The sequence below is a fragment of the Dermacentor variabilis genome, chromosome 2 (assembly GCF_050947875.1).
Source record: "Dermacentor variabilis isolate Ectoservices chromosome 2, ASM5094787v1, whole genome shotgun sequence".
NCBI lineage: Eukaryota > Metazoa > Arthropoda > Arachnida > Ixodida > Ixodidae > Dermacentor > Dermacentor variabilis.
Genome location: NC_134569.1, coordinates 228,111,383 through 228,234,532, shown reverse-complemented (window position 1 = coordinate 228,234,532; position 123,150 = coordinate 228,111,383). Strand labels below are relative to the sequence as shown.

General features: G+C 46.9%; 2 protein-coding genes across 3 annotated transcripts; both read left to right on the top strand.

Moving 5' to 3' along the window:
- Positions 1-1,790: 1,790 nt before the first annotated feature.
- LOC142571212 (protein sax-3-like) lies at positions 1,791-67,635 on the top strand. 2 transcript variants are annotated; one of them, XM_075679485.1, is made up of 7 exons: positions 1,791-2,092; positions 25,694-25,852; positions 38,592-38,885; positions 51,131-51,405; positions 54,176-54,383; positions 64,512-64,822; positions 67,264-67,635. In XM_075679485.1, the coding sequence occupies exons 1-7, from the start codon at positions 1,802-1,804 to the stop codon at positions 67,439-67,441; spliced, it is 1,716 nt and encodes a 571-aa protein (XP_075535600.1). In that variant the 5' UTR covers positions 1,791-1,801; the 3' UTR covers positions 67,442-67,635. The 2 variants fall into 2 exon arrangements, with proteins under 2 accessions (XP_075535600.1, XP_075535601.1); XM_075679486.1 differs by lacking the exon at positions 38,592-38,885.
- A 31,675-nt stretch (positions 67,636-99,310) lies between these two features.
- On the top strand, positions 99,311-101,323 carry LOC142571211 (uncharacterized). The gene is made up of 3 exons (XM_075679484.1): positions 99,311-99,729; positions 99,807-99,884; positions 100,845-101,323. The coding sequence occupies exons 1-3, from the start codon at positions 99,433-99,435 to the stop codon at positions 100,980-100,982; spliced, it is 513 nt and encodes a 170-aa protein (XP_075535599.1). The 5' UTR covers positions 99,311-99,432; the 3' UTR covers positions 100,983-101,323.
- The last annotated feature ends 21,827 nt before the right edge of the window (positions 101,324-123,150 follow it).

The window sequence follows — 123,150 nt, the reverse complement described above, 5'->3', positions numbered from 1 at the left end:
CAAACTCCCAGATAAATTAAACGTCCAAATTCGAAAGGTGACTCCTGTTTGTTGCAACACCTATTCCATTAAAGCTCAGTTCGATGACATTTTCCCTAAATATCCAAAGGCACTGCCTTATCCCATGCTTAGCTCTATCTTAAATTATTACTTTTTGTACATTACGCTCAAGACAGCTATTGCCGCTGACGCTTCCCAAAATGAAGAAAATTGTGGAATCGGTGTATTTTCTCCTATTCTCGATTGGTCGTTTTCTCCTCGCCTCCAAGACTTCGTACCCATTTTCTACCAGAATATTTAGCTGTAATTCTAGGCCTTCGTAAACTAATTTACGTTACACAGCGGTCGTGCCGGATTCTCTGTCTTTGTGCTCCTCCCTAAATGCTTCTTATGACTCCCACGTTTTGCAAGCTATACAATATTTAGTGTCCCCTCATTTGACTTTGATTAGATTGGTTTGGGTACCAGGACGTAAGTGCCTAATTCTAACCAAAATGGCAGATTTGTTGGCGAAACCGTCCCTGAATGGCCCAGTCATTGAAATCCTACCGGCATCAGCTTTTATTATAGGGTGAGATTTCGGAGGCAAATGACGCTGCTTGAATCTCACGCCCCTTCCTTAACACGCTCTACAGATTTTCAGCACTTGTCGCATTATTGGAATGATAAACTCTGCCAAACGTGAGCACATGAAGTCGCGAACGCTAAACTACACTGCCGCACTACACTTTCTAAATATTTACCTAGACAGCGCTAATCTAGTACCCTTAACGAAGTGTCCCTCTTGCGGGAAACGTGAAACAATTATTTTCTTACTGATTGTCAAACATATCCTGAATTGCGAAAAATGACATTACAAACGCCGTTCCGCCTTCTCAGATTAGGCATAAATGTTCAAAATTTACTGTATTTGGGGGCCTCGACCCATGGGAACAATGACAGGGAGGTTGGAGATACCATCCACCATTTGATTGCCGGGTCGAAAAAATGGCAACTATGCAATAAAAACGTAAGGTCCTGTTATAGTTATACTAAATCCGATTTATTAGCTGTATTTTTGTTTTCATTTATTCCTACATTCTATTAAAATAATAAGCTAGAATCTACCTGTTACTTCCCATGTACTCACTCACCAATTTTGCCTACAGTTCTTTTATACTTCATTTTTCTTACTCTTATATGGAACTACCCGGTTATTGGCCAATCCCTCAGAGTGGCTATGTGCCACTAACCTTTAGGTTATGCATCTGCATCTACTTCAGTGACAGAAATGTTTGCTTGGATATCCAAGATTACCTGATTGAATTTAATCGATTACAATGCTCGACTGATCGCGCCCATCCCCCCACCATAGTTTTCTTTTATTTATTCATTTACCAATTATCAGTTTTTTATGTATATATTTCTTCTGTTCGCTCTTCTTCCTGCAAAAAAAATTTTACTTTCCAAGTTCTAACGTCCAGGTACCAATTCCTCTGTTTTTATCCACCTAATTTACCCACCCGATTCATGGCTGATCCGCCAATGTGGGTATTGCCACAACCACTCAGGTCAACAACAGCAGCGACCCGCGAGCCTACGTCCTGTGGTCTGTACATCACGCTGAAAGAAGGATCCATTGTACTGCGTCCTGTGCTGAAGTGTACGCAACAGTTATTGTAAGCGTGTAAAAATTCATAACGGGACCACAGCGCCAAAGGCGTCAGCGCTCGTCGTATTACCGTGAGCTCATCGGCAGCATTTTGTTTCTGCAGGCATTGAATCCGAAGGTAAGGAAGAAGAAGAAGAAGAAGCAGTAGCCATGTTCTACGCCCTGCTCGCATGGGTTGCGGCCACGTCCTTGCCGCGACTCCTTCCTGTCGCTGGCGCTCCATTCGACGCCCCTGAAGACGAAGAGCTGTGGTCGCTGGGCGCGGGTAACGCGCCCCACTACAGCGAGCGACTCGTGACCGAGGGGGAGCCCTTCTCGCTCAGCTGCCGGCTGCGTCCAGGGCTGGGCGCCGGGTCGTGGCTCAAGGACGGCCGCAGTATCGACGCAGCTGCCGGCTACGAGTTGCGGGAGCAGCACGCCAGCGGAACTTCGGAGGAGAGGGTGAGCCATGCGCAGTCGCCGAAGCGCTCGGCCGCGTGGCCACCTTGCCAGGGCCGTGGTTCGTTAAGATGTTCCACGAAAAACAAGCACCGCACTGGAAGAGCTGCAGCAGTCTGAGTGTGCAAGTGAAAAAGTTTCGGGCAAAACTCGTCTGCGATGACATTCCAGGTATGCGAATAGCCGAAACGCGTCATGTATGAGGCGTGTAGTGCAACCTGGAATCGTTTCTCGCGCTTCCCTCTGGACACGCTGCGCCACACAGCGGCGCCGTCGCGAAGTCGGCGCGTACCAGTGGCACGTACCCAGTGGTACTTACCCAATGGTACATACTCACGGGAACGGTGCACATTTTTAGACTGCACTACTTTGGGGTTCGGCCCACAATTTTCGACTCTGCTTAGGTTAGACTCAGATGGCGGATAGAAACTGGCCTGAGAATGACAAGAAAGCCATTCGCATTTATATGCTGCAACCGCCAGGAAATCGGCACGCCGTCATGGAACATTGGAAAGTTGCTGCCGCTACAAAAATGCATGATTTGTATAAATTTTAAAACACATTTCTTGCTCACACTTCTGACCTCTTTAGGAACTTTTCCGTCGTTAGTATCCAATCCTTGTGCAATTTTAGGGCTCTGTCGTTCTTACAAACTTGTTATCCATAAATAAAACTATACTTTAGTCGACCTCAACAGATTTGGAAACGATGTTGTTACCTATAATACCAGAAGCCCCGAGCACTAGCACGTGAAATACTTCCAGACTTATTATGGCAATCAAAGGCTCAGTTTTCGGTTGAGTTCACTTTTAAACAAATTAGTGAAAATAGATTTTATTCTAGGTTCAGTCTCTTCAAGGGAACTGCGCCATAAATTTGTGTGAACGTGTGTTCTATTTTTTAATGCGTAACATTCTTTGGCTAGGAGCCCGGGGTCCGTTTTCTGCTCCGTTCCGTTAGTCGATCCTTCCGCTTCATGTCCCAAAAAAGCCCGCACGGCCTTCTAGGCTTGAATAGGTAAATTTCTGTGAATACACAAACTTCTGCACGCTTACCGCCACCTACTTGTGGGCGCACGAACCTATAACGTAATATTTTGTCAGTCAGCATGGAAGTGGTAGCAAAGTACAAATATTTGCCTAAACCTCGCCCTTCCGCCTTCAAACGAATTTGTTACTTTGTAAACTGATCATTTCAAGCAGAGTACTGTTCTATAAATAAGTAAAAAGTAAAGCCAATTCCACGGAGTGAAACCTGCCAAAACAGCGAAGCTCGTGGTTGTTTTCTCATGTTCGTAATCGTGTTTAGCGCGATTTTCGTGGTCTTTTGTCTCGTTGTCGTCGTTTTGCTAGATTCGAGCTTCGGTTCCGGATTGCGCACACTATTCAGTTGCGTGGTGTTGTGATCAAACCACAGTCTGTCACACACCTTGCAGCTGTGGCCGCAGTCATGGTAGAGGAGTTTTCTTTAGAGCCGTCTGTCACCACCCTCCGTGGGAGGAATCTCTCTGCGTCGACGTCTCTTGCGCGGCCTCCTACCTTTCAAGTTGAGTGTTAGGGCTCATTCTCTTGCGCGGCCTCCTACCTTTCAAGTTGAGTGTTAGGGCTCATTCACACCGGCGACTGACAGTGGTCGCGCAACCAAGTTGGTCGCAAAGCGACCAGTCGCAAATGGTCGCAAACGGTCGCTTTTCTCGAAAAGCGACCATTTTGGGCCAGTCTCTCTCTGCGCGATTTTTCAGTCGCGCGACCGTGGTCGCAAAACTAATAAACCAATCAGCGGCGCACCGGAAGTGATCTTTCATGTGTCTACATCCGGCCTCCTCCCGCGTCGCGGCAAATTCCGCATAGATTCCGAGAGTTCTCGCTGAGAACGATAATCTCCGGGATTGCGACTTGAGGGTCGCGCTCAACCGGGCTTGCCGATGTGAACATCATTCGCCTTTCGTCGCTTTTTGATCGAGTCGCAAATGGTCACGCGACCTCCTCAAGGCGCCGGTGTGAATGAGCCATTAGCGTCCCTCTGCTGGCGCTTGGCTTGCGCTTCTCGCTCTCGAGGCTCGCCATCTGCGCAAAGTCGGCGCTGTCGCTCTCGTGCGAGCTCCCGCTGCCACTGGCGCCGAGCTGAATCCACGGGGCGAAAGGGAGCGCTCCGTCGAAACACCCGCTCCTATGCCCCTCTCCGCCCCACTCCTGTAGCCTACCCCCGATCGTGGGTTTGTGCCATTGACTTGCCCCCCGTGTGACACCGGACGCCGGACGGCGAAAGCTCGACTTAGAACAGCTCCGCTGTTAACACAGCTAAAATTGTCCGACGGTAGGATTCGAGCACACCTAGTTCGAAAGCCCCATATTGAAACCATTACGCTACGGACATTTTTTTTATTGCAGAAGCATTGTGCGCCCTATTACGCGAAAATCTGTCGGCGTGTGCGTGGCCGAAGGATGTTACGAGAAATGGCCGACGACGCAAAGAGTAAAAACACGTCGAGAATTCTCGGAATGACGTCAGATTTCTTAGACAGGTTCCTTTAAACAAAGTAAATTAATGATATTGAAAAGTAAATTTGGCAGATTTCGGTCTGGGTGAGAATCGAACCCTGGCCTCGGGTGCGAGACGAGCACGCTTCGAGACGACCCCACGGCAGCTCCACGGTTCTCGCTGACTAAACGCGTTTCTAATGCGTGTGCCATTGCACACGTCATGTCGCAGCAATGTGCTTCACTAATGGCGGCGCATCCAATGGGGAGGAGGTGGCGCCACGTCATGAGCGTGTAACATTTATTTATTTATTTATTTATTTATTTATTTATTTATTTATTTATTTATTTATTTCTATGTACATACTGCAGGCTAATCGGGCTATCGCAGGAGTGGGTGTGAAAGGCAGAGAAATGAAAATAGTAAGTAATACAGGCAATACGAACAATACAAACCAACACGAACCAAAACTATTCAATGGCCTCCAAGAATAAGTTTAAAGGAGGAGAACGAATAGGACCAGGCAAATAATTCCAGTACTCGATTACACGGGGAAATAAACTGTATTTAGAAGTGTCCGTACGGGCAAAATAAGGTGCGATGTTTAGATGATGGTGACTTCTAGTATAAGATGGTTTTGCATCTAACACGAGCGCGTTCATGGCGTTCCGAGATCACGAATAGACAGCTTTAGTTACACGTACGCGGAGACTTCACGCACGCAAACGTGAAAGCTCTACGTACCATACGCGCACTGCACCTGAGGCGCTTTTAGCTACACGTACGCTACGCACGCTATGGATGGATGGATGTTATGAGCGTCCCCTTTGGAACGGGGCGGTGGGTTACGCAACCAAGCTCTTGCTATTATACTGTCTAATGTCCCTACCTAGCCTAACAATAAAAAAAAAACACTATTACCTCCCACATGCAAATTTTCTGATCCCCTATTGCGAACTGTGCTTTTATACGTCTCCGTTTTTTCTCGTTTCCCTACTTTATTCCACCAATCCTCCTATCGCCTCTTACTAATCCCTATTGCGGACATGTTTACTTTTCCACTGCTCTCGCTGAACCCAAGCGCTTCTAGGAGGCCAGTGGGCAGATGTCTTCACATTCTAATAAAACACGCTCCATAGTTTCCCTAGCTTTACCGCAGAAAGCACACGTTTCTTCTTCCTTCTTATATCTCGCTTTGTAGGTGCGTGTTCTGAGGCACCCCGATCTCGCTTCGAAAAGTAATGAGCTTCCCTTTGAGTTACCATAAGTTGTTTCTTTCCTGATTTGTTTTTTTCCTCTTAAGTAGTTACTCATGGCAGGTTTCTTTTCCATTGCCGCCACCCATGAGATTATTTAAGACTCTGACTTTCCGCTTGACTTTCCTTGCTGCTGTGTTGCCCACCCTACAGGCCGCATACTTGCTGGTAAGCTTCCTAGTTCTTTTCCTCCACTTTGAATCAATGTATTTTTCTGTACAGATACCTGAACACTCTCCCAGCCCATTTACTTTCTTCCATATACCTCAGCCCTTCTTCATACTCAATTTTACTGCGAGCTTCCTTCACTTCAAAACTAGTCCAGCCCATATCACCCTGCACAGCTTCATTTGTGGCGACTCACTGACCTTTGGTTCCCGTCGAGTCCTGATTCTACCCCTGATTCAAAGCAAACAACCGCATTTCAAAAAGTAAGTCCTGGAACCAGTACACCTTTCCACATACCTCGCAGGACTTCGTACCTATTGTATCCCCATAGCACTCTGTCCTTCATTATAGCTGAATTTCTCTTCCCCTTCACTGTTATTGTTTTTTGCTCTGTTTGCATATATCTATTGCCTTCGTTTATCCATATACCAAAGTATTTATATTCTGTTACCAGAGGTATTTCCTGGCCCTGTATCTCCACTGTCTGTTCACTGTTTTCATTGAAACCATAACACCTGATTTTCTAACACTAAATCTCAAACCTAAATTGTTGCCTTCCTGTCCACAGATATTAGCCAGACGTTACAAATCACTTTGCTCGTTAGATAGCAACACAATGTCGTCCGCATAAAATAAACCTGGGAGCTGCTGCTCTATTACTGTACCCGCCTGTTTGTATGAGAGATTAAACCCGATATTACTTCCTTCTAGCGCCCTCTCCATCCTAAACATGTACATAATAAATAGCAGCGGGGTTAAAGGGTACCCCTGCCTCAGTCTCTTGTTGATATGAACTTTCTCCTCGCTCCTCAGCCCTTCCCATTCAACGCAAACGGAATTTTCTAGGTAAATCTCTCTCAAAAGCTGTAGACAATCGTCACCTAAGCCTTCCCCTTCCAGAATATCCCACAAAATGTTTCGGTCTACGATGTCATAGGCTCCTGTAATGTCTAAAAAAAGGCCACATACAACGGTCTGCTTTCTGCTTTTGATATTTCAATACACGTTTGGATGATACGCACAAGTTATCATCCAAACGCCTACGTATTCTGAAGCCATTCTGAAGCTTTCCCAAAATGCCAATTTTCTCTGCCCATGCTTGAAGCTTTAATTTGATTGCCTGCATTGCTAGCCTGTATATTACCGACGTAATGGTCAACGGTCTACACGTTTGAATTCTATGTTTCTCCCCCTTACCTTTATAAATTAAATTCATTTTACTTTGTCGCCAACTGTATGGCATTCGTCTATCTTTTAACGTTTTTTCCACGGCTTTCACCAGAGCTTCCTTACTTTTTGGTCCTAGTTCATTTATTAGCCTAAAGGGAACCTCGTCTAGCCCTGTGGATGTGAACTTAGGAATTTTCTCTTCCTCTTTCTTGCAGTTGAAATTTGTCAGCACCACTCCTTTCCCACTTGGGTCTCTTTCATGCTCTTTCTTTTCTTTATATACAACCTCGTCATTGCCTTGGAAAGATTCGGCTATTACATTTCGGATGTAATTTATGGCCGCTTCTCCTTCCAGTCTGTTTTCATCTTCATCTAGGATATGTTGTTGTATTGCTGTTGACTTCCTGCCTAATAATTTTATGTGGTTCCAAAATATTCGAGGCGCGGCCTTCTTTTTCTCACGTATTTCTGACAACCAACGTTCACTTTCACCTTTTAATTTTGCTTGCACCAGTATTTGAACCATATACTTTTTCTCCCGGTATATTTCGCTTTTAGTGGTTACTTCGTCCTGCGGCAACTGCGCCTTCTTTGCATGCCTGTGCTCTCGAGATGCTTTCTGTCGTTCTGCGATCGCTTCTCGTATATTCCTGTTCCACCAGCTTTTCGGTTTCCTTTTTCCTTTCCAACGAACATGTTGTTTCTTTTTTCGTATTTCTGTCGTTATTACACTTAGCTCACCATATTCCCACTCTTTATTTCGCCATTTGCCAAGTTCTTCCTCGACTGTAGTGACTATATTTGTTATTTGTTCAGCTTTCAAATTTAGACTGGTCATTTTGCAGTCCTTGCTCTCTTTTCCAACTATATATCCCATTTTCAAAATGATGGGTTTATGGTCACTCCCTATGCTGCTATACCCTTCCTCATCAATGACCATTTCTCTCAGCTTATCATGAATTCCTTCAGCCATCAGACAGTAATCAATGGTTGATTGCCGGTTTCCAATTTCTCAAATGATCTGCCCTTCATACTTAGGCCCCGTATTCACTATAACGAGGTTATGTTGCTCACAAATGTCTGGCATTGACTTCCCGTTGTTGTCGATATAGCCATCTAAATCCTATATGTGGGCATTCATGTCACCTAATAGGACAATTTCAGCACCATTCTCGAAACCCTTAAAATGAGCGCTTATGCATTCCACTAACTCTCTATTCTTCTCTGCGCAATTTTTTCCGGTCCACAAATACGTAACGCCCAGCCAAGTTTCTTTCCCACTCATTGTACCTGATAACCAAAGATGCTCTTGACATTGTGAATTTACTCTTTCCCATTTGGCTCCCTGATGAATGAGCATTCCGACTCCCCCTCCCTTTCTTTCTGACTTAGTTCTGCTGCACCCTTCCCAAACATAATTCTCAATAACTGGCGGCTCTTCTGAGTCTCTAAGGTGTCTTTCTGTAACCGTATACACCCCTATTTGTTCGCTATTTAACTGCTTCTCAATCTCTGCCCACTTTTCCTTTCTTCTACCCCCTGCATGTTTATGTAGCCTATTGCATGGCGAGCTCTCTTTCTTGCTTTCCTCCTTTTCTGTTATCGACGGTGATGCTGTTGTGAGGTTCCCCTAGGGGACCTTGTTCATTACTACCTACTCTGGCCTCCTGAGCGCCCGCGGGCCCCTTAAAAGAGCAACAGCGCGACCACAAAGTCAGCAGCCCACTTCTCGTGCCAGCCTGCGATTGAAGTGGTTCCCGTCTCGTTTAAAACCACCACATCTTCTCACTTCCCTGTTTACTTCGACAGCCTCGAAGCCTTGAAGCGATACATGGTCGCTAAAAGCGACCATGTATCGCCATTTATCGCCAGGTATAAACACTGCTGTAGCCACTGGCATCCAAGACACATCAAAGCCAAGCCAGTCGAGCGGTATTGGCGTGCAAAACACGTAAAAGTGTGTTATTGTGTCGATCGGAGCTTCACAATGCCTAGAAGTGCTATACCGCATGTTGTCCTCGAAGGCGTTGCAGTCTCTTACGCCTCGGAACAAATGCAAGTAACATTTAGAAAAACGAAGGCGCGGAGTTACCAACGTTACTAGACTAGGTTCAGTTTTCAAACTCCCGTGACTGCGTGGACCCAGCACCGATCCTCGCATCTCGTGGCGCTGCTGTCGCACTTTGCTCGGTCAGAACGGCGCGGACGGGGCGACGAAGCACCGTCCGTTGTTTATCTGTTTTGGCACGTTGTATACATGCGTGTTTTGCTGCAGCCTCGGTTTATTTTTGCGACACTCTTGTGCGTTTTTTATGCGTTTTTTTTGTACGGAGGCGAGCGCCATCTGGATGGCGTTGTTGCAAGGAACCGAGCGGACCGTGGCGCTTCATGAATGGTAGAAACTCTGGGAGAAGGTTTTGTGTTTGAGTTTCCTTGTAACATAATTATGTTGTCTGGAATATTCACATTACAATCTGACGCAACTGTGTCCGTAGGTTTTGTTAGGTCGTACTTTACGATTTGTCTAACGCATTTTACTTTCAGAAATTCAATTATTTCAGTAACGTCTCTGCGCTACGTGCAAGGCCTGCCTGGTTGTGGTTCGGAATGTTTTTTTCGCGAAACGACGTCAAACAGCGACACTGGACTTTTTTTTTCCAACACGGGGCTCTCAACGCTGTCGCATTCCCACACGTAAGCAGTCTTTGGTGTTTCTGATGAATATTTTTACTGCATTTCCATTTGCACTACGGATATATGCATCAACAAATGGCATAGAAGTGTCTTATGAATTTTCTTCGCAGGCAAGCGAGTGCGTTGAAAGGCTTGGCGCTTTTGGATTTGGATTTACAGAAGCGCAGCTAGAACGCAAGCGAGAGCTTGCACAGACAAGGAATGCGCGGATAACGCATGAAACCAGAGAATTACATCTGGAACAACAGGGAAAGCTTCTGAAGAGTGCGCATTGCAACGAAGGAGAGCGGGTCGGTGGACAATTACGCCAGAAAAAAGAAAGCTGCCGCAACACTTGCTTCATTCTTCACTTGGTTCAGGCTGCTGTGTCCTATACTGTGTGATTTGGCAATGCACGCGGCGGAATTACTGCTACTGGCTGGAGACGTCGAAACAAAACCTCCGGCCCAGATCTTGAGCAGATCTCCAGACAGCTCGAGGCGATTGCCGGAGACATAAAAAGCATTAAAGAGGATCGACTAACATCAATTGAAGCGAAACTGGAAAACATGGTTGCCCTTGACAAAAAAATGTTTGACTGCATAAACCAGGTCACCAACTTGCAGAAGGTTGTTTCCTTGCTTGAACTAAAACTGGATGATTTGGAAAATCGCTCGAGACGGTGTAATCTTTTAGTTTACGGAATTCCAGAAGATGACGAAGAAGACAACGAATCCCTTGAACAAACTTTTAATGAAAGCATTGCCAAGAACATTCTTGAAATTCAACCTGTCGCCATTGAACGCATTCATAGGTTAGGAAAACCTTCACGCGAGAAAACCAGGCCTGTAATACTAAAACTTCTTGACTTCCGTGTAAAGACTCTTGTGCTAAAAACCTGTCGCAAACTTAAAATACTGAATACGCGATCAGTGAAGACTTCTCTTTCCGAGTACGCGACATAAGGAAGAAACTGTGGGTTAGTGTAAAATCAATGAAAGATTCCGGTGCAAAGGTGGCGCTCGTTTACGATAAAGTCCGAATCAACGGAGAATTGTTTCAGTAGAATGAAGAAACGAACTGCCGGGTACCTGTAAAGGCACAGACAAGTGCGAGTAAAGGCCAAAAAAACCAGGAAGGAATTGGACCACACCTACGCCCCCGACCGCCCCAAAAACGAAACAAATAACATTTGCAAACGTAAATGCGCGTAGTATCCTGAATAAGCTTGACGCACAAGAGCCTCTTTTTATCAGCCTAGAGCCCGACTTTATGGCGATTACAGAAACGTGACTTACAGATGACATACAGGACAAAGAAATAGCCCTACCCGACTATGTGATTGTGCGCAAAGATAGATTAAGGCGAGGGGGAGGAGTGGCTTTACTAATAAATAAAAAAATTCCTTTCACTGTCTTACCAGAAGTCGAAAATGCCGAAGCACTTTTTTGCAAACTTAGTTTTGGTGCAACGACTATCAGTGTCGGTTGTATATACCGTAGCCCTTCGACTGATGAACGCGCACTGACATCATTATATCAGTATATGGAACTTCATGTACAAAAATCCCGGCTGATCCTTCTCGGGGATTTCAACCTTCCTGATATCGACTGGCCAACCATGTGTTATTGCTCTCCTTGTTCAGAAATTGTTTTTGATATTATGCTTAGTTTTGACTTGTCACAAGTTGTCAACGAGCCCACACGTGTTCAAGGCAATGCATCCAACATTCTTGACCTCATCTTTCTGAGCAACCACTTTTCGATCAATAAAACTAACTTAGCAGTGCTAGATGGAATATCAGATCACAAATTAACATTATGCACTACTCCCATCCAGGCCGCAACAAATCTTTCTATTTCCAAAACTAGTTATCCAGACTTTACAAAAGCTGACGACTCAAGCATAGTTAATTACTTAATTTTGGAGTATCAGTCATTTGAAGAACTCGCTAATTCTTCAGATACTGATATAGACGCAATATGGGAAAGACCTAAAGCCATTGTATCCCACTGCATCAATAACTATATTCCAATAAGAACCAAGCGAATAAATAGAAATAACCCATGGATAACACGTGATGTCATTCATGCGAAGTGCAAAGTGAAGCGACTAAGAAAATTGCTCAAAACAAAAAAAGGTCCTGAACATAAACGTAAACTCACGTGTGCTGTCAATGAAATGAAAGCAAAAATTAGTACAGCGAAAGCACATTTCTTTTCAGTTACGCTTCCTAACTTTTTAAAGCATTCCCCTGGATAGTTTTGGAAGTATCTTAGCCCCAAAAAACAAAGCAACACTCTCAATTTTCAGGAACAAAATTTAAGTTTTGCAAATTCATTAAATACATACTTCCAGTCTGTGTTCACTGCTGACGATGGCCGCATTCCGGAGGTGAATCACTACAACCAGAGACCGCTAGGCCTGCCAACGATAACTGAGTCAGGAGTCCTCAACCTATTACTATCAATAGATACAAAAAAGGAAACGGCCCGGACAATATTCCCAACACTTTTCTTCAAAGATATGCCGAAGTCAACGCGAAATATCTACATCTAATATTTAACAAATCCTTATCAACATGTAGCCTTGCAATGGAATGGAAAATAGCGAAAGTAATCCCCGTTCATAAAGCAGGAAGCAAAAGTGATTTTGGTAATTACAGACCAATATCGCTAACATCCAAAGTAGGGAAATTATTAGAGCATATCATATTAAAGCATATCACGAGCTATCTAGAGCAAGCAGAAATATTATCGCCTATCCAGCATGGTTTCCGGCGGGGACTTTCAACAATAACCCAATTACTTGAATTAACGCATGACTTATCCCAAAGCATTAACAATCAAAGACAAGTTGACTTAATAGCATTAGATTTTTCGAAGGCGTTTGATAGAGTAACCCATCAAAAACTAATCAGCAAACTGAAAACAACTTTAGGCGATGGTTGTATTGTCAATTGGATTGAAGATTACTTAACCAAGCGGTTTCAGTATGTTGTTGTTAACAATGAAATTTCTTCCATTGTACCAGTTACATCGGGGGTGCCTCAAGGGTGCGTCCTTGCTCCCACTTTATTCCTTATTTTTATTAATGATTCGCCCTCTAACATCCACGTTAAAATGAAGCTTTTTGCCGACGACTGCATTCTTTATAATGAAATTAACTCTATGAATGACCACGTTGATTTAAACAGCGCCCTTCACGATGTAGTGAAGTGGTGTAAAAAGTGGCAGATGAAACTGAACATTAAAAAACTGCCTTTTTATCTATAACCCGCAAAAAACATAGGTCGGACTTCGAATACACTATCAATAACATACCACTCACCCAAGTTCATGAGCTTAAATATCTTGGCTTGATCATTTCACATGACCTAAGATGGGAATCTCCTATTAACAGTATCATACCATCTGCTTTAAAACGGCTGTTCTTCCTCAGAAGAAGACTTCGAGCTGCGCCACCGGAAATTAAACTGCTATCATACAACGCATTTATTCGCCCAGTTCTCGAATATGGTAACACAATTTGGTTTCCTTGTACACAACAGCTTATTAACAAACTAGAAGGAGTGCAGCGAAAGGCAATTAGATTCATCTTTAACAAATACAAGAATAGCGATTCACCTACCCAACTGCTAAAACAAGCCGGTATTCCTACTCTGCGAAACCGCGCCAAAGTAGCAAGACTAAAATTATTGTTTCAATTAATACACAATGCATTACGAATAAATACTTCGGTTTATATATCCCTAGCTGACACCAGACCTTCCCGCCATAAGCAGTCATTAACACTTAAGGAATATGCATTTCGCACTGACTGTTTTAGATATTCGTTCTTTCCTCTTGCAATAAGAGAATGGAATAGCCTGGACCCCCTCATAACGACTAACACATCGTTGCCGAAATTTATAACCCTTGTAGAAGAGCTGTTGCGCAATAATTAGATTATGTTAGCCGGAAATAACACCACTCACGTCATTGTATAAAATGAAATCTGTATGAGCATTGTATTTGCCTATGTAATGTCACCCCCTTTTGCCAAATGAAATGTACCCTTATTTTATTTCCTACCATATGTGTATATCTGCTTCGTGTCGATTGCAAATATCATTGTTGAAATCATGTAAACCTGTTTTTATTGCTATTTGTGAGTGTATAATATATGCCCAACCTGTACCCGCTGCGGTTGCTCAGTGGCTATGGTGTTGGGCTGCTGAGCACGAGGTCGCGGGATCGAATCCCGGCCACGGCGGCCGCATTTCGATGGGGGCGAAATGCGAAAACACCCGTGTGCTTAGATTTAGGTGCACGTTAAAGAACCCCAGGTGGTCAAAATTTCCGGAGTCCTCCACTATGGCGTGCCTCATAATCAGAAAGTGGTTTTGGCACGTAAAACCCCAAATATTATTATGCCCAACCTGTAAAAATCCCGCTGGGATTGACCAGTATCTGAAATAAAAAAAAAATTACCAAACACGAGATTGGTAGTAAAAATGGCTTTACTGGGAAGGTCATCATTGTGTGCGTGGTACGCTTTCCAGCTGCTTATATCTTAAGATATGGCAGTCCTGGTTTGAAGGGTTGCAGCATAGACTTCATAAGTAATGATTACAAATAATGCTATGCACGATATGATTATTCGGCAGTGGGCAGTTTCTGCCGAAATTTTTTTCCTTTACTGTATCTCTGGGTTGTGTTGCATGGATATAACATTTGTACTTTTTTTTGCATTTGCGTTTAGAGCTAGCTGCGCACGCATGTTTTCCTTTTATGCTGCGTATATGATATTTCTAGTGCATCGACAAATTTTATGCACGTATGAACTTATGTTTTTCGCTTGATACATTTATGGCAGCTATTAGTTGTCATATCGATCCTTCCATTTCTTATTTATATTCTGTGCTGCATCCCTGCTGCAAATGTATTTGCAAATGTATTTGTATACATTTGTATACAAATTGTAAATGTATTTGCAAATGTATGTACGAGGGTGCGCAGACCCTTGTAAAGCCACATTATTGTGGGCTTTGTCTGCTCGCCGGACGTCACGAAATGATGTCCACTAAAGGAATTTAACACAAATGAACAATCAAAGACGCGCGTCTGTATATGAACGCCTGTTTTAGCCGAACTTGAGTACAGCCGGGATCTGTCCATGGCCGTGCGCGTTGCCAGGTGCGCAGGCACTCGTGTGCATTGTAGCATGTCGTTGCCCAGTCATGTCAAGAGGCAAGCGTATGCGCCTAAATAATGGGCAACTTTCTTGCCACGAAATCACACTATGTGCATTTTTTTCTGAACGCTGTGTCCTCCGCTGAGAAGGCTCCACTGAGAGTGTTACGGCGCTTATGCTCGCACATGAAGTTTCCAACGCTCGTCGCATTCAGAAAGTGTTACAAGGCGAAACATTTTGAAGATCTGACGCAGTGTGGGAACATATATTATGCGAAGCAGGTTGCAGTTACCTGACTATCCAGCATTGTTTGATGTTCAGGAAAAGCGTTAACTGGTGGACCGGCTTGTTTGCTTACATCGAGTAGTAAAGAGCCCGCAAGAGGGTGGGAACACAGCAGCACGACGACGACCATGTTCAAGATCGCATCGCATGGTGGCAACAGCATGATGTCTACGGGGGCCCTCCGACGCGAATCCATGCATGTGGGTTCTTGGGTTCTAGATGGGTATGCAACGGGCGTTAGCGAGAGAAACACAGATTGTGATGTGATCTGCGACTAAGTGCTATGCAATCGTACGTACCGATGTTTATGTCATGTGATCTCTGGTAAAGTGGCAATGGCATTTATACTCCGACGAAGAAATGTTAAAACAAAATTGGGCCGATCACATGAAGTCGGCACAACGGCGCGCAGTTTCTACAGATAATACTAGCTGCTGCGAGGAAAGGGGAATGTGCGCTGATTCCGGAGATCATGCAGTCTAACACAGTGTCGCAAAGCTCGAGCTTTGCAAAGCTCGAGCTCGAGACGAGGAAATGCCACGCGCTGTACTCGCCAAATGTTTCAAAGAGCTGAAATGCTTTAGAACGACAGAAGTGGTCGTGCGATCGTAGCCTAATGATTAGAGCATCCGGATGTTGCGGTCGACTGCAGAGTCCCGATTCCACCATCGGTCACGTATCCATTATTTTTCTTTAGAACCAGACGAACGAGACGATTAAAAGGGGAGGCTAATATTGCGCTGTCCGAAAACGGTTGTTGGCACACTGAATGGTGGACGTGAGAGCCTGCTTTTGAAGCAGCAGAACCCCTGTTTAATGTGCCTACCGCGCTCTCCGTTTCACTGACGCTTTGTACTGCCTGATATCTTTTTTGCGAGAAACGTGTGCGCTCTGCTCTCAAAAATAGTTGGGCAGGCTGTGTCAGAGACTTAGCTGTGAGGGAACGTGGAACGCCTTATGCGTGCTGAAGAGGCTGAGTGGGCACTATAGGCAGAAATGACGTTAGCAAATAAAGTCACGTATAGTCATGCAATACAAGCTTACATGCCTAATTGCCAGCCTGAGTGTTTGTCAATTTATAGATACTCACTGCACGGAATCAATATTTTTGAACCCTACAAATGAACATGAAATCACACTGCTTTTCCGTGACCTGAGTAACAGTAGTGCCTGTGATACTGGTGGCCTGCAAATCAGGCCTGTTAGCTATGTGCTTGATATTATTTCACCTGTTCTTGCTCATATCTACAATATCTGTCTCTCCCAAGGCCAATTCCCAAAAAGAATGCAGATGGCAAAGGTGCTCCCCATATTCAAGAAAGGTTATAAAACACTTATTTCGAACTAGAGATCCATTTCCATGCTCCCGATTTTTCCCAAAGGACTAAAGAAGATAATATTTTTTAGGTTATCCCGTTTTCTTGACAAACATAACTTATTAACTCCACATCAACACGCTTTCCGCAGACGCATGTCGACTGAACTGGCACTCCTTAAGCAGAAAGAACTAATCCTTGAAAATTTTGAGACACGTTTATTAACCTTAGGTGTATTTGTCGACTTATCTCAAGCCTTCGCTTCTATTGATCATAAACTTTTGGTTCGTAAACTAACGCAGTGTGGCATCCGAGGCATCGCCCTCACCTTACTTTAATCTTACTTGTCACAGAAAGCAATTTCTGAATGTAAATGGATTATCATCCAGTGTCCTTCCTGTTCATGCAGGTATTTCACAAGGAAGCATCTTGGGCCCTCTTTTGTTAAATATTTTCGTCAACGACTTTATTAACATTGATTCTGGCACAATGTACATTATGTATGCCGATGACACCATACTTCTTTTTTCATCCAGATCCCTGGATGGCCTGGTCTTACGTGCTAACAGTGTGCTCTCTAAAGTGCACCAATGGTCCTTCGAAAATGGTCTAACAATCAACTCCGCAAAAACCAAAGCCTTGCTCTTTCATCCAAGAAATGTGAATGTCGTGCTACCTGGAGATATTGTGCTCAACTCCTGTACTATTGAAGTTGTACAATCAATCAAATGTCTGGGTGTGCACTTTGACTATGATATGACAGGGCGCTCTCATGTAGTTTTCCTCACCGGCAAACTGTCACAGGTGTTAGGTGCTAGACATTCCTTTAGATACCTGCCACAATCCGTGAAATTGCTGATTTATAACTCACTTTCTTTCAGTCACATAAATTAGTGCTGCCTCGTATGGGGGACAACTTTTGCCGCAAATATGCACAAGCTGTTTGTTATGCAGAAGAAATTTCTTCGTGTCATTTGTAATAAGCCTCATGATTTTCATTCCGCTCCTCTTTTCAACGCGCTTAGAACCCTTAAATTGCCTGCCCTAATAAATTGGCGATTGTTGTCAACCTACAGAAGATATGACAAAAATATTGGCGCCTTCAGCTCTGTCGCTAATCTCACAAAACGAGAAACCCCTTACACATCTCGAGCTCCTCAGATTTGGTGTGTTCCTCAACTTCGTACTAATTATGGCCAGCAAATGTTATGCCACTGGCTGCCCCGTTTACTCAATGATCTCACCAGATGGAATATCGATGTGCTGACTTGTTCCGCAAAAAATCTGCCTGTAAGTGTTTCTGCGTTCTTGACTGTGTACGGCTGTACATTGTGATTTTTGCCCTTGGTGTTCTTACTCTTTTTTTCATTTTTTCTCCTCTTTTTTCCTTAACACGTTTCTCACCTGCCCTGGTGCTGCCATTGTAAACGGAACCTGGGGCCAGTCAAGCTGCTTTCTCTGCAGCTTTTTCCCCCTTGTTTTTCCGCCACAACCATGTACCTCCTTGCTTGTGAAAATAAATAAATAAATAAATAAATAAATAAATAAATAAATAAATAAATAAATAAATAAATAAACTTCTGTTATAGCTAAAGCGGGGTCTTAAGGTCTAATTTTCCAATCGCCCTCGCTTCATATTCGTAATGGGCCCATCGTCACCAAAGGTAGTGAGAGCAAAGTAGCCCCCTTTGCCTTGATGTCCGAGTCTTTTCCTGCCATTTTCCTGCCACCCGCGTTCGACCCTACGTGTCGAACGCGGGTGCTGCCATAGCCAACAAAGTGTGAAATTTATGCAAAAATTTGTGCGCTTATGAGTTTTATAAATCCTGATGAGTATAGATTTGTGTTTACTGGATTATGCACACTATGGCTGGGTGGTGAGCTCAAATCGACAAGCGTACTGTCAAGCGATGCCACTCTGAAGGTCGAGAGAGGCAAAATTTATCTCCGATTGCGTCTTGCGTGACACGACAACAGCGTCATCTGTGCCCGTGACAGATGCATGATCGAGTAACGTTGTCTTGGCTCTACACAACCATATGAAACTAAGACACGTGGGTGGTACGGTTGCAAAGACATGAGCGACAATATTAAAACATGTTTTCGTAGCATGCGGCTTCAGGAAGCAACTCCTCTCTGACCGATTTTAAATACATTTCATGTCAGAAAGCAGAGGGCAAAGGGGGAGGGCGTGTTCAGGCGTCTTCCCACAGGTGCACGAAGGGGAGCAGGGAGAGGTGAAGGGCAAGTTGAAAGCGCGAGAAAATCGTGCGGTAGCGAGAGGCACATGATAGAGCCAATCAGGTTGCCCTTATTCAGTGTCTGTTGTGTGGCATGCTCTCGCAACGTCTTAACATTCTGGTGGTGGTGGTGGTGGTGGTGGTGGTAGTAGTAGTAGTAGTAGTAGTAGTAGTAGTAGTAGTAGTAGTAGTAGTAGTAGTAGTAGTAGTAGTAGTTGTTGTTGTTGTTGTTGTAGGTGGTGGTGGGTCGTGCTAGCAGTAGCAGGTGGTGGTAGTGGTAGTGGTGGTGGTGGTAGTAGTTGTAGGAGTCGTAGTAGTAGAAGTAGTAGCAGTAATTGTAGTAGTAGCAGTAGTAGTAGTAGTAGTAGTAGTAGTAGTAGTAGTAGTAGTAGTAGTCAGTGGGGGGGGGGGGCTATTCAGAGCGAGGTTGGCGAGGTTGAGCACAGCTGCTGCTGTTTTCTGGTACACCGCGTCGAGAGGTGGTTCAGAGAGAGTGTATAATTTGCATGACATGAGGGCAGCAGAAAGGAGAGGCAACGTGAGAAAGAAATTCATTTGGGCCTTTGCACCACGTTGAATGTGCACAATACCGTTGGAGCTTCCTGGGCGTCGCCACGTTAGCCTGTTGACTGCTGCAATTATTTGTGACGCCCCGCAAAAAAGCATTGCAGATATTTCAGCGCTTAACCTTCTGCTAACCTTCAAGTCCAGAGGGAAGCTAGATAGAGTGATTATCACCGCTAATTATCGTCATTCAAAGCCAACAGCACACAATGCTTCGCTTACATCGATTCCCAGAGTTCGTGCGATCCGCATATTTTTCATTTGAAGACACAACATGGAGCAATATTTGTTGCAATCTAAATCTGGGTGCTCAGTAAGGCTTGTGGTACGCTGAACCTCGCTGAGTCACAGTAGGCTACGTAAGCGCATATGCAAGGTGTCACGAATTTCGGCACTAAAGTGAAATACAGGGTACTTTGCGCGACGGTGGAACTTTATGACTACGCTGAGAGGCGTCTTCTAGAGTTCTTTTTATTCTGGCGATTTCACGCATGACGCATGGCGACAATTCGCACACATGTTGGAGATTCTTTTATGGCCCGGTCTCTCGCACCAGCATTTCAGGATGCGTGAAAATCAATGACGAGGTTGACAAAGAGAACATGTTAAATTCTCCGAGCGCACCACCTAGCGTGGATGGTTGCCAGTTCTCTGTATGTTACACTGACTATATGCACACACATTCTTCGCGCACCTTAGTATCGTGCAGATGGAGGAGGAGGAGTAGATTTTAATGGAGAGAAAGGAGGAGAGGTCGGCCTGGAGAGCGTGTCTCTAGCCTGCTACTCCTCACTGGGGAATGGGGAAGTGGGAAATACAGGGAAAGGTAGGTGGCGGATGATTATGATATGGTACAATGAGATACTATATACACGTTGGCCAATATGCGGATGCACACTGGAGACGCAATACACTAAGAGTAATCTTGTCCATACAAAAAGTAATGTTGCCACAAAAAGTTTTTGCGCAAACACATTTCGCACTGACTACACGTCTCACAGCTTCTAGAGGCGATCGTCTAAACCAGTCTCACTTAAAAAGTTCAAAAGTGCTTTTATGGCACGTCGGGCACAGTCAACACTCCTCCACGGGCCCAAAACCTTTTCTTCTGAAAAGGGGCGGGAGTCCAAGCTGTCAACTGTAGATTTGAGTTTTCTTCGTTCGGCCGCATATTGAGGGCACACGCAAAGTACGTGAGCTATTGTCTCGAGAGTGGGACAGACGCTACATTCAGGGTCCCGTGTTTGTCCAATCTTGTGAAGGTATCGATTGGTGTATGCCACACCCAGCCGTAATCGATGAATGAGCGTTTCCTGGCTTCTCCGCAACCGAAGTGGATGCCGGAATTGTAATCCAGCGTCAAGTCTATGGAGGCGCTCTTGTCGATGTTCGGGGTTGTCCCAATGTTGCGCCGTAGAAGTTTTAAGGGAGGTATGGAGCAAGGCGTTAATGTCATACCGGGAAAAATGAATTTGTATAATAGTTCCGTCAGTGTGTGCCTGTTTTGCTTCTGCGTCAGCCTGTTCGTTTCCAGCTATTCCACAATGGCCAGGAATCCACTGCAGCACGATGGTATGTCCGGAATGAGACGCCTCAGCAAGCAGATACATGATGTCATAAACCAGGGGACTATATGCGGTTCTGTCACTCATATAATTGCTGATGAGTTGCAGTGCTGGTTTTGAGTCGCAGAACACTGTCCACTTCTCGAGACTTTGTTGCAGTATGCAGCGAACTGCTTCTCGAACTCCGGTCAACTCAGCTGCTGTAGACGACGTCCTGTGTCCTATCTTGAACCGTTGTGCGATCCCCATTCCTGGCACAGTGTAGGCCGCCGCGGAAGAGGTCTGTGTCACAGAACCATCTGTAAAAATATGTTCGTAATATCCATACATGTAAGTAATGTATGATAGCGCGAAATGCTTGAGGCCAGCAAGCGGCATCTTCGACTTCTTCGTTATTCCAGGGATTGAGAGCCTCACCGTTGGCTTTGCCAATGTCCAGAGTGGAACTTCGGGTATGTCATACGGTTCGAAGTCCGACGGCAATAAGTCTTGCTGCGACAACACGGCTTCTGAGTAGGCGGACACAGGCCGTACGCTTGTGACGTTCGTGAGTGGATGGTTTCTGTGTCTAGTCAGTACCCTTAGATGCACTCGCAATGGCTCATGTTGCAGATAAACTCGAGCTGGCCACGCACGTGCCTCTGCAATAGTGCCCCAAGTAGACGCACATCGTGGTAGTCCTAGGCAAATTCTCAGTGCGCGAGCCTGAGCACTTTCAAGTGTGCGTACAGCAGTTGTACTAACCCTAGAAAGTACAGGCGCACTGTAGCGGAAGTAGCCAACAAAAAGTGCCTGGTAGAGCTGCAGAAGAGATGACTTGGATGGCCCCCATGATTTTCCAGACATATGCCGAATGATCTGAGTAAAGCTGTCTAGCTTTTTTCTTAATCCTGAGAGGTGCTTTGACCAAGATAAGTCACGGTCGATGATGACTCCGAGAAACTTGTAGTGGGTTACTGAAGGTATAATCTTCCCATCAATCATAACGGGGTAGCAGGCCATTGACTTTCGTGTAAATGCCATGGTTGCACTTTTTTCCGGTGAGAGCTGCAGTCCGCGACTGTTTAGGTATGTCGACGTTATTGACACCGCGCGCTGCAGCTTCGTTTGCACTTGTAAGCGCGCTAAGCTCGTGGTCCATATACAGATGTCGTCTGCATACACAGAGACCGAGACTGCGCCTGCGTGTTCTTTGACCAGTCCAATGAGAACGATATTAAATAAGGTTGGGCTCAATACACCTCCTTGAGGCACTCCACGATAGACGGGGTGGTGCTTTGTTTCTCCGTCTGGAGTTGTCATGAATATCGTTCTCTCTTGAAGATAACTGGCTATCCATTGAAGCATACGTCCCCCGACGCCACATTCTTCTAGGGCATTTAAAATTGCATCATGGAGAACGTTGTCAAAAGCACCCTTGATATCTAGAAAGACAGCAGCCGTTAATAGACGGCGACGTTTCTGATGTTCAACAGTTGTTACTAGGTCAATAACGCTGTCGATTGACGACCTACCCTTTCGGAAACCTGTCATTGCGTCTGGATATATATTGCGCTTCTCCAAAAACCACTCCAGGCGCATCAAAACCAAGCGTTCCATGGTTTTACCTATGCAACTGGCCAGCGCCACAGGTCTGTAGGAAAGCGTAGCGTGGGGTGTCTTCCCTGGTTTCAATAATGCCACAATTTTGCTTGTCTTCCAATGCGCAGGCACAGTTCCCGAGGACCACGAGAGATTGTATAAAGCCAGGAGCTCTTCAGTCGCTCGAGGGCCTAGATGTCGCAAGGTAGAATAGGTAATGCCATCAGGACCAGGCGCACTTGAGTGTCTTGAGGAGGAAATCGCTGCACGTAGCTCTTGCAGTGTGAATGGGAGGTCGAGGCGATCGTCCATTGTTGGAGGAGCACACCTGAGCACTGAAGCTATCGATGTTGTAGATCCAGAGAGGTGTATACAGAAATCTTCCGCGATTTCCTTCTCACTGCGCGTCTGGATGATAGCCAAAGCTCGGAAGGGACGTAGCTGTTGTGGAGGAGATGGCAGTGCTCGTACAACATGCCATATTGTGGACAACGGTTTTCTTGGGTCCAGGCTGGTGCAAAATGACCTCCAACGTTGTCTGTCGAGCTTGTCTAAGTATCTTTGAATTTTCTTTTGCACACGGCGTGACGTCCTCAAGTCTGATATCAATTTAGTTCGCCTGTATTTCCTCTCGGCGCGACGTCGGACTGCCCGCAGCTCTTCATATATAACGTCAACGGATGTTCTTGAATTTGAAGTTTCGATGATGCGTGTTGTTGCGTGCATTGCTGCTCTAATCCGCGCTTCAATCTCTTTCGGTGAAATTGCACAGTTGCAAGATTCTTCTAACTTGTTCTGAAACGCATCCCAGTCAGTGCGACGCGTATGAGAACTTGGAAGTCTTGTAAACCACCTCAGTTGTACATAAGTAGGTAGGTGATCACTGCCATACGTTTCAGCATCTGTGCACCAGGCAGCAGAAGGCGAAAGGCATCGTGAAGCGATAGCTAAATCGAGACAGCTGCTGTACGTCGTGCCACGAAGAAATGTTGGTGAGCCATCGTTCAGGATCTCAAGATCATTGCTGCTTGTGAAGTTAAGAAGTTGTCTTCCTCGAAGGTTTGTGATGCTACTACCCCAAAGATGGTGGTGCGCGTTGAAATCGCCTACAATAATATGAGGTCCTTGGCAAGAGTCAAGAACAAGTTTCAGGTGTCCAGAGTCAAATCTTCCCCTGGGAGGAATATAGCCACCGATGATCGAGATTATCCGGCGCTTTAGCTTCAGTGTTATAGAGATGTACTCGTTGCTGTTATGCACCGGAACTTGGTTTAGCGAATACGTGAGGTCACATCGCACACATAGTAAAACTTTGCTAGTATTTCCACTTGTCCCAGACGCGAATTGTTCATAGCCAGAGAGTCTAAATGGCGATGTCATATTCGGCTCGCATATGACGATAACTGGAAACCGATGCTTGAGCACTCTCTGTTTAAAATCTCCCAGGCGACCCCGTAGACCTCGTGCGTTCCACTGGAATATTACGGAACCGCTTATCCTTTCCTGTAGTGACAACCTTGAAGTTGATGATGCCATGGCGTTTACTAGCCTTTATACAGCAGCAAGCACTGGCTCTAGTGCGTCGAGAATTTGCACCGCAGCCTTGGCAACGGGCGTCTTAACTCCGATGAGCAGCATTCGCAAGGAACGAATCAACTGTGCAAGCATTGCCTTGATTTGCCTATCCGACGATGAAGGTTCATGCTCACGCTGGCGTTCCGGCTGCACTTCTGTACTCCGAGATGGCAGGGAAGGCCATATTGCAGTGTCCTTGGTGTTTAGAAGAGTGGACGTGGTTATAGGTGCCTGTGACGTTTGAGGACTAGCATGAGCGCGCGACGACTTTTCCTGGAGTACAGGTTGTCCTGTTGTCGATGCTGATCTCCTTCTGCGATTGTGTGAGCGCCTCTGGCGGCGGTGGACCTTGGTAGCAGCTTCTCTGTGTGTAGATCGATCTCGTACCATTTTCCTTAGCACGGACATTTCATTCTTTAATTTTGGACAGTCCTTCGACGTTGCCTCGTGTGGCCCATCGCAGTTAGGGCACTTCAAGTCAGAGCCAGCACACGTCAACTGATCGTGATCACCACCACAGCGCGGACATGTCATCTTGTTCACGCACACAGCACTTACATGCCCGATTTTCTGGCATTTACGGCACTGCAAGGGCCTAGGGATGTATGGACGGACAGGATGGCGCACATAACCCACTTTTACATGTGTTGGTAAGGTCTCTCCCTCAAAAATGAGTTTTATGCACCTCGACCGTCCAAGACGGTGTATATCTGTGATATGGACGGTTGATGAGATTAGCGTCGGGAGATCGTCATTATCAATATCTGTATCGACATCGTAGATAACACCGCCGGTGGTGCTGCCTCCATGTACGATGAACGAGCGGACAAGTATATTTCCTAGCTCAGTTACAGCTTTCAAGATGTCGAGGCTGGTTCGTGTAGTCACATCAACAGTAAGTATGTTTCTTCTGGGATTAATTCGGACCTCTCTGATGTGCCCTGGAGCCAGCCTCTCGAGATAGGCAGTGAGAGTTTGCCTATTGAGGGAATTGAGGTTGCCTGTAGCAGCGACGGGGATGTAGGCGATTGTGTACGCTTGCTGTGTGGGCGGCTTATTATAGTTAAGCTCACTCACGCTTGATGTCCTACGAAGTTTCCTCTTCAACCGACGATTTGTGACCTCGGTATATCCGCCGTCAGAATCCATGTCGTCGACGTCTGAGCAGCTCGAAGACCTTGGCAGAGTCGCGTTGAGGTGGTCGAGCCCAGCAGGCCGACTTGCAGCTTGGAGGTCAGCCCCCAACCTTGGCGGCAGAGGAGGCGGAACGTCCGTCATTGCTTTTGATATCGTACCCGCCACGGGGGCGACGGTACGCACAAAAATCAGAAACTTCGTAGAACCTTGCTTATCAATCTATGAATTGCTTCCGCGGACCGTACTCTGCTTAAAGTACGGTGAATGAATTTGGCGTCTGTGTTGGCGGTACTGGTTAAAGCGCTGGTGACCGCACGGTGGCTATGGCTATAGCTGCCGAGCCAAGTCTATCTTTTATGTCGCGGCCGAATTGCAGTAGCACACAGGAGCCAACAAAGTGACGGCCTCACTTGCGCAGGTACTAACGCTGACCGTGCGAGATTCTCAGGTGTCCCACACTGGCGAATACAGCTGCGTAAACGGTGTGCCCTTTCGTTACCACCACGTGATCATCATGCCTAAGGAAAGCAGCAGGGACCTTGGAAATCCGCGGGAATTCAACCGCTGCATCACACTGGTGAGTGATTAAGTGATGCTTGCGCTGGTTTCAAGGGTGCATTGTTTCAATTGAACGGTAGAACATCTACCGTTTTTGCACGAATATAACGCGAGTTTTGTTTTCGAAATTGCTATCCTCTTGAACGTAACGCGAGGCGCTACATTCAAGTCACTCAGGTTTGTAACACGTATGATCGTATTATATCTTTCTTTTTCAGCGAGGCAAAAAGTCCCCCCCCCCGCCTCTCCCCCCCCCCCCCCGCGCGTTATATTGGCGGTCGCTTAATTTTCTTGCAAATACAGTAATTGGACTCTAGTTGATGCATCGTTTACATGAAACGGTAGTCAGAACGCGCGGTACTAAGACTTAGCGCTCGTCCTGTATCCTTGTGCCGGTCTTGTCATCGTTTGCTATGCGCTCAATTTTATTAAAGCGTCAGATGCTTCAAGAAGACGCTGGGGCCTAACCGCGAGCCGAACGTCCCGCTCCACCAGCGTTGAAAGGTAGCGGGCGCGTCCCGGGCCTCCCATGTTATTAATTACAGTGTTGCCCATTCCTCACCACTTGCTCAGTGATAAGCGTTGATCCTCAAGGTAAATGATTCACAGTGATCTGCTGAGGCGAATCGCATTGACCGTGACTGGAAGAGAGCTAAGCCTAACCAGTGTATTTCCGGATTTCAAAATTGGCATATTTTTAAAAATTAGTGCTTACGACGAGGTGTTTTAGGCATTTATGCACAAAGTGAGTCTGAATATGTATTCACGTCGTATGTCACCTGTAATCTATGGTTAATTAATAGCCGGACGCGGCCTTTGGGAACACGCTACAGTGTACATTGCGATGTTAACATCGTCTATGTCTTGAACGTGGCTGTGCGAAAAAGTGCAACTTATCATACCGCAAGAGTTCATCGGTAAGGTAAATAACTCTTCGCATCAATGGCCTTACGAACACCGGTGGAACGCAATTACGCCCAGCTAGATTACGAAGGTCTGGCACTGGTGTTCGTCGCAACTCATTGTCAGAAGTACATCGCAGGGTGGAATGTTACTCTTTAATGACCATCCAGCTCGTGGTAGGGATACCTGGCCCTCATAAGCTCGTGCCTGAAATGCTGTCTCCGCGCATGACTCCGTGGTGTCTCAAACTTGCAGCGCACGATTATGAGCCGCAATATCGGTCAGTAAAACTGCATCAGAATGCGGATGCGCTTAACGGGCTACCATTGCCAGCGTGCGTTGAAGAAGCGCACCTCCGTGGCGACATACATTTATTCGAGGCACTTCGAACACCACTTCTTGCTTAGAGCAGTTAGCCACCTTGGCTGAAAATGACGCAGTTCTCTTGAAAGTTTACACTGCTGTTCAACAAGGCCCTCTGTACCAGCTTGAAGGGGAAGACGTTGCCCCGTATCGAAGAAGAGGCACACAGCTCGCCGCTCACTGCAGAGGTATTTTTTCAGTTAATTTCATTTAGTTTATTTACCCTAACGGTCAAAGGCATTCCAGAGGGGTGTGGTTGAAAAAATTTGAAAAACAAGAAAATGCAGCAAAAAGTTAGTGTATAACATATCTAGGTGGTTCCTGAAGCAACAATATTAGCTAAAGTAGTGCAAAACAGGCAATAGCCTTCAATGGCGGCGGTTGGTCCCGGAAGGTGGTTCCAATGGTATGGTGTACGGGGAATGAAAGATTTTGTTCGACAAGAAATGATTGTAACTTTATGTCGATGATCGGCGCGGGCGGAGACATATGAAGGCTAGGATATCAAGATGGATCGCAAGTAGGCATTGTGATAATAAATTTTATGAAATAAACAAAGACGAAATTACCAACGGCGATGGGCGAGCTGAGGCAGGCGCAATGTATTTTTCATAGATGTTACTCTGGATGCTCTGCAGTAATTTTCTGTAATAAACCGTGCAGCGTTGTTCTGAACGAGTTCAAGAGATTTATTTAGAACTTAGCACCCGGATCCCATATTGAAGCAGCGCATTCTAATTTTCCCCTTACTAAAGTGGTGTAAAAGTGTATTCAGTGAAATCGGGGCGGATGTAAAGTTACGACAAAGGAAGCGCACGGTTGGCGTTAATTATTTGTTCGATATGCAGGGACCATGAAACCGAAGACGTTATGTGAACAGCTAAGTATCGGCATGATTCTACGGTTCCAAGCGGTACGTTGTTAAGATGATAAAGGGCAGGAGAAGGTGCCACACGGGAGACACGCCTAGCTGTGCATTTAGCAGTGTTTAGTTCCATGTGCCACTTCCCATACCATGCAGACACTGCGTCAATATCATTTTGTAGAATGTTAGTATCGTTATGGTCTGTAATTTCACGCAAAATAACGCAGTCATCGGCAAACAGGTTAATATTAGACGAAACACAAGCAGGAAGACCATTAATATAAATCAAAAAGAGAACTGGGGCTCGAAGTTGGTTGTGCCAACAGCCGCAAGAGTGCAAGCAATCGCCCTTTTTCACACAAACCAACGTGGAGCAGTTGCAGTGAGAGCCTATGCGCGTAGCTGCGTGTGGCAGCCGGGCCCGGATGTGCACAGAGACGGCGTAGCGTGCTCGCGCACACAAGGAGATTCAGCCGGGGCTCCGATTCCATAAAGGATGCTTCCATCAACACGATGGCACACTGTGCACTTCGATTTTGTTGGACCTGTAGAACGACACTTTTTTGGTGACAGTGGACGCCTTTACCAAGTGGGTCGAGGTGAGGAAAGTAGGCCAACTGACCTCAACAGCAGTCATTTTTGATTTGCGGTCACTTTTTGCGATATTTGGCATACCTTCCAAGGCACTGTGAGATAACGGAACAGCATTTATTTCGGCGGGAAACCAAGAAAATCTACAGGAACAGCGGAAATGAAGCCGTCCTCTCTGCGCCTTATCACTCCGCAAGCAACGGCAAAGCTGAAATATATGCTAGTGCACTGAAGAAATGACTGACCGGAGAGACCTCAGGATCCCTTAACCTTCGAGTCTCTTGATTTCTATTTCTGCAGCATACTAGGGTCTATAAAACAACTGGATCTACACCAGCAAGAACTATGTGTAGCCGTGAGCTGCCGACGCTAATTTATTTCTTCGTACTGAGAAAAACAACAGACGAAAATGAACAGCCACCCAACCAGAGCAGGTTCCAGCCAGACGAACTTATCTTGGAGAAACAATTCGGAAAGGGCCCTGACTGGCGCCCGGTATTCTCGTGAAGCCTTTGTGTTGCCGATTATGGCTCGTGAAGTGTAGCACAACCATTTGTAGATGGCATCTGAATCAGCTAAGGAAGCACCGAGGCCACCTGGCGGCCGACATGGAAGCAGCAACGAACCTGGCCCCGGAAATGTACTTCAACTCGAAGGAAAAAAAAGAGTCACAGCTTCACCCGAAAGGCGAGGCATCGATTGCGATAGTCAATTAGTGCGCAGCTATACAAAATAAAGATAGTCGTTTTATCCACCGTATAAACTAGTAAACCTAGGCATAGTAACTGAATTAACAAGCATAGTGTCATGCGCACCCAAGCCAACATGAACACATTTCACTAGATGACCATGGAAACGCTCAAAACACTGCAGTGAGGAAACGCGGCAGCAGCAGCGAGCGAATTTAACTTCGTGCTCGCTCGCATCAACGCGAACTACGCCGCGAGAACAGCGCAGCGCGGACTCTGTACTCGTCGCAGATGGCTTTCAAGATACAGCAGCACGGCCGGGTGCACGCGGCCACCTGTGCCGCCCGGAGTAGAATGCGCCCCCTTCTTGCCCTCCACCAGACGCGTTGCGCGCGACGGAAGGCGGAGCGCTTCCTCCCCGCTTTCGTCCGTTGCGTGCGCGAGATTGAGCCGCGATTACCGGCTTATCCTTGCAATCTTTCACTCGCACATACAGCATACGGCGCGGCGACAATTTTATCGCCCTTGGAATTTATACTGAACCTCACGGCGACGCCGATGTCTATGGCGACTCTGACGGCAGAAATGCGCTTGATGTCTCCATATAATTTCTATCGCAATAAAATGTAGTTCATTTGACACCAGCGCAGTAGCATGCCATGGTACCGATGCGATCAACACGCGGGTGTACTACCTGGCCTACACCACCACTGGAACGTTACCTTAGAACATAATAGGTTACGTATCAAACGGTGTGCCGGTTGTGCCGACTTTCTTGGCACTCCGGAACCGACAACGCTTCTAATTATTGCCAGCAGATGACAACGGATGCGACAATGTAATTCAGCTGCCATGTCGGGCTTCTCGCAGGACAAGAACCTAAGGGTAGTGCTGTGTGATCGGGCGTGGTTGGTGGGGCCGACAGACTGGCGTTATTCAAGTAAATAAGTTTTATTAACTTGACAGTATAATTGCCGCAAACACTGGTAACATTTACGTACCAGCGAGCTGGTGCGGGATATCAAGGTGATGCCGCCGGACATACTTTTGCTGCGTATATAACCGCCTCGCCTAGGCTCCTCTCATGGTTAAAGTGACGGCTTTGGCAATGATGAAGCGTCATTTGGTGATACATAATAAGTTATAATATTTTAGTGTCCTTTAAATGTCAGCATTGTCAGTCTGGAATCGTCTAGCCTTGAAATGTTACTCTGACAGTTGGGCAACGTGAATTGTGAGAGAAGATATACTAAACAGGGCGAGTTAGCCGTGGATCATGTTTTGATTGTAGAGGAACGCAAGAAAGACGCAATACGACGAAAGAAGCTCTGACAATCAAGTGACATATTTTCTCAAGTAATTTAACTTAAATGGTTTCACGTGCCAAAAGCACAATGATATTAGGTAAATGTTTATATATGTCTCATGCTAACCACGCGAGCCACTATAAGAGGAAGCGAGAAGAATTAAAGAACAAACATGACTGGTGTAGCATAAACTGCGATAGCCGCGACGCGAAAAGAAAAAAGAAAGAAAGAAAGAACAACCCCACTTCTACGTTGTCATAAAATATCTAAAAGAGGTCATTCACAGTACAAAAGGTTTCTCGATCGACGCCTGACTCGCACACTTAGACTGACTATTTCTTTTGTAGATAGCTTCCGCAATTTCTTGCACTTGGTCGAATTATGGGCGGCACGTGCAGTATTGATAGTGCGTTGCAAGGTGAGATGGGGTTACCGTCTGCAGGTTGTATGCATGCTCTGGAAGGTGTTTGTTCACACATCTCTGTGTCTGGCCAATGTAGACGCATCCGTAGCTGAAGGGAATCTTCTCCACCATCACCCATCTGCTTGGCACATACTTGATGGTTTGTCTCATTAGTGCAAACTGCATGTGCACTGTGGCCACCAAGTAGGCGTCTGTCTGCGTCCGCACGCACTCCGCCTAACTTTTTCATCGGAAAAGCAATATCGATGTCGTACGTGGCCGTCACCTTTCTCATAAGTTGCGAAAGTCGATGAACATACGCTGTAACCGACTTCCTTTGGCACCTGGAATCCACATTTCCAGGTTGCCTGCTGTCTGTAGCTACTTTCATCTCTGAAAAGTTTCCTTGAGTTGGTCGCTGTTACGCACTCGGGACACCCTGCTTTCTTGAGCCTGGATGCCTGTTCCGCCATGCTTGAATTCATCTGGTGCACGCGTGACTTCGTCAAAGATTAGCTCGAATGCACGAGCTAGCTGTGGCGTTCTTCACGTGTGCGCAGAACAGTAGCTTAACTGCATTTTCCTTGATCTCGGGTGTCACCTCCAGCAAGCGTTAGTGGGGTTAAACTGCAGGTTGACGTCTAATCATTGCAGCTGGTGATCAGAAGTTTCGTGGGTTAAAGGCAAGTCATGTCTTTGCTCTTTGAAGACTTCGCGGTCTTCTTGCACAGTACCTGCATTGTGCTTTTTGACGTGGTTCACTAGGTGATCATCGACCTAACTGAATATCTTTCTAATGACACCGCTGAGACAGTTCTCAATTGAACACCTTGAACCAGTACCAACTCGCCCAAATGTCGATCCTTCTACAGTTCTCAGTTCCTCGATCCATCCGGCCAAGAAAACCCTCCTTAGGACAGGGGCGACCCTAGAGTTCATGCAGACTGCTGGCCGTTGTAGTATTGAGTTGTGTAGGCAGACAGTCCAACCTCCGAAGAGCACATTGAAAAGGCTTACATAGAATGTAAGTCAAGATCAAAAATAAACTTGTAATGAGACCTTCGTTGATAAAATGAGATCGGAAGCCAGCCCACGACGTTCATTTAGAGAAAACAGCTACCAGCAGAATTCTATACGTATTCAGACCTACACTTGTGCCTTCACAGTGATAACTCATGTAGATATTATTACGGAAGGATGAAAGAAGAGAAAGGAAGAAGAACATCATGAGACGCTGGCTGCTGCAAGTTGTTGGTGGCTAGCCATCTTGACTACTCTGACTCATCTTGTATATATATATGGTAAATACAGTCTTTCTATACTCCCAACACCCCCGTAACATACTGATGGGAGGTGCGGGGTACCACGGCTGAAAACGGAGCTCCGCAATTGCCGTCGCATCACCGTCCACACCATGAATGACGGTGAGCACGTGGGATCAACGTCGTTGCCGCCTCCAACGTCACCATCGCCAGCTACATCGCTGTCATCTTCAGTTGTGGTTGTGCAACCCAAGGATCCTGAAACTTTCTGCGGGACCGATGGCGTCGACGTTGAAGAGTAGGTGGCTGCGTACGAACGCGTGAGTGGAATCGACAGATGGGGCCCTACGCTTATGCTAGCTAACCTGTTGTTCTACTTAAGAGGTACGGCAAAGGTGTGGTACGGGAACCACAAAGAGGAGCCAACCAGCTGGGACCAATGTAATAAGAAGTTGGCAGAGTTGTTTGGCAAACTAGCCGGCCGTAAAATTGCCGCAAAGTAGGAACTGCCCCCCCCCCCCTCCCGTGCCCAATCCCCCACGGACTCCTGTGTCTCGTACATCCAGGACGACCTGGCACTTTGTCGTGAAGCTGATCATGACATGACAACAGAATTGCTTGTTGCCCTAGTTGGTGCTTGCTAAAAGACACGTTTTTTGCCGCAAGTTAAAACACATACAAATAGAAAACACACAAAACGAAGTCTTTGTGTGTCTTCCTTTTGTGTGTGTTTTAACTTGCGGCAAGAAACACGACATGACAGAAGCTGAGAAGGTCGGACACGTGCTTAAGGGCATTGCTGACGACGATTTTAATCTGCTCATGTGCAAAAGCTGCTCTGCAGTTGATGCTATCATTAAAGAGCGCCGACAATTGGAGCAGGCCAAAAGCCGACGCGTCTTGCAACCATTCGCCAGACTTCCCAATTCTGCCGCAACGTCGACGTGTGAAGATCAACCCGCACAGCAGCATGCATCGCCATCAGAGGATGTGTTGAATTGTTCAACGGGAACTGGATGCGATGGCGCCCTCCGCTTTCTTTTCGCGTAGCCCTGGTGCTACCACTTCTTCAGTTCCCCTCGTACAAGCCATCGTTCACTAGGAACTTGAATACATCAGATTACAGTCTGTCTGTGCTGTCGCCAATTCCAGAGCTAACGAACGCCCTTCTACTATTTTCGCTCCACCACGACGCTTCTCTCCGCGTTATCGCAACCCGACTGAGTGGAGAACTGCGGAGGACCAGCCGGTATGTTTCACCTGTCGCCGCATTGGTCATGTCCCCCGATACTGTCACAACGGCGACCAACCTGAACCGTTTTCATGGAAATGTAGGCACTATTTCGTTCACCGCTCCGTCTAACAGTGCCGTCAACTCTGCTAGGAACACGTGGTACGGTAGCTCACAATCGCCGCGCGGACACCAGTCTCGTTCACCGCAAACACGTCGCCCATTTTCCCGTTCGCCGCAGCCATGTCGCCTTTCGTCCCCTGTGGCTTTCGGTCGCACCCTTTAGGAAAACTAAGAAAGGCAAGGCATCAATGATACCTTGGGCTGCTTGCACGGAGCTAAATACTTCTCGTCCATCGATCTTCGATCCGGCTACTGGCAGATTTCTGTTGAGGAAATGGTCCGCGACAAGACGGCCTTCATCACGCCGGATATCTTATATCAGTTCAAAGTCGTGCCCTTTGACCTATGCAGTGCTCCTGCGACATTTGAACGTATGATGGACTCTCCTCTGCGAGGCTACAAATGGGCCACCTGTCTTTGTTACCTTGACGACGTTATTGTTTTTTCTCCCACGTTCGGCAGCCACGTTACCCGACTCGCTGCCATTCTTGGTCTTCCGAAAAGTTCGCCTCCAACTGAACTCTACAAAGTGTCAATTCGGGCGCCATCAGATTACCGTGCTGGAACACCTCATTGACGAATCCGGTGTCCAACCAGATCCGGAAAAACTTCGCGCCGTACGCAGTTCCCTTGTGCCACGTTCTGCTTTTGACGTGCGCTGCTTCGTCGGCCTGTGTTCTTACTTTCTCCGTTTTGGGAAAAACTTCGCCGACGTTGCTTGGCCTCTGAGAGACCTAAAAAACACGCCATTCTCATGGGGCCCGGAGCAAGCTCACACGTTCACCGCTCTCATTGGGTTTCTGACCACCCCACCCATACTTGCCCACTTTGATCCATCTGCACCGACCGAAGTCCACTCTGACGCAAGCGGCCATGTCATCGGGGCTGTTCTCGCTCAACAACAGAATGGTACCGAGTACGTGATAGCTTACGCCAGCCGCCCGCTGTCAGCTGCCGAGAGAAATTACTCCATCACTGAGCGGGAGTGCTTGGCTTTAGTTTGGGTTGTCGCCAAGTTCCCGCCATATTTGTACGGCCGTACGTTTTCTTTCGTTGCACACGACCACGCACTCTGCTGGCTGTCTTCCATCCGGGACCTCACAGAACGGCTTGGTCGCTTGGCTTTGCGGCTACAGGAATTTTAATTTATGTCAATTACAAGACTGGATGCCTCCACAAGGATGCTGATTGCCTCTCTCGTCACCCCGTGCATCCCCCTGAACCTGCTGCTCATGATCCGGTGACCTGCGTGATGGCTTTTACTGACATGACCGACATGCGCGCTGAACAACAACGTGACCAATCCTTACAGTCCATCATCACCGGAGTGCAATTTGGTAGCACTGATGGCACGTGCCGCATGTTCGTGCAGCACGACGGCATCCTCTACCACCGCAACATCAATCCTGACGGCCCTGAGTTGCTGCTTGTCCATCCTCATCATCTGCGATCCGTCGTTCTCGAACAACATCGCGATGCACTGACGGCGGGAGACCTTGGATTTTGCGTAAATACGTCCGCTATGACGCCGGTTCTTCTGGCCGGGTCTCTACCGCTCTGTGCGTCGTTATGTCGCAACTTGCGCATTGTGTCAGCGGTGGAAGAAACCTCCCCTGTCACCTGTCGGGCGACTCCACCCAATTGAAGTTCCCTCTGAATCGTTTTTTCGCGTATGCCTTCACCTGCTTGGCCCTTTTCCGACAACGACTACAGAGAATAAGTTGATCGCCATCTCTTCTGAATATGCGACCCGCTACGGCATTCCTCATGACCTCGAGCGTACCGGAATCTTGGAAGAACGCTAACATAATCCTAATCCATAAGAAAGGGGACGCCAAAGACTTGAAAAATTATAGACCGATCAGCTTACTGTCCGTTGCCTACAAACTATTTACTAAGGTAATCGCAAATAGAATCAGGAACACCCTAGACTTCTGTCAAACAAAGGACCAGGCAGGATTCCGTAAAGGCTACTCAACAATAGACCATATTCACACTATCAATCAGGTGATAGAGAAATGTGCGGAATATAACCAACCCTTATATATAGCTTTCATTGATTACGAGAAAGCGTTTGATTCTGTCGAAACCTCAGCAGTCATGGAGGCATTACGGAATCAGGGTGTAGACGAGCCGTATGTAAAAATACTGAAAGATATATATAGCGGCACCACAGCCACCGTAGTCCTCCATAAAGCAAGCAACAAAATCCCAATAAAGAAAGGCGTCAGGCAGGGAGATACAATATCTCCAATGCTATTCACGGCGTGTTTACAGGAGGTATTCAGAGACCTGGATTGGGAAGAATTGGGGATAAAAGTTACTGGAGAATACCTTAGTAACTTGCGATTCGCTTATGATATTGCCTTGCTTAGTAACTCAGGGGACCAATTGCAATGCATGCTCACTGACCTGGAGAGACAAAGCAGAAGAGTGGGTCTAAAAATTAATCTGCAGAAAACTAAAGTAATGCTTAACAGTCTCGGAAGAGAGCAGCAATTTACAATAGGCAGCGAGGCACTGGAAGTCGTAAGGGAATACATATACTACTTAGGGCAGGTAGTGACGGCGGATCCGGATTATGAGACGGAAATAATCAGGAGAATAAGAATGGGCTGGGGTGCGTTTGGCAGGCATTCTCAGATCATGAACAGCAGGTTGCCATTATCCCTCAAAAGAAAAGTATATGACAGCTGTGTCTTACCAGTACTCACCTTCGGGGCAGAAACCTGGAGGCTTACGAAAAGGGTTCTACTCAAATTGAGGACGACGCAACGAGCTTTGGAAAGAAGAATGATAGGTGTAACGTTAAGGGATAAGAAAAGAGCAGATTGGTTGAGGGAACAAACGCGAGTTAATGACATCTTAGTTGAAATCAAGAAAAAGAAATGGGCATGGGCAGGACATGTAATGAGGAGGGAAGATAACCGATGGTCATTAAGGGTTACGGACTGGATCCCAAGGGAAGGGAAGCGTAGCAGGGGGCGGCAGAAAGTTAGGTGGGCGGATGAGATTAAGAAGTTTGCAGGCACGGCATGGCCACAATTAGTACACGACCATGGTTGTTGGAGAAGTATGGGAGAGGCCTTTGCCCTGCAGTGGGCGTAACCAGGCTGATGATGATGATGGTGATGACACAATAACAAAGGCGTTGCCGACATGTTGCACAATAGACGTCGCTGATTTTCTGCTCCACGACGTCATTCTCCATAACGGTGCACCTCGACAGTTACTTACAGACCGCGGCCGCTCGTTCTTGTTTCGAGTTGTCGACGACCTCCTCCGCTCTTGCGCCACTGAGAACAAGCTGTCCACCGCCTACCACCCACAAACGAAAGGTCTTACGGAACGTCTCAACCGAACGCTCACAGAGATGCTGTCGATGTGCGTCTCCAACGATCACCGCGAATGGGACGCCACGCTGGCCTAAGTGACGTTCGCGTATAACTGGTCCCAGTATGGCACCGCAGGATATTCACCCATTTATCTTTTGTGTGGTTGCGACCCCAGATTGCCGTTTGACACCACCCTCCCTTCTGTGCCACGTGTTGCAACTGAGTAGGCTTATGAAGCCATCGATCGCGCTCAAATGGCACGTCAAGTCGCCGATCTCATTTATTAGCTTCGCAGCATGTACAAAAAGAGCGTTATGACCGGTGCCATCGCGATGTTAAGCTTTCGCTTGGTGTTTGGGTGCTCCTTTGGTCACCATGCCGTGTAATTGACCTCTCCCACAAGCTTGGTTCTCGCTACACGGGGTCTTACGAAGTCCTACGTCAAGTTAATGACGTAAATTACGAGATTTCGCCGCTACACTTTGATGCATCCTCAAGTCGGACGCCTGTTGACGTCATGCACGTTTCGCGGCTGAAGCCATAATTTGCTCGCAACTCTTCGCCTACCATGCGCCGAGACGGCGCTTCACCAACCGTGGGTCCTGTTACGGAAGGATGAAGGAAGAGAGAGGAAGAAGATTGCGGGACGCTGGCTGCTGCGTGTTGTTGGTGGTCAGATATTCTAACCACTCTGACTAATTTGGCTAATTTTGTGACTGATTCCCTGCACAATATATTGTACATAGTCTCTCTATACTCCCAACATCCTCGTAACATATATTCGATGGTGCTGTTGCTTTGACGTCAAAAGACACAAGAACAGCAGAGCAATTCAATATCACTGCATAGGTTTGCTAATAAATCTCCAGACAAAAGCTAATTTTGTTCTCTGTGCGAACCGAGACACTCGTGGACATCTTTAGTTTGGAGAATATAAGCAAGGTATCTAACCGGACCTTCGAGGCCACCTTTGCGCGACTTCTGTTCAGGGCTGTCTTCTCCGTTGTTATTCATTCGTGAAATGTCCCTCCTGCCCACTCACAATTAAGTGACTCTCATCGAAGATGCCTGTGTTAGCAAATGTTAGGCAGGAACAATAGACCGTAAAATGCACATAGGGTCGCCACATTAAGTGTGTAGAATAAGATACTATTCTATGAGAGTTTGTGAAGTTCATTTTAGAGATGACGCGTTTCGTTATTATTTTTTCATTAATACCATTCAAGATTGGAACTGTCTTGCACAAAATGTTTGTATTTAATGGACATGCATTAAATGGCTAAACTTGACAACATTGTGTATTCCTCCTGCTGCACTACATTTTAGGCAGTTATTCTGTTGCACGTATTAAATAAATAAATAAATAAATCAACAGCGGGAATGCAGCACGCTATTGACATAAATATGGCACATACTGGATAACATAATTCGCTCCGTGAATGTTTTCTCTTACAAGCTATACAACGTAAGTTCAACATGATTTATGCTGTAGTGCGCATTATTTTATCAGAAATGTGGAACATTTATTTCTTTCGGCTTTTATGCCCAAGGTGGGACAGGGGAACGAAGGGGAACGTTTACATTTCGAAGTTTTTCCGAGCCCTTCGAGCCTGTTTGCACTGCAGTTATACTACGTACAAACTGCGAACTTTGAGATCATTCACCTGACTGCCGAGGTCTGTGTAGAGGCTCAACGAGACCTTGGAGATCCCGTGTGATCTGCGCAAGGGCGACACAGCAGAGGTACGTTGGTACCGTGACGGGCGAGCGGTCGGTCTGGTCGGCGACTCCCGCCTCAAGTTGAGGTCCGACGGAGCGCTGGTCATCGACGCGGCCGTCCACGCCGACACCGGTGCCTACCGCTGCCGCTCGGCTGCGCGCGAGTCTCCCTTGATCATCGTCGTGTCGCCCTTGCACATCGAGACCAGCCCGGAGACGCGCGTCGTGGACGCCGGAGCCACGGTTAATATTGATTGCAAGGTAGGCATGGTCTCTCCTTGAGGCATTGTTTACAAATCCGTTTACTTGCTCATTGCGAGGAAGAACATCGGCATGGTCGGAGCGAGTTTCGCCATCTTGATGAGCCTTAGTGCTGTCGTGGCGCTCCTTGCTGGTCGTCTCGAATAAATGCCTTCAACAACTGCTCGGTTCCTACCGAGAGTGGAACTTCGCAGCCGTACTCTCAAGCCAGTATTCGCCATGCCGGAAGGAGACCCTTCGCACCTTGCTACACCGGCACCTCCAACACTTGTTAAAGCGCTTTATTCGAGTCAGTGGATTGCCGGCAAGGAGCACCGTGGAAACACCGAGGCTCAGCAAGATGGGGAACTTGGGAGCGAGCCACGCGGTGGCCACGCCACTTCCGAGCTTGTTAGCCTCCTTCCCTAGCACTCGTTCTTTTATGCGAAGCATACTAGCCGCACAACCACGCTCTTCCTTGCTGCGCCGCGCGCGGCCGCGTAGCTACCATATGACGTCATAACAGCTGCAAAGCGGACGCTTAAGCTTCGCCTTCAAGAGTGGAACGCGACAGCGTTCCCGTCGACCCGCCAAGGGGTGTAAGACAATGGGCTACGGCGCAGCGACTACGCGCCCCGCATCGGACGCGGTGAGCGTCGAGCAACGCAGCGTTCGGCGCAACAACGAAATGTGCGCCTGAGCAAGCGACGCACGCCTGAGCCGGCGCCTACGACACCGGCTTTTGCTAGTATGCTTCGCATCCTGGGCTTAACCTTAGCTAAGCCACAGCCATTTTTTCTTTTCTCGCACTGATAAGAGTACATTTCTTCGAATGGCAGTGCAAGCCATCGCAATTACACCGTGAATAATTCTGAAAGCAGTGAAAGGAAAATTGTGTACGTCAAATTTTTTCGGGAGAGACGTATATTTGGTGCGAAATATACGCGATGCAATACTACAACCAGAGTTGACATTTCCACTCTAAGTAACATATCTGTGACGTCCGTAAGCTCTGATATAACAGACACCAAGCTGCAAACAGCTGAACCAAAGATTTTTGAGGGCATTCCACAAACTCTGATATACGTGCTCGCTCAAAATCTGGCATTTCGAAATTAGGCTAATCATTCTTATTTTACAATGAACTTATACTTTTCTCGAAGAAAATATTGTGTAGGCTAATCTATACTGTTAACCCTTTACTACACAATTTTTTGTTTCCTCAAAATATTGTTCATCGAGGTGTAGGGAAGCATAGAAGTAGCTGCACTCCCATGGAAATTAGCTTTAGCGAATTTCTGTGGTTTGAATTTGCAGAAAAAGGGTATGTTGCATATTTGCAACAACGTGCAAATAAAGAAGTTGAACATGAAAGATAGGGCTTAGTGCGATTCATACTCAGATGTTTATCTGCGCGTGACGATCATTGCTGCACTTATGTTATAGTGTGGAACAAAAAGAAGCAACTGTTTTTGTTTGGGCAGCACAGGTGGTTCCCACACTTCGTGCAGTATGTCATGCAGATCCCCGTGCAGCCAGGAAACAATGCAGTGTTTTCGCGTTATTGTCAAAATTTAGAACATAGAAGCACAGACGTAAGGTCTTGCCCGTGATGACGAGACACGACAGGGTGCGGATGCACCGCATTCTTTTGAAAAAAAGAAAAGGAAATTCGACCAGAAAACATCTTGCGTACATATTGAATCGAGACGGACTTACACTCTTGGTTGTCGTCACTCCTGCAAAGGTCGCTGCCTTCACTGTCAGGAGGAATTGCTCGGCCATAAAAGTGTTTTGAGCCATTTCACTTTACCGAAGAAAGTAAACGATGTACACGTTGTTGCATTTGCGCAAAATAGCAACGTTCCGTCGCCAAGAACAAACTATTCTGAGATAACACTGTTTCTTTTTAACCTACAAAGTCAGGAGGATGTGGAGCTTAGCGTAAAAATTTTTTTTTGCGCTTTGTCTTGTGGAGAAATAAATTTACAATTGGCAAAACTTACCTGTATCACTGCTCGCCGTCGCATGCAGCCTTCGCCACGTTTGTTTTGGTAGGAGATGTGAAGTACGAGCACAGATGGCAGCACAAGGCGGCTCGTTTTTTAGACAAACGTTACGGAAATGCAACAACGTGTACAGGCAGCTCCAAACGGATTTTGCTTCTGTTTTTAACGCCGTTTATTGGAATGTTGCGTAAACGCAACAAGGTGCAGTAAGCGAGCGCTTCTGAAGGATGTGCATGATGGATATTGTTATAAAAATAGTTGTTGCAGAAACTGTCGAAGGTGGTGGTCACAGTAAACAAATGGCTCAAATAAATGGACACACTAGCAATAATTTCGAACCCTACTGCTGACGTCGATAACGGTGTTAGATGAAGACGTCATAAATTATAGTCCACGCGTTTGAGTAGATGACATGGCAGCGACGAGCGCGATGGGAAGATGGAATGACGACGATAGCGACGATCGCGGTGCTACGAAGACGGCATGATTAGGACGATATGACGAGGGCGCGACGAGGGCGGCACGACAACGGATTCTAATCAGTGCAACGACGATTGCGTGACAACGGCTGCGCACCTGCACGTTCTTGTACGCTGGGTACTCGATGAACGTCAAGTACTGCTCTCCCCCTCCCCCCCCCCCCCGACAATCGCTTTAATATCACGAAGATTTTGCGCATGGTGCGGGTCGGCCTAAGCCGAAGTTGTGGTGAGCCGGCAAGACAAAACGGCCCGCCTCGACAAAAGACGCACCGCGAAGCTCGGCGACGAACGCGCCCCACAGCCGTCGGCCCAGGTCACGGATTAAATAAAAAAAAATATAAATATATATATATATATATATATATATATATATATATATATATATATATATATATATATATATATTCTTGCTCCGCCTTCCAGGCAGCGGAGTAGCGAGTCACAGTGCCACCACTAACCGAAGCATCCTTAAACGCGGCAAAGCTCGCGTGACAGCAACGCGCTTCTCAGACATCTATACTCTACCTCACGAGTAGCTTGCAGCACTGCCGAAGATACGAGGTGTACACGGGCACTATCTCTGTGCAGCGTAATATCATTCCGGGGTAGTTGTCCGATTATTGGTGGGATCAGATAGTTTTATTTTTGCTTGGTACGGGCCGTACGTTACAGAGACACGTGACATGTTCGGCCCTAGGTATGAGTACGCACGCCGTATACCGCGAATTACTTTGGCGGTTACCACCAGTAACCGTTGTAGCCGCCGTAACTGCGATTACGTAGCAATAGTCCAGCGCCCGTACAGCCCAAACCGCCCGCTTGGATCTCAATTCGAGCTTGTTAATGGATATCTGCTCTGATAGCAAGAAATAAATGGTAAAGTTGGTTATTGCTTGTTGTCCTCTGACGCTGTGGGCAGGGTCGTAGGTATGCTTTGCAGTGATTATGTAGATGACATATTTGTTTTGACACTGCTAGGACTGCATAGGCGGTACCAAGCCGTAAATGTGGTTTGATTTTCAGTTAGTAGATTGCGCCACAAAATTATCAATGGCACTCAACATTAGTACAATATTTGCACAACATTAGCACAGAGCAAGGAGCGAATATGGTCAGTCCAAATGTGAACTCTCAACAATAATAATCACAAGAGCCAAAGAACTTGTCTAATGGCCAAGCAAAGAGCGGGAATATGCGGAGGTTGTAATTGTAATAACCACATAAATACGGAAAGAGAAGCAACATGCTCGCTCGACAGGAGAAAAAAAAAATGGAAAAGCTGGTAGAACAAGGAGATACGAGAAGCGAACACCGAACGACAGAAAGCGTCCCGAGAGGACAGGCAGGCAAAAATAAAAAAAAGCGCAGTTGCCGCAGGATGAACTAGCCAGAAAATGGATATACGGGGAGAAAAAAAAAAGCTGTGGTTCAAATACTGGTTCAACTGAGCACGAAAGGTGGGAGTGAACTTTGGTTGTCAGAAATACGGGAGAAAATGAAGGCCGCACCTAGGATATACTTTGGAACCACATAAAATTTTTAGGCAGGAAGTCAACAACAATAGAACAACATATCCTAGACGAAGATGGGAACAAACTAGAAGAGGAAGCGGCATTGAATTACGCCCGAGAAATAACAGCCGAATCTTTCCAAGGTAATGACGAGGTAGTGTTCGACGAAAAAAAAAGCGCACGTAGAGAACCAGGTGGAAAAATTTAGTGCCCTTCCACCCTGTGAAGAAGGATAACCAGCGAAGCTGCATTGGGATGAATATATTGACAATTATATTGATTTATGTGGTTATTGCTCTATTGATTGCATAAAGACGTATATACGTAACTTCGTGGTTTTTATCATCTTTATTTTGTATCGCTCGTTGCCACAGTGACCATAGCTCCGTGGTCGCTGTGGTACACCACAAGCCGTTGTGCTGCTATGCTAGACACGTTCCGCTTGCCAAAGGTTAAATCTATACACTACCGGTGACGCGTGGTCGGCCCATTGACGCCCGTGTAGAACGCAATTCCAAAGTGTTCCAGCAGGAAGGATACAACCCACATGCCATTGGGGCGCGCTAGGTCGACATTAAAGTCGATGATTGGCGGTTACGCTATTGCGTTTCATTAGGTTTTTCGGCCCTCCAATGGGGGTGAAGGAGCGCCACCATTCCACGTTTTCTATATGGCCATAAAGGTCATGCGTTATAACATGGTCGATAACTTTCAGAGTGACCGCCGCGACTGATAACATCATGCGCGAGTGGTAACCCACTTTATATATAGACGTACGATGATAACATTTAGAGCAACGGGCGCGAGTTTTTCTTGTTTGGCGCATGAGAATGGGGCCGTGCAGGAGGAGATTTCGGTGTACAGGCGACAGACGGATGGGCGGACGGACGAATCGGCTAGCCATACACAGCTTCGCTGTAAAATAGATGGTGCTCACAACTTTCAACTGGAAGAAAGCCGAAGAGAAAATTCTTGAGTGCACATCTACAGGACTAGACAGAATTCCCGTTAGGCTGATTAATAAACTAGAACCAAAAAAGTAAGGAAGCTCTGTTGAAAGCAGTAGGAAAAAACCTTAAAAGATAGACGAATACCAGACAGTTGGCGACAAAGTAGAATGAACTTATATTATAAAGATAAGGGAAATATAGACCATTGGCCATTACATCGGTAATATACAGGTTAGCAATGCAGGCGATTAAATGAAAGCTGCAAGCATTGACAGAGAGCAATGGGATATTGGGCGAACTTCAGAATGGCTTCACAATTGGTAGGCGTCTGGATGATAACTTATTTGTCCTTACTCCTTGTAAGGAAATATCCAGAGAAGAAAGGAGATCCTTATATATGGCCTCTTTAGACATTACCCGAGCGTACGACAATGTAAACCGTAGCATATTGTTTGACATTCTGGAAGGGCAAGGCATAGGTGACCACTGTATACAGCTTTTGGGAGACATTTATTTAGAAAATACAGTTTCAGTTGAATTGAGAGGAGTGAGGAGCGAGGAGCAAGTTGATATCTGAGGCAGGGGCGCTATCTATCCCCGCTGGTGTTTATGATGTACGTGGTGAGTATGGAGAGGTCGCTTGAAGGAAGTAATATCGGGTTTAATCTGTCATACAAACAGGCGGGTGCAGTAGTAGAGCAGCCGCTGCCAAGTTTCTTTTATGCGGACGACATTGTATTGCTAGCTAACAAGCAAAGTAATTTGCAACGTCTGTCTAATATCTGTGGACAGGAAGGCGAGAATTTAGGCCTGAAATTTAGCGTTAAAGGTGACGTGTTATGGTATTCAATAAGAACCGAGAACAGACAGTGTCAATATAGGGACAGGAAATACCTCGGTTAAAATAATAGAAATACCTTGGTGTATGGATAAGCGAAGACATTATATATGTGAAAACACAGGAAAAAACTAACAACAACGGGGAAGAGAAATTCGGGCATAATGAAACACAGAATGCTGTGGGGATAGATAGGTACGAGGTGCTTAGGGGTTTGTGGAAAGGAGTATTGGTTCCAGGGCTTACATATGGAAATGCTATTGTTCGCTTAAAATCAGGGGTACACGTGGGAGCGGCCCGCTTCGTGAAGACTCACGATCTGCAGGACTTCTTTAAAGTTTCACCATACCATACCATACCATACAATCAGGACTCGATGTGAACCAAAGGTCAGTGGGACGCCTCGCATTGGGCGCTCACGGGAAGACTATAAATGAAGCTGCGCAGGATGATATGGGCTGGGCAAGTTTCGAGGTGAGGGAAGCTCAGAGCAAAATTGATTATTATGAATGACTGACGAATTCAAAGAAAGTAAATGGGCTGGGAGAGTGTTCAGATATTCGTACAGGAAAAACATTGATTCACAGTGGAGGAAAATAACTAGAAAGCTTACCAGGAAGTATGTGTCCTGTGCGTGATCAACACAGCAACAAAGAACGTCAAACGGAAAGTCAGAGAGGCTGAAATAATCTCATGGGTGGCCCAATGGAACAGAAACCTACCATAAGTAACTACTTAAGAGGAACAGACGAAATCAGGAAAGAAACAATTTATGAAACTCAAAGGGTAGCTCTTTTCGGTAGCAAGCTCAGGATGCCTTAGAACGCGCACTTATAAAGCGAGATACAAGGAAGAAGTAGCATGTGTTTGCTGCGGTAAATCCAGGGAAACGATGGAGCACGTTTTATTAGAATGAGAAGATGTCTGCCCCGCAATCGATTTAGGCACCTCTGGCCTCCTTGAAGCTTTTGGGTTCAACGAAAGCAGGGGGAAAGCAAACATGTCCGCAGTAGAGATTAGTAAGAGACCATTGGATGATTGGCGGCAGGAAAGTAGGGAAAAGACAAACAACAGAGGCATACAAAAACAAAGTTCCGAATAGGGGTTCAGAAAGTCTGGTAATGAGTATGCTCCGTGTTTTTCTTTTGGAAATATAGGTATACGACATTCGGTAATATTCGATAAGCTACTCGCGAAACGGGGTGGGGATCAAGGACCTCCGCGTCGGAGTAGCTCTTGACGAACGATTTGGCGTATTGTTGAGGCCAGGTCCGACGACGAGCTCACGTCAACGCTTGCATTGTAGTCACGTTGGCCAACCGACCGAGCTTGGTCGTTATTTGCCGCATATTCAAGGTTTCAAAGGTGCGGGCAGTGTAGTATCAAGTCAGAAACCAAGTTCAAGTTATCCTTGCCAATGAGGAAATTATAGATGTGGTTTGCGATCCCCTTGAGTAGATGGCCAACTTCGTCTGCTTCGGAAATACATTGGTTGACCTGCTTACACAACCTAAGGTTCTCCTCAATATATGCGGCGCAAATCTGAGCAGCAAGTTGAGCCCTTTGGGCGAGAATATAGTAACAACAGCTTGGTTGCGCAACCCACCGACCCATTCCAAAGGGGACGCTCATTCCGTCCGTCCGTCCGTCGTGTTGCACTTCTGATGTGAGAGAACCGCAGTGCAAAGTTAGTTTTGAAGAAAACTCGGGAACAGATAAAAATAAATGAGTGGCTAAGGTGCACAAGCAGGTTTACCTGAAAAGCGTGGACGCAGAATGGAGGAAGAGGTCATGAAAGTAAATAGACGGCCAGGAGTCATAAAAGAGAAAGTGAGGGAAAGAGAGACAGTGAATTAGATGCAAAGAATGGAAACAAAATGCAAGAATGACAATAAAGAAATTAGAGGGGAAAACCTCTACGTCAACTCAAATGAAGGTGCCTTGCTATTTGAGGCTCGAGCTGGTTGCCTAAAGACGGCAACACGCCAGAGCAAATATTCGCAACAAGATGAGGCGTGCGCCTGCTGCAGCAAAAATCCGGATACTACTCAGCACGTGCCGACATAACGCGAAGCTATTCATCCAGTGAGACCCGTCGGTAACGTGCAGCTTCCAGAAGCACTCGGATTTAAAGTGGACGGAAACATCCAGCTAGTCAGCAGTCATCTAAAAAAAAATCTCAAAATGAATTCTGGAGTCAGCGCGGCATTGCCGGAAACGCAAAACTTGTCTCCCGCTCAGCAACAAGTCCTTAAAGAACTCGCGGAAAGAAATGATATTCTAATAAAACCTGCAGACAAAGATGCCAGTAGCGCCATCTGGCCTATAGAAAAGTATAATAATAATAATAATAATATTTGGGGTTTTACGTGCCAAAACCACTTTCTGATTATGAGGCACGCCGTAGTGGAGGATTCCGGAAATTTCGACCACCTGGGGTTCTTTAACGTGCACCTAAATCTAAGCACACGGGTGTTTTCGCATTTCGCCCCCATCGAAATGCGGCCGCCGTGGCCGGGATTCGATCCCGCGACCTCGTGCTCAGCAGCCCAACACCATAGCCACTGAGCAACCACGGTGGGTAAAGTACAAGAATAAGGCCTCCAAACAAGCGAGCACACGCACCCATTACACAAAACTCGACTGTAACCCAACTTCAGCCTACAGCAATAGTGTGCAAATCACAATAGCGGACCTCCTGTCGAGAGAACTAATGAGGCAGTCTGAATATCGCTTCATGATGCGAAACAATAAAGAAGCAGGCTGCTTTTATCTTTTTCCTAAAATACGTAATGTTCCTGTAGAAGAAATATTTACAGCAGAAATCCCATGTCGGCCTATAGTGTCTGATAACAACACACCTGCCGAGTCACCTGCCAAACATCCCCACTACCCTCCCATCTTTTGTTCAAGACACGCCGCACTTCCTTGGAATTATCGACGGCATCAATGATGCCAACCAAATCCTTTCCGACTGCGCTATCGTGGTCGCTTTATGTGTTTCTGCTCTTTACACTAACATGCCCTTGAGCGAAGGAACTGAAGCCGTATCGAAATCCCTCGCAGTCAATCCCCAAGCGCACGCTTCTGAAGATTACACTTCACTCCTTAGGTTAGTTTCCACGCTCAACTATTTCGAATTCGATTATATTCACTACCTGCAAACTTCGAGCACTAGCATGGGAGCATGATTCCCTCCAACGTATGCGAACATTTTCATGGGACAGCTTGAAGCAGACCTGTTAACGTCCTACCCGTTAAAACCCCACACTTATGTGCGTTACACTGACGACATATTTATAATATGGGAACACGGCACAGGTGCGTTAACCGACTTAATTATCCATTTCAATCGCATTCAGCCGAGTATTAAATTTACTGCTCAACCACTGTCTAGGTCAAATCAACTTCTTCGATACGACGATCTACACAGAAAATGGATAACTGAGAACGACACTTTATCGGAAGCCTACGGATAGCCAACAATATTTTGACTACAACAGTCATCACCCGGGACACTGCAAGCTAGGACTTTTTGTCGGACAAGCGAAACGAATAAGACGAATCTGCAGCGAAGACAGCTATTATTAAAACTTCTTTCTGAGCGAGTTGGTGCATGCTTGATTTGAAAATTATAACAGCGCTAGCACATGCAACCACAAAGGAACAAGGACGAGACACAAGCGCTTGTGTCTCGTCCTTGTTCTTTGGTGGTTGCACAGTTATAAAACAACGATTGTATCCACCACCTAAATGACGGTAAAGCAACGCTGGCAGGAAGAAACTGTCCACAATTTGCTCTCGACAGAGCTTATGACGTTGCGTCAAGATAGGAGAGGCAGTGGGAATTAGCTAGGAAAGAGCCTACACTAGAATCCGACAGACCGCCGGCCTTTATAGGAAAATATTCTAATGCATGAAAAATGTGCTCCCAGATGCACCAAGGTTTACTTATCGCCGCAACAGAAACCTTAAAGACATGTTAGTGCACGTAAAAGTCAGCCAACAAACATAACCCAGTAATAAAGGTATGTTGTCGCCGCAGGTGCAAAACCTGCAGGCACCTTCAAAGTGACATTAAAATTAAAAGCACCGAAATAGTTATACACACGAAGCGGAACCTAGCTTGTACAAGTTCAGATGTGATTTATATGCTTGAATGTTCCTTCTGTAAGAAATAATATATCAGTGAAGGTGAAATGGGACAATCAGAAAATGTCAGGTTAAACGGACAACGCGCGGACACAGCTAAAATGCTTCCCAAAGCCGTTGCCGAGCATTTGAACCAACCAGGTCATACCTCTGATGAACTTAAACTCTGCATCTCATAGTCAAATCTCCGTTCTGAATAAGAAAGAAAATACAGAGAATCATACCTTATCCATAAGTTCTAGACGTTACAACCGATAATCACAACGTTTCAAAGGGGAGAATCTTTTGGCTATGCTAGATTTCAACCTATAGGCAACAACACTTCGTTATATGCATTTCATTACTGAGTGTTTTTATCCCTCCCTTTTTTATTTATATATTTATTCCATTTCAGCATTATTTTTTTCACGAGAACCGTTTTCTACCGCTCCTTTTATTATCTCTTTTAGAGAGACGATAGTCCACTGACCTCCAGCGAAGCTGATAATAGAGGGCTGCTGTGCACACGCCCGTTGACACGCCGGCTGACACACGGCCATGTCACCGGCCATGTGCATAACACCTCGCTATTCCTAATTCTGCACCTTCGCCGCTAAAACACCTTCGGCCGTTGCCTCATCCACCCGCCTTACCCCCTCTCCCCTTTAGAACAACCCCACCTATATATACTGTGCCGAGGAAAGCATAGGTCGCCTTGAAAAAGACAAGTCCACATTGTCGAAACGTTGGCTCCAGCTGATACCTTGTTCTCGTTTTGCTCACCGCCTTGAATTTCCATTTCCCGCCTCCCCCTGTTTTCATTCAATGTCCCAAGCGTTTCTTAAGGACCTTAAATGACACGGTCGTCTAGGGACAAAGAAATATTAGGACCGAGGTCAATAGGAACATCGTTACTGTAAATTATAAACAGTAGGTGTCGGAGAACAGTGCTTTCTGATATTCCGAAATGTACAAGAGAAGCATGCTCATTAGCATGTGTTAGGGGGCATATACAAACTGCTGCTGGTTGGTGAAGAAGCTACTTATTCAGACTAGTAGAAAGGAATTAATGTTGAGACAAGAAAGTTTTGGGAGTAGCCGTTGGTGTGCAACTTTATCAGATGTCTTTCTGAAGCCTAATAAAAGGTCATCTACAGGTATGTTTGGATCGAGGCTAGAACATAGTATGCTAAAAATTTGGCTAGTTGATAATTGCACGAAGGTCCTTGTCGATAGCAATGTTGAGCAGGATGCGAAACGTTATGGGATACTAAAACGTTTACCATCTGAGAGTAAATAACATGGTGTATTAGTTTAAAACAATCACTGGCGTGTGAAATGGAACGCTAACTGCTGCATAAGGATGGGAATACCTTTCTTTTGGACAGAAACAGTCTTGCTCACTCTCCTGTCTTCCAGCGCCGCTCCTAAAGATTAATTGAATTTTAGAGTTTACGCGTCAAAAACACTATCTGATTATGAGGCATGGTTAAGTGGGGGGCTCCGGATTAAATTTGACTATCTGGCGCTCCTAACGCGCACTAAATGAGCGGTATAGCAACGTTTACATTTTGCCCCCATCTAAATACAGCCGCCGTGACCTGGATTTGATCCCGCAACGTCGATCTTAGCAGCACCACACCTGATGATATCGATTGCTGAAAAATAGCACATAAAATCGCGCCCACGTTTATTTTGGCGTTTTTCAACATTTTGATGCGTATATCGTCGACACCAGGTGGTGATGTAAGTTTTCAGCAATAAGTTAGCTTCTCAATGCCGTTAGGACAAAAAGCAATGTCAGGCGTGTTTGCACGAGCGAAATAAAGGAAAGGAGGCAAAATGCCTGGTTCGATTGTAAGAAAAGAAACAAAGAGAAACGCATTTAAGTTGCTCAGTCGTTTCGTGTTTGGGAATACGACGGTTTTGTTCGTCAAACAGAGCAAATGGCTGGGAGGTATTGTGGGTAATAATAGCCTCTTAGAATCCTTGGGTGTTATTTCATAACATAGCAAGAAGTGTTTGCGAAGAAAATAAAATTAAAAGGACGTTTTCTTTTTTCTTTTCGGCCAGAGTTTCGAACTCTTTTTTTTTTCCCGCTATATATTACTTGTTCCATGCGCATGTGTTGTGAGACCATTTCGTTTAGCGAAAGAGCCACTTATTGTACTGTTAAGATGGTTTCGCGCGACGATGGGGACACCTTTTCTGCTGAGGCGGTAGCGGGTACGTATTATACGTATTTTGCGAACAAACGAAAGCATTTGGTTTGTGTAAAGCAGCCAAATGACGCTTTTCAGAAGCCCATTTGGAAACACTGACCGCGCGAACTTGCCCCCACGCAGGTGGTCGGCGGCACCAATACCGCGCGCCTCAGCTGGCTCGTCGGCGGCGTCCCGCTCGCCTCGTCGAGGTCTCGGGCGCGACTCTCGGGATCCGCCGGCGTGCGCGACTCGCTGCTCACGCTGTCCGACGTGGCGCCAGCCGACAGCGGCGAGTACACGTGCCGGGCACTGGATGGGCGCTGCCCACGGGCCGCCGCGGCCACGACCAGCCTGCACGTGTGGCCGCACGGGGTGCACACCAACGAGGAGCTGCCCGGCGCCGGGAAGCTCATCAGGTGGGGCTGAGCGGGAGGCTGCCTCGAGCGCCTGGGAACGCGTCGTGCTGAAACGATTCGGAGCAACTGTCACAACGGAAGCTTGGCCTGAGAGTTAGGTTAGAATGTGTAGCGCAAAAAAAAAAAAAACGAAATGTGAAGGCCTCCATCAAACGGCCATGCATCTTCTCCTATGGCCGCTCACCCCCCAGCCTTCCCCCAGCGCACAATTTCAGCCTCGCGTAGTTTGATGTTGAATTGAATTCGCTATTTTATTGAATAGCAAGATTCGAGTTACTCGTCCTTTAATTTCACCAAGAACGACCGACGAGCAGTACTGTTTTCCTCACTCGGCTTGGGACCCTATTGTGCTAGTGGTGAATGGGAAGCGTATGTGATGGTGTTGGGATTGTGGCGCCGCGTTTGTCGACATACAAACATGGCACCGAAGTGCTAGATAACTTGGTTAGCAGCGAGGAAATGTCTTAGGTGAGAGGGACATAACGCCCACCTGCTTGAAGAGGAACGAAGAATGGAACGAAAGAGGGAAGAGAAACGCATGACACAGCACTTCGCACATACACACGCCGGAACATGCCTACAGGCGTGAGTCGAGTCGCGTTGGTGAAAGCTATTCTTGAACAGGTTTTCTTTTTCTTCTGTTGTTTTTGCGGGCATAGCTTACCGACGAGGTGCTTGACCTTTTGGGAATGAGAAATCAGTGAGCGACGATAGCGAAAGACGTTGGTGTTTGAACTTGCTCACCGGGCACTGTAAGATCAAGTGCACAAGCACTGGGACGAAACAACTCTCGCATCCAACGGAGGTAAGCCGTACGCGAAGTACTCGGCCCACGTCCTCGTCTGTGAAAGCCACATCAACGCTCATGATGCTTAATTTGACCGTAACAACCCTTACGCGGCGGTGTAGAAAATGACCGGACAAAGGTGGTTGGGGGGGGGGGGGGCATTTTCCCTCAGCATCACGTTCAACCGGGGCCAGACCGTTGTAGGCGCCGGCGTATAACCATCTGGAAGTCGTCGAATTGGCGCGATGTAAGCAAAATCAGTCACGTAGTCATGTCGCAAGTTTATCAACTGTTTCTTTCATAATGTACCATTGTGTAAGGGTACCTAGCGATACGTTAGCGTTCTTCCATGAGATGCGATTTCACAGCCCGCCTTCAATGCTACACGTCACTCTACACTGCGTATATGGCCGACGTAGATCGCAAAGTTGTTGCCGCTTGAAGTAGCAACAGCATGAAATGCATTCCGACACTAACGGAGCAGTTGAACAATGATGCAGCGCTTAAATGGGTTTGCGAACGACCGTTATTTTAAACGTATGTATTTCTCAGCGATGGTCCTCGTACTTTAATGGCCACTCGTGAAGGGTTTTTAATTTGAGCGTGCAGTAAACGCAGCTGCACGACTGCGTACGACAACGGATTGCGGTGCCGAAATCGCGGTGATTGCGTGGAGTTTGATCATTGATAAATATTAGTAATCTTGAATACTATATGTACACTTACGTATTATCGTCATCTATATGGGCGAAGGAAAAAGGCTATAGGAAAGGGCTTCACGTGACAATTTATGAAGACTAGCCATAAAAAATATGAAGGCGAGGCTCATAGGAATTGGGTCCTCACCACGAAAAGCCAGCAATTTTTTTTTAGCCTCCACGAGTGCGCCTACAGAATGGGAGAGAGTAAAGTTGAGGATGGGTGGCGAGATCTGATCAAGACGAGGACGTCGCTGTGTAGAGGCTACCACGAACTAAACAATGCCTCGAAATGTCGGGCAACCATTTAGGGCCTAGTTATCAAGGGCCAGCGAACGAATGGGCCGGGCAGGGAAGAACGGCGTCGTCAGAGGAAATTCCCTTATGGAGACTGGCTGCATTACGTCACGCTCCCGCCTAGTATTTTCTACCTCCATGGCAACCTATGTATCCGCCATGGTTGCTCAGTGTCATTGGTGCTGTGCTGCTAAGCATGACGTCGCGGGATCGAATGCCGGCCACGGCGGCCGCATTTCGATGGAGGTAAATTGCAAAAACGCCCACGTACTTAGAATTAGGTGCACATTAAAGAACTCCAGTAGCAAAATTAATCTGGAGTGCCCCACTAAGTGTGCTTCATAATCAGATCGTGGTTCAGGCACGTAGAACTCCACACTTGTGGCCTTCACCTTCTTGATGTTTGACGTGCCTTCAATTGATGACAATTCAATTTTTACGAAGCGTAACGGCTTCATTAGGATCGGTTACTTCGGCCACTTGTATTGTTTCGAGTTCAGAATGAAGAGGTTCTCGGAGAACCTGATATTAACATTTTACCAGGTGACAACCGCCGCGGTAGCTTAGCGGCTATGGGGCTGTGCTCCTAAGAACGAGCTCGCGGGTTCAAATCCCGGCCATGGCGATCGCATTTAGGCGGGGGAGAATTGCAAAATCTCCGGTATCCCCTGTATTGGGGGCACGTAAAAATCCCCTGGTGGTTCCCTACTGGGTCCCCTACTGAGTCCTCGAGTCCCCTGCTATGGTGTGCCTGGTAATCAAATCGTGGTTTTGCCACGTAAAGCCCCACAATTAATTTTCTTTAACAGGGGCCTTGAAGCACAAACTGAAGTTCACATGGGCCTTGACAGACGTGCTCGTTCCTGGTCCACTTATAGCTGGACGCACACATTTGTTTCCCGAAGATAGGACAGGCTGACTTGAGTTCAGAGATATGCGGAATAACATTCCCGCTTCATCACGACTATTTCGTTACTTTCGCGCCCAGGCCGTTTGACGCACAGCTGACGCTGTCCTGCTGGCTGCCGGACGCCGTGGAGAGCGCATTCAACTGGAGCAAAGATGGCGTCCCTTTGACAAAGGGAGACCGCGTGTCCACCACTGGTGGCACCCTGATAGTGAAACATCCGGGACAAAGCGATGCCGGAGTGTACGAGTGCAAGCACAGTGACTCCAACATTACAGTCTCCATACAGGTACCGTGTGCTAAGGTTCTTGAATACGTATTCAGGAATAGTGAGCTCAAACGAGGGAGCAGGAAAATGAACCCTTTAAATGCCGTGGGCAAGTCTTGCTCGGTGGCATTCCTTTTGTTTCTTTTTGTAGAAAGTGCCAATGACGAATGTGTCTCGTCCACGTGTTTGGGCGCTCTTTCTAAGCGGCGGTAACGGACCCGGCTCGTGCGATTCATTTAGACGCTCTGGCAAGTTTCCTCTTTCGCCACTAAGGATCCCAAGGAACAGAGTTCGTTGGGCAGAGATGTTGAAATGGCGGCTGCCAGTCGCTTGTTGCTGCTCCTCAGGCGAGCGTGCAAACTTCTGAAACATGCCTTATTTACTCGTCTAACGCACGGCACTTTGTGGGCTTTGTTCCGTCTGCAACAGACGAAGAACATCCGACAAGGCGATGGCTTGTCTTTTGCAAAGGTCGAAGCAACACTGAGAACAAGTACGCAAAGGAACATGCTTGTGGTGCAAGGAGTGTGGTGTACGTCTTTGCCTCGTGCGATGTTTTGAGATCCATCATAGGAAACTAACGTTCTAATCCTCCGGAGCCATGCTTCAAGAACTTTGACTTTTGGCATCTGCAAACCTGTCAACAATCGTTTGCTCTAATATGCACCCGCAGCAACCAGCGGTTGCAACGGAGCAGAACTCCTATAAACTCGCAAATTTTTAGTCAAAGTGCATGGCTATTGTTAATTCGTGTTTTCAGCCGCAAGTTGTGAACTTACTGCCCCCCATGTTATATATATTTTCTATATGAAAAAAAAAAGGAAAGTTAGCTGTCCAGATGTGCAATAAAAAAGCCTTTCCCTGAACAAATAATTTTTTTTTGCCGGCACATGTAGGGTTGAAACGTGTTCAGAAAGTATCTTGCTACTACTGACGTTGTACTGTGACTATCTTCGAATTATATTGTTTTAGGAAGTGCTTTGGAAAATTATACGACCCGCCATGGTGTATCACTGCCTTTAGCGTTGGGCTACTAAGCCCAAGGGTGCGCGATCAAATCCCGACCGCAGCGGCCATATTTAAATGGCGGCTACATGCAAAAACATCCATGCACCGTGCATGTTAAAGAAATCCAGATGACCTTAAAGGGAAGCTGAAACACTTTTCGAAAAAAATGAGTTCGCTGCGGCATTCTACAGTTTTTAGTCCACTGAACACGAATATCTCGTTTAAAAAGGGCGGAAACAAACGCAAGCAGCTGTTTTTTGCAAGAAAACGCGCACCGGCGCCTCAGGGCATCGCGCGAACGCCGCCGTTGCCCGTGATTGGTCGAGACCGCTTTGACGTCATTCACGGGGATCGCCGGTCGGCGCCGCCGTTTCAGAGCGTAGCACGCTGTTCTGTTCTGGCTTCACAGCTGAGTTGTAAGCATTATGGAACGTTCTCGCTGTCTCGGAGAGCTTGTATTTTCGCCGTACATGTTCGAACCGACAGCCGATACAGAAAACGATGGCGGCACCGGGGGCAACGACGATGTTGAGTGTGCCAACAGCGAGAGCGATGTGTGCACCTTCTCGCGCGTTGGAAATCTTAGCTGGTACACCCGGCCACAAGATATTGCGGACCATGAAATCTGAGAAAATGCTGATTATCTCCGCAGCCGCACAACGCAGACTAGTACTTGCATTTCGGGCCTCGACTAGAATATGTTAACAACATTGTCGTATACAGTTTTACTGGCTACTACTACAAGCTTCCCGGAAATTGAACGTTTTCTGAGGTCTCGTGGTCCGTAAACTTTTGTGGCTGGGTGTACATATGTCTTTTCATGTAGCTGCACGTTGCAATGACGGGAGAAAAAACGCGCTAAAGTGTCACTTTGAACTTGCTGCTGCAAGAATGCCGAAGCACTAACATCTCATTAGATTGTAAACCCACGTGCGATTCAGCGATGTCATGCACCTTGCCGCTGCTTGTCTAAAGTTCCGTGGTTTTTTTGCGTGTTGATACACGATCGCGAACATAAGTGCCGCCTTTGGCTACTTCGAACTCTTCAACATTATCTGCCTGTGTCACACTGGCTGCTTCGAACTCTTCGATTGGTGATGGTAGTGGAACAGGTTCATCAGGGGCTCGGTTCTCAAGGTGCTCTGCTAGAACCTGAAAGAGTGCAAGCATGGATGTCATGAATATCAGCATATCATGCATATCAGCAAACATGACAACAGTTCGATTACTTACAGTAATTGAAATACTTTGTCAGTAATTTATGTGATGGAGTAGTTGTCTGGCGATCTAGTAATGTGAATTATTTGGTGTCGGTAATTTCATGGCTCAAGTAATTTATTAATTGCGTTAAATATGCACCAGTAAGCTGTGTACGGCTCCAGAATGTTGGTAGTGTCGTGAGGTGTCGTGGAGGCACTGGGGGGGGGGGGCATGAAATGTTGGCATGTTTGTTACCTTGAAGAAAGGTTGGCATCCCTTTATACTTTGCTTCTTGTGTGCATGAAAAGTTTTTGAAAGCAATCGTAAAGCAATACCACTACTTTTTTGAAAGCGCTAATTGGTAATGTAATTCATATCAATGAGCGTAATAAGAAAGTAATTAGTAATGTATTATATTTACTTTCAAATAATAATTTTGGCATGCGTGATGCATAGCTAGTTAAAGGCAAGAAGACATTTTTTGTCCAACAGCGATGCCTGTATTGGGATCTTAGACCACGTCGAACGCTGACAAGTTCAATACCTCACAACGTTACTTCATTATTTGAGCCCGTTCGCCTAGCCACGGGCGCGGCTGGGCCGATGCTCGTTTTTGTGGCATTTCGCTGCTGGTAGCAAGCTGTGAGTGCGAAATCTACGGAACGAAGTTTTTACCCGACGAGTTGAATTAGTGTAACGCGAGCATGAAAATATTACCGTAACGCCTCATGTCGTGAAATGTGAACACGAATGCTGAACAGCTAAACCTGCGGGCACCGCGTGGTAGGACGAATAGCAAATATCACTGAATGCGCAAGCGTAACCCCGGCCAGTTATTTCACCGTACCAAAGCAGCGCCGAACAAACAGCCATAGTACAGTGTTCCGTGACAAAGTGGAGTGGAAAACCAGGAGGAAAACGGCAAGCACTTTGCACGCATGTCCATATTCCTGGCTGAGCCTCCACCTCGCTTCGTCATAGGCCGCTGTAAGGCCGTTTGTTCGACACTCAGGTGATCATCCGCTTTAAAAATTGCCCGTGTGCACATAAAAATCCTTACCTCACCCTTTCTCCTCTTGGCGAAGGCCGCTCTTGGAAGTGGCGAGGTTTTTCTCTTGTGGGATAATATAGACGGAACAACGCCGGCCTTCAGTCGCGCCGATTTAATTGGAATACCGATTGCCGCATCGTTGTCAAGCTCCGATGATAATCACTGTCGCGGAAATGGTCCGAACACAGCACAGTTGATTTCGTCGGCAAGAAATTATCTCTCCTCACCGCACGGACCCACTGCGCTGCAAGTTTCTTGTCCTTCGGGAACATGTCAAACACCACATCGTCTCGCCCGCCTGTGTTCGCACAGCCGAATGCTGCACAGAACGAGGACATGTTGGGCGCCCTTGGCTGTAGGCACTCACGCAGCACAGAAAGGAAGCACTGTTCACGAAAATCGCGAAAGAAAACAAACGTGAGCGGCGGCAGATCTCTCGTAGCGTCGTTTAGTAAACCGCAGGACGGAAAGAAACATGCCAGCACGCCGTTCCGGCAGTACGGTCCCCGGGAATGACGTCACTCTCGCCGGTTCTCTCCTCCGGCTGCATCCTCTCCCGACGCTCCGGGAAGTGACGGGGCGTGTCCGCGAGGGGGGGGGAGGGGAGGGGCGATTTAGAAAGCGATTTCTGCCCCTTATATTGACAATACAAAGAAAAAATTTCAGAACCGTAAATTAATAGGTCTGTTCGTCCCAACCCCAGCAATTCATGGAAATTGAAAACCGTTTCAGCTTCCCTTTAATCCGGATTTTCAGACTACGGCGTGCTTCATAATCATATTGTGGTTTTTGCATGTAAAGCACCAGAATTTTAAAAAATATATGAGAAGCCAAAGCACTCAGTAACTACACTTAACATGCTGCCTTTCACTCTGCCAGCTTTTGTAGCAATATATTCGACTACAGCACTTCAATTTTCCGCTCATGTGAGAAGACAGATATACCTCGGTTAAAACTCTTCGGTTTAGAAAATTCTGTTTACATCACGTGTTTTGTGGGAAAATAAATGTTTTACATCACCTCTGATATTTGATGGCACGTGAGCGATTCTGAGATATTGTGAAGATATATTTGTTAACATCACTTCTCATACAGCATAGTGCTTGAGTCACTGCCTGTACATTTTTTTTGTGAGTCTCCGTGTCCCACTTGTAGCTAACTGATGGGGACAGAGGCCCCGTCCATCTGTAGCCTATACGAGACAAGAGTGCTAGAAAAATGCAATTTTGACAGGATGAAACTAAAGCAGTGCATTCCGTCGCAGATCTGATGTGTTGCCGATCTTACAATTATAATATAAAATTGGCGAAAGTACAAGTGCTTCTCTAAAGGCGCTTTAAGGTATAGCCGCTAGGCACAATGCTGCACGTAGTTCTTGTTCTAATGTTCGTTGGCTCATGGTATTCACAGTAGCACCTTTTGGCGTACTCATTTGTACTCTTGCATACTTCTTTTCTTTTCGAGCCTGAAGGAATAAGTATGGCTTGTAAAAATTTTTTATTGACCGCAGTGTCCTGCAGATTCTTAGATAGATAGATAGATAGATAGATAGATAGATAGATAGATAGATAGATAGATAGATAGATAGATAGATAGATAGATAGATAGATAGATAGATAGATAGATAGATAGATAGATAGATAGATAGATAGATAGATAGATAGATAGATAGATAGATAGATAGATAGATAGTACTTTTATTCATGTCAATTTTCGTACACCAAAATCAGGCCTACCAAAGCCTCCCCAAGGGATTGAGTGGCAGCGCCTGGCAGACAGCAAAACAAAAGAAAATAGAGATGTTGCAACCAACTCGACAAACAAACAAAACAAAAAAAAATTTAACAACTCAGAGAGACAGACATAGAAACATAACTATTACAACAGCAAAAGGATGACAGTAATGCGAAATTAAGACAGTAACACTCGATTAAATCACTATGGGGCAGGAAGTAATGCGGAGACTTACCGCAAAATTTTTTTCAGGGTGTATTTTGTTCTCATGCGGAATACACTAGGTGGCATACTATTGAAACAGGCAGGTACGTAGTATTGACGTGTGCGCTATCCGTATCGGGTTGAGGAGCGAGGAATGCAGTAACGGTATTTTGGTCTTAAATCACGTGCAGGAACATATGGAATGGTGAACTGACTGTACCAGAAATGTTTGAGCACAATAGTTTCTGTTAATAAAGCGTTAAAATTTGGAAGCTTTAATCTTCTAAAAATATCAATGTTATTACCAATGGGCAGGTCGTAGGCAATATTCTTTAAAAGTAAACGTAGAAGCGAATTCACCCTGCGCTGCCAGCGAACCGTGCAGTGACCATAAACAGTGATTCCGTATCTAAGTACACTATAGGCTAGAGCGTGTGTAACACATTTACGGACAGAAAAAGGCATAAAATATCTAATATTATACAGGACACAAGATACAGCGCGAAGTCTTTGACAAACAAAAGAAAGGTGCGAGTTCCAAGACAGATCACTGTCGAAGATCAGGCCAAGATATTTGACCGAATGCGCATATGTTACTGATACACAGTTACAATGAGAACAGGAGGAAGTGTGCAAATAAACAGGATGACTCAACTCAATTTTTTTTAAAGGGTTATGAAAACATATACGTTGCGTTTTAGAAGTATTAACATTGATAAGGTTAGACTTAAACCAGTCCATGGCTTTAATAGCTGCCATCTGTAATGCTGTAACAGCATCGGTGTATTTCTTTGCGCACGCAACAATGACGGTGTCGTCAGCATACTGGAACAATGAAACAGGCACATTGTTAGCAAGATCATTAACGTATAGATTGAATAACAAAGGACTCAATATAGAACCTTGCGGGACTCCGGAAGTAATTGCCGTGAAATCGCTATGGAATCTTGAAATCGACACATATTGGCGCCTATCTTGTAAAAAGTTAGTAAGTAAGTGTAGAAACGAACCTCGAAATCCCAATGTAGAAAGTTTATCAAGCAGAAGAACGTGGCAGATGCTATCGAAGGCCTTGCTTACGTCAAGAAAAAGAGAGCATACGACTTCATTCTTATCAAAAGCTGAATTTACTGTGTCAGAGAATTCTTCAAGAAGATCTGTTGTTCCTTTTCCTGGTATGAAGCCATATTGACAAGGTGATAGAACATTGTGCGTATTCAAAAAATTCGTCATGGTAAGTAATAGATGCTTTTCAAAAATTTGGCCAATGCATGGCAGAATAGAGATAGGTCGATAATTACTCATGATGTTTCTGGAGCCACCCTTATACAAAGGTACAATTTTAGCAGTTTTCATTGAAGTCGGTATTATACCTCTGGAAATGATACTATTAAGCATAACTAGTAGGACACCCTTAATCGCTTCAAAATTTCTGCACAGTTCAGAAACAGTGAGGCCGTCATGACCAGGAGATTTACAACGTTTAAGACTGAAAAGTATACACCTTAAATCACTTTCGGTAATGTCAGGAAGGAAAGCAGATTCCATCACACTGGGAGGCATAGGACAGTCGTTAGGCGGGGTACGAGATGCACCAGAGACCAGAGAAAATAGTTTGTTAAAGTCATTCGCAATGCTCTGTCCATCTTTATGGAAATGAGATATGAAATATGTATCATTATAAATAGCAGCGCTTGCTCCTTTCAGGTTATTCACCAATGACCATGTTTTCTTGCAGTTAGAACGTGCGTCGTTAAACTGAGACCTAAAGTGATTGCGCTTGGCCACACGGATCATGGCATTAACTCGGTTTCGTTCATGTTTAAACTGTAGTCGTAGTTCAGAGCAGTTTGGAGCACGTCTTGATCGAGCCCAGAGTAGATCTTTTTCTTTGATGGCTTCCAGTATTACGGGTGACATCCACTTATTGTCTAAATTTCGTTGCTTAACGATCACCATGCGTGAAGATTCGGCTTTGTGTGAACGAACAACCTCGACGAAACTGTCATATAAGTCTGCAGGGGACACATTGTCAATAAAAGAATGCGAATCGTACTTTGCTATTCTTTCATCGAAACGCTTATAATCAAGTACTGATACGTTTTGCTGGCTTCGCAAAGGTGCAGGGTGGCTAGAACCATCCGTTAACGAGCAGCAGACGAAATAGTGGTCTGCAAGCTTGACTTCAACCACAGCAGACCGCACCAACCAGTTTTGAGAACGCACATTTATGTGGTCGATGCAAGACGAGACTTGCTGCCCCGATAAGTATTCCTCACGTGTAGGGCTGTGGATTTTAGTCTCTAGTCCCCACTTTGATAAAGTGTCAAGATAATCTGCGACCGTTGGCACAGTTGGGCGTAGAATATCGATATTCATATCCCCGATAATGCACACGTGTTCTTCACTGGAAAATGATGATATTGCCGAATCAAGCTCAGCTAAAAAGATTCGACCGTTACAACACGGAGGGCGGTAAATTGCGAGTAGAATCAACGACAACCAAGGTGTACTTAGGCGGAGCGCAACTACTTCTGCTTGAGTAAAAGGAATACTAATTTCGGAAACGGACCAAGAATCTTTAACAAAAACTGCGATTCCTCCTCCTGTTCGTTGCAGACGAGTATAAGAATGTAATTGGTAACCTGGCAGCGAGAAATTTGGTAACACATCTGACGAAACGTTCACTTCCGTGAGAGCAATAACGTCAAAATTTGAATGAAAAGGGTGAATCAGCGCACAAAAATGGTCCCAATGCTTCCGTATACTGCGAATATTAACGTGAGTAAACTGAAAGGAATTGCCTGTGTGATGCTGAAAGAACTTCTGGACTTCAGAAAAATTGGAACACTTCACGAAACCAATGTCAGACATGGTTATGTTAGTTTTTCCAAGATCAGAAAGCTTGTTGACACGAATGAGGGGCGCGCCTTCGGACTGTTTTGCAAGGATCTTCCCATTTTTGGTCCAGATGAACTCAAAACCCTTTTCTTTGCCACGAGACCTTGCTAGACGGAACAACTCGCGATTAGCCCGAGACAGGTTATCGTTAAAAAACAGCCGAGGAGACATATCGTCATGCACCAAATCAGGAAGGCGCCTCCGGGCCCCGAGCCATTTCTGCTTAACGGAAATTGAGCGAGTTTGCACTAGAATTGGTGGAATATAGTCGCCTCTGGATGACAGCCGATGCACTGCCGAGATATCTGCTTGTTGAAAATCGGTTATGTTTAGCTTGCCTGCCAAAGTACTTAAGAAAGAGTGTAAGTTTTCATCAGATTTGACAGGAAGGCCGTGAATCTCGAAGTTACATCTTCTGCCATATTGTTCGAGGTCATTTATTTCCCCACTCATCCTGTCAATCACCTGTGTCTGGGAAACTACTGTTGAAGAGAGCGATTGAACTTGTGACCGAAGGTCTGCAAGCTCATTCTGATTAGTGGCCACTGTAGCAAGCACCGAGTCATACCTTGACGAAAGGAAATCAATAGCGGACCGTATGTCCTCGACTGCAGAGGCAACCTTTTCACTAGCTTCCCTGACCAACAATAGTTCCTCGATTTTCACCATCAATGTTGAAACAGTTGTAGTCAAAGAATCTAGTTTCATATTCAGAGCAGACAGTTGCTGTGAGAATGAACTATCACCTGGGTTGGATGCCTTGTCTGGTTGCTTAACCGAATCAACCTTGCATGAAGGGCACTTCCACGTTTCACGTGTCACTGTACTCATCTTCTTGTAGGCGTTATCAGAAACTGACGAGCAGTTTTTCCCCAGGTGGAATTCGCCCTCACAGGTAGAACAACATCTCTCGGTATGGCTTTTGAGCAAGAAGTACATAAAGAAGACATGGTGCAGTCAGCGGCAAAACACCTAAAAGTGATGAATTACAACAGGTGTAATCAACACTCACCTGCCAAAAACGAAGCAAACGTTTAGTCTAGGACAAAGGTTTGCCGCTGACTGCAATGATCCACGAAGTTGACGGTCTTTAAATAATCGGTGATCGACGCCAGGGGGACATTATTGGCAGGTCCAGAGCCAATGAAGTCAAGGATGGCTTGCTACGTCGAAACTGCAGCTTCCCCGAGATCCGCATGCGTAGATCAGTCACCAGGAACAGTTGCGAAGATGATAGCCATTGAAGATACGAGCGGTTTTCCAGCTGATACTGTCCCACAGCTTGCAGAGCCTGCCAAAAACGAAGCAAACGTTTAGTCTAGGACAAAGGTTTGCCGCTGACTGCCAAAATAAGCACTTATATAAAAAAGAAGGCGTAACCACATACAGAATTACTTTGCTGGACTGGTATGGCATCATGCAGATCAGTTATGCAGGGAATATATGATGATGATCATAATTGATGATGATTATTAGGTTTTAATTTGCAGACTAGCATATTTCGTAGCTCTAATTCTTTTATTCTCGTTCTTCATTAAATAATATTGTACAGCTAATCATGCCACGTAACAAACCCGACTCCACCTCTCCCGTGCTTATTTTTCTACAGAAACTGTGAACGCCTCTAGGTCCTTTCGACCACAGACAAGTTAACGCTCCCAATCGTTTCCAGTCCCAGCGCTTCTTAAAAGGGGCGTTCTCTACGGTCCTGCCGTAGTGAATTTATTGGCATACTATTACACTGAGCTGCAGCCGCCTCCGGGCTTTTGCTGCTGCAGGCGCGTGCTTCATCCTGTTCTGAATACTCGCTCCGATACTCCTCTGCACATTCTTCAGTGACATCTGGTGGGGAATTCGTTGCACACTGAGTTTCGAACGCTGATCTGCCAGCGCGTGATCTTGCAGCACGCCCCGGGTCAGACTAACAGCGCGGACGCAGCCGGCTTGAACAGTTAACGACCGCTTCAGCTTCTCGCGAACAGAGCAAAAGCATCGCGCGTCGAATGGCGCCAACTGTCGTGTAAGCGGCGGGCCGTTGTTGACGCTCGCAGGTCCGCTACAAAGTGTTCTGTTACCTGGACTGGGAAGCCAGTGCACCCGAGCCCTCGCACTGGATTTCGGGCAAGCCCGCGCGCCTTGCCGTGCAGCTGACCGGATGGCCGCCGGCGCGCATTGTCTGGTTGCGCGACGGGGTGGTGCTGTCGCCCTCGGACCGCGTCCACCTCGAGGCCCACAACAACGTCTCCAAGGCCGTCCTTGTGGTCGAGGACGCAGTGGCTGACGACAGGGGCAACTACAGCTGCCTCGCCAGCAATGGTTTCGACGCCGACCGCTTCGATGTAATGGTCCGTGTACGCAGCAGGTGGGATTATAGCTTCCCCCCTTCTTAACAGAACAACACGGCATGTCTGGAACCACGCAATGCAGCATTGTTGACGACCGACAGCGCGAAAGGTTGACATAGACGAGTGAAGGAACTGAATGAAAATCACACTGTGTCGTTCAGCTCCTTCTGTTTAGAGTCATAAATTTTAGAGCTATTTTTACATAATGAATTCATGTAACTTCGCTCAGCTTTCAGGCTGTCGTGTTGCCATGCCATGGGCGCTTCTGCTTCGCGCTAGTGATCCTAAGTGATGATAAAATGAACGAAGATGGCAGGAACAGTAGGGAACGCACAATACGAGCATGAACAGGCCCATATTGTGGTCATCAGCATAATCATCTTTATGTGCGCTGCAGGAAGGAGTCCTCCCTAAGCGATCTTCGATAACTTTGGACCTCTATGGTCTACATAGATGCATTTGCAGACGGGCATACATATGCAGTACTAGAGTGCGAAAACTTTAATGCATCGGGCTGAAGTGTAACGTAGGACAGACATAAAAAAAGACAACACAAGTGAGGCAGTTGCACACGTGCAGGGGAATCGACAGATACTGACAAGTACACGCGCGCTTAATGCCGAAGGGCACGCGATTCAGAAATGCGGCGTCATGAGCCCTGAGCGCAAGAAATTGATTTCTTGAAACGTGCACCTTAGATTGTGGGCGCAAATGAAGTTCCTATTCCCCTCCTTTCGGAAGACAGGGGGAACTTCGTTTAGACATTTGACGAGGCGCTATTTCTGTGCTTCATTCGCTATGGACACTCCAGGCTCATATCTGCCATCGCTGTCGCCGTGGTGTTCCGTGCAAAGTGCAAGGGCGATAACTTCGTTGCCGGACGTCTTACGTTGTACGTGCGAGTGAAACCTTGCGAGGGTGAGCCGGCGACTGTGGCTCAACCTGGCGCGTGCAAGGGCAGAGGCGGTGGTATGAGGTGGTGCGTGGAATCTGGAAAGGAGTGCTAACGTTCGCAAATGCCACTCTATGCTTAAAGTCGGATACGTTGTCGGGGTTCGAAGTTAACCATAGATCGGTAGGCCGGTTGGCTTTGGGAGCCCACAGTAAAAGCAAAAAATTAGGCAGGGTAAGGTGGCATAGGTTGGGGCTCTTTTGAAGTCAGAAAAGGGCAGAGGAAAATTAGTTTTCAAGAAAGACTCACCAACGTGGATAAAAATAAATAGGAAGCTAAAGTATACGGGCATCTGTACTTGAAAAGCGTGGACATAGAATGGAGAAAAAGGCCAAGAAATTTGGCAAGCAAGTACAGGGTAATTGAAACTAAATAGACAGCCAGGAATGATCAGGGAACAAAGCAAGAGAAACGGTGACAGTTAATCGCACGCAAAGAACGGAAACGAAAGGGACCATAGAGATTTACAAGAATGAGAAGAAAGAAATCGGAAGGCAAAATCTTATGATGACACATAGTGCAGTGTCTTGCTATTTGAAGCTCGAGCCGGTTGCCTACGGACAAAAACACACAGGAGCAAATATTTGCAACAATATGAGACATGTGTATGCTTCAATGAAAATCGAGAGACCACTCAGCACATCCTAATGGAATGCAAATGGATTCACCCAGTGACAACCGTAGGTGACGTATATCTTCCAGAAGCGCTTGGGTTTAAAGGAGACGGAAGCGTCAACCGGTCATGAGTCGAGATAAGCAAGATACGTGTGAAGCATTGATGTAAAAGGAGAAGAGATTGATAAGACCGGATCTCTTAGTCATAGCTAGCGGTATAAGGTAGACTTTAAAGGAAAAAAAGGCAAAGAATAAAAAGATATATACAAAAATGCGATATATATGAAAAACGTGCAGCATACCTGATAAAACCAAGCAGGCTATAGGCGACTATTTGTCACCTCACCCTTTCAAAGGGGATGCCATTAAATCATCATCATCACCGCGGCAGCGGCGACGCCGGCCGTGCGGGGGAAAGAAAGAAAAGGACCAGAAAGCTCGCCTTTGCGCACCTGCACGGTAATGAGGAGGTAGGCGCTCCTTGCGAATTAAGCGAATTTGAATTGCGCTACATACGTAATGTGCATGCTGTCTTTGAAACAGGCGTCCGTCGCACTCGCTCCGCCGGACCCAGGTTGTCAACTCCGCGTAACAAAAGGCTCGGCACAATTTGGTTGCGCCCGCACTTGTGTGCGCGTGCGTTCGTGTAGTCGTGTTTCGTCTCTTTATGCAATCACGCGAAGCTTCGCCGTAGGTAGATTCCAACTCGTTGGATCTGCTGCACTTCTTTTCTCAGGTGAACGAACCGGCCTAACGGCGAACGCTTTTGCAGCTCATAACTTGCACGCGCGCATGCGGTTAAGTGCATAGTGTGCACTTGCGATCTTGTTCTAGGCCTCTCAAAGCACGTGGATCCTAAGGTAAGGACACGAGTTTTATCACGTGTCGCAGGTACGCGTTTGTGATTCCCCTGTCGGGAATTGGCATCGAGATCTTCCTGCTGTTGGCCATCATCGCGCTTTCCGAGCTGCGCAAGCGCCGATCCAGGGGGCGCCACCGCCGAGCGCTGGAAGCAGCGCCGCCAGCCGCTGCACCCGTGCAGGCTCAAGGCGCGGGAAAGCGCGCATGACGACGCGATTGTGCTTGTTTTTTTTTTGTTTCTTTAAATTTTCTCTGTTGGGTTCTCACAAAAATGTTTGCAGAGGACACGCAAAAGTAATAAAGTCGTGTAATATTGGGGGACTACTGATGCGGATAACATGCCGACGAATTATTTTTCTTGCAAAGATTTGTGGATGAGGTAAATGAAACTAGACACCGATTACAACGCGGGGGAACAAGAACCGGAAGCAGGCATGTTCTATCAGCGGACATGAATCTACTGTCGTTGCTGCAAGAAAACACTGCGTAATTCAACAAAATTTGTCGCTTTACTGACCAGAAAATATACCTTGAAATTATATTAAGCTAGTATATACTCTGGTGGTAAATATTTGCGATCAAGGTACACGATGTTGGAAGAATAATTGTATGCCATATCATGTCCTTACTATATTTATATCAAGGTACTGTAAGATTACGTTTATTAGCTACTGACAATAGAGTTTGTCAATTTTAAATTTTCTGTACTAACACACAAGAATATTCGTCGATCTTGTACCTAATTTACCACATCATCATTCCACGGTAACCTATGGTGCCAGCGGTACATTCATCACATGTACGCAAGTACGTCCCATAAATGATGATTTACTTCTAGTTTGTCACGTCCGACACATCCCGAGGACGATGGCACCCGTTACCACTGCACCACCTCCACAGACTAGCCACCTCAACCGCAAGTCAAGCCCATAGTCAAGAGATATGGGTCTTTACATAAACGAAGGAAAGACATCAAGCATCGACCAAGACACTCCAAGAATGAAAGGGAAGCGGAAAGCACAAAAGAGGGAACACTTTTGGGCTACAATATATACGAGGTGGTGCGAGAGTATGGTGTCATCGCTAACATGTGCAAATGCAATTCTTTGCTTAAAATCGGATATCGTCTCAGGGTGACAGATTACCGAAAGGTCGGTAGGCCGGTTGGCCGTCCGGGCTAAAGGTAAAGCCACGAATTTACAGATCGCAAACCAGCAGCATTATGACATGAAACAAGCGCTCTAAAAATGAATAAAAAATAAATGATCCCGGCAGGGGCTGCGGCGCCTTTAGTAAAGGACACAAGCGTTTCACTTAACAAAACTTACATTTGGATAAGTTGGTTTACCTCCATCTATGGTAAAGCTGCACGATCGTTTAAGCACCTGCCTGTCTGTCCAACATATTTACTGCCGCAAGACAGGAGAATTTGGTAGACTACTACAGAACGCAATAAAATATTGTTGGAAGTCAGCGCTGTGTATGCCGTCTATTGCAGTTCTTGTCCTTCGCGCTGTACGTTATTTTTGATCATGAATTAGCAACTAGCTCAAGCAACAACCCTAGTTCACTTCCTTAGCTTTTGTCCGTGTCTGTGTTGCGCTGTTTACCCAAGATGAACCTTTCAGTTAAGGGGTACACAACACTTAATGCGACGCTTCATTCAAATGCTTGTCTGAAAATAATTTAAAAGAATTCTGGGACATTACGGGCCGGAATGACAATCTCATTGCGAGGTACACCACAGTCAGGGACTCCAGATTAACTTGGACCATCTGGTGTTCTTTAACGTGCACCTAAAGAAAAGTACAGAATCATTTTTGCATTACACCCCCATAGGCATGCGGCCGCTGAGGCAGGATTTGTACCCGCGACTGCGAGCTCCGCGTCGCGAGTTTGCAGCAACATAGCCACAGAGCTCGCGCGGCAGGTAACACGTCTGTAGAAACGCTTTCCTCTAGAAGTCAGGCGGCACTGTTGTAAGTGAATTCTCACGCTTTATCCGATGTGACCTTTTGTCTGAACTTTGCTCCAGAATTTGTGTTTGTGTTTGTTGGCCTAGTTGGCATCAGGCGAAGGACATACTTTGCCGCAAATCAAGACTCGCACAAAAGGAAGAGACAGGCGACGCACACGCGGCACTTCCGACCGGTTTATTTCAGAGGCAGACCCAGGAAGGAATAGAGAGACGCTTGCTTGCACAAGCTGATCACAAACTTAAGGTATCCCATGGCCGAACAGTCCCGTCTCCGGCTGACAAAGAATAACCGACGTATCCCTAAAACATCTTGAGCCTTTTTATATAGTAGGCTTCCATTGGCTCCCGTGATGCCTGATTCTTACTTCTACCTAGAAACTATCTCTAGGAAACGTGGTTGACACATGCAGGCTTTGCAATGCGCGGGCAAGTGTGCAGTGCCATCTTTCATTAGAATTAGGTCGTGTTCACTGGCTTCGTTCATATATACAGCGCCCGGTCTGTCCGATGTAGGACTTTGCGCACGAAAAGGGAATTTTATAGACCACTGCCGTGGCGCATTTGCCCTAAGTCGTGCCATGTTTCTTGCCACAGTCTTATCGGCCGGTCTCCTGTCGAACGGTTCTGGAGGAAAGTTGAAGCAGCTTGACAAGAGCAGAAAAGGGAATCGGGACCCCACAACGGCCTACCAGCTTCTTCTTGGGTGACGTCAACATAAGGGATCACTGCAGGTCTTGCGTTTGCAGTGAATTCTTACTCTCTTGTGGCAGTTCTTGTACCTTTTACCTTTCGTAAAAGGGTTTCGGCAGCTGATGTCACCAACCAGTCGGGGAACCGTGCTGCTTTAAGTTGCTGGATGTGATTATCCATTCAGGCCAGCGTCGTGTGTGTACACGATTTCCTGAGGGAAGAATACAGACAGACAATAGCAATTGCACGCTTCTTGGCAAGTTTAGAATATAGTGATTCATACGGCAGCACTCCTTTTGTCGTACAATATCAAGAAAGGGGCTGGCAAATGGCATAGCACATTGCGGTATACAAATTATAAACAGGGATAAGGTGCCTCAGAAAGGCTGGCCAACGTTTCTATAGGAGGGCCTATCTTCGTCAAAGGTGGCCTCGTCATCCTCGGCATATTAACTTTAAAGGGTGAGCATAGAGTGACGCCACGTGCGGTGGTTGTTGGTGGCGGCTGGTTGTTAAAGGAGAGACTCCAAATCCCTGTTATAACGTCTTCTGGCGAAGTAATAAAACGATGGACACCGCCCAACAGAAGTGCTAAAAATGATTAAATCTAAAAGACGTTTCGGCTTCCCTACGCAAGCCTTGTCCCCAAGCCTTGTTCACGGTATACGCTGAACGAGAGCCGATACCGTAAGGATATACCGTAAGGCGTATACGTAAGGACACACACACTGGCCGCTACCTGGACTTTCAATCCGTTCATCCTGACGCTCACAAAAGGTCGGTTGCTGCCTTACTGCTCAACCGTACGAACCGCATTTGCACCACACCAGAAGGTCATTCCACTTACTTTTGGACCACGTGCGAGATCTCTCGGCAAGCGGCTATCCAACATCATTTTTGAGTGCTGTGGAACGCGGTCTGTCCAATCTAGCTCGTCCGGCTAATCCCCGAACAAGAAAGCGTGCTCCCATACCTTACGTTCCAGGGATAAGCGAAACCTTGTCTCGCATTCTACGCAGTTATGACGTTGAGGTGGCGCACGTGCCCGTGAGTAAGCTGAGGCAAGCATTCGTTGGCGGTAAGGACAGGCTTCCGAGAGAATCGTTTCCCGGCGTAGTATATAAGATACCCTGCGCAGATTGCGACTACGCATACATAGGTGAATCGGGCAACTTCAAAAAAAGACTGAGACAGCATCAGAAAGATGTCGAAAAGAAACCGCACAGTTTCGAATGCCCTTGCCGAGCACACGGATGCAACGGGCCACAAGATTGACTGGGATCGCTCGAGAGTTATCGGCCAAGAAAGAAACCTGAAATCGCGGCTGTATCTGGAATCGCTGGAGATACAAAAACCACGTCACACGCTGAATCAAAATGAGGGAACCCTCCATCCGTCCTACACGCGCTGCTTACGTCACGTTCTGAAGTATACATAAGCTTCCATGAACCTTCCGTCATACCATTGTGAACAATGCTTCCGTAGGGAAGCCGAAACGTCTTTTAGTTTTAATGATTTCTTAGCACGTCTGTTGGTCGGTGTCCATCGTTTTATTGCTTCATCCCGACCAGACGGGCTTCCGTCGAACCCTCGATTTCTCCAACCTCTTCTGGTACAAGGAATATATTGCCGGAAAGCCTGGCCGTCATGATAAGTTAATCGTAACTCTCACTATTGCAGCGGTTTACGGTGTTGCAGCTCATGAGCAAACGAAAGCCCTTAACTGTGGTTCTGCAAAATATTTAACATAGCCCCTCAATGGGCCTTGTCTGTTGAATAGAATAAAAAAGCCTTCCATATAACTGAATAGCCATGCAATATTTTGCGTACTGTCTCGTTTAAAAGTTTGATCGGGCAGGCAAACAACACTAGATAAATATTGCGGCGCGATGAGAAATATCAGCGGCGCGATGCATGAACGAATGTAAATTCCACGTTTTTGCTATAAGTGCTGTTTTTCAAACAAGTAAACCATTTGGAAGTGCCGTTTGTGCGTCGTCTATGTTTCTTGCTTCTGTGTGTGTCTTAGTACGCGGCGAAGTATAAACCTTATGTCACTGCGCTTGCTCTCGTTGTTTCCATTCCGTATTGCAAAACTACGTACTTCATCAAAACAGAAATTGGGCAAGGTGATATCCCAAAAGATACTTTCCAGGACTGCCGGCCGTTCTCGCATGCGAAAGCTTGCCCCTGGACATTTTTTTTTAATTGGAAAGAAATTTTAATGTCCTAAACGACACAGATTACAAAATCTATCAACGCAATCGCTAGCATGCGCGGCGACTGCTTCAAGTACACCTGCGCGGCTTTGCGGGGCAGGCCATTTATGGCGAGAATTTACCACGTGACAGCGATGGCCAGTTCGTGGCGTACGTGGCAGCGAAGAGAGAAGGGTTGCGGTACTTTCCAACTTCCAGTGACTATAGGTTAAAAGAGCACGCACTCGACATTTCTGGCTTTTCATTTTTTTTCGTTAATTGAAATGATCTGGACCATATGGGAATCGCCGAGGTGTCATCAATATCTGACCGGTCAGCCACAACCTCCTCCCAGTGACGAGGCTGCGTTGATGGCAGTGCCCGGCTCGTCACATGATGTTCTTCGCACCTCGGAGGGGCAGGGGACACTTCTTTATAAAGTCAACGCAAATAAGGATCCAGGAGAAGAGTGCTTCGAGAAATTACAGCAAGCAAGCGGCTTGAGGCGGCCGCCCTGCCGGGACAAGGATGATCGGGCAGCAGTCGGCGACGAATCCCGGAAGGCTGACAAGTTTGGCGGTACTATTGAATTCGCCCATTGTCCGCACAGTCCATCGTAGAAGGTTAGCTCCTTTATGAAATGGTGATTATTTTCGACAACCGCTGCCTCTTACGGGTAAGCACTACATCGGACCCCGCAACCCCTAGAAAAAAAATAGAAACGCTGCTAACTTGTGTGACCTTGGAGAATCACGACCCAATTTACAAAGAAGCAATTTCTTTCGCGTAATTGCAATGAAAACATTGCCTGTAATTAGGCCACACACTTTAAGACGTGACCACTATTTGACTGGTCCGCTTGAAACCTCGCCAGTTTATGAAGTGTTCGGTCACCTGATGAAGAAATTTGACAAATACAGTTATGGATGCACATACCTTGCGAGAGCATTGGCGACAGCTTTCCCCCATTTTCGGGAAATGTGATCATGTTGGCGTCTACATTCCGCTACGTTTATTCTCGCTGGCATTTGCTGTTCTGCCAATACGCGGGGTTAAATTTTGCGCTGCCACTAAAAGACAGTCATGATGCTCCGGAGATATTGCGTTCGTAATTTGTCTCAAAGGCAACATTTAACCCACAAACTTCGCACCTTGCCTACGCATCACCCATCACGAGGCCCTTATGATCAGCAATCTCTCTGTAGACAGTTTCGGTTTTGGCGGAGCTTCAACCTTCCCTAACCTGGGCCTGCAGTCCAGCATATTGCTACGGGGTAGTATTCCCAATGACGAAGAGCCGAGTAGGTAGAAGACGAAGACGACGATTGGAAGCTAGCGCGGGCTGTTGCCTCTTGGTCAACTGCGGCGTATTGCCTTGTAAATATACTTGTAAATAGCTTTTCGTCGGCGTCTTCCTACGTAACATATTTGGTGGAGGTGGACGTTCCCTGTACCTCGTCACGGAGCTTCGCAGTGGACGGTACGTCGAGCCTACCTTCATGGCTCCCGGCGACGACAACCCGACTCCGCCGGCTCCGACACCTGCTGCCACTTCGACGACCTACATCACCCTCTCCGCTCCCCGTGATCCTGGCGTATTCTCGGCAAAAGATGGGGAAGACGTCGAGGACTGGATCAGCCTGTACGAACACGTCAGCCGCAATACGGTCCTACGGTCACCTACGGTCACCAACTTGCCGCGCAGAAGGCGCTTTCCGGTCGTGTGCAGACGTCAACGGAGCCCTACGTCACGCACATTCAGGAAGCTAGCGCGGGGTCTACCTACCAGTTGCGCCACTGACGTCGCGGACTTTCTCTTGCGTGACATTATCTTAGTGCACGGCGCCCCGCGACAGCTGCTTACTGACCGTGGTCGTAACTTCCTCTCGAAAGTTATCGCCGACATTGTGCGTTCCTGCTCTATTCAACACAAGCTGACTACCTCATACCATCCTCAAACCAATGGCCTGACAGAGCGGTTAAACCGTACTCTTACCGACATGCTGTCCAAGTACGTTTCGAAGGACCACCACGACTGGGACGTTGCCCTTCCTTACGTCACCTTTGCTTACAATTCTTCCCGGCACGACACCGCCGGATTTTCTCCATTTTATCTACTCTACAGTCGCGAACCGACCTTGCCCCTTGACACGGTACTTCCTCCTGCTGCGACCTCAACAACCGAGTATGCGCGCGACGCCATCGCCCTCGCCGATCATGCACGCCAGCTTGCCCGTGCTCGACTGACGGACTCGCAAACCACGCAGCAGCGTCAGTACAACGCCCGCCACCGTGACGTACAGTTTTCGCCTGGTGCACTCGTGCTCCTGTGGTCGCCCTGTCGTCACGTCGGACTTTCCGAAAAGCTCCTTTCGCGATACACAGGGCCCTACCGCGTGCTGCGCCAGGTGACGCCTGTGACTTATGAAATTGCTCCTGTGAGCACAACCTCGTCATCTACTCTGGTGTCTAGTGATGTCGTGCACGTCAGTAGGCTCAAGAGCTACTACACTGCTTCAGAGTCCGGCCTTTAGTCGCTCCGGGACGGCGCTTTTGCCGCCGGGGGTAGTGCTACGGGGTAGTATTCCCAATGACGAAGAGCCGAGTAGGTAGCAGACGAAGACGACGATTGGAAGCTAGCGCGGGCTGTTGCCTCTTGGTCAACTGCGGCGTATTGCCTTGTAAATATACTTGTAAATAGCTTTTCGTCGGCGTCTTCCTACGTAACAATACGAACATACTGTGAACTGCTCAAAGCGGCCTGCCCCCACATCCGCAGCGAATGCTTCTAATATGCTGTGGCTGTGTCCATCGCACAAATTCCGAGTCGCAGAAAGTGATCATTAGAAATTGAGGGTAACAGAGAAAGCAATCTTCAAAATCTCGAGAGTTTAATAAAGGGTAATAAGTTTCAGAAGGCACATGTGCAGTTCCTTCGCGAAGTGGGCCCCCACACATTGAAACGCCAACTGCAATTAGTTTTCTCTTGGTCGAAATTGCTTGTAAATGCGCACCATATACTATCGAAGTAATCTTGGCAATGCCGGAGGCCTTGTTAATTGTCTAATTTGCAGTCTTTAAATAGCGCCTAAGCTGACGACGCGCGCAACTGGCGGTGAGAGGTAGTGAAGCGGATCTGGCGAAAGTTTCCAAAGCGTACACGACTGCTCATCCCTCAGTTGCACCTAGGAGGCGCGTCGCTTTCTCAACATATGCAAGTTGATGGGCTGCTCTCTCAGCGCGCATTCTCGTTGCGCACGTGGCTCGAGCAGTTGCGAGAAAGTCGACGCTTTGCATGGCCATCGGGTTTTCGGACACGTACTCGAACACGAGCAATGGCTGTGCGGTAAACAACGCCGCGCAGAGGAAGGCAGCACCCACCTTGTGCCAGCTTTCAGCGCACAAGCGTGCATCGCGCCGCAACAGGCAAGTGCGACGAGGGCCAGCCAATGCGCACAAAGCATGTAAACGGGTCTCGGCGAAACTGCACAGCCTGCACTTCACGAGCCCAAATTAGAGCCGTGCAGAATCCGCTTGCCACACGCTTTCTCGGGTAGACCACAAGTACTACACAAGCCGCGATGGCGCATGAAACGCAAAGGTAAGCTATAATCTAGGGCCACATCTCCGATCATTTCTGGTGCATCATCTTCGAGACATTTCGCGCGTCTCTATAGTCCGCGTCGACGTAGGCGAACGAAAGCCTTTCTGACTCAGTGCCAGAAACCCTGCTGCAGCGTGAAATACATGCTGTATTACTCACGGAGGCGAACGCAACGTGGCGTAATCGACCGCTGCTGGAATGCGATGCCGCCAGAGTGAAACGGGGGAAACTTTACCAAGACGAGTCCGGTCGTTGCTTTAAGTACACTTTGGGCGCTGAGCGCATGCCCTCCGACATTGCTCGCGCCGCCAGGTTTTTCTCCGGCCGTCCCATTCAGCGCGCTCGCCTAGCGAAAAAGTACAATGCGGTTTGAGTAAGTGTTCGTGCACCCAAGAAACGCAACGTGTTTGCTGGGTTCCACGTGGTAGTTTGGCAACACAGGGAAAACAAAAAATATGAAGGAACATAATCAACCAACATAGCTATAGTGGCCTGGCTGCTTCGCACGGCCCGGCCGTCACACGCTGTTAGATTCGTCGCGCCACCGCTTTACAGGTCGGTGCAGCCTCGTCCGACGCCCGCACGCTGTTGTACTGTGCGAGTAATGTTTCGGTTGCGTGATGTTTTTTTTTTCTCTCGCCTTGTTCAATAACGTTTGTTTCACGCTCATGCAGCCATACTCCCCCGTTAAGCACTGCCTTGTAAGTAGGTAGGGTCATCACCATCATCATCATCAGCCTAGTTACGCCCACTGCAGGGCAAAGGCCTCTCCCATACTTCTCCAACTACCCCGGTTATGTACTAATTGTGGCCATATTGTCGAAGCAAACGTCTTAATTTCATCCGCCCACCTAACTTTCTGCCGCCCCCTGCTACGCTTCCCTTCCCTTGGAATCCAGTGCGTAACCCTTAATGACCATCGGTTATCTTCCCTCCTCATTACATGTCCTGCCCATGCCAATTTCTTTTTCTTGATTTCAACTAAGATGTCATTAACTCGCGTTTGTTGCCTCACCCAATCTGCTCTTTTCTTATCCCTTAACGTCACACCCATCATTCTTCTTTCCATAGCTCGTTGCGTCGTCCTCAATTTCAGCAGAACCCTTTTCGTAAGCCTCCAGGTTTCTGCCCCATATGTGAGTACTGGTAACACACAGCTGTTATACACTTTCCTTTTGAGGGATAGTGGCAACCTGCTGTTCATGATTTGAGAATGCCTGCCAAACACACCCCAGCCCATTCTTATTCTTCTGGTTATTTCAGTCTCATGATCCGGATCCGTGGTCACTACCTGCCCTAAGTAGATGTATTCCCTTACCACTTCCAGTGCTTCGCTACCTATCGTAAACTGCTGTTGTCTTCCGAGACTGTTAAACAATACTTTAGTTTTCTGCATATTAATATTTAGACCCACCCTTCTGCTTTGCCTCTCCAGGTCAGTGAGCATGCATTGCAATTGGTCTCCTGAGTTACTAAGCAAGGCAATATCATCAGCGAATCGCAAGTTGCTAAGGTATTCTCCATCAACTTTTATCCCCAATTCTTCCCACTCCAGACCTCTGAATACCTCCTGTAAACATGCTGTGAATAGCATTGGAGATATCGTATCTCCCTGTCTGACGCCTTTCTTTATAGGAATTTTGTTGCTTTCATTGTGGAGGACTACGGTGGCTGTGGAGCCGCTATAGATATCTTCCAGTATATTTAAATATGGCTCATCTACACCCTGATTCCGTAATGCCTCCATGACTGCTGAGGTTTCGACTGAATCAAACGCTTTCTCGTAATCAATGAAAGCTATATATAAGGGTTGGTTATATTCTGCACATTTCTCTATCACTTGATTGACAGTGTGAATATGGTCTATTGTTGAGTAGCCTTTACGGAATCCTGCCTGGTCCTTTGGTTGACAGAAGTCTAAGGTGTTCCTGATTCTATTTGCGATTACCTTAGTAAATACTTTGTAGGCAACGGACAGTAAGCTGATCGGTCTATAATTTTTCAAGTCTTTGGCGTCCCCTTTCTTATGGATTAGGATTATTTTAGCGTTTTTTCAAGATTCCGCTACGCTCGAAGTCATGAGGCATTGTGTAAATAGGGTGGCCAGTCTTTCTAGAACAATGTTCCCACCATCCTTCAACAAATCTGCTGTTACCCGATCCTCCCCAGCTGCCTTCCCCCTTTGCATAGCTCCTAAGGCTTTCTTTACTTCTTCTGGCGTTACCTGTGGGATTTCGAATTCCTCTAGGCTATTCTCTCTTCCACTATCGTCGTGGGTGCCACTGGTACTGTATAAATCTCTATAGAACTCCTCAGCCACTTGAACTGTCTCATCCATATTAGTAACGATATTGCCGGCTTTGTCTCTTAACGCACACATCTGATTCTTGCCTATTCCTAGTTTCTTCTTCACTGTTTTTAGGCTTCCTCCGTTCCTGAGAGCCTGTTCAATTCTATCCATATTATACTTCCTTATGTCAGTTGTCTTACGCTTGTTGATTAACTTCGAAAGTTCTGCCAGTTCTATTCTAGCTGTAGGGTTAGAGGCTGTCATACATTGGCGTTTCTTGATCAGATCTTTCGTCTCCTGCGATAGCTTACTGGTTTCCTGTATAACAGCGTTACCACCGACTTCTATTGCGCACTCCTTAATGATGCCCATGAGATTGTCGTTCATTGCTGCAACACTAAGGTCCTCTTCCTGAGTTAAAGCCGAGTACCTGTTCTGTAGCTTCATCCGGAATTCCTCTAGTTTCCCTCTTACCGCTAACTCATTGATTGGCTTCTTGTGTACCAGTTTCTTCCGTTCCCTCCTCAAGTCTAGGCTAATTCGAGTTCTTACCATCCTATGGTCACTGCAGCGTACCTTGCCGAGCACGTCTACATCTTGTATGATGCCAGGGTTCGCGCAGAGTATGAAGTCGATTTCATTTCTAGTCTCACCATTCGGGCTCCTCCACGTCCACTTTCGACTAACCCGCTTGCGGAAAAAGGTGTTCATTATCCGCATATTATTCTGTTCTGCAAACTTTACTAATAATTCTCCTCTGCTATTCCTAGAGCCTATGCCATATTCCCCCACTGACTTGTCTCCAGCCTGCTTCTTGCCTACCCTGGCATTGAAGTCGCCCATCAGTATAGTGTATTTTGTTTTGACTTTACCCATCGCCGATTCCATGTCTTCATAAAAGCTTTCGACTTCCTGGTCATCATGACTGCATGTAGGGGCATAAACTTGTACCACCTTCAATTCGTACCTCTTATTAAGTTTCACAACAAGACCTGCCACCCTCTCGTTAATGCTACAGAATTCCTGTATGTTACCAGCTATTTCCTTATTAATCAGGAATCCGACTCCTAGTTCTCGTCTCTCTGCTAAGCCCCGGTAACACAGTACATGCCCGCTTTTTAGCACTGTATATGCTTCTTTTGTCCTCCTAACCTCACTGAGCCCTATTATATCCCATTTACTACCCTCTAATTCCTCCAATAACACTGCTAGACTCGCGTCACTAGATAGCGCTCTAACGTTAAACGTTGCCAGGTTCAGATTCCAATGGCGGCCTGTCCGGAGCCAGGTATTCTTAAGCACCCTCTGCAGCGTCACAGATCTGACCGCCGCCGTGGTCAGTTGCTTCGCGGCTGCTGGGGACTGAGGGCCGGGGTTTGATTGTTGTATTCATATAGGAGGTTGTGGCCAAGTACTGCACCAGGGTGGCCAATCCTGCTCTGGTGAGAGAGTGCGTTACCGGTTCTGGTCACCGGGATCAGGCCGCACTCCAGGCCTGTTTGTGCAATTTTCTCAACACACGTTTTTTTTTTGTATTTTCCGGTGGAGAATTGCGCGGCACCGGGAATTGAATCACGGTCCTCTTGCACTGGAGACGGATACTCTACAGTCCCCGCGGGAGTTAAATTAAAAATTGGATTATGGGGTTTTGCGTGACAAAACCACTTTCTGATTATGCACGCCGTAGTGGAGGACTCCGAAAATTTCGACCACCTGGGGTTCTTTAACGTGCACCAAATTCTAAGTACACGGGTGTTTTCGCATTTCGTCCCCATCGAAATGCGGCCACCGTGGCCGGGGTCCGATCCCGCGACCTCGTGCTCAGCAGTCTAACACCATAACCACTGAGCAACCACGGCGCGTCCCGCAGGAGTTGTACGCCTCATTTAACCTACAGTGGTGCCCTATTTGATCAGTCAAGGTGGGCCAATCTGAGCTCGCTTATACCGCATGGATGGCACTCGGCTAGAGAACCTGGTATTTATGACCTGCACATGTGTGGCCACACATAATTGAGGATATATAATTTTTTTTTAGGAGGGTTTCCGTACAGTGATAAAATGAAGGAAAAGACATTAAAAAGAAAGAAAAAAAGGGGGGAAAAAGGAACATAACTTGTGATTTGAACTCGTGATCCTTCAATGTTGCCCGGAAATGTAGCTCAGTCGGTTGGTTCGTCAAGCCAGCGGTTACTTTCAAGCGCCATAGCTCCTGCTCCGAGCCTCATACTTATGTGGAAAGGGACAGGGTATTCATACATATATCTTCAAAAATTAAATAAACGTGGCCTGTAATGCCCCAAATAAACATTACTGCGTTTACTTATGGTAATGCATGATTGGGCGGCAACTACACACACTAATAAATGACCAAACAGTTGCATAATTGATCAGTTATAGCTGGGTGCACAATTTTTCGCTCCATGGTAATGCAAATTCACGCAGTCGAACAGACGAACTTGAGCGACACTTCGTGTTGAATATTTGCGGTAGGAGCGCCATACAAACAAACAAACAAATTAATTAATTAATTATTAAATTCTGAGGCGTACGAGTAAGAACATGACATAATTATCAGGCGCACCGCAGTAGGTGACTCCGGATTCATACTACACACCCGGGTTCGCTAATAAGCACCGGACTGTAAGTGTGCGAGTGATCGCAGCATGCTTGTGTGGACAGATCCTGCTACGGCTTGCTTCCCTTCCTATCACTACGGCGAAATGCATAGACGAAAGCAAACGCCGACACCAGCAGGCGACTCGTTCGAAAAGCTTTGAAACCAGTTCACAAGATGATAAACATAGATATAACTGGCAAATTGTGAAGTATATTACATTTCCACATGCCGACGCGAATGTAGTGTGTTTAGGTGATCGCAAAAAAAAAAAGGAAAGAGAAGAAACGCGTCTTCCAATAAACAGGCACCAGCATGCAATTTTCCCCTCCAAGGCCGTCAGGCGTCATTTCCAAATCATAGCAGCAATGTGCTTTTCGCTTCGTCAAGCTGCAACAACTGCGCCGGAGTGCCCGAAAGCCTCCCGGACGTATGAAAAAACCGTCGGTTGCGAGCGCCGCAGCGCGGACAGGGAGCTGGCCACGTCCCCCCCCCCCCCCCCCCTTCCGTCACTGTACTTATGCTCTATCCTTGCGAGTGGGACGGCCGGAGGAAAACCTGCCGGCATAGACTCATTCTAGAGGAAAAGCTCCCCACAGCGCTCATGTATTGAAATCGCTAACCGCAAGGGCACTGCCATATTGCTACTCTGCGCGGGGGCGCATGCGTAGAGGTGTGCGCAGAGACGTCGGCGCGCCGCCGCCGCCCACGATGTTACTTGTCGGCGCGCTATTTAAATGGGAATAAACGTTTCTTTTATCAGTTAATCCTGCTCCATTTAAGATTTTGTGTTGTCTTGTTTAATTTTTTTGCCTGTCTCAGGCATACAATCATGTCAAGCAGGGGAGCGATCAACAACACAGCATTAACACAGGTAACCCTGCTCTCGACGCCTCTGCGCATGCGTGTCGTCACAAGCGAACGCAAAGTGGGATTCCGAAACTTCTCCTTCAAAAGCGCAACATGGCGCAACGAGAAGAAACAGCGGCCTCGGAAGTCGGAATCACGGATTGAGGGTCGCCGGCACTGTAGTTGCGGGTAGAATCGGCGATATGTTTGATAGAGGCATGAACGCGAGAGATGCAACTTGTAGCAAGTTAGAAATTTGTAGCCCCGATATGTTAAAGATGCCGGTTGGAAGATTTTGCATCATTCCGGCCGTTGCATTGGAAGGTGTTTTTGTACATTATAAATTTTAATATTAATTAAAATTTTTTTGCCTATTAAAAATTAATATATAGAAACTAAAAATTTGAATGTTTTTGTACGTAAAAAATATTTTTGCGTGTCTACTGCATGGTGCTGATCGCAGCGTTCACATAAAAAATTGAACGGAATTGGCACCGATAACTCCATTGAACTTTATATATAAAACATTTAGACGTGCAACTTAAAAAACAATTTAAAAAAAAATGATTGTGCATCCGAGCAAACTCTGCACTTCGACTAATCCACACTCCGTTCATTCAAACTGGCGACGACGAGTTAACAAATTGAGCAAATTTGCTTTCTACTGCATCATAACATATCTCAGCTGAAAAAAAGAAATAGTTCACCCGCTGCAAAAAAAAGTAGTAGTTTGATTGTTTTTGCTCCAGGGAAAAAAAAAGGAGGTTATAAGAGAAGTTACATAATAATAATAATAATAATAATAATAATAATAATAATATTTATTTCTGCACCACAAGAAAAAATACATAGTAAGCGGGCCTGTCGAAGCCTAAATGGCTTGTGTGACTAGGCCCGGCAGTGCCGGCAACAGCGATGAGGTCAGTGTATGTACATACATGCGTAACCTTAGTGCCGACAAAATATTGTGCATAAATGAAAAATAAATACATGTCAATACAATGTAGCGTGAACATATTTTCACGCTTATATAGATGAAAAACAGAAAAATTGATACATGGTAGTCCAACATAGTGAACATATTTTTTTATGCTTACATAGAACAAAAAACAAAAATTAAAAACAAGTTATGGCAACGTAATGAACATTTTTGTAAGCTCATAAAGATATACAGGTTAATACAACCAAATTACTTCAAATAAACACATACCCATACATAAAAGAAAACTCAAATGGAAGATAACATCTTCTTTAAAACCTTTTTTGACTGAACCGAGAAAAATTCGTCAGGTAGATCATTAAAGATTTTGGGCACATAGACGCATCGCCGTGCCTCGCCATACCGAGTTGATGAACGAGGAACACTGAAACGAATGTTGTCCCTCAAAAGTCGAGGAGCGACATATTTTTCTCGGAATTGGTCGTTCCAAAAATGACGAAGAACAACAGTTTGCTTAAACAAGGACTGAAATGAAGGAAAACCTAACGCGGAAAATGAATTGTCACCTGACATCTGGCCGCAGCCATAGGCAACACTTTTCAATATATTTTTTAATAAACTGTCAATTCTCGTCTGCCATCTCAATGCGCAGAAAGCGAAAACGGTGATTCCGTATCGCAAGATGCTGTATGCGAGTGCATGCACTATGGTTTTCTTTACAGATAATGGCGTGAAACCTTTTATATTAAAAAGCAACCAAGCGACACTCCTAAGTTTGCCACACAGATATGCCAGATGAAGCTGCCATGACATGCTGCTATCAATAAATAAACCGAGATATTTCACAGAGTCTACATACTGAACAGGGGTACATGTACATGAAATGCAGTGCTGGTCATGCAAGAATACTGGAATGTTTATTGCTGTGGTCTTTAAGGGATTTCTAAAACATATTAACTGTGTCTTCCTGATATTTACATTAATACAATTTTTCGCAAACCAGTGCATTACACTGCATATTGTATTTTGCAGGGCGCCCACAGCCTTTTCATAATTTATATGCTTTGTTAATATAACCGTATCGTCAGCATACTGATAGATAGTGCCTTTAGAAATTACTAGAGGAAGATCGTTTACGAATATGTTAAATAAAAGAGGTGATAAAATTGAGCCCTGGGGAACACCGGCTGTAAGCCATTGTTTGCTACTGACGGTTTCCTTGTCACCCATAACTATCTGTGACCTACCACACATGTAGTTACGCAGTACCCTGTGGAATGGTCCTCTGAATCCCATTAAAGTTAATTTCTCTAGTAAAATGTTATGATTAACTGTGTCAAAAGCTTTCGCTATGTCTAGAAATAGCGCACAGGTGAATAAGTTGTTTTCAAATGCAGAATATACTTCATCTGAGAATTCTTCCAATAGGACTGTGGTACCTCGATTCACAACAAAACCAAACTGTCTGGGCGATAAAATCGAAAACTTCATTAAGAAAGACATCATGCATTCGTAAAGGAATTTTTCTAGTATTTGGGAAAGTACCGGCAAAATTGAGATTGGCCGATAGTTTTCAATGTTATCTTTCCTGCCTCCTTTATATAGTGGCTTAACTATAGCCGTTTTCAGAGTCTCGGGAATTACTGCCGTTTCTAAAAAGCCATTGATTAAAAAAAGCAAGATGTTAGCAAGCACATCGAAGTTTCTTCGCAGAGTGCCTACAGATATGCCATCTATTCCTGGTGGTTTATTTTGCCGAAAACTAAAAAGAATCCTTTTCAGGTCAGGTGTTGATAAGCTAGGCAAGAAAGCGGATGCCGACACAGATTCCTTCAACGTGCAATTATTTTCCTCTTGGGATAAAGCGTTTTCAGAAGCACGCGAAAAAAAGCGGTTGAATGCGTTAACTACCACTATTTTGTCATCTAGAAATGTGTCAATGGGATTCGAAGGCACGTCACTTCCTCTCCTAAGATTATTTATTATAGACCACGTTTTCGCGGGACTTTTGCGCGACTGGTTGAATTTATTAAAAAAATACATTCTCTTTGCTGTTCGCAAGAGCCCGACTACCCTGTTTCTTGTAATTTTATATTCAGCTTTTAATCTCTCATTTTTAGGAGAGCGTTTGCAGCGCTTCCAGAGCCAATCCCTAAAAGATAATGCCGATATTATGCGTGCCATATCTAAGCCAGCTAACATTATTTCTGCATTTCTTCATGACAGTATATGTGCTTAGGCGCTCAAAGTGTTTAAGTTGAGTGGAGAACTTTTCGTATACCTTATCGGGTGCACTGCCATCGATTAGCAAAGACCAGGCAAAATTAGTGATGTGTTGGTCCAACATTTTTGTATTAGTGATTTGGATTTTCACGTTATTTCTTTTTGTGTTCCCAACCGATTGATGTTCTGTAGATAGAGAAGGCTTCGAAAGGCGACATGCCACAAAGTAGTGGTCAGCTAATCTCTGATTTATGACGCAAGCAGCCACAGAATAGTCAGATGCGCGCACCACAATGTGGTCTATGCAGGACGCTACGACTCGGTTATTTAAGCACTCTTCTCTAGTCGGATGATTTATGATGGATTCCAAACCATAAGAAGACAAAATGGATAAGTAATCGGAAACAGTGGTTGACGTTACGCATAGCGTATTTATGTTCAAATCACCAGCTAAGCATAACTGCACAGCTGAACCCAATTTGCCCAGTATTTCATCGAGCTCTACCAAGAATCGCCTCACACTGTTACAAGGTGGACGATATATCGAAAGTAGGATTAGATCTGTATTTGAAAGATTTATTTTTATGGCCAGGCATTCCGCATGAACGAACGTAATATCTATTCCAGACGTCACATACATGTCACGAACAAAAATCGCTAAACCACCTCCACGCCCTCGTGGCCGGGTCACGAAATGTGAACGATAACCAGACAGCGTAAACATATCAGCCCCGACTTGCGGTATATTTATCTCAGTGAGAACAAAAGCGTCAACGTAATTGCTAGCCGCTTCCGCTATCTCTTTAAATTCATTCCAGTACTTTCGTAGGCTTCTTATGTTTACGCTGACGAAAGTAAAATTATGTTCTGACCTCAAGCAAAACGTACTTTTGAAACTTCTAAAATCAGGAACGACACAGAAACTAGACGCCATGCTGCTTAAACAATCCTAGCAATATCAGCTGGCCTGATTACTCGGATCAAAGGTGCACCTTCGTCCTTCTTTACAAAAATCTTACCACCTTTTACCCAGGCGAACTTGTACCCGTTTTCCCTAGATACGGTTCTTGCACGCCAAAACAAACTGCGATTTGCCTTTGTCAAGTTATCGTTGAAAAACAATTTGGGTAGAGAATCGTTCTGGTGTAATCGCCGCAGCTTTCCTCGTGCATCAAACCAAGCTTCTCTCGCTGCTATCGAAGTGAATCGTATCAGGACTGTCGGGATTGTTTTACGTTTACTAGGCAAGCGGTGCACCGCTTCTATATCAGAGCTTGAAAAGTTCGTTAGCTCTAGCTTAATGGCTACCTCTGATAAAACATGCCTGAGGTTTTCATTTTGTTCCAGTGGAAGGCCTTCAATTTCCAAGTTATTCTTTCTATTGTATTGTTCGTTCTCGTTCTGTAAATCCTGCAGAAGATCAAGCTGTATCGCTTGGGCCTTGACCGTTTCATTCAAGCGCAAAATTTCCTCTTCCTGGACCTTTCCGCGTTCTTTGTTAACGTTCATCTCCTTCAGTACTGAGTCATACTGTTTAGACATAAATGAGACCGATTCCTCTAGGTTATTAACAGTCATGGAAAGCTTAGTAAACTCGGTTTTCAGCAGAAGCAGGGAATCCACTTTTGCATGCAGAGTTAACAAAGAAGCAATACTGTCTTTTATTTCCCTGAGCTCAGAAGCCAAGGATGGCTCTACAGAACTGCTGTTCCCTGTCTGGCTACAATCCATCTGCGATGCTGAAACGTCTCGCTGCCTGCCAGCCCGACAGGTTTTGCAGACCCACGTTTCTCGCTTAGCTTGGCTCTTGTTCGCAAAAGTACTAGGTGCTATGCCTGAACAAGGTTGACCCAAATGGTAGCCATGTTTACATTCAGCGCACGATATAAAACGACCATCATCGGGTAACGCACTGTGGCAAGCAATGCACTCTTCAAATACCATGATAAAAGAAAACGAGGTACTTTCAAGAGCTCAACGAGTCAGTCCGGCGGAGAAAGGTGAAAACAACCGAGAATCAAAGGCAACTGTTCTTACCTAACAAGAAGAACAAGCGATTATGACAGGTTCACACGCTCCGCCGGACTGCAGCCGCTCGTGGGGGAACGCTCGGTTTTACAGTTTCCAGTTCTTCGTGTGATGCTTTGATTGGCCGGCGCTGGACCCTCGTTGAACGATGCCAGCTCAGCACGTGCAAGTGTCAGGTGTCTGGTGGATTGATGACGTCAGACGGTGCAGAGCTTGCGATCCATGCGGTAGATAGATCAGGCACGTCAACCGTTTTCGAGTGCTACGACGCAGGCAGACCTAACAAGAAGAACAAGCGATTATGACAGGTTCACACGCTCCGCCGGACTGCAGCCGCTCGTGGGGGAACGCTCGGTTTTACAGTTTCCAGTTCTTCGTGTGATGCTTTGATTGGCCGGCGCTGGACCCTCGTTGAACGATGCCAGCTCAGCCAGTGCAAGTGTCAGGTGTCTGGTGGATTGATGACGTCAGACGGTGCAGAGCTTGCGATCCATGCGGTAGATAGATCAGGCACGTCAACCGTTTTCGAGTGCTACGACGCAGGCAGACCTAACAAGAAGAACAAGCGATTATGACAGGTTCACACGCTCCGCCGGACTGTAATAATAATAATAATAATAATAATAATAATAATAATAATAATAATAATAATAATAATAATAATAATAATAATAATATCTTCATTACCATAACACATATACAGCATTATAATCAGGCCTGTCTAAGCCTACAAGGGCTTGTGGGACATGGCCCTGCAGAATTGGCAAGGCAATACATTGAAATAGGAAAACAATCACATATCAAAGAAAATAATGACGCTGTTACATAAAGCGCGCGACATTAGATTTGGCTGCGCAAATTTATTTCAGTAGTACCTAGAGTTCAAGCTTACATAAAACGAACAAAACATACAACACAAAATGCAAGAATTCAAATCTTTGAAACAATGTCCTCATAAATGTTACCTGAGATGAGAAGGCAAAGCAATGTGAATATGTAACATGTTTAGCCTACAGAGCACGTATCATCTTTTTCAGTGATATTTTCGAAGTTGCTGTGAAAATGCCCTCAGGCAGGTTGTTAAACAGATTAGGAACGTACACACATCGCCGGGCCTCACCGTATCTCGTTGCGGAACGAGGCACAGTGAAACGCAAGCCCGAACGGAGCATGCGCACAGGTTTATGCTCAACTTTGAAATCTGAGTTCCAAAAATGACGTAATACCACCGTTTCAACAAACAATGAGCGGAACGAAGGAAAACCTACGGCGGTAAATATATTTCGAGAAGAAAGCAGAGGCGAATTATACGCTACACTCTGGAGCATGTTTTTTAAAAGAGCGTCCACCCGGCTCTCCCAACGCGAAGAACAGAAAGCGAAAATTGTGATGCCATACCTTAATATTCCGTATGCAAGAGCGCTCACAATAGTTTTTTTGACTGAAAAAGGAACTATACTTTTACAGTGATAATAATAATAATAATAATAATAATAATAATAATAATAATAATAATAATAATAATAATAATAATAATAATAATAATAATAATAATAATAATAATAATAATAATAATAATCAGCCTGGTTACGCCCACTGCTGGACAAAGGCCTCTCCCATACTTCTCCAACAACCCCGGTCATGTACCATTTTTTCTTAGCACCCTCTGCTGCGTCGCAGGTCTGACCGCCGCCGTGGTCAGTTGCTTCGCAGCTGCTGGGGACTGAGGGCCGGGGTTTGAATGTTGTGTTCATATAGGCGGTTGTGGCCAAGTACTGCGCCAGGGTGGCCAATCCTGCTCTGGTGAGGAAGTACATAAGCAAAGGGTGATTAATATTCACAACAAGGGATTTCACTTATTGTCGAGTCGGCAATATGTGTTATAGCATCTGCTGATTGACTGAAAGCTTAAAGGGACTTAAAACCAATTTTAAAGGAACTAGTATTTTTAAGGTGCAACGCAAAGCTCACCCTCGGTAGTGACATCTGCGGTGTTTACTTCCACAAGCACGTGGACATTTAGTAAGCAGAATTTTTCGATCTGAGCAGCGTCTAAAAGAGTAAAAGTCCCTCCTCGAGCAACGATGAAAAGTGAGAGTGATGTAGATAGCCCGGCTCGCAAATTGTGAAAGCCGCCCATCGTTCTGCTTTCACAGGAGCGAGTGTAAGTGTGCTTAACCACCTACATTGTGGCATTTCAACCACTTTTGAAAAAATAAAGGTGGTGCAATAAGTTCGCTTTGTTGTACAGATATTTCTTATATTTGTACTGCGTTTTTGCCCAATTACACGGCTACGTCATGTTTGGCTAGTCCTCGTCGTCGTTGTTCTGTCGATAGACGAGCCAAGTCAACTCGCCGACAAGGAAGCTACTTTCCTGCTAACTACAAATGAATGTCTACTGCACATTGTAAGTCAGGGAAAACCTATGGTAGTAAAAAGTATACTGCATTTCAATACTAATAAAAAATTGGCAGTGACTTAGCTCGGCTATGTCAGGATATACGTAGCGAAAGCTAAGACATACTATGGTTAGCCTTGGTTAATCTTGATTGCAAGTCCAGGTTAGTCTGGTTGTCTAGCTATATTGCGGCGTTTAGCCAGTCGCTCGGTGCGCTGTTCGTCTGTGTCGTGGGCGATTCGTTTCCTCTTCATATCGTTCCGATGTCGATTCCAGGCCTCCTCCTGCTTATCAGAATTGTAGCCGTCCATGCTGCCGCGTCAACTGTGGTTGCGGCGCACGCGAGCTCTCCTTTTTAATCCTCCGAATGTTATCAGGCATGCGTTGCAGCTGGGGAAGCGAGCGGAGGCGAGCGCTTCGACGAGGAACGCGGTGTGACGTCATACCAAACGGCGGCAGCAAAGGCGCGGCGTTGCGAAGCGGCGGAGCACCAGTGGCTCGGTGCTAATAGTGGCGCATGCGCAGTAGTGACTAAGGATCGAGAGAGAGAGATAAATATCTGCGGCGAGGCGCGCGTTGTGACGTCATGTGCCTCCTCGGAGCACCGCCACGGCGAAATCGCAAGTTCGCGGCCATTAAAGCTTTCGCTTTAAAAGACAAGGAGCCGCGAACACTAGTAGAACGTCACGTGGTGGACTTCTAATGCAGCTTCATGTTGTTGCCGCGTAGAGCGCCAAAGGTCATGAATTAAAATATGAATCCACGTTTGAGGAGAAAAACATGGCTCGTTTTAGGCACTACGATAGGGAATCATTGCATCATCCGGGTTATCTCGGTTCATGTTCTGAGCGGTTATCTGTCCCTTTGAGGGCTAACCCAAGAAAAGTCGTTCATAGAAGCGGTCCGCTTTTTTTACGTAAAGCATACTGTATAACAAGTGGAAGCAAGGTTAATGTATCTAGAGAGTGTCACGTGCCTCCGTGCAGGCTCAGCCATTCTAGACAAATTCACTGACTCTTTGCACAATGGAAGAATACCTCATATAAATCCAGACATAGCAAAATATATAACAATGGCGACTACGACGCAACAGCAAGGCTTTGCATATTCGTGAAGAAAAGAATATACAAACAAAGTCAACATACACTATTTCAGATATATGGCCAAATTTTCTTAAATATGTCGGTTGAAGAGCAAAATACTTACAAAACGTTCTGTATTTCTGTCACTTTCAACACCTCCGTATTCGGTCTGTATTCAGCAAGAAAAGGCCAGAATTTCAACTAGTTTAGCAAAGAAGAATGTAGCGAAACGGCTTTTTTTAAAATTGCGGCTTCGGTTTCCGCTCCCGGCGATTCACAATTGGTAGTAGGTACAGCGGGGAGTCACACTTGCGGAGACGCCGGACGTTTGCGCGAGTAAGAGCGGGTGCGAGTGAGGAAATGTGGGGACTTTTGCTCTTTGAATGTACGACTCTGCCTGGGCACTACAGAGGAGTTTCTTAGCGCGTGCTGTATACGCGTTTGTCCCTGGGGGTGCCGGCAGAAGCCGCGGGGCGCTGTGGTGCTGAACTTAGCGTCGCAAGTTGGCGGCTGGACGTAATTATATTTATTTAATTGTGTTTTTAACTCATAGAAACAGCGCGTCATTATTTCGCATTATTGGCGGCACCTCCAGGACACCAAAGTGGCCTGCGCACAAACGGCTGGCGATCCCTCACGTGAACGTCTCGTTTGTGCGCGCTGCTTTTTTGATAGGAATAGGCCCACATTGTTGCCGGAACATTCGTGTTTGTTTGGTACGTTACCGCGTACCAACGTACCAAATAAACAGCGTTACAAAAATGAGTTGTAGCAATTGCTACAACTCATTGCTACAACTCAAAGTGGCAGCCGCAAGGGCATCGCCATGTTAACATGGCGATGCCCTTGCGGCTGCCACTTTTTTCGCTCAGCTTTTTCTGTAGAAAGGGAGAGAGAGAAAAAAACTTTAGTGATACGAAATGCCAGAGGCCGGCCTGATGTACTTAAGTTCCTCTATGCTCGCGGACAACTTTCAGTGGTTATGAAGGGAAAGCTACAGGGGCGGAGCGCCTGCACATGTGTTACCGCGCCAAGTAGTCAGCCAGCGTTTGACAGTGCTTTTGGTTGCTCAGACGGCATTTCGATGGGGGCGAAATGTGAAAACACCCGTGTACTTAGAATTAGGTGCATGTTAAAGAACCCCAGGGTGTCGAAATTTCCGGAGTCCTCCCTACGGCGTGCCTCATAATCATAACGTGGTTTTGGCACGTAAAGCCCCGTTATTTAATTTTTTTTTTTGGTTGCTTGGAAGAGACGCTGAATCGGCGCAGCTTCCACATGCGACGGTTTCGCGTCTGCCCAGACGCGGAAGCGAAAGGCCGCAAAATAGGTAAACTTTTCAATTCAGCAGTTTGTTCTGTCTTATTTAACCGCTGTTAATAAGGCGTTTATGTTGGCTATTCCCAAGCTTAAACGAACGGGGATGAAAACACGGGACATTTTTCAGAAGCGCTCTCACTTGTGTGCGCTTTGCCTCTGTAGCTTTACCGGCTTTACCTTCATAGCGACAGAAAGCTGTCCGCGAGTGTTGGGGGCGAGGACTTACGGAGTCGCCATCTGTCGGAAGCGCCTCCCTTGCGTAGTATGAAGGATGACGTGGCGCGCTCCTAATAGGTTTTGCTTACGGCGCTTAATAAGAACACCACGCGGCAGCCCTCCTGGACATTTATGTAGGTACTGTCAAAACGAGGCAAGTTTTTGCTGTCGATATAATAATCTTGGGCAAACTGAAAGCACAGAATCGTTTACAGATGCTATTTCTTTACCGAATACGCACAGTGAACGCCACTGCGCGTGGTCGCCGCGATGGAGTCTCCCGAACCCGCTTCTTCAGTGAAAGGTAGGCAAACACTGTGGGCAAACCATGTGAAATATATCCTTATAGTGGTCTGTCTGTATAACTAAACGGAGTATAACAGAATGAGGCCTCAATGCAGCGATCGCACGGGTTCGCAGCGACCGACTGTACGTTTTCGCACCGTGCCGTTACCTATAGGCCACAGAATATGAGCATTTGACGGCACACAAGCTACCATTGTTGCGTGGACGCATTCAGAACTGTTCAAAAATAATTTCGTTATAGCGACCTCGACGCCGACTGTGATGAGCCATCGCGACGATTCAATCTTTTCTTTTTCTCCTAAATTCTTGGACATATTAATATTATTTCGCAAGTTCCGTCTCACTGCATCTTTATCGGTCTTCTGAGCGTGCGATTTCTCGCTGCTTCTTTTTCGTAATCCAGTGTATTAATTCTTAACACAAACATGACCATATGGAATGCCTTTTTTAATGTGCCTCTTACCACTCCCTTTCCGTTCCAGTGAACTTACCTGTATCTAGCATCAACAAGTTCATAGACCAAATCGTCATGACATTAGCCGGGCAGCGGGCGCGGGCGAGCGTCTCAGTGCGCGTTTTCTGCTACTCACCGAACATCGCAATCCCGGCGCCGTAGCAGAAATCTTCCTCGCGCCTGTGCTTGCTGCACCCGCCGTGGTTGCTCAGTGGATATGGTGTTAGGTTGTTGAGCACGCGGTCGCGGGATCGAATCCCGGCCACGGCGGCCGCATTTCGATGGGGGCGAAACGCGAAAACACCCGTGTACTTATATTTAGGCGCACGTTAAGGAACCCCAGGTGGTCGAAATTTCCGGAGTCCCCCACTACGGCGTGCCTCATAATCAGAAAGTGGTTTTGGCACGTATAACCACATAATCTTTTTGTGCTTGCTGCATACCCGAGTTGCAGCCAATGGCTGTCTGCCGGCTCTAAGTTTCGCGAGCCAAGCTTCACGCAGCTTCTTGTCCTGCGGCTACGTCCGAATAAGGCTGACACCAGGCTCCGGCACTGCGGCACTGAGCAGCAGCCTACCATGCTGCACACCTCCAAAGGCAGCCACTACCTATTATAGTACTTTCAAATGTTGTCAAGCAGACACACAAGGCGTTAAAACCTCACTACTTAATCAGAAGCGCAGCGCAGCTGGGACTTTGAACTTTCGTTGTCAGCTCGCCTCGGCGCTTCCGAAGCAGCCGACGCGGCCGCTGTGTCCACGTGATCCCTCATGCCACGTTACGCCGACGGTGGCGCCAGCTTTTCCAAAGGTGGAGCTCGCCCCCAATAGCCAGCTGATCTGCGCTGGGCGGAAGTGTTAGTTAGAAAGAGTATACACCGTTTTTTTTTTTTTTTTTGCTACTGAGTGGCGCCACCTATGGGCAGTCGGCACGCTGGCTTGGGCGAGCGCTCCGTTTTGCATGGTAGGTATAAGTTCGGCGATAGTTTCTGGTGTTTGTTTCCGCGCTCGCGCGCTCTATTTAGCATGACGTGCGTCTTCTACGCACGAAACGGTTCTGTGAGACGTACTGAAGTGCGAGTCGATATGGCTGGACTTTCTACTGGCGTTGAGGTGGACGGAGCGCGCAGCGCGATGTGTGCGCGCATATATTTGAGCCTACAATCAGCCTCGGCGGTCAATTGCGTATTTCTGAATGTTCCATTCACTAATGTGATCTTATTGCAGTATTATCCCCTAGTTCTTAGCTGCGGCTTAGGAGAAATGAAGCATACGCGACAATCGTAACAGTGTGGGTACCGTTCTGCTACGATAGGAGCTGTGTTGTTATACTTTCAGAAGTGTTCAAACTGTTCGCTGCCGGTTACATTGCGTGACTAATTGGTTCGATGGACGAGGTTTCCACCCATGAATAAAATAGTTTTGGCTAGTAATAGCAGCATACTTTAGTCTAAATTAAGCTTGTCCAGCAAAGCGACCGCGTTTATGAACTGCGCGAACGTCCTAAGCAGTGGTTATGTGTTGGATTACAGATATATTTGTTCTATGTAGCGCATGGTCCAAGCATGCGGCATCAGCGGTTATATATCGTTATATATATCAGCGGTTATAATAATGAACGTTGTGCGGCGTGACTGTGCGAGGTCGCATTGCATCGTTAGCCCGTTTTCTCTTGCTTTTTCGAGAAAGAGGATGATAACCGAATTTTTTTTCGGTTGTGCTTGTTCCGTTCTCTACGATGCACTCACACGTATTACGCAAATTCTGTCCTCAAAAATAGCTATCACATTCTTTTTATGCGATCCCTCTCATATATTATGGCTGTATACAGGCCAAAAAGGCAATGACGAAGCACACAGCTTATATATGTATCATGCTGGTTCACCAACCGTAGTGATCGCTGTGTTGAGCGGCGCCATCGGCCTCATGCCGGAAGGCTAGCGTAGAAATATAGTAATTTCAAGCCTACTAGACTTGAAATGCGTGAGAACGATGCCGGTGTATCACAAATATTTGATAGCGCCTGTCGCTTAGATGTTTCGTGGTTGCCTTAATTAGGTTGGCCGTGCACGAGCATGCGCTCTTACCTTTTATATTTCAATCCCTACGACAAGCGATCAGACAGTGAGCTTTTACCATTTAATGGTAATACAGATACATCGGTTTTCTTTGTTGAATTAAAACCGATATAAGCAAAATAGTTCACAACATATACATACACCGCGACTGATAATGCGCATACATCGCGGCTGATTATGCGCGTCACATTCTTGCGCTCCCAAGACATATTTTTGCGTGCTGTAGTTACCGATGCACCGAAAGGCTTCCCTGGCGACCTTATATGAACGAACATGGCCTGAATTTCACGAAGTACGATCTAAAACATGTCCAAGTCGTTCCGCAGCACGCGACAGCAATAGACAGCTTTAGTGTAGCGTACGCTATACCATTGCGTACGCTAAAACATAGCTGGTCGTCACTGCGCATGCGCTGAACGCTAAAGGAGATAGCGGGTATAGCAGGCGTACGCAACGCAAACGAATTAGCGTTAGCGTTTTTGCGTGGTTTGCGGAGTTTGAGTGAAACATTGCGGCGGTCCCGGCTGCCCGCTTCAAGTTGAATTCGGCGTTGCTTTTGTAAAATGCACTTCGTTCGTAGCAAATGATTGTGTAAACGTCTTTCGCTTAGCCTCAGGCCGCTTTGACAACATAGTATTATGAATAACCTCGTGGTGTTTTCGAGATCGCTTCTCGTTTCGAACGAGTCGAAGCCTAACCAAAGAAATGGATGGATGGATGGATAGATGTTATGAGCGTCCCCTTTGGGAAGTGGCGGTGGTTTGCGCCACCAAGCTGTTGCTACTATACTGCCTAATGTCCTACCTAGGTTAAACAATAAAGAAAATAAAAAGAAAGCACTATGAACTACCACGGCCAAATTTTCTGATCCCCTATTGCGAACTGTGCTTTTGTACGTCTCCGTTTTTTGTCCTTTCCCTACTTTTCTTCCACCAATCCTCCAATCGCCTCTTACTAATGCCTACTGCCGACATGTTTACTTTTCCACTGCTCTCTCTGAACCCAAGGGCTTCAAGGAGGCCAGCAATACCTAAATCGACCGCTGGGTAGACGTCTTCACATTCTTATAAAACATGCTCCATAGTCACCCTAGCTTACCGCAGCAAGCACATGCTTTTTCTTCCGTCTTATATCTCGCTCTATAGGTGTGTGTTCTAAGGCACCCCGATCTCGCTTCGAAAAGTAATGAGCTTCCCTTTGAGTTATCATAAATTGTTTCTTTCCTGATTTCGTTTTTTCCACTTAAGAAGTCACTCATGACAGGTTTCTTTTCCATTGCCGCCACCCATGATATTATTTCGGCCTCTCTGACTTTCGGCTTGACATTCTTTGTTGCTGTGTTGCCCACCCTACAGGCCGCATACTTGCCGGTAAGCTTCCTAGTTCTTTTCCTCCACTTTGAATCAATGTATTTTTCTGTACAGATACCTGAACACTCTCCCAGCCTATTTACTTTCTTCCATATTCCTCAGCCCTTCTTCACACTCAATTTTACTGCGAGCTTCCTTCACTTCAAAACTAGTCCAGCCCATATCACCCGGCACAGCTTCATTTGTAGTCTTCCCGTGAGCGCGCAATGAGAGGCGACCCACTGACCTTTGGTTCCCGTCGAGTCCTGATTGTACCCCTGATTTAAAGCAAACAACCGCATTTCCAAAAGTAAGTCCTGGAACCATCACACCTTTCCATATACCTCGGAGGACTTCATACCTATTGTATCCCCATAGCGCTCCCTGCTTCCATTATGGCTGCATTTCTCTTCCCCTTCACTGTTATTGTTTTTTCCTGTGTTTCCATATGTCTATTGCCTTCGTTTATCCACATACCAAGGTATTTATATTCTGTTACCCGAGGTATTTCCTGGCCCTGCATCTCCACTGTCTGTTCTCTGTTTTCATTGAATACCATAACACCTGATTTTCTAACACTAAATCTCAAACCTAAATTGTTGCCTTCCTGCCCACACATATTAGCCAGACGTTGCAAACCACTTTGCTTGTTAGCTAGCAACATAATGTCGTCCGCAGAAGATAAACCTGGGAGCTGCTGCTCTGTTACTGTACCCGCCTGTTTGTATGAGAGATTAAACTCGATATTACTTCCTTCTAGCGCCCTCTCCATCCTCACCATGTACATCATAAACAGCAGCGGGGATAAAGTGCACCCCTGCCTCAGTCCCTTGCTGATATGAACTTTCTCCTCGCTCCTCATCCCTTCCCATTCAACGCAAACTGTATTTTCTACGTAAATCTCTCAAAAGCTGTAGACAATGGTCACCTAAGCCTTCCCTTTCCAGAATATCCCACAAAATGTTGCGGTCTACGTTGTCACCGGCTTCTGTAATGTCTAAAAAGACCACATATAACGGTCTGCTTGCTGCTTTTGATATTTCAATACACTGAGTAAGAATAAATAAGTTATCATCTAAACGCATACCTATTCCGTAGTCATACTGAAGTTCTCCCAAAATGCCATTATTCTTTGCCCATGCTTGAAGCTTTAATTTGATTGCCTGCATTGCTACCCTGTATATTACCGATGTAATGGTCAACGGTTATATGAGTGAATTCTATCTTTCTCCCCCTTACATTTATAAATTAAATTCATTCTACTTTGTCGCCAACTGTCTGGTATTTCGTCTACCTTATAAGGTTTTTTCCACTGCTTTCAGCAGACCTTCCTTGCTCTTTGGTCCTAGTTCATTAATCAGCCTAATGGAAACCTCGTTTAGCCCCGTGGCTGTGCGCTTAGGAATTTTCTCTTCCGCTTTCTTCCTGTTGAAATTTGTCGGCACCAGTTCCTTTTCCACTCGGGTCTTTTCCATGATATTTTTTTCTTCAAATACAACCTCGTCATTTGCTTGGAAAGATTCGGCTGTTATTTTTCGATGTAATTTATTGCCGCTTCTCCTTCCAGTCTGTTTTCATCTTCGTCTAGGACCCGGAGGAAGGAAACTAAGGAGAGGCCCTACCCCCTCCGCGCGCTAGGAGAAAAGTGTGGCGGAAATGACGTAGTAGGTTCTAATTTTTTTGCTGCTTTTCTATTTTCTTTTTTTTTTTTTTGCTGTATGGCCACGCCTTTTGGGCCACAATGGCGGCGTTGTTATGGTTTTGAGCGCTCACACGTGTTGCTCTGGTAGGTTTCGTACCGTGGCAATGGCGCTGTGTGGGCGGGTTTGCGTTAGTCACCGTGTCTTGTTGCGCTGTGTTACCTGCACCGTGCTCTGCCGGATGTTGCTGTGGCCATGCGGGACAGGAGGAACTAAAGCTCGTGAAATGAACGCGCATATGTAACGCTGTACGCAATGTACCGCGCCACGGCACTGACAACGGACGAAGGAATATCCGCTGAAAATTTTGCCTCCACTTCAGCGGAATCATGCTAACGTGCCATCGCAGACCGAAACCGATGCGTTTCAGAATCTGTACATTGGACGCCTTGCCGGTCAGTGTTTCCTGCTTTTGACAGCGCATGTTGCATTTGCGACACGTAGAACGTGCGATATTCAAGAATGCATAATCCTAGTTTCAGAACTACGTGTTCAGTAACAATTTGCTTTTGTGCATATTAAAACACGTGTTGCTCAACTGTTGCTTGTTTCTCGCATTACTCGCGACAGCGCCGACTCTTTTAGGCAGCTAGAGCACGTTCGAGGGTCATGCACACCTGCACAGGTGTACCACAATTAATACACACGTGCTGATAGAGATTTACCCAGAATATGTGCATTTTGCTGCCCTCGATATCGACATTTTCACAAGCTGCACGCCTGCTTTATACCAACATGTAGTGTTTCATGACCTAGATTGGCACGTCGATGTGTACAGTAGCTGTTAAAGCGCTGCATACTTGTAACGGCGCACCAGAGAAGCACACGGGTCTACTAATTAAAAAAAGCTAAATAAAAGCAGTACTTTACAAAACTATTTGGAAGGCATTCATGACATGTACAAGTGGAAGTGAAATTTCAAAGTGCACAAAGAGCAAGAAATGCATAATTCTCGCGAGCAGGACCGTATGAGAGCCCCAGGAAGCCCAAGCAGAGAAAAGCAAGTAGAAGGCAGCGATAAAGGGGACCTTTTAAAAAAAAAAAAACACGCAAGAGCTGGGTAGCGGCCGGTACCTGCGGTTAATGAGAACAGTTCAGTTGGTTGGCCTCATATTTAAGGCATGTTTATTTTCAAAAAAGCCGGTAAAAGCAGCCGATTCGACCTCACGGCCCAATTTGCGAAGTTCATTATGAACTTCTTTTAACATGGTTTCGGCAACGGCAACGCAATGAGACATCGCGATTGTTTAGTATTGCTGCGGAGCGAGCGAGCGCGCTCCGCGCGCGAAACCACGCGCAGTGCGGCGTGGTTTCGCGAAAGATGTAAACAAGAGAGGAGGGTGGCCCAAAAGGCGGATCATCGCCATGAGCAACGCCAACTTCCGGCTTCACTTTTGCTTCACAAAGAGTGACGTCAGGGCCTCTCCTTAGTTTCCTTCCTCCGTGGTCTAGGATATGTTGTTGTATTGTTGTTGCCTTCCTGCCTAAAAGCTTTATGTGTTTCCAAAATATTCTAGACGCGGCCTTCTTTCTCTCACGTATTTGTGTCAACCAACGTTCACTTTCACCTTTTAATTTTGCTTGCACCAGTATTTGAACCATAGACTTTTTCTCCCGGTATGTTTCCCATTTACTGGTTACTTCAACCTGTGGCAACTGCGCCTTCTTTGCCTGCCTGTGCTTTCTCTTTTCTGTCTTTCTGTCGAAAATGCTTTCTGTCGAAAATTAGTGTATGCTCACGCAGGGAGCATATAGACCAGAATACGCTAGCCTCGCGCCCAGACTATTTGAACGCATACTCTCGCGCCCGGATTGCCCGGTCGACCAGCGCCATTTTGTTCTGGGCTGCCAAAGTGTGTTCGCCGGCGACCAGCAGACATGGCTAGCGCTAGCTCTAGGACTCCAAAGTGCGGAAATGTGCCCGTTCACGCGGATCCTAAGTACAAGAAGTCATCTGGGCATCGTTGCGTCGTGTTTGGATGCCAAAATAACCAGCGGAAAAGGAGCAGGTTGCTTAGCGCTGTTTGCGAAGAGCACAACACACGTAGGGAATGGTGCCGGTGCGGTGTTTTCAGCCTGCACCGATTTCCATCCGCAACGAAGAATGACAAGCTGCGCCACCGGTATATAGCTGCAGTGAATAGGAAGAACTACCAACCCAGTGAAAATGCACGAGTGAGTATTCGATCGGTGTATATTTTGGTGCCACGTTCAACTTTGCGCCCTACGAACGTAATATGTGTAACACGCAGGTTTGCTCTGAGCACTTTCTGGACAAGCCCACTGAGCAGAATCCCGCGCCGGTGCTTCGCCTTGGCTATAACAAGAAGGCAAGCCTTTTCGTGTTTTCATTCAGGCAGACCTCCCGACGGTTAAGCGGAACAGCTGAGTTTGCGGTCAGCGATACTTGCAGCTGGTGCACGGCATGACCATTAAGCGTGAACGACAAGTTGTAGGCGATAGTATGTTGCCCTGCTGGTGAGCGTTATTGCTAATGAAAGTAAACCGAAGTCTGCTCGTCACGTAGCATGCGTCCACAAAAACGTAAACGACGACTGCTCGTCGACGAAGGCGTTCTTGCAGCGCGCCTGTCTTTACGAGCTGGTGTTGCAGGTGTCATTCGTAACGAATTCACTTGAGCCTCCTGAGTTCTAAACTGCGTGCGGGCTGTTATGCGGGGCAAAGCGCAAAACTTTTCCGTTGATAAGGCGAGGAAAATAAGGTGCTTAATTATTGTTGTATATTGCAACAAAATTTTGCTCGTTCTCACCAGTTTTTTTTTACTGTTTTCTTTTCTAAGGGAGCGCTAACAATCCGATATGGCCTCGCACAAGCGAAACAGGTCTGAAACCAGGTATCTGCAGTTGGTGGGGCTAATTTTTTGGAATGCAGGTGCGGTTGTTGTCTTGTACCAAAGGCTTCCCTGATGATGCAGCTTTAAGTAGGGGTGGTAATTTTATGTGCCCTGTCATGGTTTGTGCAACTGTACAACACCTGCATCCGTCATGCTCGCCCTGTTATACGGGCTTTGACTGCACATGTAGTTGAACATTATAACTACTGTATTTCCTCATTTTCCAACGAGTGCAGGTTTAGCATCATATGCTGCTTGTTCGAGTACTGTAGGCTTGTGTTCTGAATGTTGTACTCTTAAGTGGTTGCACGATACAATTGGCCTGGTGCATTTTCTATTTCATTTTGCGGGGACTTTATATCTTCGCAACAGTGATGGCATGGGAAAGAACTACAGTCCTTCTTACTATAACATCTATTTTGTTTTCAATGTGCAGGTGGTGAAGGGCTGGCGTCTGCTAATCAGGCAGTCAAACGACCTCGCCAGTTGGTTGCCAAACGTGGCCGACCCAGTAGTGACCATGACAAACAAGACCAAACTGAAAGTGCAGAGGACAATGTTCTGCCTTCTTTAATAATATATGTCACCAACACAGTGCTGTAAAATCCTTCACAGGTTACGTGCTTACGTGGTTACCCGATGTATTCGCTTCTGCAGTCTGCACATCACTCAGTGTGGCCATTGCGGACTTGCATGAGGTCTTGAAGTTTGATTGAATCGAGACAGCGAAAGTGACAGGCTAGAAAAAACGCGAAATGCGCCTTCCGCCCAGCTAAAAAGCCCAAGTTTCGCCTTCGCGCCGGGTCGCATCTCCCGGCGTGGCAGCCCAGGCCTGCTACTTCGCGGCGCTTGGGATAGATGGCGCGACCGGCGCTCATCAATATGGCGGCGCCCTTTGAATTCACGGTGTTCTGGTGTATACAGGAACACTATCGAAAATTTGTCATTGCCACCTGTTGCTACATACGAGAAATAGCCGCAACGACGGCATATGGCCTCTCAGATCTAAAGATATCGCCGGCCAACTAAAATTGTAGAAACCGTGCCCTGCTTAGCGTATGCTATAGAGAGGAGGAAAGGCTTGCCGCGCTCCCTATCCTCCTATGAAAAGGTTTCTGGCGCGTGCAATCTCGGAGGCCACGGTCGAGTCTCTGCTACTTCCTATCCTTCGCTGCAGATGGCGCTAGTTGGCTCCTCGGTCGACTAGGTAGGTAAGGTGAAAGGCACGGATATAGACCGTCGTTTCCTGCGCAAGAGGCATCGTGCCAACGAAGTCAGATATGTTATGCCGGCGACGCTAAGATGCTACAAATTTTGTCCACTGTATACACCAGAACACCGTGAATTCAAAGCGCGCCGCCATATTGATGAGCGCTGGTCGCGCCATCTATCCGAAGCGCCGCGAAGTAGCAGGTCTGGGCTGCCACGCCGGGAGATGCGACCCGGCGCAAAAGCGAAACTTGGGCTTTTCAGCTGGGCGGAAGGCGTGTGTCGCGTTTTTTCTAACCTGTCATTTTCTCTGTCTCGATCCAATCAAACTTCAAGACCTCATGCAAGTCCGCAATGGCCACACTGAGTGCTGTGCAGGCTGCAGAAGCGAATACATCGGGCAAGTACGCTATTACGTTTGTACAAACCGCGCGCTATATGCTAGAACACGTGTGAGCTGTAATATCTCCGCATTTTTGGCACGTAACCTGTGAAGAAATATACAGCACTGTGTTGGTGCCATATATTAATAGAGCACGCAGAACATTTTCGCTGCACTTTCAGTTTGGTCTTGTTTGTCATGGTCACTACTGGGTTGGCCGCGTTTGGCAACCAACTGGCGAGGTCGTATGACTGGGCTTATAGACTGCCTGATTAGCAGACGCCTACCCTTCACAACCTGCACATTGAAAACAAAATATATGTTATCGTAAGAACGGCTGTAGTTCTTTCCCATGCCATCACTGTTGCGAAGATATAAAGTCCTCTCAAAATGAAAAATACACCAGGCCAATTGTATCGTGCAACCACTTAAGAGTACAACATTCAGAACACAAGCCTACAGCACTCGAACAAGCAGCATACGAAGCTAAACCTGCACTCAATGGAAAATGAGGAACTACAGTAGTTATAAGGCTCAACTACATGTGCAGTCAAAGCCCGTATAACAGGGTGAGCATGACAGATGCAGGTGTTGTACAGCTGCTGCAAAAACCATGACAGGGCACATAAAATTACCATGCCTACTTAAAGCTGCATCATCAGGGACCCCTTTGTACAATACAACAACCGCACCTGCATTAAATTAGCCCCACCAACTGCAGCTACCTGGTATCAGACCTGTTTCGCCTGTGCGAGGCCATATCGGATTTTTGGCGCTCCCTTAGAAAAGAAAACAGTAAAAAAAAAAAAAAAAAACTGGCGAGAACGAGCAAAATTTTGTTACAAAATACAACAATAACTAACCACCTTATTTTCCTCGCTATATGAACGGAAAAATCTTGCGCTTTACCACGCATAACAGCCCGCGCGCAGTTTAGAGCTCAGGAAGCTCAGATGAATTCGTCACGAATGACACCTGCAACACCGGCTCGTAAAGACAGGCGCGCTGCACGAACACCTTCGGCGACGAGCAGTCGTCGTTAACGTTTTTGTGGACGCATGCTACGTGACGAGCAGACTTCCGTTTACTTTCATAGCAATAACGCTCACCAGCAGGGCAACATTCTATTGCCTACAACTTGTCGTTCACGCTTCATGGTCATGCCGTGCACCAGCTGCAAGTATCGCTAACCGCAAACTCAACTGCTCCGCTTAACCGTCGGGAGCTCTGCATGACTGAAAACACGAAAAGGCTTGTCCTTTTGTTATAGCCAAGGCGAAGCACCGGCACGGGATTCTGCTCTGTAGGCTTGTTGTCCAGAAAGTGCTCGGAGCAAACCTGCGTGTTACACATATTACGTTCGTAGGGCGCAAAGTTGAACGTGGCACCAAAATATACTGAGATCGAATACTCACTCGTGCATTTTCACTGGGTTGGTAGTTCTTCCTATTCACTGCAGCTATCCACCGGTGCCGCAGCTTGGCATTCTTCGTTGCGGATGGAAATCGGTGCAAGCTGAAAACACCGCACCGGCACGATTCCCTACGTGTGTTGTGCTCTTCGCAAACAGCGCTAAGCAACCTGCTCCTTTTGCGCTGGTTGTTTTGGCATCCAAACACAACGCAATGATGCCCAGATGACTTCTTGTACTTTGGATCCGCGTGAAAGGGCACATTTCCGCACTTTAGGGTCCTAGAGCTGACGCCTGCCATGTGTGCCGGTCGCCGGCGAACACACTTTGACAGCCCAGTACAATATGGCGCCGGTCGACCGGGCAACCTGGGTGCGAGAGTATGCGTTCGGTTAATCTGGGTGCGAGGCTATCGTGTTCTGGTCTATAGTTCAGCGCGGTGTGTAATGTAGTTTCCCTGCAGCAGAGGGGCGCTGGGCAGTATAGCGCACCCTCACACCTATATATATATATACTGTTTACGATAGGTTTGTTCGATTCAGACAAGAAAAAGTGCAGGGCATGCCGGGCTGCACCCACCCGCTGCAAGGTTCAAGGGTGCAGTGGACCGCGGCGGCACCTTGCATTGCACCCCGTTCAATTCGAGCACGGGGGTGCAGTGTGCACTGCTGCACCTCGGCGAATCGGGGGTTTAGGTGCAGTGCACCGTGAATAGGTGCAGAACGTGCAGAGAAACTTGGCTGAATCGAACAGACCTAGTCTGTCACCGGTGGCGCGCCTCCTTCGTCGGATACCAACCTGCGTATGCTGATTCGGACTCTCATATGCGAAGAGCGCCAAGTCTGCGGTCCGCTGAGTCCTCCCGTTCTCCAGCTTCAGCCTTCTGTTCCTGGCCTGCGCGATATCATCAAAGAGCTGTCCTCCATGACCTGCGCTGCGAGCTGTGGCCCTCCTTCGCCATCCACCTCGTACGCTAAGGTTGTTGTTAGCCTTCGTTCGGACAGCGCCTCCTGCTCCTGCTACTGCCCCCAACCATCTTGCGACTCTACCACCCCGTCAGCCTGCCACAGCATTTTATACTATCCGGCCTACGCCCCGCCACATTTGTTGTTATTGTGGTATTCGTGCGCATATATCGCGTTTTTGCCGAAGACGACAACAGGGCGAACGCTGTGGCTAAGATATTTATGAGAAAGGCCCGTTGCTTCCTCCGAGTCCTTACCAGCGCTGGCTCTCCCCACGCTCACTTTCTCCACCTCCCGAAGCGCCTCGCAACTACAGTCCAGGGCGCCGCCGCTCGCCCTCCCCTCTCCGACGCTCGACATCACCCCTGCAACCGGCCATCCGCACTCCTGACTACTGATCGGAAAACTAGATGGTGCAGTTTCTGGAGGGAAAGCTGCACGGCTCGCACAGACTACAATTCCTCCAGCGTGCCCGGCCAATACGTTATTCGTGCGTGCAGAAGGTGTACCAGTCCTAGCATTGATTGATACGGGAGCAGCTATTTCTATTATTCACGCTGGCTTGTGCTCTCGTCTACGCAAAGTTACTACACCTTACAGTGGAGCTCTTCTTCGTGGTGCAAATAATGTTTTGATTCGACCATCGGCGCTATGCACCGTTAGAGTTTCGATCGACGGGATACGCCACCATATCCAGTTCGCAGTGTTGACTTCCTGTTCTGACATGCTTATACTAGGGTGGGACTTTCTCTCTTAGGCGTCTGCTTCCATCTCGTGCCGTCAACGCCTCGTTAACTTGACAGAGGCTGACGATTCCGACGACGCGCACGAACCGCGCCTTCGCTTACGAGCTGCTGACGATTGTATGGTGCTCCCTAGCCGCGAACAACTCCTTGTAGTTAACTCTGACATCACCGATGGTGACGTTTTAGTTGTACCGTCAGCCTGTTGCTTATCCAAAGGGATTGCTCTGGCACCCAGCCTTGTTCGCTTCACCAACGGCACGGCCACTTTGGCTGTACTCAACACAACCAACGAGCCAGTCCTGCTTTCTAAAGGCACCGTTCTCATGTGCGTCTTGGACACTCAGCCTGTCTCTGTACCTCGACTACTGCTATTTCACAACCACCCACAGCTATGGATCCGGTCCCTGCTTCTGTTCTCGCTAGTACCATCAGCTCCGATCTTACGACACAGCAGACGGGGGAGTTACTGGCGTTGTTGTCCAAGCATAAAGACTCCTTCGACGTCCACTCTCCTCTTCTGGGACAGACTTCTGCAACGGCTCATCGCATACACACAGATGGAACTTCGATCGTGCGGCGGCGACCATATCGCGTTTCTTCAGCTGAACGCAAGATCATCGATACCTACGTTGTCTACATGCTGAAACGTAGCATAATCCGCTCATCCTCAAGCCCTTGGTCGTCCCCTGTCGTTTTGGTGCGTAAGAAAGACGGCTCAGTGCGATTTTGCGTAGACTACCGTACCTTGAACAAAATAAGCTGGAAAGATTTATATCCACTGCCCCGAATCGATGATGCGTTAGATTCATTACAAGGCGCGGAGTATTTCTCCAGCCTTGATCTACGCTCCGGATACTGGCAGATCCCCATGCACGAAGCAGACAAGGAGAAAACAGCCTTAGCCACACCCGATGGACTTTACGAATTTAACGTAATGCCTTTCGTCCTGTGCATAATGCTCCCGCCACGTTTGAGCGGATGATTGACGCCGTACTACGGTGCCTAAAGTGGAAGACTTGCTTATGCTATCTTGACGACATCATCATATTTTCGTTGACCTTCCATCAGCACTTGCAGCGCCTCGACGAAGTCTTGACATGCCTCTCAGCTGCTGGCCTTCAGCTGAATACAAAAAAGTGCCACTTCGCCAGAAAAACCATTAAAGTGCTCGGACACCTTGTCAGCAAGGAGGGCCTTCGACCCGACCCTGACAAGATTACCGCTGTCCTACGCTTCCCCAGGCCCCAACGCGCCAAAGACTTGCGTAGCTTCCTTGGCCTAGCTTCGTATTTCCGGCGCTTCATACATAACTTTGCCACCATTGCGGCGCCGCTCCATCAGCTCCTTCCTTCTGGAGTTCCCTACGTATGGTCGGACAAATGAAAAACTGCTTTTGACACCCTCAAGCGTGCCCTCACGTCTGAAACTGTGCTTTGTCATTTCGACAACACCGCAGCCACTCTTCTACATACTGACGCCAGCGGACACGGTATCGGCGCTGTTCGTCTGCAACGTCAGCAAAATTCTGAAGAACGTGTGGTTGCATACGCAAGTCGCACGCTAACAGCTGCAGAGGAAAATTATACGATTACTGAGCAAGTGTCTCGCCTTTGTTTGGTCCGCCCAAAAATTTCGGCCTTATCTGCACGGCCGCCACTTTACGGCCGTTGGATACTCTAACTGATCACTACGCCTTGTACTGGTTGGCGACGCTAAAGAATTTAACGGGACGTCTCGGCCGTTGGATACTTCGTTTACAAGAATACGACTTCGACGTCACCTACAAGTCTGGGAAGAAACACCAGGATGCCGATCCTCTCTCTCGCTGTCCCCTGCCACCATCTTCAAACGCTGCTTGCTTACCACGTTCCGTGAGTAAACCGCAGGACGCGTCGCCTGCATTCCCTTCGCTCGCAGCTCTCGACCGGCTCCCTTCCAGCCATTCTCATACGTTTGCCTCTAGCCAACGTAATGACTCCTACTGCCACTCCGTTATTGAACGTATTCGCGGATCATCTCGCCCACCTAACGCTCGGCTCTGTCGGCAGTTGAAGAACTTCAAGATCGAAAATTCGATATTAAACCGGTACGTGTTTCATCCGGGACACCGTTGGGTTCCTGTCGTTCCCCGATCACTTCGGGATTTTGGAGACCTTTCAAGACGATCCCACTGCCGGTCACTTTGGTTTCCATAAAACCTATGAGCGAATTCGCAGCCGCTTCTCTTGGCCTGGACTTGCAAACCAACGTAGCGAAATACGCGGCATCGTGTTCGCTCTGCCAATACCGCAAACGACTGACCTCACCTCCGGCTTGACTGCTCCAACCTGTCCCGTGTCCTGAAGCTCCTTTCGCAGTCGTTGGTATCGACCTCTATAGACCTCCACCCTTAACCACTGGCGGTAAACGATGGATCGTCACAGCTGTAGACCACATGACACGGTACGCTGAAACAGCCGCACTGTCTTCGGGATCCGCCGAGGAGGCTGCAGCCTTTTTCTCGGAAGCCATCTTTTTACGGCACGGAGCCCCACGTGTCCTTTTGAGTGACCGCGGCAGGACCTTTCTCTCTAAACTTCTCGACGATGTTCTCCGTGCGTCCAATACCATCCATAAAACCACTTCCAGCTACCACCCTCAAACTAATGGTGTCACAGAGCGCTTTCATCGCACGCTGTCCGACATGATATCTATGTACATCAACCCTGACCAGAACACTTGGGATGTCATTAGACCATTCGTCACTTTCGCATACAACACGGCCGTCCAACGCACTACGGGGTACTCGCCCTTTTTCCTTGTGTATGGTGCCAACCGCTCAGTATCCTCGACGTTTCTTTCTTCGATGTTCCCGTGCCTTCGTGCACATCAGCGTGTGAGCAGTTCGTTTCGTGCATTGCCCGGTGTCGCCAACGTGCCCGCCTCAACACCGACGCCAGTCAACAAGACCGCAAAATTCGCTATGATGCATCTCACCGTGTCGTTTCCTTCCACCCTGGAGACGAAGTGTTAATGTGAACCCCAGTTCAAGCTCCTGGATTGCGTGAGAAATTTCAGTCCCGTTTTATCGGACCCTACATTGTTCAAGAACAGACTTCGCCAGTTAATTATCGTGTCACTCCAGTTGTTCCGCCTTTGGACGGCCGCTGCCGTGCCACAGAGATTGTGCATGTTTCGCGTTTAAAGCCTTTCATAGGGCGTTTCCCGCCATAACCAGCGGCCAGGTTGGCCGCTTCCACGCGCGGGGGAAATTGTGTCAGCATTATTTTACCCCTTCATCTTCTTCATGTGTATATATTCATCATCATGGCCAGCGTCATCGTCTTTAGCGCGCGACCTGCGAAATAGACCGTTGAGGCTGAACAGCTGTCTCGCATGCATATATATATATATATATATATATATATATATATATATATATATATATATATATATATATATATATATATATATATATATATATATATATATTGGTGTTGTAAAAGCCAAATTCAGGTTGCGTAGGGAAGACAACTTTCTCTAGAATTAAGCTTTTATGGGTGTTCCTCAAATATATTATTCTGAGTGTACTTCGGCCACTTAATTTATGGGCCAATTCAATCAAGCACTTAAACAAATTGGCACTTTGGAAACGTTCTTTTTTTTTTCAAGAACAACGCGGCAGGTAAAAGATTTAAGACATGTTCAGTCAAATCAAGTAGGTCTACCTGCAACACAGAACATTAGTTGCCTTGCTTCACTGCAAACCCCAGGCACAAAAATATAGGTATGGTTTCTCGCCTACTTATCAACAAAAGTGTAGAAAGTGCATGCGGCTACTAGCCGTGGAATTGCATGCAAAATACATGTAAAATGCACCTATAATACTAGCCGTGAAATTCACAAGGCGGATCCACTTAGAGCGAATTCTCAGGATGACACCGGTTTCGAGATAAACATTCCAGAACTTTTAGGAATTGTGCATTCGCGTTCCAGCTGCTTTGTGCTTAACTGCATAAAATGACGTTCTGTAACAATGTAAGTGGAAGAGGAGTGCATTTTTTGCTGCAACTTTCACAGCACATATCTGGTAAATGGTGTCATCCACGCAATTCCTTTCAAGTGGATGTATACCATGCAGTCCCACCCGCCATATTTTGTAAATTAGAATATGTGCCGCTAGGCAATTAGTTAAGGACCTTATAGGGGCGCGAAATGCGTCCGCCATAGACAGACGCGCGCAGAGAGAACAGAACGAACTTTTAGAGCAACCGGCGAGCAGCCGAGCGGCGGTGAAACTGAACCTTTATTGTACGTGCCTTCCACGCCGAGGAGGCCGGCGCCGCGAACATAAACATCCGCTCGTTGTGCAGACGCTCACGGCGGCGGCGGCGGAATCGGATCCACTACAGGGCTGCCCCCCGTAGATACAAAGGTCGCTGTTGTCGCGCGGATGCCCAGGACACGTGTTTACTCACGGGGCAGGGTACGGATGGGAGAGAATCGGGCGGGGAACGAGTGGGGAGTGAAAGAGGAACGCACAAGTTTGCCATGTACGCAGGCTTCACACGGTCGATTGAAATCACGTTTTCACGGCCGTTCACAGAAACAGTAAAAGTCTTTTCTCCGCGCTGTAGCACTTCGAACGGGCCGTCGTACGGTGCAGTGAGGGCGGGTCGGATGCCTTCGCGGCGCACGAAAACGTGAGTTGAGGCAGCTAGGTCTTTGCTTACGAAAACGTCGTAAGTGGAGCGCTGTCGAGGTGATGTTGGTCGCAAGCGCTCAAAGAGCGACCGAAGTTGCTCAACGTAGGCAGCAGGCGAGAGGTCGGGGACTGCGGGTGGTGCGAAGAATTCACCGGGTAGACGTAGTGTCGTCCCGTAGACCATTTCGGCAGCTGTACACCCGAGGTCCCCTTTTATCGCCGACCGAATGCCTAGTAGAACTAGCGCCAGGTCGTCGACCCATGAAGTTCGAGCGTCGCGGGCGATGAGGGCGGCTTTCAACTGGCGGTAAAGCCTTTCCACCATTCCATTTGCTGACGGATGGTATGCACTTGTGTGGATGTGGCGGATACCGAGGATGCTTGTTAACGCTCCGAAGAGCTCACTTTCAAATTGTCGTCCGCGGTCGGTTGTTACCACGCTGGGGCAACCGAAACGAGATATCCAACCGGCCACGAAAACGGACGCCACGGTTGGCGCCGTAATATCGTGTACGGGAAACGCTTCAGGCCAGCGCGTGTAGCGGTCAACGCAGGTGAGGATGTATCGTTTACCACGCGATGAAGGCAGTGGACCGACAATGTCGATGTGAACGTGGTCAAAGCGAGAGTCGGGCGGACGGAAGGGTTGAAGTGGTGACTTCGTGTGGCGGGTCGTTTTTGCACGTTGGCAGCGTTGACATTCTCGAGCCCAGCGGCGGACATCTGCGTTGATGCCGGGCCACACATAACGGGAGGTGATGAGGCGCTGAGTGGCGCGAACACCAGGATGGCTCGAGTCGTGTAGCTTGCCAAAAACTTGACGACGGTGCGAGGAAGGCACAAATGGACGGGCACAGCCTGTTGACATGTCGCAGACGATCGTACCGGAGGAGAACGGCAGTGGCACCTCAGCAAACGAGAGAGATGTGGACCCTGCACGCAGGTCACGCAGCTCGTTGTCAGAATGTTGTGCCTCTGCGATGATGTCGAAATCCACAGAAGCAGTGTAAAGCGCGTCGACACGTGACAGGGCATCGGCAGCCGCATTAACGGGTCCTTCGATGTACCGTAGGTCGGTCGTGAATTCGGAAATAAAATGCAGGTGCCGAATTTGCCGGGACGTGTGTGTGCTGTGCTTTCCACGGAAAGCGAATGTCAGTGGCTTATGATCCGTCAGTACGTGGAACACGGTACCTTCGAGAAGATGGCGAAAGTGGCGAATGCCAAGGTAGACAGCGAGGAGTTCGCGGTCGCAAGTGCTGTATAGAGTTTCTGCCGGCTTCATCTTCTGCGAAAAGAAACTAAGTGGACACCACAGATTCTGCTGGAATTGTTGTAAAACTGCACCAACGGCACTGGAGGAGGCGTCGGTGATGAGCCGCATGGGCGTGTCAGTTAGGGGATGCACTAGGAGGGTGGCTTGTGCCAGGGAATTCTTGGCTTCTTGGAAGGCGGCGTCTGCTTCGGATGTCCACTCCAAGATCGCAGATGGTGCCTTTGGAGCCTTCAGCATGTCGGTCAGAGGTAGAATGATGCGCGCTATATTCGGCAGGAACCGACGATGGAAGTTCAGAAGCCCGAGAAATTCGCGTAGCTTGCGAAGCGACGTTGGACGTGGAAAATCCCGCAGCGCTTGAACCTTCCTGTCCAATGGCTTAATTCCTTCAGGTGTGACAAGGTGTCCAAGAAATTCGACGTTGTCAACACCAAAGACACATTTGGCTGTGTTGATAGCTAAGCCATGTTCCTGCAGTCGCGAAAACAGCAACCGCAGATGGTAAGCGTGCTGCTCTGGTGAAGAACTTGCCACCAGCAGATCATCAAGATAGGCGATGACGAAGTGCAGACCACGTATGACTTCATTGATTAAGCGTTGGAAAGTTTGGCCTGCATTACGTAACCCGAAAGGCATGCGGACGTACTCGAATAGGCCAAAAGGTGTTGTGATGGCAGTCTTCGGTATGTCCGCTGGTTCCACAGGAATTTGATGATATGCCTTGACTAGGTCAATCTTGCTAAATATGGTTGTTCCAGCAACAGTGGTAGCAAAGTCGTGAATGTGCGGGAGCGGGTACTGGTCGGGAGCGGTGCGGGCATTCAATGCACGATAGTCTCCACAAGGGCGCAAATCTCCGGGGTCACGCTTGCGCACCATGTGCAGGGCAGATGACCAGCTGCTTGACAATGGGCGGATTATGCCTAACTGCAGCATGTGATCAAATTCTCTGCGAGCTGTGGCGAGGCGGTCTCCAGCAAGACGTCGTGGCTTGCAGGACGCTGGAGGACCCGTGGTGACGATGTGGTGCGTCACAGTGTGCCGCACCGGAAGTTCCAAATTGGTAGGTTTGGTAAGTTCAGGAAATTCACTGAGGATAGAGGCGAATTCTGATGATGGCGAATGCGGAGCTGGTTGCGTAGAGGCGGACAGCGGTGCGAGGATACCTTGCATGGAGAGGCTGGTCGTACAGTCCACAAGTTGACGGGAGCGGAGATTCACGTTCAAACCGAAATGGGTAAGAAAGTCCGCACCTAGTATGGCGAAGCGCACGTCGGCGAGGATGAAAATCCACCGAAATATGCGACGCAGGCCCAGGTCAATGGTGAGGGAGCGTTGGCCATATGTTGCAATTGTGGATGTATTTACAGCTTGCAAAGGCGCAGTCCTCGGACAACGGTGTCGGTCCTGGCGAGAGGCAGGAATGACGCTTACCTCTGCACCAGTGTCCACAAGAAAGCGATGGCCTGCGATCCTGTCTGTGATGTAGAATAGGCGGCTTCCCGTAGCGGTTGAGTCACGCGCCGCCGTCACTCGCTTCCATGTTTCCCTGCCAGCGACAAGGCTGTCGACATTTTGCAGCGCTGGCGCCGAACCTGGTGTGGTACCAGCAGAAGCCCTCAGAAGTGTGTCTTGGGCGGGGACGGGATCGCGAACGTGAGCCACCCCTAGCCAGTGGAGAGCGACGAGGCGTGTCCATCTGCATTGCTGCATGCCATGGTGTCCATCCGCCTGTCAATTTTCTCCTCGAGGTGAAATTGCCGGGCCTCGAGGTCTGATATGACAGTGGTCGAGGACACCGCGGAGCTTGTGCCGGAGTAGTCGTTCACGCGGTCCGCGAGTTCTGCCAGTTTGTCAAGAGGCATATCATCCGAAGCTGCTAAAACCACGACAAGTGTCTGAGGCAAGCGTTGCAGAAACAGCTCGCGCAATAGTGGACTCTCGGAGTCTTGGGTACGGTCGCCGAGTAGCTGTCGCATCCGATGTAATAGCTGCGACGGTCGGCGATCGCCGAGTTCTTCCGCGTTGAGGAGTTGCTGCAAGCGGCTTCTCTCGGACACGGTTTTGCGTGTGAGCACTATGGCCTTGAAATGGTCGTAGGGTGCGGCCGGAGGTGGGGCTCTCACGACGTCGTCGAACTCATCAGCTACCTCGGAGGAAAGTGCCGAGACGACATGCAGGTACATCACACGTTGCGATGTGATGCGCCGCAGATCGAAGAGGGCTTCTACTTGCGTGAACCACACGGCGGGATTCTTCGGCCAAAACGGCGGCAGCCGCAGCTGGGCATTGGAAATGGCGTCCATGGCAGCGCTGGAGGCAGGGATGTCGCCTGGCACTGTTGACTGGGGCTGAAGAGCCGGGGCGTCGTTGCTGAACACTGTAGTGTTCATTTCGTCTTCCATTGCGTGAGCTTGCTACGTCCGAGTCACCAAGCTATAGGGGCGCGAAATGCGTCCGCTATAGACAGACGCGCGCAGAGAGACGAGAACGAACTTTGAGAGCAACCGGAGAGCAGCCGAGCGGCGGTGAAACTGAACCTTTATTGTACGTGCCTTCCACGCCGAGGAGGCCGGCGCCGCGAACATAAACATCCGCTCGTTGTGCAGACGCTCACGGCGGCGGCGGCGGAATCGGATCCACTACGGACCTAATTAGTTAAATTTTGTTCATTAGTCAAATAGGCATCTAGAATTTTTGTTCGAGAAATGACCGCGTTTTGGAGTAGACCACCTCACGGACAAAAATTAATTGGCCTACAGACAATATAAAATTTTTGGAAAGTGTTCTGCAAGAGCCTGTATCTTGCCATTTCTTGCTTTTGTGTAAACCTTGTCGCGAGGTGCACCGTCATTAGACGCCAGTAGATCAACCTGACTTGGCTGTTGCAGTTCGGCGTTACTTTAGTGCTGAGCGTAATTACCACGTTAGCCATTAAAAGACAGCTATTCGGCTGTAATTTACTAGGCCTCATTTGAGGCGACAGTGCTGTTATTTTATATATTGAACTAAACCAATCAATGGTTAACTTTATTATTTACCGTCTAATGTTCTTTTTGTGTGCGTCATTCCCGCAGCGGGGACTCCATAAATAAACGGATCTCTGAATAAATAAACGTCCGATTTATAATAGTCTTCTCGCTAGGACATTACCCTCGTAAGAGTGCGTGCCATGTCTAGAAACGCCAGAGAAGCGTTTCAGAGAACGCCAGCGAGGAGCTCCCCGTTCGCTTCGGCTTCTGTCACTTGGCCAGGTTTTGGGTGATATTAGGCTTTGCTAATCTTATTTCTTGAGCTCTCACTAATTCTAACGCCACCTTCTTCCTAGGCGGATGTCTAAAAACTCCCCAGGCAGGGGTTTGTCCCCATGGGCGGCCTCTATTCCAACGGATGAATTACCTCTAGATTTGTTCATCCGCAGTGGTGTGAGCAACATCCCGGTGGCTCTGGTTCCTTCAAATGGAGGCTTTATACGTCTAACCAATCCCCAGGCGATCCAGAAATCCCTGCAAGCTGCTACCTCTTCATACCAGACCATCACGGAAGTGAGGCAGTTCGGCCGCGGAGGTATCGTGTGTCGATCGCCAGACCTGTCCTGTGTCGCGGATTTGCTAAAGTGCTCGTCATTCGCGTCATTACCGGTGAGTGCCTTCATCCCTGCTCACCTCGCCTGCACTAAGGGAATAGTCAGAGGTGTCGATGCTGATCTTTCTCCCGCTGAAACACTTGAGAGATTGTCTGGGACTGGAGTAATTGCTGTTTACCGATGCACTCGAGTGGTAGACAATAAGCGGGTCCCAACAGAATCAGTGATTGCGACTTTTGCTGGAACTTCCTGCCCGTCAGAGCTAAAGGTGTGGCCCCTTGTGTTCAGAGTTGAACGCCTGGCGTCGCGTCCGATTCAATGCCGCAATTGCTGGCGATACGGCCATAGTATGGCAGGGTGTAAATCAAGACAACGTTGTTGCGCATGTGGGGGAGAACACGCTCAAAGTAATTGTAATGCCCAAGAAGAGCGATGCTGTCTCTGTGATGGAAATCATCCAGCCAATTATTTAAACTGTTCTGTTAGGGCTCAAGAGTTACAGGTGCTTGAAATAATTGATCGTCGACGCTGCTCTAGGATGGAGGCCATAAACATTGTGAAAGAAAGGGCATCTGGCTATGCGGGGACAATAGGTAGACAAACTCTTACCACGGACCGATCACTTACTGCAACTATAGAGGCCGCTGTGGAAAAGGCAGTTACAAAAGCTATGGAAAGGTTGGCAATGAGCCTTGGTGAATGTATCTCCCAAGCCGTTTCTAGTCATTTATCTCATTTGATGCAAACTACCTGCCCAGCTCCTGTACCAACGCAAACAATTGATCCTGAGCACCAAACTAACCATGAAAGATCATACACCAATCCTTGCAATAATGATATTGGACTTTCAAATCCCTCTTCTGCGGGCCCTACAACTTGTAATCTGATTAATACAGATTTGGAGATGACAGAGGTAGCACAAAATGCTCGAGCATATAAAAGAACCATGTCGTCTATTAGTGAAGACTCCTCCCCCGGTCCTCACTCAAAGGCGAAGAAAAGTCAGTCCAGTGTTGTTCTAAAGGATAACATTCTGCAGAAGGCAGTTTCGACTGCGGCACTTTCCAAAAAATAGGATCACTAAAAGTGCTTCAGTGGAACTGCCGCTCTTTATATTCTGCATCAGTAGATTTAACTTGTTTAACTTCTCAACTAAATCCTGATTTAATTATGTTACAAGAAACGTGGCTAAAACCTGAGAAATCTTTTCAACTGAAATTCTACAGGTCATTTCGATTAGACCGTCCTACAAGAGGTGGCGGATTACTTACACTTATCTCATCTAAAATTTGCCATAAGGCTAAAATTTCATTTCAAGTTTCTACTCCAGAGTGTGAAATCCTAGCTATAAAATTGGTTCTCCCGGGATGTTCTCCTTTTACCGTAGTTAATGCATATTTTCCATCTGGCGTACAGGACACTAGCACACTGGATAGTGTTCTTAACTCTTGTGGACGTGACATTGTGATCTCAGGTGATTTCAATTCTCACCATATCTCATGGGGTTTAAGAACAGATTTGTGCGGCACCCGATTGTGGAACTGGTCGTTGGACAATCGCCTCACGTGTGTAAACTCCGGATCTGTTACGTTTGTTAGAGGCCGATCTTACTCTTCACTAGATCTTACATTCTCTGGCCCGAGTCTCTCCGTAACTTCTTGGTCGACTATTGATTGTTCGACAAGCAGTGATCACCTTCCGATAGTATTTGACGTTGCACGTCCGGTAACATTTATAGGTGTTCAGGTTCGAACCTTCATAAATTACAACATTTTTAAAAAATGCTTACGAAATGTTCTTTCATCTCTGTCTGATGCGCCTACAGAACAAAAAACCACGATTATCTGTTCCGCTTTGGAAAGTTCTCAAAAAAAGGCTCAATTTGAGATTGGATTGAATAAAAGAAATTCTTACAGTCCTTGGTGGAATGAAGAATGCACTCGAGACTACAGAAAGAGAAAAGCTGCTTGGAAAAAATTATTGCATAACCAGAGTCCCCAAAATTGGAGTGACTATAAATTTTTTCGAGCTGTCTTTAAACATACAGTTGCTAAAGCCAAAGATGAATTCGACTGTAAGCATTTTGATTTCTTATCTAACAATAAAAATAAGCGTGCATTGTTCCGTTTTCTCCGCGGTAGAAAAATTCTTCCGCGTCAAATTAATATTGACTCTATAATCTTAAGTAGCGATGAAATGAAACAATCACTAGAAGAAATCGCGAAGGGATTAGAAATTAGATTTTCTTCTGTCTTGCCAAGTGGTTCTCGCTTACGAAGGGCATCAGATGATTTTACAGAAATCTCCATGTTAGAATTGGCTGAAATCGTGGAGCGACTTCCAGATTCAGCTCCCGGTGTGGATGGGGTAACATCTACTATGCTCAAAATTTTATTTAAGGAAGCTCCCGATGACCTTTTAGCTATTGTAAATCACTCAATTTGCTTCTCATGGATTCCGTCTGCGTGGAAAATTGCTAAAATCATCCCTATTCTTAAAAATCATGGGGAAGGATATAAAATAGATAACATTAGGCCAATTGCGCTAACTTCAAATTTGGTTAAATTAATTGAAAGAATTCTATATGCCCGCATGCTTAAATTTATACAGAACAAGGACTTGCTTAGCCCCTGCCAAATTGGATTCCGACCATCATGTTCAATTTGGCATGCTCACGTGGACCTAGAAAGTAGAATAAAATTAGCACGGCGACAGAGGAAAATATGTGCCCTTGTGACATTAGACATTTCCAAAGCCTACGACAGTGTAGAACACTTAATTTTATTAGATATATTGCGAAATATGGAGATCCCAAATTATTTTTCAAACTGGATTGGTGAATTTTTAAATGGAAGAACATTTTACTGCAGTCTGAGAGGCGTTTCCTCGAGTATATATAATCAATCACGAGGTGTTCCTCAAGGAGCTGTCACTTCACCATTACTATTTAATATTCTGATGTGTTCCATTCCTCTTCATCAAGATGTACAAACATACGTATACGCGGATGACATTGCTTTCTTCGCATCAGACAGTGATATTCACTCTCTATATTATCGACTGCAAAACTACCTCAACGCCATAGAAACCTGGTTAAACCAAATTCGCCTTTCACTTAACGTTAGAAAATCCTCGATATTGGTTTTCCCTCTTAACAATCCCGTTAATATATCGATATCCTATCGCCTCGAGACTATACCTCAAGTAGAGTCGGTGAAATACTTAGGTGTAGTATATGACGGTTCCCTCAACTGGCTCGGCCATATTGACCATATCGTTAAAAAAGGAGTACGAGCAGTTGGTATGCTACGTAAGCTGTGCAATAGTCGGTCCGGAATGCGGAGAGATCCACTTTTAATGATATACAAGATGTATGTGCGGCCCATTTTAGAATTTGGATGTGTTTTATTTTCTGGTGCCCCAGCTTATAAATTACGTCCCCTTGTTCTACTTGAGCGGGAAGCCATACGACTGTGTTGCGGATTACCGAAATATGTTGCCAATAACATATTACACCAAGAAGTCAGGTTGCCTTCAATATTGTGTAGATTTCGGTTACTGACGGTGCAAACAGTCTTGAAATTGTATGAATCCCCTATTAGAAGATTTAAATACATATTCATTTCTCAGCCTGCACTTTTCTTCGGAGTACACTGGCATCGTTTTCATACACCACAGGTCGTCTTCGTACAAACATTGATAAATCCCTTAAATGTACGTCTCTGGGAGGTACCGCCTATTTGTGATGTGCGAGAGAACCTAGAAATTATATTTGATGACATCTACCCAAATAATGCAAAACATCTCCCTTATAATATATTAAACGGATTATTACAGGATCATTTATTGAGTTTAGCTATAAGTACGGTCATTGCGACAGACGCCTCACAGTGTGAAGAAAAATCTGGAATTGGCATTTTCTCTCCCTCTCTAAACTGGTCATTTGCAATCAGGATTCCGGACTTTTATTCCGTATTTTTGGCTGAATTTCTGGCTGTAGTCCTAGCCTTACGCAAACTAAATCTGTCAACATCGGCGGTAGTAATTATAACAGATTCTTTATCCTTATGTTCCTCGCTCACAGCAAATGGTGTCACTAACCTTTTACGTACATTTCATTTTCTAGTGCCTGCCCACTTAAATTTAATTAGATTGCTTTGGGTGCCTGGACATAAAGGATTAGTCATGAATGAAATGGCTGACAGTCTCGCGAGAGCGGCCCTCAGTGGCCCTGTATTACCATTACTTCCTACAATAGCTTACCTGACGACTACTAGATTCAGGAGATATACAATTACTCAAGACTTCTTGAACCCAGCTGTAGCAAATTTTTCAGAATATCGACACCTCCTATTCCCTTGGCCTAAAAATTCCTTTCACACCAGAAAAACTGAAGTCATCTTTACCCAATTACGTTGTCGAATACCAAAATTAAACTTCTATCGTCACAGGGCAGGTCTGGTGCCCTCCCCTCTGTGCCCAGTCTGTGGAGAAGATGAAACAATAGATCATTTTTTCATATTCTGCCGCCGTTTCACTTCTTTAAGAAAAAATCTAGAATCAAGATTTACACAGCTTGGTTTGAGCTTTTCAATTATAAATATCCTTTCTCTAGGAGCCTCCTCTCTTGGACAGTGCCACAGGGATATTTGCTCAACCGTGGAGGATTTTATAATTGCTACAAAGAGATTGTCTTGAATTCTTAAACATTTTATTTTTGTTCATTTCCTCCAGTTAGCTTTACCATTTCCAGTTTTTAAATAAAGATAGCCTAATTTCATCCAAATCTTGGCCAATCCCCCACAGTGGGTGTGCGCCATCGCATAAGGAATACCATACCATACCATACCGGTCAGGGCGCACACGTCTCGTCTTAGGTTACAGCAGTCATGAAAGGCAGGTCGTCGGACGAGAGCCCGTTCAAGAACAAACCCGAGACATTGGGCAAAGTGGCCAAACCGCCTGAATCGCGGCCTGGGGTGATCCCTGGCGCCGCTTTGGTGCCCAATGTGACGAAGTCCAGAAGGTCAACCAAGAAATCCAAGAAGCGGAAGGAAGCCGACCTTCCTACCTCGAAAACCTCACGCACGCGAGCCCACGGCCGTCGCATCGTAGACGCAACCGCTACTACTGTGTCGACGGTGCAGCCGAACGAAGCAGGTGCTGAGCGGGCCAACTGCGCGTCTAGTTCGGGTGTTCCCATCACGTCCACGGAGCTCCGCGCTGCCAGCGGGGCGTTAATACCGAGTACAGCGCTGATTGAGGCGTGTGAAGGCTCGAAGGGCTCCACCTTGCCAACCCCGGCAGACGCAATGCTTCCACCGGTGGGCAACGCCCTCGACGACCGAGGACCTGCCGGTGTCGCCTCCTGCAGCGCCAACAACGACGATGCGACCGGTGTGCAGGCGAGAAGCTCCAGCGGGAGCTTACGTCCCGCTCACGTCTTCGCTGTTGGTCCGAAGAATCCTGAACCAACCGGTCCCAGAACCGTGAGTACCGTCGTGCCCAAGTGCGAAACCGCCGTTCCCCTCGTCTCCAGGAAGGATAACGCCGCTGCTGCATCAATGGGAGAAGACAAGGTAATTTCACGGGAAGTAGGTGAAAGTCCTATTCACTCAACAGCTTGCAGCAGGCCTCGAACAGATACAGTGCCGTTATATTCCGGCTCTAATGAATGCCACACAGTGAAGTATGGCAGGACGTGAAATAGTGTACAAGGAATAACACGTGCTCAATGATCTATAGTTCGGGTCGCGGAGACTAATTCCTAAGTAGGCAGTCTCCAGTCAGCCAGCGAAAAAGCTTTGCTCCCCCAAGGTAATTAGGGAAGGAAGAAATTGGCCCTCCTACGCAGTATGGGATTCGATGTAACCGAAGCTTTGCATCCTGTTTGCTTTGATTGATGGTAATCAGCGGTGATCTTGGCGGAGAACGTGTAATTTCTTCAGCGTTTAGTTCAATACGAAAGTGGTGAGTTGATGTTACATGTTATGTTGCGTGCACCACATCTGTTTGTCTGCGTTTTCTCCACAAAACACACACGGAGACGTGTTTCCTTGAGGCGTTGTTCTGCGTCATTGTTCAATATCTCAGAGGGTAGAGCATTATCATTGCCTAACATGGCACACCGCGTCGTGGCAGAAGTCTTAAACTTTAATGGAGTTATTGGGCTGTAAGTAATCCAATTAATATAATTGTAGACAATGTATACATACATTCGAGGTCTGCACCACGTTTTGCTGCGTGGCGAAGACGCTACGTTTCAGCGTGACGCTTCCTTCGGACTTGGGTATCCGCGACGCTGATTGCACGCTTTGGAGCCATTTTTCTGGCGCGTGTTCCGGTACTCCTTCTGCTACGTGGCCAGCACGTGGTTTAGACGCCAGCTCTGAGTGCTCTCCTCAGGCTATGGAGGGTTGTAATGTTTACACTATCGCAGTCCAGCACGCGACCTCCAAAGTCCAGCACCTCCATTTTTGTCGCATAGGAAAGCAAGCACAGCACGTACCATACGCTCAAACTGTGCAACGCTACTGCGGCGGCGCCAGCCGGGATGCGTGGAGGCGAGCGCCCTCTGGTAGTGTTGCAAGAAACCCAGCGGAACGTCTGGTAAGACAATAACAGCGGCAGCGCCCGGAAAGTCGGGAAAAAGAGGCAAAGAAAGCTTTGTCTAGTAATTAATTACCTTTCATGACACTTCCAGTACTAGCGGGAATCCGCAGCCATTATTTGTCAGATCAGGGCACTCTTGATAACTATGGTTTAAAAAGAAACCCGTATATACATTTTCGAAGACGGTGTACGGCAGGGCTGTGCTAATACGAACTTGATGTCTTGCTAACTACAGGGCTAGCTGTAGACGACTCTCCTTTGCTTCTATTGCACAGAACTTTTGCGCACACTACGACACTCAAGCTTGCGTATCGCAACGTACTGTCGCGCAGAGAGTCTACCGCGGGCCTCTTTGCTGTCTTTCCGGGAATTTTGGGGGCCCCTTGACGCGGGGCTAACCTTTGTACACAAATGACCTCGACGGTGCCGCGGACAGTGCGGCCGCCGCCATCGCCGTGCCTGACGTCACACGTGCACATGTCGCGTCGTCTTCCCACGCTCGACTGTCAAAAGCTGATTCGTTATGGTCAGAGTGCTTTTGTGTACGGAGTGTTGACGCGACCATTTCTTGACCCCTTGAACTCTGCCGCTTATTGGGTGATGTCGGCTTGCCTGATTGGTCGGAGTAACGAAGTAGCCCATTGGTGGAGAAAAGTGTCTCTTGGATGCTGGGGAAACTTATTTACGGAATAGTTTGGGGTAATTTTGAGAGTGAGCAAGTAGACCCGCAAGGGAAGAGACCGTGGCGTCTGAATCCACGTCTTCTAAAAGACAGGCAGGCAACCGCAGAGGTATCATCCATTCTTTTTCGATCGCTGCACAATAGAGCGAATCTAAGTGGTACAGAATGGGATGACGTGAAGGTCAGAGTGCGTGAGTGCTTCAGGTCTTGGGGCAAGCGTCGAGCGCGCGAGGAGCGTGAGGAGATTAAAATCGTCTCCGACGCGATCCTCCTGCTCTCGAGGCCACTGTCCGGCGGTCCTGGAGTTGCTTCGGCGCTGGCCTCACTCCGAAAGGAACTTCGGATTCTCCTGCAGCGACGCTGGGATGGCTTGAGGGCCACAACCCGAGCAGAGCTGTGGGAAATGGAAGCGTGGTGCAGCAGAAACGTCCTACGTAAACATCTCTCAAGGAAGAGCACAACTTTCTCTTCCCTAATAGATCCAAGCGATGGTAGCATAGTCGATTCACCAGATGGAGTTCTTGCACTGGCGAGGCAGTTTTACATGACCTTGTATGCCGAACCAGCTGCCACTCCAACTGCGTTTCCTTTTGCTTCGCCAGCTGAGCCGCCGCAAGTGTGCGACTCAGCCATAGATGAGGACGAGCTTTTTTCGGCATTGAAGTCTATGAAGCGTAATCGCAGTCCGGGATCCGATGGTCTGACAGTCGAATTTTATGTTAAATTTTGGACACTGTTAGGGAAGCCATTCACATCACTGGTGAACCGGCTACTCAGTGAAGGGACTTTGTCAGCGTCTCAACGAGAGGGGTTAATCACTCTCCTTTGTAAGGACGAGTCGAGGAGCTCCGATCTGAGAGCATGGCGTCCAATCACACTTCTGAACTGAGATTATAAGCTCATAGCAAAGTGCCTGTGTATGCGACTCACGCCAGTGCTCAGCACTGTTTTGGGTCCATACCAGGCATGTTGTGTCCAGGGGCGCTCTACTCAGCTTCACGGTATAGCACTAAGGGACCTTCTCCTGTGGGCAAATACCAGGAAACTTCCAGGTATTCTTTGCTCCTTCGATCAGGAGAAGGCTTTCGATATCATTAGCCATAGGTACCTTTTCCGTGTTTTGGAAGAGGCTGGTTTTAGTGTGGGTTTTAGACAGATGATCCAAGCTTTGTATTCTCGACCGACTTCT

Bases quoted from the DNA above. Each gene is read 5' to 3' on its own strand.
- LOC142571212 (XM_075679485.1), top strand. From the start codon at position 1,802: ATGTTCTACGCCCTGCTCGCATGGGTTGCGGCCACGTCCTTGCCGCGA. The intron at 25,853-38,591 runs GTGAGTGATTAA...AGGTCTGTGTAG, and splicing joins TCAACCGCTGCATCACACTG to AGGCTCAACGAGACCTTGGA. The intron at 64,823-67,263 runs GTGGGATTATAG...CACGTGTCGCAG, and splicing joins ATGGTCCGTGTACGCAGCAG to GTACGCGTTTGTGATTCCCC.
- LOC142571211 (XM_075679484.1), top strand. From the start codon at position 99,433: ATGGCTAGCGCTAGCTCTAGGACTCCAAAGTGCGGAAATGTGCCCGTT. The intron at 99,730-99,806 runs GTGAGTATTCGA...TGTAACACGCAG, and splicing joins AACCCAGTGAAAATGCACGA to GTTTGCTCTGAGCACTTTCT. The intron at 99,885-100,844 runs GCAAGCCTTTTC...TTCAATGTGCAG, and splicing joins GCCTTGGCTATAACAAGAAG to GTGGTGAAGGGCTGGCGTCT.